We start from the raw sequence: 143,745 nt of genomic DNA, 5'->3' as shown, positions 1-143,745 counted from the left end.
TGAATATTAGATGTCAGTCTCTAAACCCTTTAATATGTAATGGACTTCAGACAGCCTAACTCCCTGTGTTACTGGTATTGAGTAGCCGTTGTAATGGCATGCCAAGAATATAAAACATTCAATCTATACAGCATGTCTAAACGATGAGCTGTAATTTGAAATGAAATGTATACCCTTCCACTGAGGGCTTTCTCTCCTAGGGGCCACTGGTAAACAGGAGTGCGATCTGGGAGTCTCGCACTGCACATGAATATTTAAGGACACACAGGGAGCACTCCATCCCACGTCCCAGAGGGGGCGTTCTTCCCTCCTCTCCTCATCCTCTCTTCATCTGCTCTCACTTTCCTCCTCTTAACCTCCTGTCGTCTGGTTCCCTCCCTTCTCTTGCCCCTCTCCCTCCCTCTCCCCCTCTCTCCCTCTCTAATATTCACCTTTAATCCTGCCCTCCAACCTCCCTATTCTTCCTTCCCTCTAATTTCCCAGCCTTGCCCGCTGCTCTTCACCACTCACAAATCCCTCCGTCCATCCACCCGTTCCTCCCGCCTCCCCCTTCCCTTCTTCCTCTTGGTTCCTCTGACAGTCCGGCTCATCCTCCCATACTTCACACATGGCATTGGGATCAGAGTGGGGGGATTTGGATCCTATCTCTGTTCCTCCTTCGTCCTCCCCGTGTCCCTCCCCCCTTTTCTCCCTCTCCATCTCTCCACAGGGCCAGTCTGCCAGCCTGTCCAGGAGATTGAGACGCCGCTGATGATGATCCAGCTGGTTCTTCTTTGGCTCTAATCACTTCCAGAGGGCCCCTTTTTTGATTTGGCTTTTTACAGCCTGCCTTATTTTTCACATCAGCGACATGGATGCCCAAAAAGTACCCCCCCCTCCCCCCCCCCCCCACACACACTTTTTTTTATCAAATTTGCACCATATGCCTTGAAGGGAGATGAGCCGACCGGCTTGTTTGGTGTGCTTCTCCTCAAACATCTTCTTCTTTCCTTCGTTCTCCTTGCCCTTTTTTCCTTTCCTTTCTTTTTGTGATCAGCCCAGGGTCCAACAGGGAGAGAGAGAAGTAGAGACAGTATTATATTCCCCAAATTGCCAGGCTGAAGATAATGAAGGGCTACAATCTTTTGTGCGTGATACTGGGTGATGCCTAGACAGCAGAGCCAGCCAGGAGTCTGGGCTCAGCGGACCGTTTCTACCAAATCAAACATCAAAGGTCACAGGCTAGATAGAGGCAGAGATGTGGAAGCCATGGAAGAATACGATTCATGTTATGTTGGTCTGGACGCCTCTCCTCCCTCCGTCCCTCATCCTGCCTCTGCCTGGGGGCCTCCCTGTAGGATTAACAGAGTTTCATTTCACCTTCGAGGACCACTGCGTGCCGCGTGGTGTAATCAATATAGAAAGACTTCTGGGAAGAGTTTGGGCAAGGCGGGCGGATGGCGAGGGGGGGGGGGGGGGGTGGGTGGGTGAAAGGGAGGCCGGCCGGGGGCTGATTGCTGAAATGAACCCCGCTTTCCCCCTATATCTGTGTCACTCTACTTCCCCCCCCCCCCCCCCCCCACTGCAGCTCCTTGTCTTCTTCCCTCCAAACAGCAGCTGTGGAGGCTTAACACTTGGAACACAACAGTCCCATCTCCTCTCCACCGTCTCACACACCCCGACAGGCAGAAGATCCTGGTGGCTGGCTGCCCTCTGTCAGCAACGACAGGGAAGGCGTTAAACGCCCCCGGGAAGAAGAGTTTTGTTTTTTAATTACAGAGGTGAACTTTAATCATTATCTTTCATCGGCAGCGGTAAGAGAACACCCATCTATTGAACTTCAGTTGTGAAGGACTGGCCAAGATCATTATCTGTGTCTGTGCTTTTGTTTCTATGTGTGTGTGTGTGGGTGTGTGTAAGTGTATTGTGTGTGTGGGTGTGCATTTGTGTGCATCTTGTGCATGCTGTTTACTGTGAACACATGTGCCATCCTGTCAAGGCGCAAATCATCAAGTCAGCGTCAATAGTCTAACAGTTTGTCTTGACTACCTAGTCAGCAGTATGATAACAATCAAACATTGATGCCCATAAGAGACAGAGGAGGAGGGGGGTGTATGACTGAGTTCTCATGTGTGTGTGTGCGTGTATCTGTGTGTACCTTTGTGTAGTTGTGTGTACGTGTTCATGTGCATGTTTTTGTGTGTGTGCATGTGTATGCGTTGAGTGGAGAAGCACCGTCATTCACTGGGCCTATCAGTAGGCCATCACTATTGATTTATTAATGCTGGAGAATGCTGCAGCGCTAATTGAATTGAGATCCAGGAAGTGAGTTAATGTAGCTGACAGCGATACAGGAATGTAATCTCCCCAGTGCACAGAATTATGAGTCTTTTCTATCTGGCTTGTCAGAAGGGTAAATAGTAAATCAATCTGGGATAGAATAAAGCTCTTTCAGAGCAGTTTATCCTGCTACAGATTGATCATAACAAGCTAACTTTGTCTAACGATCAGCAATCGTTACTCGATTAAGGCCGTTCCAATAAGTTCATTGAATAGCCTATAGATTGTGACTTGAAACTGTAAATGAAGAAAAGCGTGAACACATTGAACAATGCTTCAGACACACTAAAAAGCAAGTAACATCAGTTGTCTACAAATCATATTTTATTCTTATAGCACAATGCCTTAACAGGGTCATAATCTTCTGTAAATCTGAACAGCTGCCTCTTTGACAGAGAGGGCACTTCTATGCTACTGTACACACACAACACTGAACTGTGGCTCCTCTCACCAACCTTGTGGACACGCAGTAACAAGGACACACAGCAACAATACGCTACACACACACACACACACACACACACACGTACGTTCATGTCCACACACTGATAAACACCCAGCGCCAAACACTAGCACTTTGCAGAAGGCCACCACCACCACAACGGCCGCTATATCTTGCTACAATCTCAAAACGACTTCTCCGAGATCCCTCTCTCATGTACAGGTCAGTAATACATCGCCATTCAGCAGAAGGCCTAGCTCTCCTGTGGGTGTTTCACTGTACATGTATTTGGACAGCTGGTGTTTAATATGAGCCTGTACTGAAGGTTAAAGACTGCAGGCCAGGCCTGGGGCTGGAGGTGTCCAGATCACTGCTGAGAGCTGGGCCAAACCACCACAGTGTACTCAGCAGCACTGCCACCCAGCCAGCCTGGGTGTGTGGGCTTGGCATGGACCTGGAGACCCCCAGCCCTGAGTCACGAGCAGGGGGGGGGGGGGGGCATCGACTGAGAGTGTGTTTGTGTGTGTGTCTGTGTGTTCAAATCAGCACAGTAGCAGTAGACATGCGTGTGTGTTTGTGTACACATACACAACCCTATCAGAGAGCAGGTCAGATTTAAGAAAGAGGACAAAGAGAAGGAGACGGATAGATTGAACAATTATACAAGACTCAATGTCAAGGCAAGGGTGGAAAAAGAAAAACAATCTTTTCTCTCCCATTTTCCGTCTCAGTGGTTAATATATACATGAGTTATGGACTTATTTTAGCCCCTTTAATCATAGACTTTTCATCCAATGGTCGGGCCAAGACCTTCCACCAGTCACAGTAAGACCCTGCCAAAAGAAATGAATGAAAAAGTACAAAAAAATAAAAATGAAATTGTGGAGCCATGGCTCCAAAGCTTTCCTCCCCTGGCCTCTCCTCTCCTTTGAAGAGCTGAGCTGTGAGAGAGAAACACCTAGCTTGGGGCACGGGAGTGTGTAAGAGAGACTACCCTGGAGATCACGCTCAAGCACTTCCTTCAACCAGATTTTGGATCCAGACTACCTTGATGACTTTAATGTGTAAAAACACACAGTGGGAAATGCTTATCCGTCCTACAAGGCACCTTACCTTGAACGTTACCACTAAACGGTTCCAGATCAGAATACCTTCATATTTTAGATTGGAGTTCTCTCATCAACCAATAAAATATTTTAATTTGAATTGTTTTAACGCATGTTCAATCTTGTCCATCTAAAACCTGAATTGACAATCAAATCAGAGAAGATCAAAACCGAAATGGTCAGAGGTGTCGGCCTTCATAATGGAGTGATAGTTCGTAATGGACAGTGTCTCCATCTTCCATCCCCAGCTGGCCCCTGCATTAGAGGCCAGGGCTGGAGCTCTCAGGTCTGGAGAGGAGTACTTAAGGCAGGAGGAGAGGGGAGAGGGGGATGGAGGTCCTTTCCCTGGCCACACTCTTCTACCCCAGTGCCCCCGAAAACCACAGCTGACCACCGGGGGCACTGGGAAATGTAACCAGGGAAACCACCGGGTCCGGCCTCACCGCGGAAAAGCCGAGAAGTGGGGCGTCGGTTGTGGCAGCCCGGCGGGCTGCACTGATGGAGGTATTAAGATATTAATTGCTTTTTGACATGATTTTGTTAAGGCAGGGGAGGAGGGCAAGTTTGCGGCTTGTCGGCGGCGGGCGGTCGGTCGGGAGGTCTAATGGCGTGTTCCGAGGAGCCTGACGAGGCAGAAAGGAAGAGGGAGAGCGGTTTGGCGCCCGAGTCGATACAGGAAGAGGCAGGGCGAGCCTTGGCAACGCCGTCGGGGCTACATTGTTGAGGATTCATCCTGTTGAAGATCCCAGCACGAAACACATATCATCATTCTAAATGGTCCTGCTGAACTGAATGTAACTCCAATTTGAAGGTCAAACTTTGCACTTAAGCTTCTTAGGTGTGCCTCAACACAAAGTCCACTCCTGCTCAACACAGTTTCTGTGAAGGCTAACTGGATGACAAGGACAGACAAGGACAGGTAGTCACCCAGCCCGGCTGCATGGGGAGTGCTGTCTGCATGTGGTCTTAGTGAAGCAGACAGGGTTGACCCCAGTGTGGCGTCAGTGCGTCAGCTGCAGGGCTGGTCTACGAACACGCGGGCACACATAAACAGGAGGTATGTAGCTGTGACGCAAGGCCAGCCTCACACACACACAGGTTCTCTCACACAGGCGCAAGACTCACACACACACCAACGGAAGACGAGGCGTACACACACAGACCTAAGACGAGGCTCACGCACAGACAGACGCAAGACTAGGCTAACACACAATGTAACACAAACGTAAGGTTTGCTATCTCTCTCCCACACACGCCTACTGCTGTTTGTAGCAGTGATTCACTCACCCTGATGATTCAGAGCCCAGACCCTGTACTTATATGCTGCAGTGACCATGAAACTCTGTCCAGTGTGTGTGTGTGTGTGTGTCTGTGTGTGTGTGTGTGTGAGGTATTGCCAAGGGATGGGCAGACAGCATTACCATCAGCATCTCTAAGGATCACGGAGAATCCCTCTATAAGTCAGTAAGTCAGTCCCTCTCTCCAACCTCCCACACACCACAATTAGTATTAATCCTCCCCTTCTCCCTTCCAGAAATAGTGGTGTGTGTGTGTGTTTGTGTGTGTATGTGAGTGTCTGGAGGGGTGCGGTGGGATGTGTGTGTGTGTGTGTGTGTGGAGAGGGGGGGTAATGAGACCTCTGCCTCTAGAGATGGGACTCCCCCCTGATAACCACAAAGCGACCACTGCACTCTGGACTCTGGAAGTGGAGGACACACGCAGGAACACACGCAGGAACGCTCACACACACACTGAGGGGTGAAAATGGACTACTATTGTGCTGATATAAACAGCTCTTTGACCAGTGGCCACATAATGCTTTCGAAGGCAAAATGAAGCCACACGATCAGCAGGGAGTTTCCTCCCCTCCCCTCCCCTCCCCTCTTCATCCTTTCCTAGTTCTGCTCGGCCATGTTTCGGTGCTCTGTGTTGCTTGGTCTGAGGCAGTGCCAACAACAGCACGAGGAGAGAGCAGGAAACGTGTGAAAGCCGACCCGTGTGTGTCTGGAAGTCTCTCAGACTCTTAATTATGGCTTTCACTCGGCGTTTTGATAAATTACCCACAGCTAAGGTGCCGCTGTGCTCAAATCATGAAACGCACATCTGCAGGGCAAACACAACACACACAGGGTCTCCCTGCCGGTACGACAGGGTCTGACTGAGTGGTGACAAGCAGAAACACATCCATTTACAGTTGAGGCCAAGCTACTGATTAGATAACAGAACAGGCCAGGCCAGGATAACCACTCATTATGTTGTGGCCAACATCATTCTGCAATAGCACTTGACCCATGTTAAACATGGAAAGAACATGTCCTTGTCGCCATAATTGGGCACAATTATGGGCTAAGGGCAGGGTTAAGATAGGCAGGACAGAGATTGGACAGCGAGGTGTTAGGGAGGAGAACCTCAGATCTCACACCTCCAGTTTCCAGGGAGTTAACAGGCTAGCTCCCTGCGTCATCACATCGGCCTTCCCCTGTCAACACTGATACAGCACCTTCACCACCAACTGCTGATGGCAGGCTGAAGCCTGAATCTACAGTTCATGGCTGTACAGGAACCATACTATGAGGCGTGAGAAGTAGCTTTTCATTTCCACTCACAGTTGTGTCAGATTACTTGAAATGGACATTTCAAAATGGGCTTGGTGCTCATTTGGGTTGCTTTTAAGACCCTGCAGTTTTTCATTTGACTGAGTTGACTGAAAAGAACAAACTTTCTGCTGCCAATCTTCCTTCCAAATAAGATTTTTTCTTTCATCTTAAAAAGAACTCTCATTAAACCAATTGTTGGAAATTAATTTGGAAAAACAAATAAAGTGATACTTCATGCATGGGGGCAGCTTCTGTGTTTACAGCAAGGGAACTTCAAAGCTTTGCTGAAGTTTACTCTTGTCGGTTTATAATGGCGTTTTTTTGTAATAGAAAGTCAAAGAGTGCAAAATGTCCCGATCGGCAGCTGCACCACAGCTAACGCACCAAAATCAGATCCAGGCTTCTCCACTGTGGATCAAGGAGGAGAGGCGGGATGGTGGAGGAAACCATAACAAAATAAATACATTGCAAATGTATCTTAAAAGTGCAGAGAGAGTATGATGGGTGTGTATCTATGTGTGTGTGTGTGTGTGTGTGTGTGGTGGGGGGGAGGTGGGTGTAAGAGTGTATCCTCTGTGTGTGGGAAGTGTGGCGTACATAAATATATCCCGCTGTGTGTGTGTGTGTGTGTGTGTGTGTGTGTGTTGGTGTGTGCGCGTGTTTGTGGGTGGGGCTGTGATCTCTTGCACACCTGCTCCAGAACTAACGGAACACTGGTAGCTCTGTGGTAATCAACAACACAACAGGGAGTGCAGCTTTTGCAGTGTTTCAATAGAAAACAACTAGAAAACAGGGTGTACTATGACACATTGAAAACACACGGCACAATCTCAAAGATATCTGTCGTTCAGTATTTTTTGTACAAGTGAGGGCCAGAGTGTTTTATTCTTGAATCTTTTTTACTTGATCAGCTGATGTTACTATTGTTCTCATTCTTGTCTCTTCCTCTCTATCTCTCTCTCTCGATTCATCCTCCAGTCCTCCATCTAGCCTAGCTCCATGCTAACTTCCAAAGTGAATTTACCTAGCAAAGTGAATTACAGGGTGATAAATGATGCTTTACCAGAAAGACCAAACTGCTGAGAGAAGCTAAAGCTAATGCGATTTGTCAGTCAGTTTATAAGTGCTGAAATGAAATGACTGGCCCCCTCAGAGGACATAAATACAGAGCAAATTCTTTGTTGTGCAGCGTTAAACGGCCACTGGGAGAGAAGAAGTGGAGAATAACGGTTTAACACAGAGAGAACGAGAGAAGGGGGAATTTCAAAGAAATTAAAAAGCAGAAAATATGGTTTTCATAGAAAACCTTTCCTAGAATAGTAGATCACACTGTTTATAGCACCAACTGAAAATAAACTTGTGAGAATTGCAGGGAAGCAATGCATGGAGTGTGTGTAGTGACGTACAGTGCTGTAAGTATGACCTCCTTATAAAGAAAAATTCTGTGGTCGAACTTGCAGACATCCTCATTTTTATAAAGGGAGGTCTTCCTCTCTGCCCCCCCCCCCCCCCACCCCCAACCACAGTTCCACATCACCCAGCCCCCACACATCCACAAACCCACCCCCCTACTCCATGCAGACCTATATCCTCACAAGCCCCCCCGCCCCCCCCCCCCCCCCATTTCTCCCCCCTCCCCCTGTGTGCTGGGGGGCAGAGAAGCCTGGATGACGATTGCTGGCTGTGTTGTGCTGTGTAGTTGGAAGCTGAAGTGGCCTTTGTGGGCACAGCTGAGCGTTGTGTCCACCTTGGCACAGACTCACAGAGCTGCCTCAGCCGTCAGCCCGCTGGGCACGGGCCGCTGGGCACGGGCCGCTGGGCGCCGACCGCCCCCCCCTGAGCCCCTGCCAACAGCCTGACGCCACCCTGGGTGGTCCCGCCACTTCATGAGCTTCATGCCTCAGGCTCAGCCCCCTCCCACCCCAAAAACACACACACACACACACACTGTTTGCACACAAATGCCAAAGACACGGACACCCCCCCCCCCCTCCACCCAAACACGCGCGAGCAAGCTCCTCCCTCTCCGAGGCCACAAACAACCTTTGCTGTGTGCCCGAGATCAGGACGCCTACAGTAGGAATCAAAGATGTATTTTTATCATCTGTGGAGGATGTGGATGTCTCATTGGCGTTTCAGGAAAAGCTGCGGTGAGGCTGGCGGGAGGCCGAAGGAGGAGTGAGTATTTCTACACAGTCTGAATATGAATATGTCTAAGTGTGTTGGGAGGGCAAGGTGCTGCTGATGGCTCCTACACAGACAGACTGCTGGAAACGAGGGATGTCCTTGTTGCAGGTCGCACAGGCCGACACCATCGGAAGCTCTTTTACTCTCTCTCCCTGCTTCTTTCCATGTTCTCGCTCGCTCTCCCGCCCTCCCACCCACATTCTCTCACCGCTTCTACCCCTCCATCACCCTCACTCCTCTCCATCCCAGGACCTGCAGCCAGAACTTCAACCCATCGAGACCCAAGCTGGGAGATCCCAGGGCGAGGTGGTGGGGCTGGTCCTCCCCGCGATGAGATGCTGGAGACGGATCGTCCAATCACAGCGGGAGGTTTTCTGCTTCTCCTGTTACAGATTTCCCAGTCCACCCAGCCTGCCGATCAGGCCCCTAGCAGCAGCCCTGAGCAGAGTACCTCATCTCTCCCTACCGTCTCTCCTGTAGGGATCTGGGGTCATGTTCCCCTGGTTGGGGGAAGGTAATTGTGCCAGGCTCCAGTGCTCTCTGCATGCCCCGGCCTCGCAGACCACCCTCCCACCTCAACCACACCGAACAAAAATAACCCCCACCGCTGTCGCTCTGTCGACGTCTCTCTTTCTCTTTCCATCTGTCTTTTTTCCCCTCTCTCTGTCTCTCTTTCCGACTCCCTCTCTCCTTCAATCCTGTCTATTGTCCATCTCTCTCTCCCTTGCTGCGTCTCACTCCGTCCCCCTCGCCCAGAGACTGGAGACTCCTCGTGTGATTGCGGATGATTAAAATCATTAGAGGTCGCCAGGCGGGAGGAGCTCACTGAGTTGCTGAGTCGGCCCGGGGAGTGGAAGGTGGGGTCGGGGGTCTGGAGGGGGGGGGTCAAAGTGGAGGCAAACGCTGCTCTCTCGTATACGTGTTGCAGTCTAAATGAGAGCATTATGGAGCCAAACACACACTTTTAGACACACACACACACATACATACACACAAACACACCACACACCACCCAGGCTCCAGTTGATACCATCAGTGAGAGTCTCCAAAGAAAAGCCACAATGTGTGTATTAGCAGGGCGTGTAATCACTGGGCCTTTGGGGACTGTAATGACTTCGATACACCAACACACAGCAAATGAACTCTGGGCCAAGCTGGGCCAACTCTCACTCAGAACACCCCATTGTGAGAAGGACAAACGCGGCAGTTAGTCTAGAAAGTTCTAATTGCCTCAAGTTGGAAAAAGCCACTGATGATTTATGCCTCCGCAAGTGATTCGTTTGGTTTGAGAATTCAGTTTCCACCATTAGGACAGCCATGCAGTTCAAGTCATCACTTTTAGAAAGCGTTTGAATGTCATCTGCCTTAGAAGCTTCACCCTCCCTCCAACATGGTCTGCTTACTGAAATTAACTCATCTAAAACAGATACAACATCTTATTCATCAAATGTTCTATCCCATTCCACCCTGTGAGAGTTTTAACATTAAGTATTGCTGCAGAACTAATCTCGCTGAGACTCTGGGGTGAACCAACGTGTGGGCCAGCCATAGTAGCCGATGCCTGAGAGCAGATCTCCAGGCTATAAGGCATGAATAATAGATGCTGTTTATGAGTGTATGTTTTCGATCTGACCCCTGGGTCTACAGTAAAAAACTGCAGCACATGTCTCTTAGGATAGCGAGAGAGAGAGGGGGAGAGAGAGAGAGAGAGAGAGAGAGAGGGAGAGGGGTGGGCGAGAGAGCGAAAGGGAGGGTGATAGAAAATGACTAAGAGATAGAGGCAGCGAGAATGAGATGACAGAGATGGACAAAGAGAGGGGGACGGAGAGAGTGAAAAGGAGAGAGACAAAGAGAGAGAGCGAAAAAGATGGGCGGAGAGGGAGAGATCAAGACAAGAGGGAGAGTGACAGATGATGCTCGTCATGGAGATGTGACGGGTCATTTAACCGCACAGGGGCCCCCCCATCAGCCATCAGTGACATGTTCAATAAGGCCTTCTAATATTACACGCAGGAAACGTCACGCAGCTCCACTGAGAGAAAACAACTGTAAATGCTGTTTCTATATATACACAGTCCAATAACACAAGCCACCGTGCAAAACTTGTCTTACTGCTCCTGCAAACTCGAAACATTGGAAACTTTCAATCGTGGAACTTTGGTGCATCTGCAGCCCACTGGTGATGACAGTGAAGCGTTGCCAAGCTAAAAAACACACAAGTGTCGTGTGTGTGTGTGTGTGTGTGTGTAAATAATTATGAATGTCTGCATATGATGGGGAGTGTGAGGTGGGGGTGGTGAGAGAGTCGGGGTAGCCCGGTGATGTAGCCCAACAAACACGCCGCCGACGTCGTTAAAAGCCGCAGCCCTGCCCTCCAGAGCGCGGGGACCGGCGTTAAAGCCCACCGCTGCGGGCGCACTAATGATGGTCACGCTCCTGGTCTGGTCACGCTCCTCCTGCAGGTTCAGAGGTGCGGCCAGGCTTAACCTGCATCCACACCCGCAATTAGCCCGCGCTGGTTAAGAGGAGATCCAGCCACAGCTTTCCAGCTGCTTATGCTCATGGCCGGGGCCATTGCCGACTGTTATAATGATGGTAGATGGAAGTGTGTGTGTGTGTGTGTTTTACGAGGGTGGTCATGGTCTGTGACTCCTGACAGGATTTTCATAAGCTGAAGGTTTTCGCTTTGGTGATCAGAGCGAGGGAGAAATCAGCAGGGTTGACATGGGGCTTCAGCGCACACTACACAGAACAGTGGATAAGAGGCTGGTGTGTTACTGTAAGTGTGTGTGTGTGCATGTGTTGGTGTGTGTGTGAGTGTTGATGTGTGTGTGTGTGTGTGTGTGTGTGTGTGTGTGGGTGTTGGTGTGTGAGGGTTGGTGTGTGTGTGTATGTGTGTGAGTGTGTGTGTGTATATCCGTTTTATCTTCTGTAGATTTCCCCTCCTCTCATAAGACTCAGCAGTGGGTGTAAAGGAAACTGAGAATGAAACTGTCTTCCTGTCTACCACAAGGTGGCGTGGTCAGGGCTTTAAGTCTGCACGGTCACACAGAGATGGACAAGCACACACATACACACACACACACACATTCAACCAGCCTCTCTTTAAGAGACCAGTCATGAGACAACCACAGAAAACTACAAAACATCAGTCTCGAGATTCTATCGTGCAAATGGACTTATCGTGCATGTTCCTGTGCTACACTAATCTAAAGGCTAGCACAAACATGATAAGCTTCTCCTCAGACGACATCATGACAAACAAGAAGACGTGTTATTGCTTCGCCACAAGATAACTAAAACTCAGCATAGGAAAATGACATTTTGTCTTGTCTTCCGCAGAAAATGTCAAGTGGACGACCACACCTGACAACTTTGAGTCATGTCAGACCTTTGCAGTGTTCATGTCTGCAGATTGTATAGAGACAAAAGCAGGGAAAACCCTGCAAGAGAGATGGGGGTGGGTGGCTGGCGCGCTGGGGGGGATAATACAGGACCTGTCTCAAAGCATACGTGTGTGTGACACTCCAGTCTGTGTGATCACAGTTTTAGCCTGGTGAATAATTCAGCGTGTTTGAGACGCCCCTCTCCATGCACACACACACACACACACACACACACTAGCGTTAACACTAACAGAGGGGTGTCATTAAAGATCCATGAGGAGATCATTACAGGCCCCCGCCCGGCCCTCTGTTCCCCAACAATCCCTCCACTTCCCTGGGGCAGCCACTGGCCCCTCACCCCCCTCTCATGCTGGTGCTCCCTATGAGCTCACTTCCACAGCTGACGCTAAGCCCCGGCTCGCAGGGTCAGGGGTTAGCCAAGCAAAGACATGACCCACAGCGCTAATGCACTTGTAACACTTCCAAACACTTTGGAGGGAGTTAAATAGAACAGGCTCTCTCTCTCTCTCTCTCTCTCTCTCTCTCTCTCTCTCTCTCTATCTCTGTCTCTCTCTCTCTCTCTCTCTCTCTCTCTCTCTCTCTCTCTCTGTCTCTCTCTCTCTCTCTCTCTCTCTCTCTCTCTCTCTCTCTCTCTCTCTCTCTCTCTCTCTCTCTCTCTCTCTCTCTCTCTCTCTCTCTCTCTCTCTCTCTCTCTCTCTCTCTCTCTCTCTCTCTCTCTCTCTCTCTCTCTCTCTCTCTCTCTCCACAGGACCACACAGAGGGGGCTGCTGCTGGCTGCTGGTACTTCCTTGGTTCTCACCCCTCCTTTCTTTTGATCTGCTCTCCCTCCCTGTTTAGGAAGCCCTTTTACCAAGGGTGGGAGAAAGTGAGATTGTGTCGACTTTGACCTCATCTCAGTCTCTCTTTCTTTCCCCTTTTCTCCTCCACTCTCTGTTGTTTTCCTTTCAGAGAGAGCTAGGACAAACAGGCACTCACTCCCTCAGTCGTTCTCAACAGGTTTTGCTGACCTCGACCCGTTTTTCAGGAGCAGGACACTGACATCTGAACACCCTTTAGTGTACCTAGACCCTCAGTGCACACATACCTTCCAAATCTGCTTCCATCTCCATTTCTCTAAGAGCTCAGTGTTTACAGTGTGGCCCACTCAGACGGCCCTGCGCACAGACCGATAAGCATCATCTCCACTCGTCCATTCCCCTCGCCCTCCTCCGGGGACCCGAAAGCCTGACCGTGACATGTGAAACCATAGAAGTGGGCCCGGGGTGTCTAACGTACTGCCAGTCAGCAATTACCTCACATGGCCAGGTCCCCTCAGAGCAGCAAATCTAATCAGCTGGGGGCTATCAGTGCCTGTCTTGTCTCTGGTCTCAGCAGCACCGTTCCTGAACTCCACCTATAAAACACTTGGACGACAGATCCAATTTAGATCAAGAGGTAATCTGGTTGGGCTGGAATACTCCCTTTTTACATAGATGTGATGGTGGATGCAGAACAGCACTCTGGCCTCTCGACGGTGCAGTGATGTGGAGAAAGAGAGGGAGGGAGGGAGGGAGGGAGGGAGGGAGGGAGGGAGGGAGGGAGGGAGGGAGGGAGGGAGGGAGGGAGGGAGGGAGGGAGGGAGGGAGGGAGGGAGGGAGGGAGGGAGGGAGGGAGGGAGGGAGGGAGGGAGGGAGGGAGGGAGGGAGGGAGGGAGGGAGGGAGGGAGGGAGGGAGGGAGGGAGGGAGGGAGAGGCCTTTGCACTGGGTTCAATATGTCATGTTTGAGCAATATGCAAATTGGGTAAATTGGGACTATAACTGCATTCATGAAACAAAATGTAATATTTTGTTGAATTCCTTGAAGGGGGTCTTCATAAGTATGCATAAGCCCTTTAAAAAAACAGTTAGTACATCTTGATGTGTGTAGTATACTTTTTTCATGACAAATTCATTCAGCCTTTTTTTTTATAGAAAAGTGCTATCCTACAGATTAGATTGTTTTAGAAAAATGTTCTTTGTATGTGAACATATGAGCGACTCTGGTCATTTGTATGTGACTTCATATTGTCTCTCTCATTATGAAGTGTCTGCTGCTGGAGTCAAAGCACTCAGAGGTCAGGGACGTTTCTTATTAGGGTCAAATGTCAGCCTGAGTGGCAGCTGTCATGTGCTGCATGATGGACGCCTCTCTTAGCAGGTGAAGAATGTGTGTGTGTGTGTGCTTGGTAGTGATGGTTGTGTGGTTTAGTATACTGCATATGGGGGATGGTTTAAGTGTGTGTAAATGGTTGATGGTGGCATGGTGTGCATGAATGTGTGTGTGTGTGTGTGTTGGTATGGTGTGGTTAGCCAGCAGGTCAGTGGTGGGAGTAAAGTGGTGTGTGTTCAGTCACCACTGGTCCCTTCTCCTCCAGGTCCAGCCCCACAGCAGTGATAGATAGTGGGCATTGTTGTTTGTTAAGTGCCCCCTTTGTCTCTGGTCAGAAACACTTAACATGGCCTGTGGTCACTAAATGCTGCTGGATGGCCGGTAGCAAGGTAAAATATTCATTGTTGAGGAGTGGTGGTTTTCCTCTGCAGAAACCCCTAAAAGCCTTGGCTTGGTTTCGTGTTTTTAACCAGGTCGTTAGAACCAAGCCATTCTCATAGAGGACACGTGATGCATCTCACAATGAAGGTCTGGGAACCTCATCACCAGACCCTGGTTCCTGACACCCCCAGCAATGCAGATGCCACTACTGTAGCTAAGAGATCACTTCAGAACTAAGAAGCCACTGGTTTGTCCCTGTTCTGTAATCGGGTGTTCAAATCACTGTGTGCACCATCGCAGTAAAGAGGGTCAACAACAAAAGTTGAACAAGCTGAGGATGAACTGACTTGAGGGGTTACAACATCCGTAATCACTTCCACAATGTCCCTTTACCCCGAGAACTTCCCCCTACAAATGGCTTTTATGGAAAATTGGCTATGTAGCTGACAAAAGAATGATGCTGCAGATTCTAGGTCAGCAGTGTTCACCTTTTTTCTAACAAATGAGTCATGCTCACCTGTGGTTCTCAAGCAACTGAAGCTTTAACCTTTAAAGTTGTGTCTTGACAATGCGGGACTTTCCAGAAACCCTTTACAAGGCCCTCCATCCCTTTGACCACCAAACCACAGGACACCAAGACTCATGTCAGAACACTGCCTGGCTTACTAACTACATTCATGGTTCTTCCTTGGAAAAGTTTCATGTAGTCATTTCAAAAGTATGACAAGTGTATTCTAATAGGAAAGAAAAAAAGCTATAATGCTTCCCTTTCATTCCTCAAGTTAAGAGAGCAGTCAGTGAATATACCAGCTGAAGTTTTCTGATACATGTGTCTGACACAGGCTGTTCAACAAATGCCAGAGAGCCCCATGTGATCTGTTTAAGGCTTTGACAGTGAAGCTCCCACCTGTGGCGGCTGTGGTACTCACCTCCTCAGAGATGGAACCCTCTCTCACATAAACCCTTTACTCACAGTCTCTTTATCTCTCTCCATCTCCGCAATTCTGTAAGTAATCAGTCATACCATCTCCCGCATTGTACACCCACCCACCCCACACACATACACACAAACTTGTAACACATCCCAACATTTTATACCCAGGCTTGTCTTCACTTCAGCACGTGTCAGGTTGTGGCCGATTCGCAGTGTAGCTGAGCGGGGTGATGCGGCACCACACAACCCAGTGAGGCCTGACGCCGTGGTTTCTCCCCCAGTCACCCAGCCAACCAGGCAGGCTGCTCCCCCTGCCTCTGAGGCCCCAAGGATAGGAGGGGGCTGTCAGAGGAGCCTGGCTGGATGGATGGAGAACTAGCTGGCTGGCTTGGTCAGCCTGGTCACAGCCTGTGGAGGGCTTGAGGGCTGGGCGTTAGCTAGGCTGTGGCAGGTGTGGCTGCCACAGTCACCGCTCTGGTGGAGACAGTCGCTCTGGCAGCCGCATGCTGCTGCAGCAACCCAAGACTGTCTGCACTGTGTGGAGGAGGAAGCTGATACTCAGTCAGCCTTGAAACAATATCGAGGGAGGTGTCATTAGGAAGCATCCATGTGAATGTCAAAACCTGAGGACCCTGTACACTGTACAAAGATCCAAAGTCCTCGGTAAATCAAAAGGGCTTGTTAACCAACATGTTATGGAATGTCGTGTTTACGAAGAACAAAATGTACACTGTGTTTTCAAAATAATGGGAGTAGTGGTTTGAACGTCTGAGACAGCTGATATTACTCATAAACTTCCCATGCTATCTGAGTAAAGTCTTATCACACTGTACTTCAAGTCTCTTTTATATTTTAGCAATCCTGGTAACTGTTACGCAGTGAACAGTCACTCACTGTGAAAGTATGTCCGTACAGTTTGTATTTCTACGGTATGTATGGGCATGCTGTGTCTATGGTGCCTAGATGTGTGGAGTTAGTGGCTATGGTTCAAAAGAGGATTTGTACTATCCCTGATGGGAAGTGATGAAATAAATGAATATGTTCTTGGGAGCCAGTGAAGGACACATGTTGGATATATTACCCGTCTCAATCATTGTCTGACTAGGATGAATATAGAACACAGAGATGGACAGACATTGAAAGCAGAACAAGTATCTTTGGTATCCACACACAAGACAAAAAAAAAAAAAAAAGAAGATCTGCAGAATTGGGATGAAATTCCATCCAGGTTTTAAGATACTCGGCTCTCCATGAAACCGGGTATGGGCCAGACAACCACGAGAGCGTGGGGCCCCGGATCCACCGCAGTGAGCTTGCAGTTACTTTAAAGCTTATTCGCCAAATATTTGATAACGATCAGTTGTCATTAGCTTCCTCTCCGGCTCGGCGACCGAGCACAGACCATTGAAACCTCAGTGAGAGTCCATCTAACTGGAGGTCAAAACCAATAAACCTCCATAGTGGTCTGACTCCACTAAAACTTCTGTGGAGAGCCTGCAGAACCAGTAAAACCTCCTCGGTTTGCTGGAGTCAACCAGTATTACAGAGTGACAGGGACCAGTTACAGTAGGGAGGGTTCCAGGGTTGACCTTTTAGAGTCAAACGTGAAACGTTGTCTCACTGGTCTACTTCTGGACACACGCTGAGAAAGAAGCCCTTGATAGTTTATCAGTTGCTGTGGTAAGTTGTAAACAGGTGAGACTCAGCCACTGTTTCCAAGGTAGCAGACAGTAGAAAGCGGTCGTGGTTAGCTGATATTTTGAGTTCCAGGCAACAAACTGAACAACTGAAAGTTTCTCATGCAGTTTGTCAGCAGAGTTGACTGTCTGAATGGAAACGTGAGAGACAGGTAGAATGCGGCCTCTCGGTCAAGACAACCCCCATTACATCTAAAGCAAACTGAAGGCAGTTTCCATCACAAAGTCATGAACCTCTATAAAAACAATCAATCGAATCTATTGACTCATCAGCATCTGCAGACTGGTTCTCCTTTACAGTGTGTCATCATTACGTTCAGATTAGGGTAGTCTTACGTGTCATCATCATGTGTCCAAACAAGGACTTTGATCATGTCATCAGCGTGGGTCTTTGGCCACCAGACCGTTCCCACGCCAGCAGACATGTCTACCTGCACCTGACGCCTCCGACACAGCAGCAAAACCGCAACGATGACCATCAACAAACCAACAACTTCCTCAGTCGCCTGCTCACTTCCGCTTCATCGCTTGCGACCTGCCGTTGCCATGGTTACGGCACAGGCCTTTGCGTGAGAGCGCTTCAGACAGTCGTCTGGGGTTCCGCGCTGCACAGGAAGGAATCGGTCACACTGATCAACCGTTTCTCACTTCTGCCTTCGCGAATGGGGAAGAGCTGAAGGAACTCAAACACAACACTTGATCTTGTCACTTGTCTGTTGTGGCATACCCCCTTTCCCCCCATACACACACACACTGTCTGACGAGAAACAACAAATTATATTATTGCTGATCCATACAGCGGGAAGTGTAAATTTGATGATTCATGTCTGCCGTCTGTTGCCAAATCAAAAGAAGAAAAAAAAACACAAAAGCAACTTCTCATCACTCTTCTGCAATGCTGCACAAACCGCCACTGATGGTTTGATGAATCCTGTAAATAATATCATGTATGTGTCTAGTGTATAGGGATGACATGAGAAAGTAGCACCACTTTGCCACTCTCAATCTGGTTTGCCGGTGAATGACTGTGAACAGGATCTTAAATGTCGTTAAAGGTTGAAATTTCTCGAAGGGGTCTGCTGTTCTCATTAGCATCATGGAAACATCTAGCTAACGAACGAGACGTTCTGACGACCACAAGCGTTGGATGCAGTGATTCAGCGCTCCCTCTCATCTCTGAGCAGTGACCGTTTGGTGTTTAAACGCTTATGTAGACCGTGAGTCATCCTGCTAAACGAGCACCAGTGAGAGAGTGAATGAACCTTTAACAAGCCCTGACTACTGCACATTATAATTGTGTGTACTGTAATCAAGACCTCTGCAGTCCCTATAGTGACTTAACTTATATATACACTATATATATCAGCTTTCTGTTAAGATGAAATACCATTTATGCTAAATCTATGTAGGTATGGTCCTTAACCTTCACCTATGATGGCTACACACAACCAAAACTGTTTCCAGTTGTTCTGAGGTTCACAGCAAACATGTACCGAGTCCTAATGAGGCCGTCTCTGTTTCTCAGGCACACCGGGGGTGACACAGATATGCCACCTGAGTGGCCTAAACCTCATAGTCAAGTACTGCAAAACTCAAAGCATGTTTGTCACACGGTTTAAGGTTTCCGGAGCGTGTTTCTATGTTGCCTGAGAGAGGCACTCCACACAGTCATACAGAAACTGATTTGCAGGCTGAGCCCTGGCAAGACCTGCCAACCTGTGAGTTCATTACCTCCAAAGCTGTACTTGATATACCCTGTGTGGAGTCAAACGGTATTTTGAGAGTCCTCTGCAGACCAGGGGATGTGGATACCATTTAGAATATATAAATAGAATGCCAACTACACTGCGACTTTGCTGATATTCCACAACTAGTTAAGGTTAGAGTTAGTTGATAGTACTTTGTTATTTGATGATTGTTTATTGAGTATTTATTTGGCATCGATTGATCAGTTACAAATGGACTCTCCACATAGTCGAATGATCAAGTTGCCAGATGCATGTTTACAGTAGCAGGACTGCGTCACAATTCTTTGATGCAGTATTCATGGACATATTCAATGTTCCTCACGTTGCAGTTGTTCTCAGTTGCAGAGAAGAATGCGTTTTCATCTTCAATGTCAATAGAAAACAGAAAGATTCTGCAATGACAGGTTTAGATTTTGTGATGCAACAGGATTTGGCTCATGTCCGTGTTAATCAAAGCTCACTGGTTAGTCACGACGGATGTGTACTGTGGAAAGTTCCGATGTATATATGTATGTATGTGTGTGAGAGTGTTTGTGTGTGTGTGTGTGTGTGTGTGTGAGAGTGAGAGAGTGTGTGTGTGAGAGTGTGTGTGTGTGTGTGTGTACTATAAAGTGTGTAGAAAGGAGCGTGCACAGACTGTATACCAGATTCTCAGTGACTCAGATTGCTTGCCGTGGTTTGTGTGTGGGTGAATTCAGCCTTTAGCTGGAGGCAGATGACTCATGTTAAGCAAACTCTGGAACAGGATTTCTTGGTAATGGGACTTTTAACCAACATTGTGTGGTTGTGGCAAAAGGTTCTCTGTTGTGTGGCAATGAGTACACCATACACCTATTTAGGTGTAGAGGACATAGGTCCACTTTTCCATTGTAGGGGCACTGCATGGTTGGTCTATGAGTAGAACAAGAATTGGTGACCTTTACATCCCATGAACAAATAGCGAGCAACTCAAGTACATTTCAAATGATTGAACATGATTGACATGTCATGGGTTAGCGCTTTGACAAGGTACTTAAGGGTCTTAAGATACTTGGTGTCGTGCCTTGTGCCTGCAGCCCCCTCTGCCTGTGTGCCCATGGGCTCCACACTGATTCATCTCCTGTATCTGCCACCATGGGCTGTGGCTCCGCTGGCAGAGCCCACAGGAACGACCAAGATGGTGCTTTCAAACCTCCCACTCCAACCAGATTCTCCCTTTGTAGTGACTCCACAACAGCGTCAACACAGGCAGCTGGAGCAGCTGAGGCGGTTCAGAGGCAGCGTGGCTTCGGCACGGCCTCTGATAAGACTGTGCGCTCCAACTTCAACATGTTGTGGAGGTTGGGACACCTCGCTGTGCGTCAAATATGAGCAAATACGGCATTCAAGAATATCTATATAGAGGTAGACTAATTATAGACTCATTTAGCAATCTAATTCTGTAGTTACTTATTTAGTAATGCTTCAAATTTTCTATGAGTTCATTGTAAACTAATAGATTAGAAATGAATGTTACCATTTGAATTGGGCTGTCAGTTTAAAGTGGTTTTAGGAAAGCGTTTATATCATTTTTGCAAAAGCATGCACATTTGACCATTTCACACTGGCACATACTGTATATTTGTAGTTATTAGTGAACACATGCAAGAACGCTCACACACGTATATAGAGCACATCACATCAGTACCGGAAACCAAACATCATAGTCTTGTCACGAAAGCACCGAGTCTGACAGTCAGGTGATACAGAGTGGAGCATACTTTTAATCTTTCTTACACACACACACACACACACACAAACACACACACACACACACACAAACCAGTTCCCTCTTGGTTGTCTGCAGTGCAAAGAGCAGCTGCCAACCACAACCACACAAGCTCCAGTATGTTAGCAAGCACCTGGATCCACTCTCTCACAGACACAAATACAGGCAAGCAGGCAGTCAAGCAGATAGGCAAACAGGCAGGGAGATATGCAGACAGACAGACAGGCAGGCATACAGACAGACACAGAAGTTTAACACTTAGTTTTGGATGTTTGGAGAACATACCAGAAGCCTCCTCCTAGTGCCAGTGAGCTACTGTCCCAAGGTAGAGGAGGTGCATCGTTGCATGCAGTTGGGATGGTTTTAGGTGTTTTTTCACGGTTTGTGAGTATTTGTGTAGGAGTGTGTTTCATATGAGCTACCCCAGTCGACAAGCCTATTTGAAGCAATTAGCGTGGGAAAAGACTGCAAACGTTTTGTGACACACGAGAAGTGCAATTTAACACCCTCATCTGCATCCTCTGAGACACAGCCAAAGCTCTAAGGATATGTCAAGTTGTGGCAGTGTTCAAGAGTAGAACATAGGATATTGTGACTGTTCTGAACTTATATACTGTGTATACATGCAATTGCTGTACAAACACACGCGCACGTGCAGAGGCATGCAAGAACAATTGCACCAAGCAGCAAAAATACAAATTAACTGATCTTGTAAATTCAAAGGAGGCGTTAGCATAGGGAACATCGGCACTCAAGTCCTCTGACCTCACGCCTATACGCTTCATCTCTTCGATCTCACTGTCTCTCTCTTCCTCTTTCTCACCAACACCCCTCATGTGTCGTCTCACACTGTACAGGACACTGTAAGACACGGGGTGTCAAAACCACATTTGCAGTCCACGCCTCCTGAATACCAGTGGCACCTCTCCTGTTTCTCACAAGGCATCTGACTCACAGATGCCTTTCAAAAGGGGTACGGAAGACATCACACACACACACACAATACCTGATACACTTTACACCCAGACCCTTGCCAGCCCTAAAGCCCCCATTCGACCCCCTCCCTGAGTGACAGCTTCCTCTGCGTCCAGCGACACCCCTCACCCGGGCCCTCAGACGACACCCACGGAGCCTCTCCCCACATCAAACCCTGTCTCAGCACAGGAGGAGCATTAGGGGCCGTCTGCAGGCCTTCCCTGACACCGAGCAGCAAGTATAGGTTCCTAAGACAGAGAAAGAGAGAGAGAGAGAGAGAGAGAGAGAGAGAGAGAGAGAGAGAGAGAGAGAAAGAGAGAGAGAGAGAGAGAGAGAGAGAGAGAGAGAGAGAGAGAGAGAGAGAGAGAGAGAGAGAGAGAGAGAGAGAGAGAGAGAGAGAGAGAGAGAGAGAGAGAGAGAGAGAGAGAGCGCAAGGTTGGTTTGCATAGTACCACACCTCTGTGTACGACTCTGAGCACCACCAGCCTGTCAGCCAGTCCGGGGGGCCTGGGATGCATTAGAGGCCAGGGGAGAGGCTCCTCTGAATGGGCTTCATTAGGGTAGCAGCCTCCTTGCCCTCTGCTCGCTGGAGGGTGCCTCCCTCAGGCCCACAAAGGCAGCACTGTCTCCACTGCAGAATAAAAGCCAGGCGAGGGCCGTACATCAGCCGGCTGCAGCCCTGGTCCAACAGTGGCCCGAGTGTGAACACACAGGCAGACACGCGCTGCATGTTCACACACACACACACACACACACACACAGACAGACATAGAAGAGTGCAGGCATGCATCAGTATCAGGCCCCCCAAGGATGACAAAGAGCAATGAGCTCCAATATTAAAGAGTAGAGAGAAAGATGGAGAAGAGATAGAGAGGAAAGAGCGAGAGAGACAGAGAGGGGGGGGGGGGGTTGACTGCCTATGGGTTTATTAGAGAGAGGGGAGGCTGGGGAGTTGAAACAACGTTAGGGGCCAGAGAGCGCCCGGTGTCACTAGCACCTCATAAAACACTTTAATGGACGCCGCTCCGATTTGTCAAAGAGAGAGACAAATGAAAGAGGAAGAGTGAGGAAGGGGGTGCGAGAGAGAGTGAGAGTGACCCGACGAGAAAAATGCTGTGTGCTATTATGTTACTGCCTTTACCAATGACTGAGTGCACGTGGAAGGGGCTTAGGTGCGCACGTACGCACGCACGCACACTAAGCTTAACGGAATCTCAAGTGTCTTTTCTATGTAGGTCAGTAAAAAATAAAACCCACCATAGCTCAGGGATAGAGGGTCTGACATGTGAAAGCAGGTTGCGCACACACACACACACACACGCACGCACACACACACACACACGCGCACACACACACACAGTAAAGAAAGATCCAGGTCGGTGAGCCTCTATGGTGACCACCATGGCTTTCTGAGAAGAGAAAAACATTCTTTGACTGTCTATTTATATACTCGTTCTGTACTGTATATGTGCAAATGAGCAACAACTATCATTTTCATGTGTCTATGTCTATAAACATATATGCACAACTACACTTTCACTCACTGTTAATGTGCAAAAGGTGCATAGTTGTGTTTCTAAAGTGCACGCATTTGTATTTTGTCAATGGTTTGGATAGAGAAACATGATTTACCAAGTTATGAAATATGCCCTGTGAGGTTTATGGTAATGGTTACAGTTTGTATATGTTTTACTAAGTTAGGATAAGTTATAGCTAAAGTAACTTTTTGTTATATTTTGTATTAGTTAACATTAGTACATTTACATTTAGCAGATGCTCTTATCCAGAGCGACTTACAGTAAGCACAGGGACATTCTCCCCGAGGCAAGTAGGGTGAAGTGCCTTGCCCAAGGACACAACATCATTTGGCATGGCCGGGAATCAAACCAACAACCTTCTGATTAATAGCCCGACTCCCTAACCCCTCAGCCATCTGACCCCCTGCTAGTTAACAGTATGCATTACATCTACAGTCGTATTTAGTATTAGCTAACAGAGAGAAAGAGGTAGCCCCGCATGAACTGGAGAAGAAACACACACATGCAGCACACACCCGGAATGCCCCAGAAACAGTTTCCACAGTTCTCCTCCTCTTCGGAATCTCTCATCTCATCTGTGGTCTTATCACTGCTCCTCTTCTACTTCAGTAGAAGAAATAGCTCTCACAACAACCAACTGATGCCACACACCCCTAGCCGGAGGTGAATCTCTCCGTTCTTCTTGGTGAAAGAATCATTTAAAACAAAAAACTGAAATCAGTTAAATAAATCACGTTTGTGTCCTTGTGTTGCAGGTGCGTTAGGAAGAACAGTCCCATAACCATGTTTGTTTTTAATGCAAACATGCACACGCACACACCAACACACACACCCCAACACGCACACAACAACACACACACATGTTGCAAGTAAGCCACTGCGCATCTGGCGTGGAGCAACATCCTGCCCCACAGACAAACTAGCATGCGTGCAGGCTTGTCTGTCACATCCAAAACCCTGTCTGAACCACAGGAAGCTAACACACGCACACACACTCACACACACATGCAGGTAATAAAACATTGAGAGACTGAAAAAGAGTCGTTGGACGACAAACGCAGATCCAAGACACAGCGAAACAACCACCAAAAGGTTTGATTGTAACGTTCTGCAGCGTTGCACGGATGTTTGCTATATGTTTCCTGGCCTCTTGGGGAGGTTGGTGTGGGAGCTGGGTTGAGGCTAGACCAGAGTCTGGTCTGGGTTAGGTCTGGGTTAAGTCGTGTCTGATACAGGGTTGCTGGGGAATTTGGGGTGACTGAGGTCTTGGGGTTGCTGGTGGTTTCATGGAGATCCATCGCATACTGACTAAGATATGACACCCCACATGAAAAGAGCTCCACCATCTTGACGACTATCAATCACTGTCATTTGATGGTGAGGAGAAACTGACACATGCAAATGCACAAGCACACACATATAAACACACTATATACACGCACACACTCTTTCTCTCACGTGAGAATGCAGTTTCACTGTGGTAACTGCAGAATATTGGTCACTCAATGCATGTGTACATCACATTTGTGAGAGTTTGCCAGACTGGTCAGTGACAGGAGTCACTCACAAAGCATCCTCCAAGAACAGGAGATTCTTCTCACCAAACACCTTGTGGAAAATAGACTATACTTTTGTACGATAAATAAGAACATTGCAAACCCCTGTGGAAATTCTCAGAACACTTCCAATTTCTAATGCAGTTAAGAATGTAACATTAAGACAGCCTCTGAATCATTCCATTCACTTGTGCATCTCACATGGTTTTGTGTTTGCCCCTCATGGTGGCTGAGAACTAGAGAGTGTGGGAAGCAGTGCTGGCACAGTGTGTGACAAACAGGAAGAGTCAGGGTACAGGTTGGTGGGAAGGGTTTCCACCACAATACAGAAAGATACTCCATGTGTCTAGCTGTGTGCCAAATACAACTAGGTTAGCAACAACCTCAACGTCAAAACAGGCCAAGCGACTACGTTTCTTTCGAATGTTTTTTTTTGCCTTCAAAGTGGACCTCCACCCCGGTCCCTCGCTACCACGCCGTCCGACAGGTCTCGGAAGTGAGTGTCTCTCTCCGTTTCGTCTCGGCCTCACCCTGACCGTGCTCTCCTAGGTTTACGTCTCCGTCCTGGCCTCTTCATCGGTCCCACCGCAGCTCCCTGAAGCGGCCTATCGTCTGCAGGGCGTGTGGCGACGCGGCCTCCTCCTCTCCTCCCTGTGTGGCCACCACAGTCTCTCTGTCTGCGAGGGAGCCAATAAATAAATAATGGGGCGAGCGATCGCTTCCAAGCGGGATCCTGCAGACTAAACCGCCGCATCTGGGAGTGCTTCCTTGTTCGACACAGCAATAATAGTTTGCTGCAGTCGCACAGTGGTCTGTGCGAGGCCCCGCTGCACCGTCACCGGGTTACTCACTGGGGCTGGTGTCTAGGAACCAGTAGAGGATACGAGTGGGGGGAAGAGGAGGTGAATGATGAGGAGGAGAGTGGGGAGGAGAGGACAGGAGTGGGGAGGAGGTGAGTGAGGAGGGGAGGAGATGAGTGAGGAGGAGAAGATGAGGACTGGGGCGCAGAGGAGGTGAATGAGGGGGAGAGGAGTGGGGAGGAGAGGAGGTGAGAGGAATGGGGAGGAGGGGAGGTGAGAGGAGTGGGGAGGAGAGGAGGTGAGAGGAGTGGGGAGGAGAGGAGAGGAGGTGAGAGGAGTGGGGAGGAGAGGAGAGGAGGTGAGAGGAATGGGGAGGAGGGGAGGTGAGAGGAGTGGGGAGGAGAGGAGGTGAGAGGAGTGGGGAGGAGAGGAGAGGAGAGGAGGTGAGAGGAGTGGGGAGGAGAGGAGAGGAGGTGAGAGGAATGGGGAGGAGGGGAGGTGAGAGGAGTGGGGAGGAGGGGAGGGGAGGAGAGGAGGTGAGAGGAGAGGGGAGGGGAGGAGGTGAGAGGAGTCGGAATGAGAGGAGAGGAGGTGAGAGGAGTGGGGATGAGAGAAGAGGAGGTGAGAGGCAAATTGTCACTAAAACTCCAGCCCTGCTTGAAAAGGCCTTCAAGAAACAAAACGTGTCCAACTGTTTGTCTTGTTGTTTACCACATGAGCTATTTCTGTACCAGTGGTGGAATATTCACACTTCTAGTTCTCAAGTGGCACTTGTGATACAATACCAACCTCCTGTTTTGCAGGAAAGTTTTGAGGTACTACTGCTTTTGTGTTATGAAAGTGACAGTTGAGAAGAATGTTCAGAGCAATGTGTGATCTCTCTATGAGTGTGTGTGAAAACAGAGAGGTGTCTAACTATCATGAAATCCCATGCCATGAAAGTCCCAAAAATGGTCAGTCATAAGTGCGTTATTAAGTACAATTTTAGAGATGAGACAAGTCTTCTTTTGTTATTTTATGAGGTGCATTATAGGTTTATCACAAAGGTATAATGCTAGCATGATATAGTAATAGGAAATCGGATCCAAAGTAACATAAGTAGGGTGGGTCTATGACATTCATGTGTTGGTGAGAGTTAGGGACACTGTGGCCAGTCTGTGTGCTGCCCAGTCCCTTCCCTTCTCCAGCACTACAGAAAGGTGGCCCCAGTCCCATGTGTTTGATGCAATGCTGGCCACTTCGTTATACAAGTCTTCTCGAGTCTCAATCTGCATTCCACGTTCATGGGGAACATATGGGGAAGCCTGCAATTTTTAGACCACAAAATAAGACCCTTCGCAGCTGGTCGCACAACCGCACTCGGCCCTTTTTGCCTGGTCGAGCCACACCCCAGAGGCGTAGGACCACTGACAGTGATTAAACCACCACACAGTTTTCTCAGCAAAACAGGAGTTATATTAAGCTTAAATACAGGGGATTGATAAACAAGGGCATGGACAGGGAAAATAGGGATAGAGAAAATACCCACAATGATCTTCAAGCTGGGCAGTGCAAGCTGTTTTTGTTGGGGGGGGTGAAAAACATCAACCAGATGTTTACCTAGACAAAGATATGCTGAGATGGAAGACAAAGAGAAGGCCTTGATTTTCTTCATTTAAATGTCAGGAGTTCTAGAGAAGTTATTGAGAAGCAGCAGATGGCTCTTTATATGTTGAAGGCTTCTCTGTTCCCTTTTGAAAACACAGACGCCACTTGTTTCTCCCCACAAACAGCCCGAAATAGGGAAATTGTAGACCATCTGAAACTGCTTTCTTCTTATAAAGATAGATCACAAATATCAATGTTATGTAAACTCCATGAGTTTGAATATGAGCAAAAATGACATTAAGGCAGAACAAGACTGTCAACTATAAATAGTGTATGTATAGGCTAAATTGTTGTGCATATAATATTTACAAACTAAATATCCCCACAAAAGTTGTACACACATGTATTCATGTCAGTCCTATCATGTTTTTCTGTTTCTTGTTTCTACTTCATAAACAACCACAGAGTAACCAGCCCTGAAAGAAACACTAACTCATAGATCTAGCTCCTCCTCTTGAGCCCTCAGCTGCAACCTGGCTCTAAAGAGGCTGGTCCATGCCATGCCAGGCCAGACCAGGCCAGGGCAGACAGCTGAGGTGTGAGAAGGGGAAGCTCCAGTTTGTGTGTGAGGTTATGTTGGAGGCCTGTAGCGGCCGTGTGGACGGACTGATAAAAGCCCTGAGGCCGTCCTGCGACCTCAGCCTTGGGCCACACTCCCCATCGCCGTGTCATTTAGGCCACGCTGCCGCTTAACCAACGGCAAGTGCTCATTTACAGGGCAGTGTGGCATCCCAAAGGCGCGCACACACACAGACAAAAGTTGGATGCACACGCACACGCTTAAGGCAGCTCTGACCATGAATCAGGGTCATACACATATAGCTCGATGGGTGAACATGTGCAGTAAACACATGATACATACACAGTCACACCGAGATAAGATTCATGCAAACTCAACACACAGCACCCACACACACACACACACTTTTTTTCCCCCTTCTCGGTTTCTGTGTTTCGGTTTCTGTCTCTTTCTTAAACAAACACACACACATATACACACCTTTCCCATGGTGGTCACTTGGTCACGTGAGTGGCCAGACTGTGGTGGCTTGGGTCAGTTGTCCGAAGCCAGACATGGTTAGCGTGACAAGGACAGACAGTACACAGGGGAAGTTGGGCCAGTGAAGGTTGCCTGAAACACACCCATTAATGGCTTGCTCTCAAACACTGCAGAACAAACTACAAGGACAGTGTGCATGTCTGGATCTCTCAATCTCTTCTGTGAATGTGTGTGTGTGTGTGTGTGTGTGTCTGTCTGTCTGCTTTATATCCTGTTATTGTTTGGTAATACAGACTGAACGAGTCATGAAATGAATACGGATACAGAACATGACAGAAGTAGATAGAGAAAGAGAACTATCTGCACAGTCCATCTGATCAGATTGTGCCTTAGTTCAAAACTGTGGCATCTCTGAGAAGATATCTGTTTTTAGCACGTTGACCGCAGTTTTTGAAAGTCACACCACAATCAGGTTAAATTCGGTTTACATGTTCAAAGGATATAACCTCATACATATTGGCAGATATTTACATTGCTCTCTATTCTCAATCTGCCATCACTGACAAAGACCTAGACTGCACTGTTTTCTATATGTTGTTTTTTGGGTCCCATCCACTGGGCACAGAAAAATAGTTGAGAGAAAAGGATATAGGCTGAAAATGGACAAGGATTTGGTTTAAATGAAGCTGGGATAAAGAGAAAGACAGACATATAGGAAGTTTGAGTGCAATAAAGGAGCGATAGAGCAGGGATGGAGATTGAAGACAGACAGAAGATGTGAAAGGGTGTGGGAAAGGAGAACGAGAGCACAACCAGAACAGAGGAGAGAGCAGAAGAGAAGGGCACGTTGAGGAGTTGTCACCGCTTTTTCTCATGAGCCTAACATTACGATACTATCAAGTGGTAAGTGAGGGTGGATCAGCTTTGCAGACCTAAAACCACCGGTTGTTTCAAACACAGATGCACTCTCAGTCAGAGGAACACTTTAAATGCACATACTGTACATACGGGACAACAATCTCTCTCTGTGAACGCTCCAAAACGGTCTGTTCTCCTCTCCCCCCCCTCTATCTTTCTCCCCCTGTGTCAGCCAGAATTTCAGTTAACTCTCCTCCCTTTCTCACTCTCTGTGGAGTCTATAGCTGTCTTTCACTTTCTATGTTTTCTGCTTCATGTTTCTTGCCTCTCTTGCTGTTTGCGTTGGTGTAGGCGCCCTGTGAGAGCCTCACAGACTCAGTGTGGTGTAGGCCGCTGCCTGGATTGAACTCAAAAAAGAAAATAAAACATTTCCAAAACAAGGCCAACCAATCAAAAGAGAGAGGAAAAAAAGAGAGAGAGGCACACGCGTGAGAGAGGGAGAGCCACGGAAAGTAGAAGCAATGAGAGAGAGAGAAGAGGAGAGAGGAAAGAAAGCAGGGGGCGGGGCTGAGAGAGCCGGCCTCACGTGATTGTCTGACGTGGGCTCCTCCACTCACAGTTTGAGAGCGCGCGTGTGTGTGTGTGCGTGTCTGTCTGTGTATGTGTGTATGTGAGGAGCATGGCGAGGATGTAGAGAGAAGCTGTGGCTTCAGCTTGTTGTTAGCACTCCAGTCCAGCCACCATCGTGGGACACCACTGCTCGTTTGACGGAGAGAGAAAGACACCGAGAGAGAGGGCCTAACCTTAGACTGCCACCCCAGCCTCCGCCAGGGGAACCCACAGCCCCTCCTCCCGGCCCGGCCCGGCCCAGCCCGGCCACCCAGGACCTGTAGGAGAACCCTCCACCCCAACACGGTGAGTCCTGTCAGGCCTAGAGAGGACGACATGGTGCTGCTGTAACGACAATGCAATCTGGCCTCACACCACCTCCACTTGACTCTTGAAATCCTTCGCTTTGTCTCCCCTCTCTCTCTCGCCCTCCCGAACCCTCCATCTCCCTCCATCATTCTCTCTCCCGCTCTCTTTCTCTCTTCATGTCTCCCACTCCTGTTGCTGCGAACACATGCTGCTCTCTTTGCAGGCTTGTGGCTAAGGGATTCCTGCGGTAGTCACCAACCCCAAATTCTTGGTTGCAAACGGGCTTCGAGTTCTAGGATCTGTCCTTTCTCGCTCGCTTTCCTCCTCTCTCTCTCCCCCTTTCCCTACTTCGCTCCTTCGTTCCCTGTTTCAACTCTGGTTTCTCTCCCAAGGTTGGTCGTTAGCGACTCCAGTGTGGCTCGCTACTGTTCCGGAACCCCTGTCATGGCCTCCAACAGCATCTTTGACTCCTTCTCAAACTACAGCAGCACTCTACTTAGAGGTAAGCCCCTCTCTCCTCCTCTCCACTCAATCTCGGTCTTTCTCTGCCTTCCTTTCTTGGTCTCCTTTTGCTGTGTCTGCTGCTGGAGGCATTTAGAGGGGGGAAGGATGTTGGCAGCTCTAAAAGTCAGTCCCCTCACTCCCAGTGGTGTGGGTAGCCTTGTCCGTTTGGCAGGTCTAGGGGTTTGTGTCTGTGTGTGTGTTTCAAAAAAGCATGGACAGCAACACCCTGAAGTGAGACTTCTGTAGTTCCTCTGCGGTGTTGCGCGTGCGTGAGCATGCTCATGTCTGTGTGTGTCAGGTGTTCTTTTCACATGAAGAAAATCCTTAAATGTCCCTAAATGGGGGCTTGAAATGGAGGAAATGCTCCCACACAGTTGCTAAGGCCATAGGCTGCAAGCTGAGGGATGGGATCCCTAAAGTCATGGGCCTCATTGCTGTGTTTTATGTAGTCTTGATGGAGCACACCCATAATGGGATTTTCACCACACACTGTCATTATCAAGAGAGAGTTCTGCTCTCTGTGAGAACAATATTGGGCTCTATTGCTACTCCTGGCCTTTACTGGAAGACACTTGGATAAATGCGAGTTCCTTCCCTTTAGAATACTTCCAGGAGGTACTTCTGGTCGGTGTGGTGAGGTGAGTGCACTACTATACGCTTGTACTAGACATGCCTTGATGAAAGGGGCCATTTGTTTCCATGGTAACCCCAATCAGACGACTCTGTGCTTGGAAATGATCAAAGCTCTTTGGGTTTCGAGAGGATTTTTTTTGCAGCATATTTGTCTTTATAATTAAATTTCTTCAAAGAAATGTACAATATGTATTTTTACCACATTCAAACACTGAAGTAAGTAGAGTTTGAAGCTTTCACAGATGCACAAGACACAACTTTCTATATTATTTGACATGCTAAGTATTGAAGTCGGCAGTTAAAACTTTCAAAAATTCACAGACAACACCTGTGAAATAGTTTAATCTTGTACTTTTAATATGACTTTTTTACTACATTGTAATATGTAATATTGCATTGTAGTTGGGATATTATTATTGTTCATCGCACCTGGAGTCTGTTCCATAAAGTGAGTTTATCGCATAAGCTAAGCTTGTGTCTGAGAAAGACACTGACACAAGCCTGGTTTATTTGGTAAAGTCTCTTTATGGAACAGGTCCCGGGTTGCTTAGATTTGGTTACTTTACACTGTGCTAGGTAAATGCATACAGTTCCTTGACTCTGACAAGCAGAATTATGCACTTCTCATCCTCAATTTCCTGCTGTACTTTCATATACGCGCTATTTGTATGTCAATTAAAAGTGGCTGCTAAAAATTCAAAAAGCAGGCCAAAAGCTCCACAACAACATTGAACGGTTTTACTCTTCCAAAATAATTTGAATGGACATCTGTAGGTGTACAGATACACTGTAGCCTCATGAATGGACATCTGTAGGTGTACAGATACACTGTAGCCTCATGAATGGGAGCGGGGCCAGAGGACTGGGGCTCTCATCGTTTCTTCCACCTCTACTGAGACATGAACCGCTGGAGTAAGCTCGTCCCCTCCATTACGACCACGCTGCAGTGTTAATGAGAGACAGACACAGAAGAAGAAATACCCGCTCCTAATTGTTTGCAGAGTATATCTTAAAATCTCTGGAGCCCATGTTCCCCCTCTGTCTCACTCAATGACACACACACACACACACACACACACATCTGCGGCTCATATGAGCGTAATCCTGTGATATCCCTTGTGGAACCACAGTGATAGAGGATGATGTTCCAGTGTTCTCACTGAGTCGACAGACACTCAGGCATTTATAGTTTCCTCTTGACAAGAGCCCTCTCCTTCTCTCACTCTTCCCACTTCACAACACACCCGTCCCTTTTCTCTCCCTTCTGTCCTCCGCCAAAGTCCAGAAACTTGGTCTAAATGCTGAATACAGTGACAATGCATCCTTTTTGTTTGCACTCTACTGTCCTGTTGGACACATGAAATACTTGATTTTATATTAATATATAAATATTTAGTTGTATCAGCGTTTGCTTTTTGTGCAAGGTTCCATAATGTCAATGTAGGGTGTAACACCACATTGCAATCGGAATACAATCTGCTGAAAACTGTGGTATTTTGAGTAATTTGACTACCATCCATTACATTAGTAACATTAGAGGATTGTTTTACCATACAATTGCTCTGAGCAGAAACTGTACTGAGTCCATTAATGCCCAGGCTATCCCAGCAGTAGGATAATCATCACAGTCAAATTGAATCATTTTCAAATTCTACCATTTGGGATGAAGTCTGAATGTTCACATCTTCCCCTTTCTAGATCTATTATGTCTGAGGCCTTCGCTTGGCTCACTTTGTTTTTCAGCAGGTCCACTGTAGCGAGAAGAGATAACTAATGTGCTCTCAAAAAAGATAGGATGAGAGTTGAACAAAAAAAGAGAAAAGGTCAACACTGTAATCACTATTGGAAATCATTAGTGAATATGCAATATCCTTTTACAATTCTTCTGTCGAGAGTAAAGAGCCGAAGTGGAGCAAAACAAAGGCCAAAAGTCATTAAATCGTCCTGTTCAATTTGAAAATGTTTCAAGTTAAAGACTACCTCATGTAAGCAAAATACCCCAGCGGTTAGTTTAACAACTTGCATTACACAGGCGAGGCAATTTGGCCCAGATATTCTCTTTTTGTGTGTGACTGAAATCAAACTGAAATTAAGAGGCTCGCTTCATGAAAATCAAGAGGACTGTTAAACGTCTGCGGATTAGTGTACGTTTCCAAGTCTTGACTTTAATACTATGATACATGAATCTTGAATGGAAATGCATATGCATAAATCTCCTCAAATGTCAAAAGGCATTAGCGTAAGCCTGGACTTATAAATTACATTTAACAGTATCGCCCTCTGAGACACGCCAAAGGCAGAAACAATCCTTCATAATATTTTATGGACTAACAAAGTACACAAAATGTATAACAATATCTTTCCCGTCTTCCCTCATGACAAGCAATAAACTGAGGAAGAAGAAAGATATAGCCCAAAGAACCTGTGATTAAAATCTACACGACATGTAGAAGAAACAAAAGACACAGAGCGATTCTGTGCACTGTATTCTTTGAGACGCCTCCCTGTGAGGCTGCAGTATCTCTCTCAGAGTGAGGGGGAACACACATCAACATGTGATGTGCAACATCTGATGCCCTTCGCGTGAGAAGAGAGTAGGCCTCACCTCAGAAACCTCACTCTTGCAACTCAGGCTGAGAGACAGGGGAGGAGTGTGGTTGACAGAGACAGAAGAGAGACAGAGAGAAAAAGAGTGAGAAAGAGAGAAAAAGTGATAGAGCGAGAATGAAAGAGTCCGAGAAGCAGTCAGTGAGAGAGACAAAAAGTAGAAGACTGTGTGTGTGTGTGTGAGGGAGAGAGGCTTACAAAAGTCTCACACTAAACATCTACAGGAACACCAGAGACCATTGTGAAGCCTTAATGCTCTGTGCCTGTGTGCTTCTGTATGTGTTCATGTTGTGTGTGAAATGGGGATCCTCTATGATCTGTTAATCTGATCCAGCCTCACAGTGCTGCTGCCATTCACCGATAATAACCACAAGGAGGTTACACCTGCTCTCTTTTCAGAGAAACCACACACACACATACACACACACACACACACACGTTACTAGGCCATTCCAAAATGTTACCAATTCTGTATTTACTACACCAAAAGAACCCACTGTAAAAACAATGTAAAAAAAGGGTACAAACTTTATTGGTTTCGGGGTCTGACGCGTTGGCAGAGTTTGATGTTTGCATCAGGTGGGGTACCTGGTTTACAGGCTATCTCATTGGTGCTGTGCATTGGGTCATTTATTTGGCTCCAGTTTCTTCACCAGTGTGTTTCCTTTGCTTGGAAGGACGGTTTGGTTCCCAGCAGGATCTTTATACGAGGGTCGTTTTAGAGCGTTACGCTCTTGGGAGCCAGTTCCCTTTGTGGCAGAGAAAAAGGCTGGGTTTATTAGGGTGGGAATGGTTTTATATGTTTGGCTTGTTGCGCAGTATGAATGGAAGTGAGGGTTTCTCTGTGTGAGAAACGCGCCATGCCTCGCCGCAGTAGTAGTGAGGTTATTCTGGTGCATTCTGGGAGGTGGTCTGGGTTGTTCAACAAGTTCTGACAAAGTCTGAAAAGACACATGCTCGAGTTTGTGTGAGAAGGAAAGGAACTTTGGACAAACTCTTTGTATAAATTCTTAGTCATTATAGAAAAACCTCAAGGTGACTTGAAGGAGTTCTTTGATGTAAACATGCCTTGGGAAATCTTTCAATAACTGTAATGGAATGATGAGTGACTGTGTTGAAGTCTATGGCCATAAAATTGTGCCAGAACAGCTGGACCGTCAGCAACAATGTGTAAATGTTCGGCTCTCCTAAATAAATAGCACAGTACTTAATAATGAAGAATTCTTAATAATACTTGAGAGCTGCCCACAGCCCCTTGGTCGAGAGAGAGTAGCATCGCCAAAACACAGAAAGTGAGCAAAAAAATCTGTCACCAGATATTTCTGAGTTTTAATATTCAAAAGGTGAGACGAGTAATAGAAAGCTTATGATGGCCATGGAAGAGAAGATGTCTCCAATTCAGCCCAAGTATAAAATCTATTTATAAAACGCAAGGCATATTGGATGGGAACGACGCTCTGGACTTGATTAGTCTGGTAAACGTTCAGAGGTACTTATTTACTTTTTGGTCCGTCTCGTCATTTTCACCGTCTGTCAACACGTCCTGATGGAAAATACCTTCAGAGGTTGCCAGCAAGATGGCTTCCAGGGGAAGGGGGGGGCTAGAGTCTGGAGGGGAGGAGGCATTGCGGTTGGCCAATCCCAGAACCCCCTACCCCCTCAATCATTTGGCTGAGGGCTATGATCCATTGGTCAAGGTTAAAGTCGTGCTAAGTGTTGTAGTAAACACAATTTTCTGGCGGTTCGACTACTAACCGCAAAGGCCAGTTCACCGTGGCTGGACTCCCATCTGATATGGATATTTACTATACTGGCATCTCTGACTAGAAATATTCCTTAAACGGAGTACGTGTTTTGGAACTGTGAACAACCTGTATTTCTATCAACAAATGTTAGTGGAGGGGTTACCAACACATGTTTCTTAAATTCATCTTGAAAATAAACTGAGGTAGACTTAAAGGAGCATGGCATCATGGTGGAAATGGAATATGATCCTCTCGCTGGTTGGGATAAGTGGGCCACAGTGAGACAAGGTCAGGCTGGACGGAGGAACTTCCCAGTCCTCTGAGCAGAAGTTCATCCAGAGTTAGCCTACATTTGAAAAGTTGCTCTCTGATTGTCTATGGCAGTTGTGAGGGTAGTGAACTCTGAGAATGTATGCTGAATACATTACCACGGCACCCTCAGACGAACAAAGAGGATAAAATATGTATTACAGCCTTACATAATAATTACCCAGTGGCACAGTGAAATAATTGGTATGGTGAAAGACGCAAATGTCCAAGTCAGTCATGATACAATGCAACAGGATGTCAGCGGAATTTATAACGTCTAGACAAGCTATTTTAACTGGGACCCTCCAATGTGGAAAAGACATTGGAACACTGAATAAAACGCATGCAGGCAGGAAAGTATGCAGACTGAAAATATTTAGATAATTGGATAATGAGAGGGAAATAATCACAATATAATCGCTGTTTGATTTTGTCTTCCAAAATGGCAGACACCAAATATGGCTGTAATATTCTGCTGAGTCACTTCATTGTGCTTAATTGACCAATGATATTTCATTAAGCCCATATGATGCTATTGATTCAATCAGGCTTAGCCTTGCATGATCTCATTCATTTTCTTTGGTAGACAATTAAATTAAGTCCACTCTTATATTGTTTAAAATGATCATTATTTAGTTGCAAAACAGATGTTGTTGACCACAGTCGTAGACTGTCGGATTACCACCAGTCCGCCATCATCGCTGCATGGTGAGTGTGGCAGTCCGCAAGTAGAAGCGTCATCTTAGTAATTATCATATAATTAACCATAATTTGATAATATACAAGTTTTAACGTAGACCAAGTGTACTTTTAGGGCTCCAAAATGTTAGTAATCAGGCCCCTACAAGCAACTTAACTGTAAGAAATAAAATATGTTATTAATAAATTACTAACGACGTGTGTATATCTTATATGCATATATAAACATGAATATATTTACATTTAAAAGGTTTTAACAGTGATGAATCTCTTTTAATTTGACCCAGATGAATCCTCTTGTTTCTCAGTGTGACCCCGCCCTGCCCAGCAGTAGCAGCTCTTTAACAGAGGTTATAAAACAGCACCCTAAATTTCAAAACAATAAGAAAGGAAAACAACAGCAGGATATTGAAGTATCAGAACTCCTGCGGTGTAGGGTACTGCCCTTTTTACATGCAGCTCATTTTTGTAGTAGGCCGGCATGTGAAGCATATGTTTAAACTGGATGTTTACAGACTTAGTAAACAGCCCATCAAATCCCACCCGGTCACATATCCTACCGGTTCATAATAGACAATAATAAACAGCAGGGTATTGCAAGAGACAGGCTGGTGGTGGCATCATTTTGGTATGTTTAACATAACTCAAGAGGGATCAATCATAGGAGAATGTAGGAAGATGTCCTTTAACTGTCCCATAAAAAAAGAAGATTGGGGAATATTCAAATATTCCCCATTTTCCCCGCCTGGGGATTAATAAAGTGTTACCAACTCCTTGTAGGGCCCAGCATATACAGAATACACTGATAGATACCTTGTTTTTTCCAGATGAGACATCACAGTACGACACAGACTGAAGAGTCTTCCTCCTCATAAGACATCTTTAATCATGCTCAAAACATCCATAGCCCATCCCTCTTCCCAAAAGCAATAAAGAAAAAAACTTAATTACGGTGGAGAAAATATGCAGATAATGATAGGATGCGAGACGCTTCAGGCGGAAAACAAAAAACTGTTTTTGATACTCTATTTTTCTCTGTTTTCCCAGAAATTGCTCAGCTTGTTTACATACAGTTAATTGTCCTTAGCATACTAAAACACAAGTTTGGGGGATGGCTCTATGCTGCCACAAATAGTTTGGACCGAAAGGAAATTGATTCTTAAGAAACCATTCCCGGGTAAGAACTTTTAGAACCTTTTTATCAGGCTCATTGGGAGATCACAGTGGCACAAATAGGGTCGCTTTTCTTTTCTTTTGATCATCCGTTTATAAAGCATTCAACACGTGTTACATTTATAAAACAGAGATGGCCTAAGGTAACCTCGATTTGTCTCTGTACTTTCTCTGCAGCTGCTTACTTCTGTAATTCCACAGCAGAAGGCACCACCGTAGGGAATCCCCCTCAGCTGGGGAGCAGAAGTAGTCCCTGAGAGTCTCCCCATTGTCTCTCCCAACACTGTCTGGTGCTCGGCCTCGTCTGGCTCAGACGCTGTTCTCACGGACAGACACACATGTGAGTGCAAGCGCAAGGAGAGACCATACATGCAAAAAAAGAAATCACAAGCACACAGCCATCTGACTATGAGTAGCTGCTGCTGCTGAGTCAGCAGGGGAGAACTGTATGTCAGTAGGATGACCATGCTGTTTTCTCCCTCTAAATGCTGTCTGACCTCACTATAATAACTAGGCAGGACTTACGCATGAACCCCTTCATTCCTCAGCACAAGTCAGGAGAACTGGCAGTTTGAATATAACTACTTTTAAAAGCATACAGCTATTCCGACAGATTCTAGACTCTTAAAGCTTTTTGACTATTTATTTACACAATTTATGGTTCTAAACTATTACAATTAGATTGGCTGTGTTTCCAACTCCAAAGGATATTTAGCTAACTAGGCCTCATACCTAGACTTGGTCAAAAAATATTGCTGTTGATGCATGTCAAGCTGGCTGAGCTACGATAACCAGTTTGACAGAATAATTCAATGTTATCCAGGGTTTACCCAACATGAACAAGACACGTTCCTTTAATCAGAATAATGACACATTGGACAGTCAGTCAGTCATGGAGTTTGATTATCTCAATCACCAGCATAACCAGACTGGAGGGTACTGATTGGATAAACAAACGCTCCTTGTTGTCGCTAGCTTGTTGTTAGCCCCGCCAAGCTCAATGTGGAGGAACCCAGAAGGCTAAACACAGCAATCAAGTGATTAGCTAGCAGCCACAACGACTGAGTCACACATCTTGGAGTTGCTAGGCTATGCTAGCAATTTGTAGCCAGCCATGGTGCTAACTGTGCATAGGCAACTCTTGCAATGATTAGTCATATAGTTGATGATAGGAAACATTCAGTCATTGTGGACATTATGCTGGTTTCCTAGACTCCAGTAAAGATTAGTCCTAGACTAAAAACACATTGGAAAATGTTTCGTTAAAATGTTTCAACGGTACAAGTTTAAGTTTAATCTAGGTTTAGGACATTCATGCAGTTTATCTAGAGTTCATTGTTCCTTTTCTAATGGTTTGTCTCAGTGGCAGACATTTCCAATTTAGACTTCAACTGGATGATTGACCGTAATCATTTTGCACAAAGGGGTTGATTTGTGACTGGTGATAAGTGATCAAAAAGATTGTTAGTGGTCTCATGAGCTCTTTTACTCTGGAAGTGAGAGTAGACACACCCTTTCTTGACTGCAAGCCTTGAGGGTTAACTGAGTTATTTCCAAGAGTTGTCTAACGTCTGAAGAGGAAAGTAGAATGGACAGTTGTCAGGAAACTAACGGCCGGCCACCGTTTGATTCTGGTCTGGCTCTGCAGTGAGTCAGATGGTGCTAAGGAGACCAAACTCCTCTGAAGGAAGAAGTAAATGCAATTTCAATATCTGGAAGGGCTTTGAAGTGACTTCACACTTGAGTGAGAGTGACAGAGCCTGGAATTACCTCAGTTTTGAGTAACCAAAAAGTGATGAATTGAGTTTAATAGTTCAGACACTGTAGACAGTGCATGACAAATGCAGTGTGTGTAATTCAAATACTACACTGTAACTTAAGTTTACTTCTAGGCTAACCAGTGTACCAAGACTGATAGTTATCAGTTATCAGCATCAAAGTAAACCAATATCACACTGACAAAGTTACTGTTAATGAAAATCTCTGTGACAGACTTTTCCATCAGAGTCTTCATTCCAGTCATACGTTAGATACCTTGTCATGTTCCTCATATGTCACAGTGGTGAGACCTAAGTTCTTTACACAAAAAAACATGTGGCTTTTGTTGCAAGGAGGAACGAACAACAGCATTCCTCATGCAACCACATCAAAAGGTCCCCCTTGCCATGGGGCTAAACGAGGGCAGGCCCTCCTTACTGTCTCTCCTAACGCGACTGATGCTAATTAACTAAAGAAGTACGACGACTCTCGCTCAGTTTACGTCTCCTTGTCTCCTCTCCCTCTCTTCTCTCCTTTTCTCCTCTCCGCACTTCTTCCTCTGCTCTGTTTAATTGAACAGGGCTCCTCTTTTGGAGTTCCGGCGGAGGGGACAGCCACACACGAGCACAAAGGGGCATTGTCTACTGGTGAAAATGTGGTTTACAGGCCCTGCTATAATGGCCCTGGTGGTTGCTGGCAGCCATGCGCGCTTCCTAATATACGGTTCACATGCGATTTCATTTTGGGAAAACACTGAGTTATGAGGCTTCAACTTTTGCGCGCGAGAGAGGAGGACGCCTTGCAACTTATTTTCTGAGCCGGCAGGCTCGTTTCCCGGGCCTGCTGCACCCCCCCCTCTCCTCGCGGTGATTCTATATTTGTGTGAGATCTCCAGAGTGATCGTCGCAGACAGGCTCCCATTTTGGCAGAGACGAGAGACTGGAGGGGAATCGTCAGAGTTTGCCAGTCAAACATGTCTTGTTGTCAGACTGAAAGGCTTCCAGAGCTGCGATCTGTCTCTTTGGTCCAGCAGCGAGACGCGTTTGATCTCACAGAGACTCCATAGAGACACGGGGGAAGTAGTTCAACTGCTGGGAGGTTTGATGGCGCGTGCAGGCAGAGTAATAGCTCAGAGAGGAAAGACAGGCTTGCACACACAGTGGACAGTCTGGTTGTAATCTCAGTGTCTGTACTGTGTGTCTATAAATGTCTTGGAGCATTACTTGTCCTTTTTGTATGTGTTTTCGTGGTTAAGTAGGTTGCATAGGAAACTGTTGTTACCCATTGAAGAATGCAGAGAAACACAGGCTAAATTAGTTGACATACCTGGTGGTTGTGTTGGGTAGAGGTGTGTGTGTTGTGTGTGGCACTGGGTAATGACTTCATAAACATGCGCCGCAGGAGGGGCCACAGCCGTAGACCGTGAGGATGTTTGCTGAAGTGGCGGAACAGAGAACTGGTGGGCAGTGACTTCATAGACATGCGCCACAGTTTGGCCGCAACCTTGCTGTGCAGTTGTGGGGTGTGGGCTGGTGATGTAGTGGGTGATGACCTCACAAACAATCACACAGACCAATTGAGGAGTGTTTAAGTGGTGTAGTGGCGGATGATTGGTTAATAAACATTTATCAACAGTCCAGCCACAGACCAATAAAGCTCTCATATCTACCCTGAACTTGGCTTTGGGGCTTTCACTAGTGACTCAGTACTCAATAACTAAACTTACGTAAAATCGTTTAAACAAAATAAAACAAAAATCAAATAAAAAAGCAGAGGTCATTTGGGTACAAATCTGATTTCGGAAGTAAATGGTAAAACAAGTTAAATTCTTTCTTGTAATTAGCAATACAGAAACAGCAGCCAAACTTTCTTGGGTGCTGTATGAATACTGTAAAGGGTAGTTGGATCTGGCTGTTCCCTGGTCTGTGTGTGGCTGCTCCGTTTTTGGCAGTTAAACTGTCAAACTTCAGAGGAACTATAAATCTGCTGCTCAAGGTGAATGCACCCAGTGCCATGGTGCCACAGGTGGTTGCTGCCTGCCAGTTCCTCTGTCTCCCGCAGCTGCCTATCTCTCTCAGCCATCCCCAGGAGCCTAGGTCTACGGGTATGGTAGCCGGACACAGTTGGCAAAGGGAGAGTGAGTCAGGGCTGTGTAGTGTGTGTGTGTTGGTTTGTGTGTGAGAGTGTGTGGGGGGCTGGGGTGCTGCTGTCACTTTGGCAACGCCACGGCACATATTGCAGCGATTACCACAGCGGAAAAATGTTTTTCTGCAACATGCAATTACTACAGATTACAGATTGCCGTCCTTGCATCAGAAGCGCTCGCCAGAGAGGGAGAAACACTGTGTGTGTGTGTGTGCGTGTGTGTGTGTGTGTGTGCGTGTGTGTGTGCGTGTGTGAGAGTGAGAGCAGAGACAGACAGACAAGACAGACAGAGACAAAGAAGGAGGAGAAATGATTATAACTCACACAAAAAACCTCAACTCAAAGATGGATGGGATGATGCATTTAAGGGTCTCATTTAAATCGAATAGCTTTATGAGAAGCTAGAGGCAATGATCTTGCCAGATACAGTATTTTATCTCGTTAACTCCAACTCTAATTGTTATTTTACTGCACCCTACAGTAGAATAAAACTGGTGTTAATTAAGATTTTTCTTTTAGATTATAATTTCTGGTTGACTACATAGTCTAGGTCTTGAACTGACAATAATCAAATCACCAGTATTTTAACCTTCTCACCCTATGGTGCCCCTCCTCGGCTGAGCCCTGTATACAAAACATCATCTCTCCAGATCAAACCCTGCAAGAAGGAACTCCAGCTTAGCCCTGAAGTGTACAGTCATATGGTACTTTTAGTAGGATGCAAAACATAAACACCCGTCGAGACCACATCACAAACAACTAACTGTCATCGACGGGCGAGTGCACCCAACATATGACATGAGGGTGGACCAATGGTGACGTGTAGGGTCACATTTGTGTCACCTTGAACTGCAAAGTAAAGGATATGGGTGGAGGACATGGGTGGGGTGTGTGGAAGATAGTTCTGTCTGTCTCCACGTGAACAGTGTGACTATCAGTTTAGGTTCTGGGTTCATAAGTGTCAGACCACCAGCTGATTGGAGAGAGAGTTCAACAAACAACTCAACATAAAAATGACCATTTCAGACACACAGTGGTACTAGCAAAGTATTTCTCTGTAGCATGAAGGTCAGAGGACAGTGTTTATAATGAATAGCCAAAAACAAAGATAACACAGCCAATATATGTTATTATATTATTACAGACAGGTTGAGACCGAGTCAATCACAATATGAATACAACATGATACTTAATTAATAAAACAGAATACATGACTAAATAATGATGCACTGGCAGATCTACTGATTGTGATTAACAGAGGCACATAAGAAATCCTTGATTTCTCCCACAGTAACAACCACAACATCAACCCCAATCACTGATCAAAGTCAAATTTGCTTGCAGTAGCTTCAGACTTGGTAGCAAAGCAGTAGGTCAAAGTAAAATCCCACCTTTGAAAATGTGCAACAGCAGTTAATTCTTTATCACCTCATGTTATGATATGACACACACAGACAGACAGACAGACAGACAGACAGACAGACAGACAGGACAGACGGACAGACAGACAGACAGACAGACAGACAGACAGACAGACAGACAGACAGACAGACGGGACAGACGGACAGGCAGACAGGCAGACAGACAGACAGACAGACAGGACAGACGGACAGGCAGACAGGACAGACGGACAGGCAGACAGACACCATGGTGCACCAAAAGCTGCCCCCTCTAGAGGAGAGGGGGACACTACCAGCAATCACATCAAACACACAGCATTCCCTCACACTGTATATAGATAACAGGCTAAAAAGATAAATACCATTCATATACATTAAGCAAAATAAAAAGTGTTTGACTAGCCTGCTGAGTTTTCTTCTGTGAGTTGAAGGCGGTCACTCACATACTGTACTCTGTACTGTATCTCACATGAAGAGGACTAAAAGATGACAGCTCCCATAGACGAGACAGATATATCCCCCCAGCTGTCATTAATCTATTCAATTCAGAGCCCTTTAATGAATACAAAAAAATACCTTGGCTACACTGCCCCTTTTTAGACATGTAGGAGTGGATATTAAAGATGCATGAGAGATGAATGTGCTCATTGTCTTATCCTGTGCTGGCTGTTCCTCAGCTTGTCACAAGCTTACATAGCAATTAGCTGCTGGTTTGGAAGATGTCACCAACTCGTTCATCACTCCGTGTGATGTCTATTATCACAAATGTTTTTTAAGGAGACTGAATTAGACCCTGAAGCTCTTATGAGTATTATGGGTATTTAGTCCAATTTTAGTCTTGGCATTGAAAGAGAATGACTGGCCCCGGTGTGTTTTGGAGAAGAGATGAACTGAACTGTACACCTGAAACTGATCTGTTGATTGTAAATGACTGGGATTTGGGTTCAAGAGCAGGGTAGATGCACCTCCAAATAAAGCTTTTCACAGTGTTATAGCCACAGTGTCTATAGTTCACCAGCATCAGGCCTTCACTGATATGGCTAATTTGCTCTGAGATGATATACAGTATGAATAACGATATCATGAAAGCTGTTCAATATGGTTCTTATTTTCTGTTCTGCACATCAAAATGGACAACAGTGACCACCGACTGCAACATGCTGACACGTTGTGTAATCACCATCAGAGACAGGGATCAGCACAAACTCAGCGCCTGTGTACAAAACTAAACAATCTGTGCCCACTCGTCCTTGTGAATCATTCTCAAAGTCTTTCACAGTGTGTAAACAGTCCAATTCAAGATCAGGATTTGCTTTTTAGAATGAAGGACAAAACAGCTTTGATGAGTTGCATCATGCTTGGATGGAAAGCTCACAACTGACACTCTTGTCATATCAGTCAATGTCCATTTCATAGCAAACTCCATTTCAAAAAGAAGGGAAGGGTAAACAAGCCTGGCATTCCAAGTTCACCACAGAATTCATCATTCTGATAAAAAAAATACACCCTCAGCCCAAAAGTAGAGCTAATTTAATCCGCAAGGAAGAAAACTCTATTTCATAGCAGTCGTCCATTCAGAACACTCATATTTCCATGAAGCAGAAACCCCCGGCTGAAATTCGAGGAGACACTTTTCGGAAGGAATGCATTCGGTGGGTTGAGGGCCAAGCTTGCCCTGTAATTTGTGAACGTACAGAAATGTGTGACCACCACAGCCGCTAAAGATAGAAATCTTTGTCTTATGTCATCATTTAACCCCAAACTATTTCTAATTGCCCTCATAGACCCCTTTTGAAATGAATGGGTCTCCTCCAATGGCATGTGTGGACGTTTCTGAAAATAGCCCACCTTTTGGGACAGGACTTACATTGAGATGAAAATGTGGGCCTATATGAAACTATTCCCTCTTAAAAGGAGCTTTACAGTGGCATCTACCATAGCTGGGTGGCAGGCAGGTGTAGGTTTACTTCCCACAGGCTGGCTCTGGGTTCTCAGTTAGTGGGATCATGTTCAAGCCATCAGCTTTCAGATCATGTCTCTGCCTTACCATTACAGAAAGTATGAGACAATCAGAGTTGTTTACAATCCTTACAGTGCTACTCTAGTAGGCCAATTATAATTATTTTGTTATTATAATTTTGTCCCAAGGAAGGTGTTTCTTTATTTAATCAATTTGTATGTACTGTTCAGTGACAAAATTAGAACAAATAAAACTAAAACCTTTCAAAATAGACCTTGGCCTCCTGTTGCTGAACTGCACAGGTTTTGGGTTGGGGGAAGGGGGGGATTGGTAGAGCATGATGTGGGTTTGGGGTTTCAAATATCCTCCAGGAGTTCTACATTCGTTGTAGCTGAACCCACTTGGATCATTAAAAATCGTTCAGGGGCACGGCGGGCTCTGTCCTCAACGTCTGTGCGGCTGAAACCGTAGAAACTGCGTGTTGAAATGTAGAAGTCTAAATATGACAGGCGCCCGAAGCACACATTAGTGCACGTGGACGTGCGGTCAGATATTAATAATGAACTGAAGCAGCAGGACGACTGAAATATTACCGTCATTGTCCCTGTCTAGCATATTCATTGTCCCAAAATAGCAGATAGGCGATACTTTCAACGACATTAAATAAGGTCCTGCATGCACACCAAATGAGCTCTCCAAAAGACTGCTCTATAAGGAACATTTTCAGAGTATTCTTCTATTGTTGTCTAATACTTTAAGAGTGTACGGTGCAAGATAAAATTACTATATGTCATTAACTGTTCTTGTTGCAAAAAAAGGTGAAGATGCGATGAAGTGCGGGGGTTCATGCGGGGTGCAAATTGAGTTAAAACGCTTCCCAACTTGATTTTAAATGACTATTCTTTTGACGGCCTAGTTTCGACGAGGTAAGATGATCATCTTTCCCAACAATTTTCCCCACGTCTCGAAACCTCTAAACGTATGTTTGTTTGAATAATACTCACTCACACGCACGCACACAAACGCCTACATACACAATTTAAACAAGGATATTTGTCCTTTAGGGATTTAGTAGAGATAGTGGGCTCACAGCCTATACAATTTAGAATGAATGCACCATTTGTCAATTTTTGTGACAATATTATCTAAAATTATTATCTGCCTCAGTCTAGCATGTCACTGTCTGATTTTGATATGGGCTATAGGCCTAAAAAACAATCTAAAAATATAATTCGATGCCTTTTAAAAATGTAATCTATAGAAGGAAGATGGTCAACATTTGTTTTTGATTCTGAAGTAATCTGTTATAGTAAAAATATCCAAAATAAGCCACCTCTAAATGAAATTAAAGCCATTAACTCAAACATAATATAACATAGTTGGTGTTATGTAGTTTAGACTATATTTACCGAAAGTGTCGCAATATTCAGTCAGTCTATTAAAATAATAAGCCTATGAATTATTACTGTTCAATATTCGCCAACATTTTGCATTGCATTAAATAAATGGGACAATACACCTGTACAACCCACAAGTTAATGTCAAATCCGGTAATGTTGTCAAATATCAATTCACGTTCGGTAACAGATAATGAAATAGGTAGCCTAAATTAAGTAGCTTACCCATTTAATAAAAAATACATGAATTAATGAAATTAATGAACGAAGAGTACATAAATGTTAAATATGCGTAATTCGTCCCAGAAAAGAAACAGTCTATAGCATAAATAACCTTTAATAAATCAATTTACTAGATAATCTCCATCAAGCATCATTTTCGTTCGAGTTATAGTTCGACAAAACTGCTGCGTTACAGCGAAATTATTCCCACTAATATAGGTTATAAATAATTTCACATGTTGGCTTTTCTCTTGTGATTTTGTGATGCAGTGTGTACTTCTCAGCCTGCTGCCTATGGTCGGGCCCAGGCATCGAAAAGACAAATGCGCCAACTAGTGTCTAAACTCTAACATTACCGAGCAAGCGTTCTCAGCTGGGTGTGCCGTTTTTTAAGGAATACAAATGATTTATAAAATATGTAACCCTAATTGATGGCAGTGTGGAGAAATTCGAAGCAATATGACGTGACATAGATCTATTGCTTGGTTGCGTCGATCTACTGTTAAACGTTTTATTTAGTTTACATGTTCTCCAACTCTGCGTGAGACCTAGGCTATTCAGTTAAAGTGACGGATCTAAATTGAGTATTCCATTTTATTCAAGATATGTCAACCAAAACAAACGTCTATAGGTGACGTGTAGACGGCTTTATTACCAATACCCATTTGCCTTCATTTTAATTAGTATGCATGCACAAAGAAGAATGCTTTGCAGGCTTGTTTTGCATTTTGACATGTTTTGACATGCCTTGTTTCAATTCTCACTTTTTTTTCTTCACTTTTCCAAATGTATTTGAAATAATTGAAATATACGATTTCAATATTGTTTTGTTTTCTCTCATCATCTTTCCTATGTAACAGTTGTGTGGCTTTGAGCAGTCTAATTCCAGTGGTTCGCAAATGTCCCCCATGGTGGACCAGGCAGTGTAGAAACTGCAGTTTTTATAAGAAGAATTGATGTAGCAATGGTAATGTTAAAGTCCTAACATTACATACTTAGTTACAATAATCTTTGCAATAACAAATAACACAGTACATCAAAAGCATAAAGGCACACATTCATGGTCTATCAATAATTAATAACCTGTATAACAGAATAAAGGGTGAGCAGGGAGAGCTTTCACTTCGCTTATATTCGAGAGATTGTGATTGGTCTAATGAAAGCCCAACCCAGGCGACTCATTGGTGGAAGCCATCGCCACACTCCAGCACTAAAATGACTTGGGTAAATAATATCACGGCACTCTTCACTCTCACACCATCCTTCAGTCAAGCAACTTCTGGTTACTTTCCTCTGCTTAACCTGCCATATAGGACTAAACTTCCAAACACAAGCGTATATTATTGAGTGAGAGAGAACTAGTTGTTTTACGCAAGTAAAACCTAACGTTTACTAGGTTTGTTTACCTCGGTTTATTTTTCCAATCCAGCAAGGATAACTATAAGATTATATACGGAAGGGAGACAAATACGCGATAAAGGAACTTGTTCACTTGATGGTGAAACATCGGACAACCGCGTTCCAACCTCCGAGTAGAGAAACTGAATGACTGACTTTTTTGAGAATCTTCTGCGTGCGCCACGGAGTCTGGTCTCATCCGAGGGGCAAGACTCTATAGAAGGAGCTTCAGGCACAAAGCGTGATAGACACATTTAACATTGAAGCAAGTCAACAACTCAGTGGACTCATCACCTGTCCGCATTTGGCGACTTTTGGATTATAGTTTGCTCCCTCTCAGGACACTTCATTTAGTTAGCCTATTTTCATAATCGTATTTGTTGAACTGATAATACGTTTTATTTTAGTTGTAATCTACTTTAAAGTCTAATAGTCCGCATTGATTGAGGCTATATGCATTACCTATTTGGGGCCTATTTGTCTTCGGATGTGTGGTTGAAATTGTAATGTTTGTGTGGGCATTCCGTCAAGCGCAGAATAGAGCAAAGCGTAGACCAGTGGACCGTAAGAACGCTTGGAGAGATTGTGGTTTTCTAGTTTTGCTGTAGTTAGTGAGAAACCGAGAGCAACTGAATGTTTCTCAAGCAGCTACATCCTGGGCAGATGATATAGCTCAAAGTCAACCGACTGTATCGTGTTGAGATAAAACAAGAATTCAACTCAACATTTCACTGCGCCGCGCGCATTCAGCTCCATCCCCTTGAAACCGCAGGACTTGACCTGTGAAACGCCACAAAGCGGGAAAAGACTGTTACTTTCCTAAAAACCCAAACCACCCACCAGAAACCCAGTGAAGTGGCCTTGACACAAGCTGTTGTGATGCATATTCCCGTAGACCCTACCACCACCAGACGGTTCACGCCGCCATCCACGTCGTTCCCCTGCAGTAAGATTGGAGACGGCAGCGGGACCATGGGCACTCCTGGGCCGCTGAGAACACGACCTGAGACAAGGAATGTAGTGGACGTCCTGGCAGACCACGCTGGAGAGCTGGTCCGGACTGACAGCCCAAACTTCCTCTGCTCCGTGCTTCCCTCACACTGGAGGTGCAACAAAACTCTGCCTGTGGCTTTCAAGGTAAGCTAAATGACCCATGACTAACAGATTTTGGCTTCCGAATAGGCTAACAATAGCAATTCTGAAGTATGGTAGGCCAATGCATTCAATAGTGGCATACTTAAACGCAATGATATAGACCTAAAGTCATACAAATATAAAACTGGTTTAGAGAATAGAGATTAAACCGTTTATAAGAGGAAAGCTTAATACCGCATCTGATCTTTGTTAAAATAGTTCATTATAATTTGTATTTCTTGTAATAGGCTATAGTTTGGCCTACTTAAATAGCCAATGACTGATTTCTGACAAGAAAAAATGTTTTTAGATGTGTAGGCCTATAGGCTTCCACAGTTTAACTGAAGACCGATAATAACTAATTAAGGGAAGAACCTAATGTAGACAAAATATACATTTGACATTAAATTCAAAATACATTCGCAGCCTAAGTGTCGTCTCGAATTGTTTGGATATTTTTTAAGGCAGACCTAAAAATCGGTATTCAGTTACAGTGACTAACACTCAAGTTATTTATGTGGCGCTATTTTAGTCAGTTTATGCTATCTGTGGTTTTGCAAGAATTTACAAATAATAATTTATGTAAAATTAGTCATGAGATTCTGGCAATTATTTTTGGAACGTTTATATGTATTTGGCATAGGACGTTATTTGTAGATTATCCAATAAATTGACCACATTTTCTAAAACAAATATTAAAACCTAATTTGGTGAAAATACAAGACGCGGTTTTATTCTGCCACCGGATGCGGTTTAGCACTCAGTCTGTTTTTGATTTTGTTGTGCGCATGATGACCCGGTTTGACCGCGGTGTTCTTGCAGGTTGTCGCACTTGGTGATGTGCCCGACGGAACCCTTGTTACAGTGATGGCGGGAAACGACGAGAACTACTCTGCGGAGCTGAGAAACGCGTCTGCGGTGATGAAGAACCAGGTGGCCCGGTTCAACGACCTGCGTTTTGTGGGCAGGAGTGGACGAGGTGAGGAGAGAAACTTAATTTGCTCCACATAATGTCACTGTGGCAGTTACATAGTTCTTCTGTGAGTCTACCTAAATCCGTTTACCTGCATGGGAAACACCGGACCTGCGCAATTATAGCCTTCTGTATATACAGGCTTAAGAATAATTTACCAATTTTAATGTGAAAATGAAATTACCCAAATATAATTATTTTATCTAATGTGAGCATCACATGAAAAACCACGTAGCTATTCATTTCCCGGGGCGATTTACTGTGTCAAGTGCCACCTTTTACGTTAGGCTATGCCAGGGTCTAATTATGGGAATTATAGGTACTTATTCGTCTTAAAAAGCAGTGTCTATGAAGCTACAAACTTGAATATGTGGTTAGATATTGCATTATAATGAAATAGCTCAGCCCAGCGTCAATCAAGAACGATGCATCTCGCCACCCGCCTACTTTTCACGCTCCCTATAGGCCTATACCCACTCACTTTGGGTAGCTGCAGCCATGGAGTTGCATGAAAAAAAATATTCCGTGCTATTGCTTTGCACGTTTGACTGCTTTGCTGTTTACACACCTCAAGAAACTAGTGCAGGAATTGCTGGCATTCCATCTGAACGATCTCTCACACAGCCATCCTGCTGGCCCACTAACTTGCATATTTCCCTTTAAATGTTAGGCCTACTCTTAAAATAGTTGCAGACTGATGAATGGAAAAGGCTTTCGTCTCCGAATTAAAAGTACCTTTGATTTCTGTAGTCAATTACCCCACCCCAGGATTCCTTTCCCCACAGTCTTATTTAACAAGAGATGCTTTTTTTTTTTTTATGAAAGCGCCGCTTCATAGACTAGGACGAATAAACGGACTGTTGCACGTTCTCTCTCTTTCTTTCGCCTTTCATGCAGATTGGAACTCAAGGAAGCTCGTGCAAGACAGCCTTGTTGAACAATAAACTGTCGCTGTAGAGAATTTCGAACAATCTGGAAAATATTCCCTCAATAATCAGAATCATACACACATTTTCAAAGAGGTGGTCCCCTCTCTTAGTTCAAAAACTTAAAGGGGACGTCATCTGGTGGCGGATTTAATTAAGCAAGCCGAACGCGGTTGCAAACAATATACTTTATGACAAAAAAAATCGCCCAAATCCAAATGAAACAGACTCACAAAGGAATAGTAATCTCAAGTGTATCTGAAGATGAGTTGATTCTGTCGGTTGTAGTAACTAACACAGTATCAACTATGTTTTTCACCAGGCAAGAGCTTCACCCTGACCATTACAGTGTTCACCGGCCCACCTCAGGTGGCCACCTACCACCGTGCCATCAAAGTCACCGTGGACGGACCAAGAGAACCACGCAGTGAGTACCCTCTCTCCCCCTTTACCCCCTCTGCACACACTGAAGAGTCCAGCATGGTTTGTCCAGTTGTTCTGACATTTGAATGCAAAAGTGGTTCATTACTATGGAACAGTTAGTTAGTAAAGTGGAATATTGTATCGTAGTATAGGGATACTATGTAGTAGGTTGTGCACAATGAGAACTGCGAGAGAGAGAGGGGGGGGGCGCACAGAGTGAAAACGGGCTATTACAGGCATAGGCTTTGAAAGAGGAGAGTGTCATCAGTTCTAAAAGTGCCACATGAGTCAGATGACACAAGAAAATAAAGCTGTGTGTGTATGTGAGAGAGAAAAAGAGTGTGTGTGTGTGTGTGTGTATGTGAGAGACATATTTCAGTTCAACAGATCAAGCAGTCTTGGTCTTGTCCAGTAATGGTAATATACTGGAAACAGTAGATAAGTGAATTTGTGTGCGTGTGTCTCCAAATGGCAAACCCAGACCCACATGACCACACTGCTCTGGTCAGACAGCCCCACCTGGTTGACCACATACAGTAAGTGACTCGTTGACCCAACACTACGAAGACTTAACACCATCTGCCATTCAGACATCCTGGAGCTCTACAGTAGTGCGGTCAGACGTGTGACCATGTAGATGTTTGAGAAGGATAGAGTGACACAGATGAGTCATTAGCTTGCAAAAAAGGCTGATGGTGTATCTGGTTGTGTACCAGTGTGTTCCTGCCCAGGGTAGGTTAGACTGGTCATAAGGGTTAGGTTTCATGGCCGTGCCTGTGAAGACGATGGTGTTTATTGTGGTAATCCTGTGCACTTTTTGAGTGGACTGTGAATAGGTAGGATTGCTATGCCCTGCGCTCATGTCTACGAAGGGGTTATTTGGAACAGGGCAGATTTAGACCAGTCAAAACAGACCAACGGGCCAGTCAAGGTAGCCCAGGGGTGGAGGGAATATGGGGGTGTTGTGAGTGGCTGTGAGCGAGGGGGTTGGTGCATCATCCCACCATCCTGCCGGGCTGGGGGCTATTTGAGGAGGCGTTGGAAATAGAGAACAGTGTGGAGAATAGATAGGGAGGACTAGAAAATTAAACCCCAACTGTGTGTGTGTGTGCGTGTGTCTGTGCGCACGTGTGTCCGTCCGTGCATGTTTGTTTGGATGCAGTGCAGTGAAGTTGCTGGCACACACATATATCGATTTCAGGTTTGTTTGTCTCCACATAGACGAACTACGAGAAAATAGCTTGGCTCAGTGCATGTACTTGTTTGTGGCAGTCTCTCAGGTCAATACAAAATCGCCTCCTGTGAGGTCACATAAGCCGGCGCAGACGTTAACGGTGTCTCCTGTGTGTCACCTGTATGACGTCTCTGTCCACGTTCCCCTCTTTGGCTGTCGAGGGGCTGTGCCACGTTCGCACGCACCCTATAAAAGACTGGTCGTTTCATTCCGACGACGAGGAATCGAGCCACGAGTTCCATTTAACTGGTCTGGAAACGGGTCTGAGGCAAGTTATGAGATCCAGCACTGGCATACCCTACTGTTATTTGATAACGTGGGACTATTAGTAGAGCCACAGTGTAGAGGTGTGTGAGCAAGGGGGGTCGTTTGTTTTTCTTTTGATTACCCCAACCAGAATGGTCACACCACACCTCACCAGACACACACCATACAAAAGACAGTGTTTATGGCTGCGTATTAGCAACATCATGTAGCATGACTCATTCAGTTTGCATGTAGCATTATCGGATGTGCTGTTGGATTTTTTGTTGTGATGAGGGACGTGGACATGTTCACCAGTTTACTGTCTGCCTGCCGTGCAGATTGCTGAGGGGTTTACCGTTTGTTTGTGGGGGCCTGTAACATTTGCATGGCTGGGAGCACTAGGCTGTGGGACGGCTGGCACACAGGGAAGAAGGCTTATTAATGTTTACAGATCCAGTCTGGGAACCTGATGGACAGGACTGGAGATCCCCCGCGGCAACGGTCCGCCCCAAAATAAAACACTCGGCACTGTTGTGCACAAATGAAAACATACGAGCGCACAAACACACACACACACACACACATACACACACACATACACACACACACACACACACACAGACAAAAACACAGAGATGAAAGGAAAGGACGGAGCTGACAAACACACATTGTGTACACACACACACACACACACACATATATACAGTGCTTCCTCAAACAGAGACAGTGGAAGAACCATACAACCCTGTGCTCACTGACACAGACAGTAGTTAGACATAGAGGTGCATACACCTATTTTCTTCTCACTCTCCCGTGTCATGATGTTAGGGGTTCTTCTTCTTTGACACGGCCGTGTAACATCTACTAAATGTGAGCCAGCCAACCCCAGAAAACTCTCTCTTCAGTCAGAGGCCACACTACTTTCTCAGAAGCAGCTCTGTGTACGTCAGTGCATTTCAGGGAACAGAGAAAGCCGAGAGTGAAAGAGAGAGAGAGAGAGAGAGAGAGAGAGAGAGAGAGAGAGAGGGAGAGAAGAGGAAGAGACAGAATGAGACGTCAACAGGGAGGATGTGACGGAAGTGTCGAGACCCTCCCTGTTGAAGCAGACCCCCCCCCCCCCACCACCCTCCTCACACATTCCGCCCTTGCCTCCCTGCTGAGTTCCGCAAAGTGTGTGTATGTGTGTGTGTGTGTGTGTGTATCACCAGAGCTGGGACAGTGTTAAATGTAAGGAGCTTTTGGACGGTGTGTTGAAAATACTGCTTAATTTTTCAACAAGTGATTTTTGTCATGATGACCGGTCACTCATACAAACAATGCATGCTCGGCGTGTGTGAACTTGACTGCATTGAAAATGAAGTGTTGAACATGCTCAGAACAGTCCCCAGTTGTAGCGTGTTTGTTGCCTGTATTTACTCTGCCGGGTGTATTCACACAGACAGAAGCAGTTGTGGGTGTGTGTGTGTGTGTGTGTGTGTGTGTGTGGGGGGGTGAGGGTGGGAGGTGGGGGTCAGGGTTGTCAGGTTGATTCTATTTGCATTTGGCATGCAGACTGTACAGACGTATGCAAATACTCCAAACAATGGACTCTCCCTGGGATTCTGCAGACTCTCTTCAAAGTTAATCAGAGACAGATATTTGCGTGTGTGTGTGTGTATGTTCACATTGTATGGTGTAGGTTGTGTGTGTGTGTGTGTGTGTAGACCTGTGTGTACCCATGCACCTGCCAGGTGTGTCCTCCCCTTTAAGTCGTCTGCTCGGCCACGCCTATAGCTCTGCAAATCACATGAAAGGCTTGCCCTCGGTGTGAATTGCTCTCTCAAAGGCCACTTTGATGTTGAAAATGGAGATGGGTGTTTTTGAAAGGAGAAAAAAGGGCCTACAGGTGTATTAGTGCCAGGAGAAAGAGGAGCGAGAGACAGCATGACGTCGCGTGACGTCGGGTGACTTCCTGTTGATCACTGCCGCACCCTCCCAGACTAAGCAGAGGCTGGAGAGACAGAGTCACAATCCTCACTGCTGGGGAGCAAACAGTTCCATAAAAATAAAACACCTAATTACATGAAACTCATGATCCTTCTGTGCATCCGATTGGACACAAGTCGTTGAAGACAGATGACCATGTGGAAACGTTTCCTCTCTAGAGTTGTTTGGAATGACCCGGGGCAACTCCCTGCAACTGTCTGTCTGTCTGTCTGTCTGTCTGTCTGTATCTCTCTTTCTCCCTTTAGGTCTCTCTCTCTCCCCCTCTCTCTGTCTCTCTCTGTCACACTTGGCTACAGCGATTAGAAACTGAGCAAATATTGTCAGACTGATAAATCGCATGGAATGCAGTCACTCAGTTGAATGGGTTTTTATTTGTTTTAGAGGAAGCCTCATTTCCATTTGATTCCAGTCTTAGTTGGACACTTGTCTACAGTGACTCTGTGTGGAAGTGGAGCAGGGGAGTGCCCAGGGAGCCAGGTGGAAGCCTGTAAGGAAGGCCACAGGTCCTGACTCCTACTGACACACTACCAGGACTGCCGCCCCCCCCCACACACACACACACACATACACACACACACACACACTCAGTAGAGCACATGGGAAAGATAATCCCACTAAAGCCTCCCTGTGAAAGCTCTGCAAATGAGACAAAATAACCAAACCAGACACACACAGAGAGAGAGAGAGAGAGAGAGAGAGAGAGAGAGAGAGAGAGAGAGAGAGAGAGAGAGAGAGAGAGAGAGAGAGAGAAAGCAACTCCATAAATCCCACCTCTAGCTCTTTCTGTCCTCCTCTCCCCCTCTCTGCATCCCTCTGTTTGCTCTCCTGAATGTCGTTGTGAGATGAATGTCAAAAGTCTGTATGAAGTCAGGAGAAAAGTAGAATACAGCATTGTCTGACTTTGTTCTGGTCCCTTTTTACTTCCCAGGCTTCAAAGTCTGTAGTCTGCTGCTGTCTGGATACAGACAAACACACACACACACGCTGGGCCCTCACCATGTGCACTCACAGGGCCCCAGGGCCAGAATGGCCTTTCTCTCTTTCCTCAGAACTACTTTTGACTTTGTATCTACAGACGTCACCAGTAGACGATGGACGCGCAAGGAATTATCAAAGTATTTACACAGGCGCTCGCTTGAATTTCTTAATTTCTCTCTGATGATGCAAGGCGTGTGGGGGATATATTTTCTTAGAAATGCAGAGAGAGAGAAAAAAAAACCTTCTGCTCTTTCACAGCCTGGCCCTTCTCTCTCCATGGCCCCCTCTCTCTAAACTCATTGCCCAAACGTCTGCTTTTCCTGTTTACCTAACTATAAGGGGAAGTCAAATGGCCTCTCTGTGTGCTTACCCTTCCCTGTTTACACTGACCTGTACAGGAGGGAGCCATTACGACCTTTTAGACCTAATTCAATAAAAAGGCATAGATCTGGATTTAGACAAATAAATGGAGTGCTAGGGAATATTTTGCTACAATTTATGACAATAAATGTGTTTTTATACACCAAGGAGTGTGTGTGTGTGTGTGGCGGGGGGGACATGTGGCAGGGAGGCACCTGCTGCTTACTGGAAAAGGCACTGTATTTGGACTACTGTGTGGTTTGGCCTATTTATTTGGCTGGGCTTAATGGGAAGGAACTGTCAGCCATTAATAGACATGTGGAGGAGTGTGTGTGTGTGGGGGGGGCAGAGGGAGGGGAAAGAAGATATCTTCAGTAAAACAGTGGTTACCAGCCATAGTGTGCTCTGCTCGAACACATTCCTGTGCTAGGTTAGTTACTTTGAGTAAGTTGAAGATGCTTCCAGTTTGAGTGTTTACTTCCTGCCATGCTCTGTCGACATTGATATGGATCAGGATGATACAACATCCACATCAAATGATGACAAATGGAACACGGATTGAAACACATAAACAAACACATCCACACTCCCCCGTCCGTGAATCCCTTTTCTCAAGCTTTTGTTCACACAGTCGGGGCGTTGTGCCTGTCTTCCTGTCAGTTGTCATTCTGCAGAACAGTGCGTGCATGTGTGTGTGTATGCAAACATGTGCAGCGTGCGAGAGCGAAGCTTCTACATGCCTGTGTGTGCACCCATACGTGCTAGTCTGTGTGTGTGTGTGTGTGTGTGCATACGAGTGTGCTTGCATGTCACAGGCACCGATGTGTGAAGGCGAAACCGTTTGACACATCTGCTGGTGTTGCGTCGGTGCATGCGACGACTCGGCTTCTCTTTCCCACAGATCTGCAAAGCCCCCCCGCCCCCGCAGCTGACTGCTTATGACGCCTGGAAGACCCCTACAGATAAACACACGCACACACTAACACCGTCACCTCCCTAAACTCTCACATTCTGAGATAAACACAACACTCTCAAAGCAGCTTATTTCTCGAATAGGATCCGTTACTGGGGCTGGGTGGAAGGGCCCGGTGCAGAACCAGCAGCATTGGGAGGCTTTTGGGCCGCAGGGTGGCAAACTGCCAACAGGGCCTGAGAATCCCTCTGAAGGGGCGAGAGAGACGAGCAGAGCCCGTGCAACAAAGGAGGATGATTGCTGTTGACGTGAACCAGGGTCGGTCGTATTGTTGTTGAGCGTGGGAGGGATGAGACTGGAGGGGTCCACCCCTCACACTCACCTCGCCTGCCTCAACCTGCAGCCTGTAGCGCCGTCCCTGTGTGGCATGGCCCCTATTCCTCACACAAACATGTTCACACACACACACACACACACACACACACAGAACGCAAACTTATCGTCTCATCAGTAGAGGAAGACATGCCGTGCCTCAAACAGTCAGTTGTGACTTCCGCTGCGAGCGCGCGTGTCAGAGACTCGGTCTCTGTTCCCCAGGGGAAGCCTGCGCCACTCTGACATCTGTTCTCCGGAGATAGCAGCACAGGTAGACAGACAGGGGGGCAGGAAGCCAGGCAGGCAGGCAGGCAGGCAGCAAGGCAGGCAGCAAGGCAGATGGATGGCAGAAAGGCAGGACGGCAGGCGGTTAAGCAGGAAGGCAGACAGACAGGCACAGAGGGAATGCATCCATAGCACAACTTGGCACAGTCTGAGAAAGAGACCCATAGGGAGAATGCTGTGCATGTTGAGTTCACCTGGTTACCTCCAAAGAAAAAAAATATAATAAATTACATTTTTGTGTGGAATCAAAACTAGACAGTGAAGACAGGGCTGGTCCCACAGTGTACGAACTGGTGTAGTGTGTGTGATTATGTGCGTTTGCGACATATTTATTTAGGCCCAGACGAGACAGCCACAAACACCACTCAAGAATAAAAACCCACATCCTTCTGGGTCAGCCTCAAAATAAGAGCTGTGATTGGCCAGACCTTGAACACCCAGCCTTGTGATTGGCGGTGTTTCTGCTACAGTACTGCCACCGTTGCTAGAGTCTCTATATTCATGATGGGAACCAAGTGCAGAGTGAAAGAAGAAGTCAGACAGAATAGGAGAGAGGGAGGGAGGAAACGGGCAGGAAGAGGAAGGCAGGTGTACGAGGCTTTACTCAACACATGTTGAAACGGCTTTGGGCTCCGACGGTGAAGGGGAAGTTCGCTAGCAGCCCCCAAAAAACGACTGAAACACTCAACTGTCGAACTGGGTTACAGTTCAAGGCCTAAACAGAAGCGCTAACAAACAGACAACCACTTAGCACCCATCCTCTTAAATGACCTGGACTGCATGCGAGTTCAGACACGTGACTCATGTGCTTCCTGGTCGGTGAAATGGGCCATGGGGAAAGCATGTTGTGGTGACACAGGTTGTTTTGTGACACCAAATGTTTTGCAACACAGTGAATCCTCTCCCCACCAGCATCCACAGCAAAGGAAGGGAGGGGTGCATACATATCAGAACATCTCACCAAAATCAACAGCACCAGTCAAAAACAACACCCTGGTCTGCCGCATTCTATTAGACTCCATTATAGATTCAGAGCCTAATGAAATCAATGGGCTTTTAACATTATACCATACATATATAAAGGATATCAGATGTCATGAAGCAGAGTACCCAACATTGAGTGTTTGTTTACTTTCTAGACATGTCAAACCCCTTCATTGTTGTTCCAAGCACAGTATTCAGTCTAGAAAGGCTTTCAGGACCCTGCTGTAGACTGTCCATATACAAACAAGCTTATGACAGTCTGAACATAGCAGGCTCACTTTCCAAACATTTTGAAAGACTAGTAGTGATTGGCAGTGCCTCTGTTATCATTCAAGCCTATCAAGTCCATTTATATGATGAATACAAATATTTACACTCCAGATATACTCGGCAAGGACCTGGCAGAGGGCCAGAGCACGTACTGGCCTTTGCCACCCAGATAGGGTTTCACTTCGCCCATGAAAATGCACCCACAGCCCGTCAACTAAAACAAGCCTGTGTTTAACGTGTCGCTCTTCGGGAAGGAACATATGTTTCTTTCTTTCAAAATGGAGGGGTAGCGAGGCTGGGAGGGAGGGAGGGTGGGAGGGAGGGAGGGTGGGAGGGAGGGAGGGAGGGAGGGAGGGAGGGAGGGAGGGAGGGAGGGAGGGAGGGAGGGAGGGAGGGAGGGAGGGAGGGAGGGAGGGAGGGAGGGAGGGAGGGAGGGTGGGAGGGAGGGAGGGAGCTGTCTTAGGTGGGTGATGGCTCAGTTGAACCTATTCTGCCGATCAACTTCGATAAAAAGGATGTTCACCCGGTCAGAACACAAACGCAGAAGAGCGAAGCTCCGCGTCTCTGCGTCTTTGCGTTGTCCTCTCTCAAGGTCTGAACGCCCCAGAGAATGACAAACAGAAAGGGAGCAGTGCACGGCCGTCCCGTCAGCATCGCCCCCCATGTTTCCCTACGCCGTTAATACCAGACCCTTTTTATACCAGCCTTTTTATTTGGTCGTCGTTATCCTAATGCTTTCAGAGGACGTGACCGCGACCCAGGGAGAAGGCTAGTAAATCGCCAACCTGCAGCATCCATTTTGCCTTCCTATCGAGAGCCTCGCAGCCCTGGGCCTCGTGTGTGTCGTGCTCCCAGTCCTATCTTGCGGTTATGATATCATAGCGAGAAAAACAGGGCATTCTCTCCTAAGTGCACCCCGACACATTAAATATTCATCCCACCGCAGAACCCCCTCCACCCCACTGAAAGGGGTTGGTGGTGCCCTGAGACCCACCCCTGCTCCCCCCCCCCCCCCCCGCCACCCCCTCCAGACAGGCCGAGACCCTGCAGAGTGAGAGTCAAGCACTGGTGGTCTACCAGACACACCCAAGCTGTAGCCAGGGTCAGGCCAGAGGAGAGAGCTTTAACGTTGGGGGTTTAACTGAAGGCCGACATCCATGGCCCTTAAACAACAAGCTGGGACCAGCCCGGAAACAAACAAACCCATGCCGACGTCTGTCGTAGGAGCCTGGTCTTATTTCCCCTCCTTTTGGGATGAAGTGTATGTAATGGAGGGTGAGGTTTAAAAGGGAGAGAAAGAGAGGAGAAAAGAAGGGGGGCGTGTCCAGAAGAGTGAAAGGAGAAGAAAGGAAGAGAGTGTGTGTTTAATGTCCTCTATGTGCTTGATTCCAGATGGGACTGTTGAGGGGCAAGTCTTATATAAAGAGGCGAGAGAGAGAGAGAGAGAGAGAGAGAGAGAGAGAGAGAGAGAGAGAGAGAGAGAGAGAGAGAAAGAGAATGAAAGAGGAGGAAGAGAAAAAGGATGGAATCTCGGTTGATTAGTGGTGTTAACAGTGACTTGGCCTGGGTTAGAGCTCCAGGCCTGCTCTAATGAAGCCTCTGCTCCCATGCTTCTCTCTAATGGCCCGCCAAAGCCCCTACTGGTAGGACTGAACAGTCTGTCCCCACACACACACACACACACACACCATGCCAGCTGGACCCCAGCCATGGGATCCACTGCTGTGTGTTTATTCATTTGTGTGTCTGTGAGGTTGTCTATGTACGTGTGTGCACATGGAGTGTGTGTGTGTGTGTGTTTCTGGGAGGCAGTATGATCACTTTCATCCCCAAAGAGCCAGCCAATTCATCCCAGACCACCGAGGGCCAGAAAGAAACTGCCCAATTATCCATTTTCCTCGTCTTTTTCTCTCCACCAGTGGTGGGATGTATCATTTCCTGGATGTCAGATGTTTGAGGTGGTGTAAATCTCTTATTAACTACACCAGGACACACATACAGTGTAGGGCTGGGCTGGGCTTGCAGGCTGGTCCTCTGGCCTCCATTGCTCTGGACTGAGACACACAGTAGCCACAGTGTCTGTACAGACGATGGAGCCAGTGTGTGCGCGTGTGTGTGTGTGTGTGTGTGTGTGTGTGTGCGCGTGTGTGCGCGTGTGGTTGCGGAACAAGATGAGGAGGTGGTTGGCCCTCCTTATCAGAGTGTGAAGAACAAGATCTGCGTGTGTTTCTAAAGTTGGTTTCCCTGTGTTAAGGCAAGAGGGTGTGGACAGGCAGGCAGTATGTCACCCGGTGACCTTTGAGTTTCTCACGTCCCACTTCTGACACGGGAAGAGCTAACAAACTCCCAACAGTGTCTTACCGGAGACTGATTACTCATACCACCCAAACACACACACACACACACTGCAAAAGGGTGTTTACTTGACTGTGAGTGTATAGGGAATAGTCAGCTTGTGTGTAAGAGAGTTAAGGCTGTCAGTGATTTCGGTGTGTCCCAGTCTAGACAGATATTACATTTCTCCTCAAGCTCAGTCCACCTCTGTGTGCGCACACACACACACACGCACACACACACGGATAATTCTATATTGTACATAAAGGGAAAAGGGAGTGATGGCTACCAAATGGACAGAGCGGTAAACGGGAACAAACATTACCCAGGGGTCAACTCGGAGGAGAGATATATTGCCCATGGGTCAGAGGAGAGAGAGAGTCCATATCAGTCGCTTGGCTAGCCCTCTTTATATACTGATAAAATATTCAAATCCAGCCATTACTTCACATTAGGCTGCCCAACGGAGATGCCAGGGCAGAAACCACAGAATGTATACATGTGCCTCCATGCTGGTGCACAGCTAGTTACATTACAACCCACTCTTCCATTAAAACCTCATCCGGACTCACGTTGGACAGTTATGTGTGTTCACATGTACTTTGTGTGTGGTTTGTGTGATTGTGTGTGCGGGTGTCCACATGTAAAAGGTTTTCTTCCTCCTTTTCCCTGGATGAGGTATCTAAGTGATAAGGGCTTGAGTGATTTCCTTTGTCTGTTTTGGTGAGAATAAGATGTGTGAGATTTGTTCTTAGCATGTGCACAGACACACACAGACACACACAGACACACACAGACAGATGAGTCCTTCAGTTTGGAAAATATGGCTGGGTGTTTCCTTCTGAGTAAATGCAGGGTCAGACAGCATTTGTGTGTGTGTGTGTGTGTGTGTCTGTGTGTGTGTGTAGTATGTGAAGTAATCTCCTCCAATTAAAGAACAAACTGCAACAGAGCCATGGAATCAAAGGCTTGTCAACCTAATAATAATAATAATGAGAATGATTCTATTTTGGAGTTAAAATCTGTGTGTAACAGGGGAGATATTCATAGCTTTGACAGTAATTTCCCCACTAATTACAATTTGAGTTCAAAATAGAATGCAGACTACCTTTTCGAAGGTTCCCTCCATACAGACTCTCACAGGACTGAAAGAAAAAGCAAATATATGACAGCAGAACTTGCACAAGTGAATGAATGTGTTATTATTTTTGCTATTTTTACACTTTCAGTATTGCAGTGGAAATATCATTAGGTGCCATGTTCTTCCCGTCAGTGTAGGTGGTAACTTGGCTCCTCTCTTTCTCTTTCCCTCCTGCTCTCTCTCTCTCCCCTTATCCCCCTTTCCCCTTCCTCCTCCACCTCTTGTCTCTCTCTATCCTCCCCCCCCTTTCCTTCTCCCTCACCTTCTACCTCCTCCCTCCCCCGCCCCCTCCTCCAGGACACAGAGTGAAGATGGAGGACCCTCAGAAGATGCAATTCTCTGACCGGCTCAGTGAGATTGAGAGATACCAGCGTGCGGGCCTGAGGATGGGCCCAGGGAACACCAATCCCCGGCCCATCCACCAGGGCCTAAGCTCCTCCACACAGTCCCAGATAGGTAGGACACACACACACACACACCCACACCCACATTGTCTTTAAAGTTACACATCTCAGAGACTACCACTACTACCTATGTCCAGTGATGGACCATGGAAGGTGTTTCAACATCTCAATGATGGAATCACAGAGGATGTTATGAGTCAGGTCTACTACCAAGCCAACCGTACGCACACCGTACTGCCTGTGGTCAGTGTAAGCGAGCGAGGACCTGGCTGTACCATAAGGCCCGACTGTGCCTTGCCCAGCAGGACCTGCTGATAGCAGTGTGTTAGACCTGGGGGAGGGTGCATTTACTGGAAGACTACAAAGCAGCCAGCGAAGGCTCTGTCCCCAGACGCCCTGCGTCGGCGGGGCTCAGGGGCGGTGGCATGCAGGGTCCAGTGTGGGGCCAGGTGGCATGCAGGGTCCAGTGTGGGGCCAGGTGGCATGCAGGGGCTGCGGCCAGGGCGGACCACGCCACACTACAGCCTCAGGAATGTAGCAGGCACCCGTTAGCTGGGCCATCACGTCACTCTCAGAGCAGCCTTACAGGGGATAACTGCAGCCAAGGCACCATGGAGGGGGGGAGGAGGGGGATGTGGGTGTGGGTGTGGTGTGTGTGAGAGAGAGAGAGAGAGACAGAGAGAGAGAGAGAGAGAGAGAGAGAGAGAGAGAGAGAGGACGGACAAGAGAGAAAAGGAGAGAGTGTGTGCTTGTTTGTGCGACATAGACTGTAAAAAAGAAAGCGAGAGAGTGTCTGTGCGTGCGTGTGTGTGTGTGTGTGTGTGTGTGTGGGCGGAGGCTGGAGTGAGGATGAGTGTCCACTCTCAGACATATGTCAGTGCCTCTGTACGTGATGGCATGTCTGGGAGTTTGCAGACAAAACACACGCACACAAACACACACACACACAAACACCTACACACAAATACATCTACAGCTCCCACCCACTCTTTAGTTCTCATGCGGGACAAGGGTATAAATGGCTGATAGGGAAGCTCATTTCTAGTTAAAGAGGCCCTCTTTTTCTCCCCATATCAGTCTGTTGTGAGAGTACAAAGGTCTTGTTTGGGACTGTTCAGCTAGGTCTATCTGTGTGTTCTTCACAGTACGGTTCTGTGGCCTTGTGCTGTGCAGAGTCACCATGTGTGTGGGCCTATCTTCGATGACAGGGAGGAGAGAGAGAGGGGAATCTCCACTGTGTCCTCACCCCTCATCTGCCTCACAGCCAGTAGTGCTGATGTGATGTTGATGTTACTCCTCCAAACAATGTATTACCCGCACGGAACGCGTCGGCCATTTTGAGATAAGCATCGCTGAGGTTCCGCCGAGAGCAAACAGCTGGCGTTCTGACAACGTGTGGCGGGAGCATGTTGTCCATGATTTCTTTTGTACTTTTATGTGGTGTTCCAACAGTGTGTGTTCCTGCACACTGACCAAGTTATCTTGGTGTTAGATTAAAAGGCTTGCTCAGAGGATAATCCAGAAGGGCTTGGTTAATACCAGAGACTAGTTCTGGTCTGGTAGCAGAGGCCTACAGGCAAACGCTGTCATGGCAGATGGAGAGAGCCTGTATGTATGGCTCTTGTCTGCTCGGCCTAGCAGGATTAAGGCAGGAGTAATGCTTTATGGACCTGCCAGGGCTCAAAGACCTGCACTGTTGCAACACACACAGTGACAGATATACCGAAACACACACACACAGAAAATGCACACACACACTCTTCCAGACACAACACGTTAATGTGGCTGGGAGCCGCCAGGGTTGAGAGGCGTAGAGATTCACACTGATTCCACACAACAGCCGCCAAAGACCGCGGGCCCTCTTTGAGGTGTGTGTGTGGTGTGTTTGGTGTGTATCCACCCGCCTGTGTGTGTGTTCGTAAGGGGCGGTGCCTTCGAAAACCACACAGCTTAATCTCTGGCATTACCGTCCTGACTACCTGTCTTCAGGGCAAACCACGCTAAAATAATTAAATAACATTGGAGCTGTTTTTCACCCCTCTCCTCTGCTCTCCTCGTTTACACAGATAAACCCATCCACCACCGCCATGACACACACCACTGAGCACATCCATGTATATATAGCCCCTCACACCCAAACAACACTCTAACACGACCCTCAGCTCAAAACCCAAATAGTCTCTCGTGTATTAAATCCTCCATCGCAGACACACAGAGGTATTTACATATCAACACCGCACACACCTCCGATTTTGGCAGTATGGGGAGGCAAAGTTGTATTTTCTAGATTAATTTAAGACCAAGCTGTTTGTTTGAGATTCGCAAGAGTGATAGACCGTCAGTCAACACGTTATAATTAAATGGATTCCTGTCTTGCCTGTTGCAAAAGAGCTTTCCATTATCTGTCTTGTAAAGATGGATAGATGGGGAAAATACAATGTCATCTCTGGCTAAAGCCCCTTGCTTCATGTTGCAGTCTGAACCATGAAATAGTGTCTGAGTTTAGTTGTCAACAAGAGGAGGACTAAACTTTCGAGACACTGCTCTGGATCCTGACACACACACACACACACACACACAGGGACAGGAACGAGTACCTCACACATACTGCACACAGAAACAACGCGAGCTTAAACACACAGACAGACACACACCCAACGTTACGTGCCAGTGTTGCAAGCTGTGCCAGTGGCCCAGACAGACAGAGTAATTAAGAGCTCATTACAGTGCATGCAGCGACAGGACTCCAGCATGCTGGCAGACGCTGTGCTCACCTCTTGTTTTCATTCAGCCGAGGCTACAGGTGAGCCTGCTAGACCCGGGGAATGATCCTCCATGAGGGCAGAGTGAGGGTGCGTGGGTGGGGGGGTGTTTGTGTGTGGGGGGGGAGCTGTGTGTGTTTCTGTCAGTGCAGTCAAGCATATCTGACACACAGACATAAAGGCCCCAAATTGTTACTCTTGTTTCCTTAACGTCAAGTGATGTGCGTATGTGTTGGGAAAAAAAAGAAAGACAAAAATGTTACCCCTGACATTCAAAGAATGTCATCTCATAAGTAGCGGCGACATATCAACACGTACTCATACGTTCATACCAGCGTGTGCCGGGTAGGCTGAGAAAAGAGAAGGAAACGATGTACATTCTTCGACGAGAGAATCTCCAGAAATGATCCTGAAGACTCGTTTTCTTCTCCTCTAAAGAGGCAGACAAAACTAAACAGGCCCCTGGCTCACAATCTAAGACCCAGCCGAGACCAAAACGACTCTTTCAACTTGAACGTGTGTTAAGAAGAAGAAAAAAAGAAGGAAAGCGCAGAGATGACAGCAGCAATTTAATCATCCCCAAAAGAAATCCTGGGCCTTTTGAGGTGGTATCATTTAACATGCTATTTGTTCCAACACCTGTGTTCCTCAGCGAAGACCAATATCAGATACTGGCATAACTTGCCGCCATCCAGTCAAGCACTCCTTGCTTTGATGAGGGCCCCCCAAAAAATGATGTTTGTCTTTCTCCCCTGGCTCTGGGCGTGTGTCTGCGCGCTAAGCTACTCTACGGGTGATAAGTACCTGCAATCAAACACACTGGTTTCAGTAACACTCATGCCCTGATATGGTCCATTCGAGGCCATGCTAGTGGAGGAGGTCATCAAATACTAGCCCCAACACTATGTCTCTGTGGATCTCTGGGTCTCCTCCCTGATAGGGCTCAGGGAGGCCTCTGTAGACTTGTCTGCCTGCCAGGATGCTGCAGTCCTGGGGGTCATGGTACGAAACCACCCAGAAGCATGTGGTTAGGCCGCACACTCCAAATACATGCTGTGTCACTGCACCGTGTTGCATGTGTAAACAGCTGTCCCAGTAACAATGGCACATTGGGACTGTGAGTCGAGTCAGACAGACCTAGAAATCAATAACCCCCCCCACACACACACACACACCCCTTTCTTCCTTGTCCACAGTGACCACAGTTTACTTCACATTAGCCTACTGGCAGTAAAGGAGAGAGCCCATGTTCCACACACACACACACACACACACACACCTTTGCTGTGTTAGTATGGTTTGGCTGGTAGATCATCAAGTTGATTTCTGGTAAGTAGACGATGTTAAGGCTTGCTACTGTAGCTTGCTACTTGCTACTCCAAAGTTCAGATGGGCAGCAATGCATGCTGGTCCATGCCAAATCCGTACAGGAAAGTCACTCCACGGCCAAAGGCAACCTATAAGAGCAGGAATCCAGACCAGAGTTAAAAGATTGTTTTACTTCTTTCAGGCTTTTATTTACATAATATGCCAATGGAGTTTATTTGTTATGGTGCCTAAAAGCTTCACTTGTGGTTACTCTCTTCGAGTAACCCTCGTATGAATAATTCAAACTGAAAATGTTTTTGTTCCTCAGTGAACATCTATTCTCTTTTGAAGCTACCTCCTTTAGGGGGGGGGGGGAAGAAAAACAGAAGTGAGAGCAAGTTTCTTATTTTTTCTTTTTTTTACCAGACTCCACTGTTTGTGTTAGTTATAATTTCACATCAGAGTCTGGTCGAGTTTTACATTTCAGCAATTACTGAAACTACATGTGTGCCATGAACAGTCCCTATTGAGTCTGGGGAAGGGGGGGGGGGAGTGTTCAAATAGAACATAGGATTTTTCAGCCGTCGTGTTTGTTTTTGCTCATGTTATAAGTGAGGACTCAAAAGACATATCAAATGTCCCACATAGCTGAGCCAAGGCCGTGTTCCTCCACTCTCAAACACGCTTGCTCTCTCTCTCCCTTCCTCTTCGCTGGCGTCTTTCTCTCTCTCTCTCTCTCTCCCTCACATTCTCTCCGTCGCGACGCCCAGGGCCTAAGCGAAACAGGAAGCCAGCACAAGGCCCGGCATTCACTGTGTCTCAATGACACGCTTCATTTTGCCCGGCGCGTTACATGTCTCGCAGGCAGGCGCTGTCGGACACCCTACCCACCCCCCCCCCACCCCATCCACCCCTCACGAGGGCAGACGCCATCTTGACGTCCCACCGGCGGTGCTTTCATCTTCCCACGATACACTGCAACCACTAGCGTCCTGTTTATTTGTGTCCTCCTGGACCACGCGGGCACCGCCCAAAAGCTACACAGTGACGCGGCCATTTGTCCGTCCCCCTTTCCTCAGCTCCCCCTGCCCCATTTCCCCAATCTCTAGCCCCACCCAGGGGCCGGCCTTCCTGTTAACAGGAGTAATCTGTGCCGCCGGTATTGAGCTTGTCCGTCGGCCAATCAAAATATTTGAAGGAAATGTTTATTTTCTTGTGCCGATCGCACCAGCTGCTTGCAAGCCCCCTTTCTGAATGAAGCCATTTATGTGTAAGAATTTGCCATTGTAAAGGCGAGGCAAGGACTCTCTCAGCAACAGAGTGCTGATGCGGGACTTTGGAGAGGAAGTTGGAGGAGCTCTGGGGGCCACAACAGCTCTCTGCTAAGCCCCCGGTGTGGCTATAGGTGAACACCTCCCCCACACCCTCCACGACCAATCTCCAAACCCCCTCACCTCCCTCGCCACCAGCCTCCAACCCGACAGCTGAGGCTTAGGGTGGAGTTCCACTACCATGTTGTGTCCAGGCAACATGAGAGGACGTTGGATCATATTTTGTCAGTAAAAAAAAAACTAAGCTGAGGCCAAAACATGTGAAAAACCTGTTTTTGGAGGAAGATAAGGATTTCAGTTCAAACCTTTTCCTTGTTGGTCGGTACGTCTAGTACATGTGCGCTAAATCTAGTTGGAGTATAGAGTGTGTGTGTGTGTGTGTGCGCTTGTGTGTGTGATTTGAGGCCACCCTTGTCCACAGTGGTTTGTGCAGGTTGGCTTGTAACAAGTGCAGCGTCTCAGACCGGGAGCAAACAGCCACTATTTGCATGTCAAATTGTCAGCCAGCTGTGGTGTGGCCGTGGAGTGTGAACCTGGGTCCCACGAGCTGGGCCAGTACTCCTGCTCCCTCCCTCCATCTCTGACAGCCCGACTGAACAGGCCAACAAAGGCCTGGCACCTCGAGAGGCCTCCTCGGCCCACCCCCCCTTTCCTCCACCTCTCACTCCACCCCAGGCCCCACCTGAAAGACCCCAAAATATCCTCTCTGTGCCCATCAAACATGTTTTCCCAAGACCTCTCTCACTCCTGTGAGAACCCCCCCCCCCCCCCCCCCCCCCCCCCCCCCCCCCCCCCCCAGCCTGTCAGGTCAGTGGAGGCACTGCTGTCACAGGTAGACAGCCCTCCAAACCACCAGATGTCTGATGCCTCTGACAAGGCGCTGGCTTATGTTTCCTCATGTGCTGAGATGGTGCAGAGCTTGTAGAAGCCACTGACATACTGTACATAGCATAACTTGCAAAGCTGAGGTCTTGACTTAAGTCCATGTCATACGGGTGCACCATCCCCCACCAAAACTTTTCTTGGTACTTTTGAAATACCAATTTACATACTAGTCAGTTACATAGCTTGCTAAACTTGCTAGGACAAGTGTTGGAATACACGCCAATTTGTGCTCCAAGAGAAGCAGCTAAAATGGGCGCGTCTCTGTGTTGCAGCTCTGTGGTCGGAGCAGATGGACACCCCTACTCTGAAGACCTGCAAGGTGGAGGACGATCTCCGACCCTGGTCAGGTAGGTCACCTCCCCCCCCGAACCACGTCCAGCTCTTCACTGTCGTGTCTCTCTCCCCCCCTGAACCACGTCCAGCTCTTCACTGTCGTGTCTCTCTCCCCCCTGAACCACGTCCAGCTCTTCACTGTCGTGTCTCTCTCCCCCCTGAACCACGTCCAGCTCTTCACTGTCGTGTCTCTCTCCCCCCCTGAACCACGTCCAGCTCTTCACTGTCGTGTCTCTCTCCCCCCCTCTCACTGTGCCTACCCAGGCTGGCCTCTCTCTCTTCGTTCCTCACTCCGCTCACAAAATCAGGAATGAAACGCCTTAAACTCATTCTCTACTTATATGACCCTGAGTGGTATGTGAGTGTGAGATGCCGTCCACATGCGTGAGGGTGTGCATGTGTGTGTGTGTGCATGTGCGTGTGTGTGCGTGTGTGTGTGTCATGAGAAAAGGGGTTTCCAGGCGGCGTTTGTTCGTTTCTGAGGCTTAATCATAACCCCCAAGCATGCTGGGGGTGGGGACGACCATAAGAGATCGCCATAATTACTAGACTGAGAAAGTAGACATGAAAAGTACAGAGGAAAGATTGAGGAGACTTGGCCTGTGTTCACCACATCAGCCCAGCCAAGTTCATACTAGGCAAATGGCGCGGTGCATCATGCAATTGTCTGGAGCAGCTAAGGACTCTTCCAAGTCAATCCATCATCCTATTGATGGGTTCCGATGATAATTAAGTTATGAGAGTGGTGGAGCGGGTATTGCAGGCGCCGATGGGTGTTCCCCGCATTGCGACATTGTCAGGAGCATGCGTTTTTTCAAATGTTAAAGTTTTGCCTTCAGGGTTCTGCATGTTGGCCATACCAAGAAACCCCTTCTCAGTCTCACTCCCTCACTCCTTCTATCCCTGATTATTTGGCAATCAGGTCTGCTGCACAAATCCCTCTGTCGCACCTCCCATAATCCACCACAGTACAGAAGACCTACTGACTCACCTGTTCATACCCTTGTTGCTCTGTATCTCTCTCAGTCTCTCTCTCACACACACACACACACACACACACAGAGTGATGACTTATTTATTGGGCTCGCTAAGAATTCTCATTCTCCACCCATGTATTTGAAAAACGGTTTGCCTCTGGCCAGAAATCAGGGTGTTAAATATTTCCATCAACATCACGGCAGTTTCCCAAAGCTGCATCTCCTAACAGCTCTTAGCAGTGGGAGGCAGAATGCACCGGACTGACATGTTTACTCATGACACTGCTCAGACAAAATGTCCGCCAGCCAGATATTCACTGAAGAGCAAGATATTCACCACAGTGTGAAAAATGCTGGATTGACATTTGATTGGTACCAGTCAGAGGGGTGACATTTCAACTATTTTCCACACAGAAAAGAGATAGGCAGCTATAGAATGTACAGTCATATCAGTGAACATGCCACCTGGGTTGCACAAGGTAGCTCATAGCTTCACAGTGTCAGTGTGCAAAGTCTCCCTGGGGTTTCATAGCAAGATGATTTAGTTAACAAATCGAAAGAGATTCATCACATCAAGTTCGTTGATGCATTAGGAAAATCCCAGCTTTTTATCATCACAAACACATTGCCTATGCTTGTGTTTGCCAGGGAAAGATAGAGCCCATGCAAAGTCCCTCTGGGCAGTGCTGATAGTGGTGAGCTATGTGGATGGTGACCGCGCCGGCTTACCAGGTCCTAGAAGCCACGGTAAGAGGTGGTGGTTATTTGCATGAGACACGACACTGGACCCACCAAAGCCCGGGTGCTTACATAAACACCATTTGTGTTCATTTGGGTCTCCGATTCATCGGCTTGTGGGAGGAGGGTGATTATCCACTTGGCGTTATTGTACCGCGCCAATCTCTCTGCCGAGCCCCGACACTCTGTTTTCTTTTTTTTTCTCCCAAAATAAAAGTATTGAGAAGTTCTCATTTATAGAGACTTTTCTTTGTGAAATAAGTATTGTATTCATTCAGTATTTATGAAAGTATCCAGCCCTTGTCTTTAAAAACAGACTGGTGGAAAATTGCCTCTTTTTCCTGCTGTGGTCTGAGGGGTTAGATATGTGACAACTGGAGAAGAGATCTGTCGTCCTCTCTCACCAGCCCTCGCTCGCTCTGAGCCCAGTGTGGCCACAGTGAGGATAGCCCCGCCCCCCTCCAGTCCATTTGCATGGAACACCATTCCATTTCAGTTTGCATCTAGCCTGAGTAAACATTTAACAGGTGAGCGCCTGCATTTTGCATCCCCTCCAATGCCCCCCCCTCCCCCCTTCACCTAATCCTCCACACACACACAGCTTCAGCGCGCACCTTATGTTTACAACCAAAATCAGTTTCACCCTTAACCAAATGAGGCAAACCTCCTGACCTATCTGGGTTACACGCTTCACTGTGGACTAGTGGACCGGTGAGAGAGACAGAAAGAGAGCGAGAGAGGGAAAGAAGAGGCCTTTCGCCCTGCGGTGCGACACAGCTAAACTGTGAGAGAAAGTGAGAGAGCGGGTGAGGGAAGGGAGGGGAGACGGAGGAGAGGAAAGAGCTGGAACACTGTGTTCTCAATAAAAGCCCTGATTCCCTGCCACCCTTCACAGTGAGGAACATCACAGAGGGCAGGCGGTGCCAGCTAGCCCTCAGGGGGGTTTCTCCTGTCCCTGCTGTTTACCCAACACATTTCAGCTGAGCCTAATGGAGATCATGTGTGGTGGCTGGGCACAGGGGCTACGGCAGGCTACGAGTACCAACCAGGCCACAAGCCGGTACCGTGAGAGGGAGGGAGGAGTGGAGGGAAAGTATGCTTGAGGGGGAAAATAGGGATTCCAGCATTGCGGTTTTGTGAGTGAGAGGTCGGTTTGTCTAGCCCTGTCCTCCAGAGGGGGCTGTGGAGCAGGGGAGGGTTAGCAGCGGGGCGGTGGGGGCTCTCTGGTGTGTGTCCAAGGTGGCGACGCAGTATAAGCCTCATTACGGCGCTGTGATAAGTGTCCAGTCCGCTTTGCTCTGACAGAACGCAGGAGTCTGTCCTCCGCCGCAGTTAAGCCGATGCGTTTCCAACCCGCCACAATTAAATGGTGTGTGTGTGTGTGTGCACGTGCGCTCGGAGGGCCACAGGCCGCAGCCGCCAGAATCATCGAGCACCGCCACCCCCCCCCCACCAAACATCCCCGCTCCACCCTGCAGCCTATGTTTAGTGAAGAGAGAGAGACAGAGAGAGAGAAATAGAGAGAGAGAGAGAGAGAGAAGGGTGGAGAGAGCAAAGGCTTTTTGGGAGTGCGGTAGGAATTAGTGGGCCGACTCCACTTCTCCCGAATCAACAGCAGCTGAAGGCTTGGATTTTCTTTGCGTGAAATCAGATATGCCGCCTGACTCGGATGCCTGGTAGACTGGAAAAAGAAACAGCACCCCCTTCCAACCCCCAACCGCCCCTTATCCAAAAAAGAAGAGAATTTCAAACTACAAAATGTGTTCTTGAAAAAAAGAGGGGGGGGGGGGGCATCACAGGGGCCATGGAAATTGCAAAGGAACCGATTTCTTACTTTCCTTTTTTTCCAAGTCTGAAAACGGACCGAGTTCTCCAGACGTGGGGGAAATACATTTCAACAAGACTGTGGCACGCAAGTTCACCATCCTCCCCCCCTCAGGGGCTGTGGCGTGCAAGTGCTTGCTGTTTTCCCAATACAGGCTGCCTTTTCTCTGCCATCCAAATCCACATTTTACACTATAGTCATGTGGGCACCACGGAGCCTTGAAAGCCAAATACAGAGATATCAGATAAACAAATCAGGACCTTAGGCAGGTGTGTGTGTTTCCAAGCAGCAGGTGCTGAGGTGCCCTCACATCTGTTGACGTTGACCATAATCGTTAGCCTCCCTCGACAAGCTCCTGACGCACAGGGCAGGACATGGAAATAATACAAATTCCACAGCAAACATACCTATACTTAATGCCCACCTTGCCCCTCTCCTCTAGTTCAGTGTGCTTGTTAAAGACAACAGTACATGTCCAAACCAGCTGCGTGACCACAGATAAGGCTACAATAGTAGCCCGACAAAAAATGAGGTGCAAAACTCATAATGTGTTAGCATATTGCTAATAGTAGTGATGCAACTGAACCAATGTAGCTAACAAATATTGTAGGAGAGCTGAAATGAAACTGCTGATGCACCTGTAAGCAAATGTTAAGCACTGGTCTGAAAACCTAATGTCACATTGAATTGTGTTAAATATGACATGTAGGCTGACACTGTATGCAGGGGTAGATATAACAGGCCTAACTTTGAACCATTTGTAAAAGTAAAGCAAAGTATAGCAAAGTATAACACAGTATAACGTCAGGCAAGGTTGATTGCCAATTATTGGAGATGACAGGAAACTGTCAACATCTGCTATAAACTGAAATACCTGACAGTGAGGCACCCTGGAGCAAGCTTAGCAACCTGGACATCTGCCAAAGAGAAACAACTGTTGGTGTAGTAAGATAGGCCTAATGAAACAACTATAAAAACAGGCCTAAACTTTATAAATAATTATACTTTTTACTACTTCATGAGACTGCTTAGAGCTAAATGTCATGGACATGACTGAACACCTAAGGCCCTGTCATACGGATTTCATAGTTTACCGTCCCCATCTGTGTCCCCATTTGTCCCTAAATGGCACCTCTGTGTCCCAGACACTACAGTAGGTGGCAGCATGCAGCAGCTGGCCAGACCAGCCCCTCAGCTGAGGAACCAGGGTACACACTCCCATGGCCCGGTGTGTCTGTCTAAACAGTCACAGCAGCCACGTCTGCATGCTAGCAGTCACAGCAGCCACGTCTGCATGCTAGCAGTCACAGCAGCCACGTCTGCATGCTAGCAGTCACAGCAGCCACGTCTGCATGCTAACAGTCACAGCAGCCACGTTTGCATGCTAACAGTCACAGCAGCCACGTCTGCATGCTAGCAGTCACAGCAGACATGTCTGCATGCTAGCAGCCATGTTTGCATGCTAGCAGTCACAGCAGCCATGTCTGCATGCTAGCAGTCACAGCAGCCATGTTTGCATGCTAGCATGCCTTGGCTCTGAACCTGTTGGGAGGTGTGTTGCTTGGCTCAAGGAAATACGTTAGTGACAGTAACGACAAAGTCGTTCCTGCCAAGTCTCCGAGAAGGAAACAGCAGAGTCAAACCCCGGAGCGAGATTCCCATTTCCTTTTTTGTCGAATAAATTAGGGAATGTGTGCAGTGAAATCTAAGTCAGAACATCTGGGTTGAGTGTGTTACCTGTGAGATTACCCTTCCAGATAGGTTAGCACTGATAGGCTTGGGACACTCGCACAATGTGCCTTTCACTCATGCACGTATCAGATATATAATACACAATCCATTCTTTTTCTCCTTCGTTCTGTATTTTTTTTTATGTCTTTCGGGCTTTGTTTCTTTGGTCCCTCGAATTCTTTTCATCCCTCCCACCCTCTTTTCTGATTGTGACAGTGTGCTTCATCGTTTCCTGTTTCTACCCTCTTGGTTGGATTTATAGGGAGTTATACAACAGCAAAACAAGCTGTCAGTGTTTATACAAAGCATCCCTAGCCTATGACAATGCCTGCCTTTCATTCCAATGGAGAAAAAACCCCGGAATATTGTATGTTAGCCTGCCTTTGCAGAGGTGGCTGGAGGGCTGTGCCGACAGGGAGTTCTTATAACTCCACTCTTGTGCTCAGAGCTGTGGGCTGATGTACTGTCAATGCTTGATGACTGTTACCGACCAAAAAATGTCTCAGTTCATTACTTTGAGTGAGCTCGACCAAGGCTAGGGACATCTCAAGAAACTTGAGCTCAGCACAGGGGCTAAGGGTGGAGCCTGTGCCGTTGCTAGTTTTGGTAGAGGGGAATTTAAGGCTGTTTGAACCCCAGTTTAAACCTTTGTGTTACCTTGAGTGTTCATTGGTGTGTTAGAGGTGACATCAGTACCAACAAGCACACTTACAAAATTCTGTTTCTCTTCTTCTGTTTAGGAACCCCGGATCTGTTCCCCCAGAGGAGCTCCTTCCCCTCCCTGTCCCCGCTGACGGACCCCCGCTTCTCAGACCCCCGCATGCACTACCCCGGGGCCTTCACCTACTCTGCCAACCCATCCACCACTGGCATCGGGGGTCTGAGCGTGACGGGCATGTCGGCCTCCTCCCGCTACCATACCTACTTGCCCCCGCCGTACCCGGGGAACCAGAACCAGAGCAGCCACTTCCAGTCCAACACCTCGCCCTACCACCTGTACTACGGCACTGGCTCCGGCTCCTACCAGTTCAGTATGGTGGCTCCGGGGGGAGCCGGGGGAGAGCGCTCCCCCAACCGCCTGCTCTCGTGCTCGGGGCCAGTGGCCACGGCCGGAGGCAACAGCCTGATGAACCCGGGCCTCAGCAACCAGAGCGAGGGGGTGGAGGCGGACGGCAGCCACAGCAACTCCCCGACGACCATGGGCGCCTCTGGACGCATGGACGAGTCTGTGTGGAGGCCCTATTGACTGTCTGGCAGCTAGACCACCAGGAAACGCAGGAGAGAGGGGGCATACCAGGAAAGAAGGAGTTCACCAAAAGATTCATTCAAATAGAAACAAAAATGCTGCATGTTTGTCTTTTTATGTCCGGCAAATCGCTTTATAGCCTTCTACCAAAAGACCTTTACTGTCTGCCATTTCTTTTGTAAGCCTTGGGTATCTCCTGTGCTGCCTGTGCCAGGTAATACACTCTACAAAAGACTCTTAAAGCCATACAGATAGACAATATAATTCTTCTTCAGAAATAACCCAAGAGACCCGAGTACAAACTGTAAATAGAAGTTATGGTACAATTACAAAGCCATAGTAATATATCAGGATAGTTTGAAAAGCAGGTTCAAAACGTTTTACTAAAGACACTTGGAGTTTGAGGAAAAAATATGTAACATATTTGTGCAGCTGATGAACAGAAAATGCAGTTGATATTCCAGCCAATCAGCCGACAAGACCAATATTACCCTCATCATCATCCTCATGACAAAGTGACACAAACGTATCTGGGTGTTACCTGGAGAGCATCCATTGACTGTATTACCTGAACTGCCTGTGATTGACCAGGGACATCAGGGGGTGACATGGGGACATTTGCTCCACAAGTTAGCGGAACCTTTCTTACAGTAGATATCACTCATATGCAACAGCAGTTGGCTCTTGATGCTAATGTTAGGTGTTACATATTGGGTTTCGATGATGAAGATGACTCAATCCATGACAAACTGTCAAGAGCATTACTCCTCACATAAGGGAGTGTAAGGTTCTCACAGTACGAAAGCATTGCCTTAAATCAAATGTAAGATTTTGCAGAGTGATACAACAACCCCAGGAGCAATGCGCATTTTAAAGTAACCACATGGCGCCTTTGTGTGAGAACCTTGTAAATCTGACTCAACCCAGATGTATAAAGAAATTGTCTTATCTCTCTCCGGTTGTCGTTGATGTATTTAGTATCTATGCAGTAGAAAAATGGCGGACATTTTTAAGAATGTCAGAGACTAAAGTAGAGGTGTTTTTAAACAGGAACATTTTCTCAACTCCTGTTGTTTTTGTTATTTGGACTGTTTTCTTGGGTATATACTGCAGTTATTTTGAACATTTTTTTCTGCAAAATTGTTTTAGTTTAGTATGTTTGAACTGGATGACATGGTTTACTTTTTGTATTTATTTGAGCCAAATTTGAGGAAACGTTCACTTATGCCCAAAACATTTACAATTTTTCTCTTTTCTTTTTTGATAGCTATTTTGTTTGTTTGTCTAATATAAAATTGGAATTTGTGTAATATATTGCTTCTAAATTATGAAAAAAAACTAAACTTGTAATGTTATTATTTTGTATTCCAATGTAGCTTTGATGCACTAAAAACTTTGACATTATTCCTTATGAACCACACCCAACATTGATTCCACCAATTAGATTGAGGGTTTCCCCCTCTCCCATCACCTTATTGAGCAACATTCAAAGTCTATAACTTTTTGCACTATGTTTAGACATTTCTCATGGGCCATTGTGTATTTTCACAACAACCCCCCCCCCCCAACACACACGCACACACACACAGACAATGTATACAGACTTGCATCAGCTACACACATTCCTGTGCCACAGGTGTGGGTGTGCACGTTCCCACTGTCCTGAGGGTCTTTCCCATGCTGTCACCCACATGATCCCTCTATCCCTGGAGGAAGACAAGGGTAGGGATGAAGATATTGAGAAGTGTGTGGGCGGGGGGGGGGGGGGTCACCAAAGTAGGATCATCTTACCAACACCAAGGGCTATCTTTGCCATAACAACAAAAAACTAGCCCTTGTTGTGAACAGGACTCTTCTCTCTATCTTTGAAGCCTTTATGGTCATGATTTCTCTCCTTTCTGTTGTAATTTACTGGTCATTAGTGTCAGTGGCTCCGGGCCTGACCAAAGATTGATATGTCTGACTAGCTGTCCACCATCTTTGTGTGAGCCCTGCTGAGTCACTTGTGTCATGGTTTCAGATGTCTGGACTTGAGAGCTTTTATTGAGAGATTGGATGGAAGATGGGGCTTTTTAAGGATGCATAGATCATCAATAGACATCACTGTTGATGATCTCATATATGTTACACAATTTAAGTTTTAATCATAAGGCAATTAAACACCCCCCCCCGCCAATGTCAAACAACTGACATATTCCAAATAATTTTCGCTCAGGAAAAAGGAGGTTGTGCTAAAGTAGACCCCTATGCCTTATTTTATTTGTGACAATCAAACGTTAATCAGATTTATGCTGATCTCCTGTAGAGGGATGCTTTTCATTTTCCCAACTGAGTCTCTATATGTCCCTTTGGGGGAGAACGATTTATTATGGGTAACAATCATGCAGCTAGAAAAAGCGCATGTGTATCTTAAACACATGTGGCTTTATCACAACCAAAGATGTTCACTTTGCCTGTAGTATCACGTTTAGATTCTGTTATGTGACAAGATATGTTTTGTGACAAGATATGTTTAATTGTCATGGGCTGTCAAACAAAACTTGTGCAACTTGTGAAAAAATGGTTGTGTATTTTTTATTGTATGTCAAATGCAAAAGCACAAGGCTTTTTTACATTTCTTTCTAAAAGAACCTCCTCTTCATTTTGTTATACCATAATGTCCAATCATTTTGCTCTTTCTTTCTTTTATGCTCAAAGCATGTAAGTGTACACCTGATATGTTAATTTAAGAATTTCATCCACTTAATATTCTTCAAAACTCTCTATTAAGTGCTTGTAAAGTGTGCGGATAATGTAGTTTTTAATCATTTTAATTAAAAAAGACACTTTTCTCTCACAATTGCTGTGTTTATTATTTATGATTCAGTGTTGTTTTATTATATACAACATGTATGAAGTGACAGGTTTGAACAAAAGTTAGACTGCATCATAACTAATTCTAACTAATAGTAAGCCATCAAAGCAGGGTCATCCTCTCAGCCACACCTGCTCTCGCAGACACATACAGTCTGTAAGAAATGCCTGAAAGAGGCATTCCAAAGCATTTATGACAAATTCCTCAACAGAATGTGCTTCTCTACGATAACAATTTCATTTGATTATAGTTGTCTAATTTGATATTCAATACTCTGAAGTCTGGACTGTAAAGATGTTTAATGGTTAGGAGAGGAGGGTGTTGAAAGTGAAAAGGCTCCATCCATGTGCACATGCTTTAATTCTCCTCTGCAAACCTAAACCCAGCCACCTCAGCTGATAAATGAGTATGGAAATGACTGAAACAACTGACAAATTCAAGAATACGGTTCCAATTTATTCCGATCCAGTAAATGATGTTCTACTCCAGTGCCATTTCAGGAATCCGACCCCATAAATGCCATGGATACCGTGCTGCTGTGAGCCTTGTCTCCTCACCTCATTGGCGGTTCCTTACCCATAATCCTCTCTCTTAATTAGCCCCCGGTCTCCCATCAGTACGCCTCTCGCTAGCAAATTACCCACACTTCTCAAGTCCTTGCAAATGCCAAACCTGTCAACACGCCGGTACTCAGGGCCTAAATAAAGTCGGGCCCAGGAATCCGACACCGCCCTGGCAGCCCCGGTGCAAACTCACACTGGCAAGTCGTCACTTGTTAAAAAACAATAGATGAGGGGGAAAAAGATTGGAATGTCATTGGGTTCATTTACACTCTGAGGTTTGTCCATTAATTTATGCTGTGCTGAGGGCACCTAATTGGCACATTTGAGGCCCAGCCACAGGATTAAACACTTGAAAGATACTCCCTCGTAGGGTGGTCTGATTTAAGATGACTCATGTGGTTAACCTGAAATACAATACTTACAATCCCTCACTCTTCAACTAATCCCACCTGTTGAGATTCCACAAAAAGGCTCTCGCTCCTACCAGCCTTGCGTTTCTCTACTGCTCTCCTACAAGTCATATTCTCATTTTCAAAAAGCCCTTCTCTCCCTTCCCCACCTCCTCCATTCCCTCCTCTCCTTTCTTCTCCTCCTTGTCTTCTTTCTTTTCACAGTATGGGCTTAGCTGGGAGTCTCTGTCGGGCCTTCTGTGGGGGCAGTCTTGGCAAGACAACAAAGAGGCAGGCTACACACAGGCTACATACACACTGCATTCAATTAACTCTGAACACTCAAAGCATTTCCCCCCCCCCCCCCCCCACACACACACACACACACACACACACCGACAGACAAGACACACACCGACTTACACAAACAAGCACACACCCACAGGCATTCAGATACAAAACACACGCGCACACAATCCCTGCTGACAGATCTCACACGGGCGGGATTCTCGCAGGGGGCGAGCCAGCCTCAGCACACTGTATGACAGATCAGTCTTAAACAATCCCATCCATTTCCTTTTGTCTCTTTACAAACGCATGGTCCCTTTACGCCAAACCCCCTCAGCTTCAGGAAACACAAAGAGAAGATGATAAGCTTTCAATTAGGCCCAGCTTTGAGGAACTTTCCATCTGTCTCCACACACTCGGTGAGACCGTGTCTGTGTGCTTCACATGTGGAAAGCAGAAGAGCTCCCATCTACATGGGCCTCTGTCAGAGACAAAAGAACAGCAGCGATGGAGACTCTCTGGTCCCACATTTCCTGTTGTCGCTCTTCCAAAAACTGTAACTGTCTTGTAACTGTGAAGTACACACAAAGAAAAACCACGGGTGTACACACATACGTGCACACACACACACACACACACAGAGAGACAGGTCTGATAACTCAGATTAGAGTGAAAAGCTTGATTTATGGTTTCGCAGGGTGGCAGGATTTAAAGTGTGTGCTCAGTTTTTACACGATCAATCATACAGCACAACTGTTTGCAAGTGTTTTCCATGGTAATCACACCTGTGCTTACTAATTCTTAAGTGTCCTTGAATAATCCCACCACATCCAACTATAAAATATTTATCCGGTCACTGTACTTTTCGCTGTCCACCCTTATTTATAGTAAAAAAACAACAACAATAAACCATAAAACATTGCTTGTTTTCCAGACGGGGACACCCATAAGAGAAACTGGAAAGAAATAAACTAAGAGTAATAAAACATTTAGAAAGGGGGGAAAAAGAGGCGTGTTGGCGAAAGTGCAGGATCATTAAAACCCTCTCATTTCTCATGGACGCAATATCCCGTGTCGTCTCAGTCCGGCCGGCCGAGGCGGTACCTGCATACGAAACCCATTAGGCTGGGCTCCCGAGTCCCTGACCCTGCCTCCACAGAACCCCATGAGAAGGAGCGGGCTCAAACCGGTTTGGTTTGGGTGCCTGGCTTTTGTGTACAAGCTGGTCTATTTTCTAACTGAGCTGTTAGGGATGGTGGGAAAGGACGCTGACGTCCAAAATCAGGGTTCCCACAGATGGACAGATCAAGAGAGGGGTCGAGAGAGAGAGAGAAGGAAGAGAAGGTTGAGGCCAGGGGCTAGGAAGTCGTGATGCAACCATTCTCACTCCGAGGACCCAAAGCTGTCACAATGATAGGGAGACAGAGGGAAAGAGGAAGGAAGGATTTGGAAGAAAAAAATAAATAAAGAGAGGAAGGACAGTGAGAAAGAAGAAAAGATGGAGAGGAGAGGGGACAGAGAAGAGGGAAAGGGGAGATGAAAAAGACACAGATGGTGAGAAAGACCGGGAGGAAAAGAGGGGGTGATGTGAGGAGGACCCAAGTGAAGGTAGTTTCTCAGAGAGAGGAACTCTACAGAGACCTCTTTCTGGTCCTCTCAATCCACAGCCAGTTCCCATAGCGGAGCACCTCTCGGAGGAGCCAAACCTCAACTTCTACCCACAGGAGCACTCAGAATACACTCACAGACCCACAGCCCCATTATCAGACAAGATCTACAAGGCCCCATTAAAGCTCGGGAGAAAGTCTCTGAGTTCACTTCCAAAAAAACATTCAAACCTCCTCCACACAGAGCAGCATTTGTGAGTTCAGGTAGCACCACTGTCCCACAATCTGGACGCACTATTCACTACATTTCTATCATCCGCAGAATTGCGGAGGATGATTGACTAAGAATTGAAAGACAAAACTAGTATTCGATTTTTTCATCAGTCTTCATCTTTAAAAAGGAAATGTCTAGGGGAAATAATGGCAGAGGTATGAGGCAGACGTTTTCTAATTTTACCCTGCGAGATGAGAAATCTGACCTTAATTAACCCTGGCCAACATAACCATGGCTGTGGGGAGTCTGGCCAGGACCACAACCACATCTAGACTACAATCATTAAGATTGGTTTGGGGTTGTTCATTGTGGACGTTATTTGCCCTCCATCCTTGTTACATAATCGTCTCACTTCATAGATTCTTACTGAACAGCACATAATTTCATTAGGCTTTATGAACTACTACAGACGCAACATATCTTGATACAGAGTGAAAGTAAATATTCACACAGGCCACAAATTGTAATCATACTTTTATTCAAAAAGGTAAACTATTTCAGCTGATGCAGTTCTATGCATGGCTGATACAAACCTCCACACACACACAGCAAAGATAGAAGCATTAAACATGTTTCCCAGAAAGGTCACATAAAACATTAACACTCGTAATATTTCCCATACTTATGTCCCTGAGAATCGATACAGACAGCCCTTTTTCTCACAGAACAACACTCAATAACATGTCGTGACTGCACGAAACAGAAAGTGTTTGCATCATTCAACAGGAAATTAAGACACTCTCAATCCCTCTCTATCTCTCTCTCTCTCATGCACACACACACATATACACAGGCCTGTGCCAGGCAGCCAGCTTCTTTTGGGGGGCCTTCCTCATCCAATAGCAAAGTGGAGAAAGGAGGGGGAAGAGGAGAGAGAGGGGGGTGGAAGTGAGCTGAGAAGGGGAAATGAGGTTCCCTGTGGACCCAGGTCTCTGTTCACTTCCTGCTGGAGCAGGGAACACGCTCACTCTGCAGTTCACATCCACCAGCCTCTCTCTCTTCGGCTCCATCCAGCCCTATCTCGCCATCTCTTTTTTTTGCACAAGCCGTGAGTGAAAATGAGGACCGTTTTTAGTCCGTTTTGGGTCACGTGGGAAAATCGTGGCCCTCGTTAAAACCGTATCTCCCCCTTTTTTTCCCGCCCAGGGTTCGCTGGTGGGGAGCAACAACAATCCAGTTATCTACAGAAGGGCCTGACTTTGCTCAGACTATACTCACTATCCTGTCTGGAGCCAAGTCTGTCGTTTGTATGTGTTCGCCAGGCTTCTCCTCTAGTTGTGGGTGCCACTGGAGGGTGGCCTATCATGTTAACGGCCCTGATCCTTTAATCATGGACGACTCGTTCCAAACCCATCGTCCACCCCGGATAAAACAGGCTTCAACGGAGGTCGGTGTAAACAATGACAAACCACAACACCAAACACGAGGGGCCAGCCTTAATGTTAGCAACAACATCGTGGTGCTTTGTCCTCCTACTCGATCACGATGACATTCGTAGTTGGCGCCGTCTTCATCGCATTGTCATTATGGTAGTTCTGAAGTGTGCTCTTTCCTGGTTTCACGATGGGCTGTAGCAGGTACCATAGGCGTACCACTCCCCACTTGGGGTGTGGGGGGTAGCCTTGTGTTCTATGGCCTGTAGTGCGCCTCAAAAAACACTCCCCCGCGTCTGGCAGCCTGAGGCCTCCCAACTTAGTTCTCATGGTTCCCTGGTTGGGCTAGAATGACTGTGCACATCCTCGGGGGGGTGCCGCCCACACAGTGTTGTGTTTTCATGCTTAATGGGAGGTCAGATTACAACAACGCACCTTTGAATGTGTTTCTGCATATATCTGTGTGTGTGTGTGTGTGTGTGTGTGTGTCATCTTCAGATACCAGACACCTTCCCCCCCTTTGTTTTTGCCCATGAGGCAAATGAGGAAAAGATGAAATGGCGTTAGCTCTGCGACGTCTGCTAGAAAGCATTCATATTTAGGAATAATTACTTTTAAGTGTTGAGATCAAACAGCCAGAACGGGACAGGGAACAAAGAGTGCTTGTGGGGGGATGGAAAATGAAGCATTTACACTCAGGGACGGGTAATGAGGGGATTTTCCTAAAAGATGACAGTGAGGAGGAAGATCAGAGAGTGAAAGAAAGAGAGAGCAAGAAGGAGAGAGCGATAAAAAAGAAAGAGAGAGAGAGAGCAAGAAAGAGTGTGAAAAAAGAGAGAGAGAATAAAAGAAAGACCAAAAGAGAAAGAGAAGGAAAGAGATAGGTGAAGAGAGAGAGGTAAGAACATCTTGGACTGAGCGGGGGGCAATTATATCTGATTCTAGATCTTGGTCAAAATGAAACTCAGGCCAACAAGTCACTCTCTCAAAGTGCTAAATTACCATCCACACACACACACACACACACACACACACACAAACACACACACACACACACACAGGTGTCTGGGCGTTCAGAGGCCCTCTGTCTTACCATGGGCTTACACAGCAGACCATGAGAAGACTTGGCCCCAGTGTGTTGGCTAACCTCCCCCCCCCCCACACACACACACACACATTATGAGGTGCTGCTGCTTGTCTGGCTCTGCTGAACACTGAGCCAAACCTCACAGCAGGACACAGGCTCGCAGGACCTGGACCAGGACCAGGACCTGAGTATAAAACCATGATCAGCAGACATCTAGTCAAGTTTAGCCAGTTGTCAAAAAAACGTCATAGCAAATAATGCTTTTGAACAATAAACTTTTGATTTGAGAGATCTAATAAAGGCTTGAACGATGCATCTACATTACTAAGTACCACATCTGAATCCATCCTTGCACTCCCTTAAAAAGAACCATTCCAAGTCCATTCCATATTTTGCCTGGGAGGGGCCTGGAGTTCTGTATTTTGTGGTTTTTGGGGAGAAAAAAATACATTTTTCCGGGCGCGCTCCAATTTTCTTTAAATACAACCTTAATTGGTTTGATTTCCTACCTCCGGCCTGGTGGCAGGGGGGTGAGGGGGCAGAGACTCGGCCTACTGCAGGCGATCGTCATGCTTGGGTGGCAGTGCAGTCTGGGCCTCCATGGCAGGGCTACCATTCCCCCGTTTAAAAGCTGTTTATGGGCAAACCCTGGAAGCCCATCACTGAAAACTGAAATAAATTCACACAGCAACCTACTCCCACACACACACACACACACACACACACACACACACACACACGGGTACATGCATACACTTTGCTAGTAACGTGTCTGGCCAAATATGTGTCATCGAGACTGACTGAAGAGTGCTCTGTACCTACTTATCCGATACACACACACACTCACACAAATCACACCCTCTAAGCCCATGTCTTGCGACATTATCACAAAAGCCTCCCAGTCCTCCTAAATCAAAACCAGCCACTGACAAAAAGTCTATTCTTCGTCAGTTCTCTCATGGACAGTCTGAGTGAGTAGTATGAGTTTCAGCTCGTGAGGCGGGCAGGCATGAGTAATCAAACAGGAAATAAGACGTAGCGTCTGGGCGAGGTAGAGCAGGGGGATCTAGTGATCATCAGCCAGCTCATTGTTCGGGCCTGCTATTGTTTCCTATTGCTGTCAGACTGGGGGCCTGTTACCCAATCAGCAGTCAGAATGGTAAATGGGCTGAGGCGAACCAGGAGCACCAGGAGGATGGGGGGGGGGGAGTGGAAGGGGGAGGAAGTTGGGCAACTGGAAAAGACAAGGAAGGCGGGGCTCAGGTGGAGTGGCTGCTGTTTCATGGGAGACAGGAACTCCATCATAAAGCTGGGTGAATGGTGGGCTGGCTGCTGCGTTGTAGCACTGCATGTTTCGTGTGTGGCTTTGTGGGGCGCTGTAAACACATGCTGTCGACATACACACGTCCCTCAGTCAGCTAGTCAGAGGAGCTGAAGCTGCAGTCTGCTCAGCCTCTGTCAGTGCAGCCCTCACAGGCTGTCCTCAGAGGCTGTCCTCAGAGGCTGTCCTCAGGGGCTGTCCTCAGGGGCTGTTCTCAGAGGCTGTCCTCAGAGGCTGTTCTCAGAGGCTGTCCTCAGAGGCTGTCCTCACAGGCTGTCCTCAGGGGCTGTCCTCAGAGGCTGTCCTCACAGGCTGTCCTCACAGGCTGTTCTCAGAGGCTGTCCTCAGAGGCTGTCCTCAGAGGCTGTCCTCACAGGCTGTCCTCACAGGCTGTCCTCACAGGCTGTCCTCACAGGCTGTCCTCAGAGGCTGTCCTCACAGGCTGTCCTCAGAGGCTGTCCTCACAGGCTGTCCTCAGAGGCTGTCCTCAGAGGCTGTCCTCAGAGGCTGTCCTCAGAGGCTGTCCTCACAGGCTGTCCTCACAGGCTGTCCTCAGGGGCTGTCCTCAGGGGCTGTTCTCAGAGGCTGTCCTCACAGGCTGTCCTCAGAGGCTGTCCTCAGAGGCTGTCCTCACAGGCTGTCCTCACAGGCTGTCCTCACAGGCTGTCCTCACAGGCTGTCCTCAGAGGCTGTCCTCACAGGCTGTCCTCAGAGGCTGTCCTCACAGGCTGTCCTCACAGGCTGTCCTCACAGGCTGTCCTCACAGGCTGTCCTCAGAGGCTGTCCTCACAGGCTGTCCTCAGAGGCTGTCCTCAGAGGCTGTCCTCACAGGCTGTCCTCACAGGCTGTCCTCACAGGCTGTCCTCAGAGGCTGTCCTCACAGGCTGTCCTCAGAGGCTGTCCTCACAGGCTGTCCTCAGAGGCTGCTCCCCCCAGGCCTCACACAGAGCTCTGCACACAGGCTCCTGCATGCACATGTAAACAAACATGCGCACAGACTGAGAGAGAGAGAAAGACACACACACACACACACAAGCGTGCGTCCTTCCTGATGAGTGAGCAGACACCGTTGAGCGCGTGGGGGAAACTGGATCCACACGTTGAAGCATTCTCGGTCTGGGATAGAGGAGGTGTTGATTTTTACTGTAACCAGCAGCAACCCAGAGAGGACCATTGTGGAGAGGGCCCGGGCCAAGGCCAGTGGAGCCATTTATTTTGGGGTGGATAGAGCAGAACGGAGGAGTGGAGGCTCTACTTTTAATGATCTCTGGAAAAAAACAGAATCATGTCCAACTTGTCGCTGGGGCATGGAGCGTGTGGTCCAGCTACAGGAGAAATGGACCCGAGAGGCTTCCGTAGCTCAATGGGTCTCCTGAGCGCTGGGACGGAGAGAACACAGGACATCTTCCAAAAAAGACACGCAAACATCAGTGCACACACACATTGGTGCACACACACATTGGTGCACACACACACCCAAGCGCCCACACAGCCAAACCCGTGCACATGCATTGGTGCACACACACACCCAAGCGCCCACACAGCCAAACCCGTGCACATGCATTGGTGCAGGCACACACACGTGCGCAAACGTCCACACACACAAACAAGTATTCATTTGGGCGTGCACACACACACACACACTTTCCCGGCAAGCGACAGAGGTCTCTGTGGAAAAATACAGTCACACAGGACAAGCAAAGCAGCTTGAGGGATAGCAGGCCTGACTAAGAGAAAGTTCTGAGGAGAAAACTGGGAGACATCACACAATGTCCAGCTAATAGGAGATCTGGAAGGCTGGCTCCACACACTCCTTCAGTCAACACTGACTCCATGACCATGAAGGAAGGGCCTCCATATAGTCACATTAGGACAGTGGTGTAGGTGTCATGTGTGTGTGTGTGTCTGCCCTGAACCTATTGGCTGCACGTACCATCAAAGCCAGATTTACCCAGTAACCGCGGTGATTTGAAACAGCGTAGGCCACAGTGCCTAGTGCCTCAACCGAGAGGGACCTCACTCCTAATAAACAACTTTTATAAAAACAAGATGTCCTCTTTTTCTCTCTGGCCCCTGCAAGCAGAACCAGACAACAACAAAAAAACGACCTGACTCCTCAAAAACCAACCCTGCCTCTTGCCTTTCAAGCCCGGCCAGCCCTGCGGTTCTGTTCGGGGTTCTGGTATCGTATAACACCAACCCAACAATGCACTAAAGACCCCCAAGTTCCAGATGAGACTCTTTTTCTGCAGCGAGCCCTCACCGCCCTCGTCGTAAACGGAACTGAACCGCACCATTGTTCGCCCTCCTACTCTTCCTCTTGGAGGAGTTGCAGAACATTTACTGCGACACGTCCAAGGAGATTACCCAGTAGACGCGCTGAGCCCGGCCACAGCCGTGGCAGCTCCCTGGGAACAAAGACAGAAGCTAATCCAGAGCTTTGCGGAAGGCCTGGTCTTTGGGAGCTGGCTAATTCCTGGAGAGCTGACATCCTGAGGTAATACTGTAAAGAGTAACACGGCGTCTTATTAATGCTTAAAGCATTCCGACAGGGCCAGTCTGTTACTTACTTAAACCATGTGCTCAGGGATAATGGAGGTCTAAAAGCCATTAGGCCAGAGGGCCCTTGTCTCAGACACACACAGGTCCTGTACGTTGGCTATATAGGGAGAGACTGCAGACGCTAATCGATGAGTTTCCTCCTCCTGGTGCTCTTTCCGCTTCAGTGTTAATTCCAAACGCGAAGGCGTCCATTATGGCTCCCGGCGAGTAAAGGAGACACCTCGATTGAGATCAGAGAACAGAGAAGCGGTGGGAGGAGGAGCACCTGCCCTCGGAGAAAAGATCACAGGTTCTCCTTTTAGAACATCACAGGCTCGATGTGGTTAAGCTCTGGAGCCCTGCTCCTCCATCACTGAGATGGCTGAACAATACTGCTGCTCTATTAAACTGTACAGAGGATGGATGTTCTCAATCTCTACACTCATTCCGCCCTACACGACACGACACGACACGACACTTCCTCTCCCCGTCCAACCCCTCCTCCTCTTGGCTGGTGCCGCCTCCAGGAGACAGTGGCGTGCGGTAGCACCGTGGTTGCCGTTTCTCCATGGAGATGTGGAGGTGCTGTTAGGGAGGGGCCGAGCCGCGTGTTTGTCTTTAATAGACCCTGGCCTCTGCAGTAGCTGGCGTGAAATGAAAGCCAGCGAGCTGGAGATGGATGGCAGACCCAGAACTTCAAAGACCTCTGTTCCCCCTCTATATGTGCCATGGGTCTGGAAGGGGACCTGCTAGTTCACTTTAGTACAAAGACACACGAGTATGAATGAGTGCACGCACACACACACACACTCAGAATGATCAGTTGGCCTTACAGACATGTATTTCCGGATTCTTTTTCCAAAGAACAACATGACTGTCTAGTGGGGTAAATGAATACACACAAACTCCACACGAACAAACAGCCATGTGCACACACACACAATAATTTGCCACATACCAGACAGATATGCCCCAAAGGCTTTGACACACTAACACCACACATAAATTGCAAGGTAAATCTTCTAGTGAGTGTAGGGGCTGAGAGTGGAAGGGGGAGGGTGCTGACAGAGAAAGTCTTTTATGTCTAATAGTTTTTCGTCACAGACAAAATAAAACAGACTTCTATTGTACTCTGGCAGAAAAAAAGAGAGAAAACAAGCCAGACAAATGGCTCCACAGACGTACAGTATTAAAAGAAGACAGTCATGTGTAAGGTATGTCACAGAAACTTTTGGAAAACAACTATCTATTTGTTAACATTCAAGCAGAGTGGATGAAGACTTTGAGACTGTGCTAAACTGAATCTTTGATTCCCCATAGATGTATGTTTATATTCAAGCTCCTCATTTTCTTTTCCATTCTCTGATGTTCACACACACACATACACACATACACACTTCCTGCCTAAGTGCTGACCATATAAAGGAGATAAGAACACCATATGATTTCCTAGTGGAATACTCCCTGGCGGCTGGAAATCACTTTCTCCTCTGCTCTCAGTGACAGAGCGCCCTCTAGTGGCTGTGCTGCCAAACAACACTTGTGCTTGCCCTGGCTGACTCAGTCAGTAGGCCTCCCTCGCTGCTCCCCAGGAGCCGCAGTCACCACAGCCCTGCCACAGTTTGTGAGTAGAGGTGGGGGGGGTAGAGCTTGGTGGTGGTGGTGTAGGGGAGTGGGGGGGGGGGTCTAGGGGGGTGATTCCAGATCACTGGGCCTGAGGGGAGTACCACACTCCCCTATCTCCCTACCACAATACCCCCTCAAGCCCCGGAGACCAATCCAACTGTGCCACATCTTAATGAGAGCTAAAACAAACACAAACCCACCGTGGCTTGTTGCAAACGCTCCGCTGCTCCTGTGGAGTAGGACTGAGGAGTCTGGTTTTCACTGAGGGCTCGTAGGGCTGGCGGAGGGGTGAATGCTCCAATGCCACAGTGTGTGACTGGTAAACATGTGTGCATAGTACCCTTTACTAGTGTACCCTCCTGATGGGCTCAAAAGTCATCTCATTTGCAGTGTTGTTCCACGAAGGAAACCTCACTCACTGTCAAAAAGACTGAAAACCAGTTTGCCTACTAAACAGACTGCAGATAGGCTCATGTAAATATATGTATACAGGTCAAATAATTTTACTATAATAGGATCCAGATGAGGTAGGTCTATTTGGTGATTGTATGTGAAGGCGCTAACGAGGAATATTGACATTTCCTCACTGGTTTCTATGACAGTGGGCTTCAGTGTTCTGTTCGGGAAAGTAGGCCGCTAAATTGATTATACCAGACCAGCAGCCAACAGCGTCCTACACAACAGATAAGATAACTATTCATGGTTCTTATGACTTTCATAAAGCTAGCAAGAAAAACATACTTTGTTGGAGGATCGACATGTCAAACCCCAGGCGCTTTCTGTGAGTCGCAAATTCTAGGTTTTTTGTAGGGGACGTGTCGGATGCCAACATACTTTGTGAATAAAGGCCAATGCTTCTGAAGATGTAAGGCGCAGATAAACTTAATAGAAGGCATTAGGAGACTGTGAGATTTACAGTTCTGTAGTCAGTTTAAAATGTTTCAACTCCGTCGCTTTCCAAGAACAACAATGCACCGCTTACCGTCTTGCCAGAAACGTTGCTGTCCGGGGTCTCGGTTGAGTTGGTGCGTGTGAGGCGCAGGTTACTGTTTTTTTCCGTGGGGCAAACTTGCCCACCATATATAGTGAATTATGAAGACTGCTTTGTATCGTAGGCTGTGGGACAAATAAACTAAACTGTGAACAGTTCTTGGCAGCTAGGCCGACAGTGAAAATAATATTTACCCATAAAAGTTCATTTAACTTCCGTCTTTAACTCAATGTAATGCTCTCCTTCAACGTGTACGGCCTAATAGATGAATTACATCGGTCTTTTCAAACTGTTTACTGTTGGCCTGTGTTTGGAAATCCACATTATGACTTTATGGAGCAAACAAGGCTACTCAATCTCAACTTGTCTTAACTCAACTCTGTTTATATACAATCTCGATATTTTTGTGAGACTAATAGTTATGTGCATTTAGGCCTGTAAGTTCAATGTTTGACGAATATACAGTACCAGTCTAAAGTTTGGACACATGGGAAATCGGAAAATGTGTACAAACTTTTGACTGGTACTGTATGTCTCAATCATGTTTATCAAAATGTAGCAAATGGATATGGGTCATGAACACATGATGGCCAATCACTATCCAGGGCTTACATTAGGTTAAAAGCTCCCACACAACTTGAGGGTTCTAAGTTTAAAGCTCAGTTGGGAAATCACTATGTACCTTTGAGCAAGGTACTTTAATAGAATACATATTTATCCAGCTGTATGGGTGTTGTAAAACGTGCTAGCTGAACTGGCACTGCCCAGGATAAGGGCTCATGCCAAGCACATTAATAAGGCTATCCTCATCATGCCCATGCCAACACAGGTCAAATTAAATAGGCAACTTACATTCAGTTGTCATGCCAAGGAAACATTATATAGGTAGGTATAGGGCTGTTATTGTGAAATTTAGATCATTGTAATGGTTATTGTATTGAGTTTGAAAAGGTTGAGACAGAATGTTTAAACAGTCCGAATGTAGAATCATCAATTTACTAATCTGTCAATGTAAACACTGTAAATACATTTATAATGCAATGTGCTTTGGAGTCCCATGCAGTCCTTGTAGCAAGGCTACCCACATCCTCAAACTGTTGTCTAGCACAGACAGACCATGCTGAAAGGCTCCCTCTGCTGGTCAGTTCTGTGCAGCGCCCCTGGTATGTTGCTGTACAGGACTGCAAACTACATGACAGACATACAACCTTTCCTGGTTTCACCCTCATTACCCAATTACACTAATACACTCGCCTGGTCTGTAATGAGTGTGTGGTCTGAACGATAGCCAGCATTGTTTTCTTTATCCTACACACACACACACACACACCTGTTTACGTCTGAGTGGATTTCCTCTCAGAGTAACGAGGAGAAGATATGCAGCTATGTTATTTCACTGAGAGAGGAGAATGTTTGGGAGTGAAAGGCGATACTTTAATGATCTGGAGGGCACCCAAAGCTGCACACCACCCACGTGTGAAGCATTGGGAATGATCAGCCAGGAGAGCAGGCTTGTTTTTGCAGGGGGAACAGAAGTGAATTAGGAACAAGCTAGCAAACCTCATCAGGCTGAATATGAGGATGTTTGGGTGGTGGTGGTGGTGGTGATGTGGGGCATTCCTCTATGGTGAAAACTCCAGGCTGTCAGACTGCAAACAGACTCCTCTTCTGTTCTCCATCAATGACAAAACCATCTGACGTGAAGACATTTGTATCACAAGAATTCAGAGAGTCAGAGTGCCCGGAGTCGCTTTATTTCAGCTGTCAATATTATATATATATATAAAAAAACATGACATAGCCAGGATCTTTATTATTTTGTTGTATATTGACATAGATGTGCTAATATTTGAAAACCATCTGAGCAAAGAGAAAACTAGTCAAGGCCAGATATGCTCTTCAAGAATGAAACCCGAGCAGGTTAGAAAAGGCCCGTCTTCCCCATCAAATCAAACCAATGGATGTATAAAATGTACACGTTGAACTCTGAACAATCAAATATTTACAATTCCTTTTTATCAAATTTGTTTCAAAACAAATGTTGGAAAAAGATGGCCTATCTGGGGCAAAACATGCATGCTTTTTGCTTTACCCCCGCTAAAGCACTTTTGGAACTACGATAAGTGTACATTCGCTACCTTTGAAATCTTTCTACATACTGAAAGAAATCGATATTCTATTTGATATCTCCACTTTATTTTGTTTTCTCATAAATATCTTTAGTTTCACCTTTCTTGATGCACATCGGTGGCTTTCCGTCTGCTAGGGCAGAAAGAAGGTGTGTGGTTTTGACTCCATTCTTAAATAGCAGGAAAAGTCATCCTATCCACAGTGAAACCAGAATAATGTGCCCTTTTTGGTCAGTGCGGCGTATTAGAAGCTAACACTGCTACAGAACAAGGTGAGCTAAGCTAAGACGACCTTCCTTATGCTTTATGGGAGAAAAAAAAGTCTCCCAGAATCTTTTCTGGTAATGGGGAGACTTTTCAATCGCATCAGTGTCTATGAGGAAACAGTATGAGAGGTAATGTAGGGATACAGGACCTTCCATATCAGTTTAAATGGTTCTCTTAGCTACATATACTCCAATATTGAATGGATCTCAGGTTGCATTGCATTTCCTGAGCTGAAAACATGCACCAGGTCTGGTTCTTAAAAGCTCACTCAGTTGAGCTGGCGCATGTTTGCTACATCATATGCTTCATCATAGACAGGATTTCAGGTTCAAGGCTTCAACAATCCCCTGCCGTCCATTGTTGTTATTCCAATTTTCTAGAGCAAAGCAACAGGAAAGTATAACATTATCTTGCCAAATGTCTGCTTTTCGGGGTTGGCCTACACTTTTACTTGAATGAACCTTTTTTCAGAGATGATATCCAAGAACACTGAAGCTTTCAACACTGTATGAGACACTTCTTCTGCCAAGGGAAAAGAAGAACCTTTGTAGCAAGCCTAGAACAAGTGAGACAATATTAAACAGACAAGAAACTAACTACAAAACAGCTTGTGACCATAAATATGTATGGAAACTGGTCAAATTGAAGGTCACTTCATTAGGAGTGTGTTAACGGCCACTCACAACACTGATAAGTACTCTGGTGTCTGGCAGCTGTGTCAGTGGTGTCAGTGGCTCACCAGGCGAGTGCTTCCCTGACGCATCGCCATAAACACACACACACACACAAAAAAGCAGTTAACAAATGGATCATCAGCGACCTTCATTAAGTTGCTTCTTCATAAAAACCGGGAGAGAAAAAAAAAAGCTTTTGCTCTACATGAAGAGAAGGAAAGGAGTCCATAGTTTCTTTCTCGTGTCGTGTTTGAACGGACCAGTCCTGGTTCTGTGTGGGAGGAGGGGTAGGGTCAGGAGGGGTAGGGTCAGGAAAGGGGGGGGGGGGGGGCAGCAGTGAGATAGGGGCTTATTTGACCAGCCTCTTGGCCACATCTGCGTAGGCGATCTCAATCTCCTTGTCGCTGGGGCAGGTGTTGGTGAACTCCTCGCGTGTGTAGGCATTGTTCAGGTACTTCCAGATGGTTGTCATGTCCTTGGGGATGTCGAAGCCTCTGTACTTTTTGGCCACCACCTGGAGAACCGAGGAGAGACATTAGTCATAAGTCAACTCCATCAACACATTCATTTAAAAAACGAATCTAATAGTAAGCCCCCCAAAAAAGGGGAAATTGTGCCTCATTGGTGACAGGTCAGAAAAACCAAGTTACATTCACACTAAAGAAATGGGACCAACTAGTGGGCAAGTAAGAATCGCATCCTGGTCACTCAGCTAACTTGCTGGCTGGCCAACTGACTCGCTTTTGTCTTTTAAAGAAGACAATATAAAATGGATACTTTATTTTCTATAAAGATGCAGTAAATTGTATCTACATGTTAATGAATTAAAGCATTGTTTACTGATAAACAATGTGTAGGCCTATGTGCAGTTTACAATATTGAATTGTAGAATGACCTTATCAGAAGGGCCTATCGAGAATGCTCCACCCTGTCTGCGGTGAGAGTCTAGCTCCGGCCCTTTTGCTGAAATGGCAGTGGTTGCTGACCTTGACGATGTGCAGCTTGGGCAGCAGGTTGCAGTCCGCCAACGTCATCTCGTCCCCGTCCAGGAACTTGCGGGAGGACACCTTGATGTCCTCGATGCTGTTGTGGTCGATCTCGTCAGGCAGCGGGGAGCGCAGGTACTCGTCAAGCTTCTGGAGAGTCTTCAACAGGCCTCGCTCCAAACCTACACACGCACACACACCACGGGAGAGGGTGTTCAGATGGCTGAGCGGTTGGGGAGTCGGGCTATTAATCAGAAGGTTGCCGGTTCGATTCCTGGCCGTGACAAATGATGTGTCCTTGGGCAAGGCACTTCACCCTTCTTGCCTCGGGGAGAATATTCCTGTACTAACTGTAAGTCGCTCTGGATAGTAGCGTCTGCTAAATGACTAAATGTAAATGTGCACTAAATTGACCTTTTTTAGGAGTGCTTGTATGAAGCACATTTGAGATGAGACCAAACGCAGCGGGGCACTGAATAAAAGGCGGGACCTCGTAATAAAAGCCCCTCATGCAGCTGTTCTGCTGCCTGCCACACGAGGGCAGCGTTTCATTCTGTGACCAAACGTAAAAAAGATCGAGACAACTTTGCCAACCCACATTTCAGGCACATTCAGTTACTCATTCCTAGGACTTTGAAAGACATACTTTGCTATGAGGATATATGGACACCCAACAAATCCTTCAGAATAGTACTTTATGTTCAGGCAAGCTTATCATTCTGTCATGAGACTCATAGAGAAGCATAATGACATAGACCCATGAGGTATTCAGTGACAATCCTGTCACACTGGGTCAATATTTCACCAGGAAGCAGAGGAGCCATAAAACCCAAACACCCACAGACACTTCATACACCTCAATACCAATTTGCAGTTCTAGTTCGACACAATCGACATGCCATACAGAGATCACTCTAATCGGAGGCTTACTACTTCTAGCGAGGTTGGTGATTTGCTGTCGTGTGTAGGGTGTATCAACTGAGGACGCTTTTCATATCTGCCCTGACTCATCTTATCTGCAAGATGGGATACGACTGTTTATTCTGTGGAAGGCATTATGAGGGTTGTTAAACCCCTCCCTTTAGGGGACGGCCATCAGACTTTCGGCTTCCATCCAGCTACTCCTTCTCTCCATTCCCACATTATCTACTGGTTTCAGGGAGTTTGTTTGCTAGAAAGCAAAGGCAGGTGACATGGGGACAGAGGCAGAGTTACAGAGAGGCAGGGACACAGAGAGGCAGGGAGACAGAGAGGCAGGGGGAGGATAGTAGGAATGGGCCTGGTGACAGACAGAGGCCACCCAGGAGAACAACAGCCCTGTGTTTCTGTGTCAAGCCAACCCACCAATCGCCTCAGGGCTACCACCTAGGCTCCCGTTGTCACCTAGCAACAGCAGAACGCTCGACACAAAAGGTATTGGTCCTCCATAAAATCGAACCTGTGTGTACACTGCACGCGTGTGTGTGTGTGTCGTCAGTACGTTAGTGTGCTGGAGAAGTACTGGAGAAGAAGCTCACCCTCGTTGGCATCTGGTTTAGAGTTCTTGATGAAGGCTGAAAACTTGGCAAATATGTCCATCCCAGCAGTGTTAGACTCCGGGTGTCTGGCGCCAAGCTTGGTGAACCTATACACACACACAAACACACACACTTGTGATACATCCACACAAACAGATTCACAGTGCTTAAGGGCGGGTTGAGGGGGGCAGTGTGGCGTGTCCTTATATGGGCGGGGTGCTCACTTAGGCGGGCTGAGGACGTCCTCGAGAAACTCCTCGATCTTGTTGACGTCCGTCTTGACCTCCCCATTGAAGGTGATGAAGGGAGGGTGTGTGCCCGGGGCCAGATTCTGCAGGTCTGCTGGCTTCCTGGGGACGGAGGAGAGAGGAGGCATCAGTCATCTTTCCTACCAACACAAACTGAACGGGGCCTTCAGTCCTTTCAAAATAAAAATCCATAGCCATCATTTCATTCATGACTTATGTTGGACGTTGTAAGGGTTGACTTGTTTTAGTCCACTGGTGGTGGAGAGGGCTGGAGAACTCTGCAGTACCCTGTTCCTGCCTGCTTCATCTCTTCCCCTCAACATACATACAGCCAGCTGAAATGGCTCCAGATGCATGCGTGTGTGTGTGTGTGCATGTGTCTGCATTACTCTGTCGGCCCACAGCTCTCTGAGCCAGCATGCAGTGTTCCAGATGTTTCCAGAAGAACAGATATGATGTGTCCACACACACACACCAATATGTGATAGAAGGGGGAACACAATACACTGAGTCATGTCTGACTCATTTAACACAGCAACTTCACCTACAGGTCAATCCCAAAACACAACAGTCTTCATAAAGATTAGAGTCTTCATAAAGATCACAACATCAAAGAGACCAAAACACTGGTGTTAATTCTCTTTGGTTGGGGGGACGAGCCAGCACAGCAGAGTGGAGGGACTAGTTACTCTGTCTCCACCGCCTGCCCTGAAGGCCATGGCACGACTGGGAGGGATAACACGCAGACTTGGTAGGGACCAGGGGCACCAAAACAGGAAATGTCTTCATCTGCTGGCACAAGCACGGGAAACTCGTTCCTGAAGGAGTGGGAGGGAGGCGAGGAAGAAACGCATACCCACGGGATAGCTTTTATCTAAAATAGCTTTCATCGTTGAAACAACAGCCCAACGTTTTTTGGATTCAAAAGTTCCCTTGAATGGGGACACAACAGTTCTCCCTCACCAAACTCTGCTTTGTGATTCAACAAGGACAAACTGTGTATTGGTGGCATGGAAAGTGCAGTTCTCGAATTCCAACCAACAATATGAAAACCCTTAATATAGAACAACCCCTCTGTTGTGCCATGACTCCTGTGGCTCTCTGTTGACTGAAGATCACAGTCTGTACTCCATGGAAATACGTGCAGCCTACAGTACAAGGGCCCATCAGTCCTTTTAACGCACAGCAGTAGCCTATGAGGTCACCACAGCTGAACAAAGACGGTATTTGAGGAGCGAGCAGGAGAAACAGACACTGGTGGTAAGTGGGCTGATATCCTTCACTGCCTTTTACAGGACCTCTGGGAAGCTTGGTGTGTGTGTGTGCGTTGCACATCCTTGGGTGTGTGGGCTGCACATCCTCGGACAAGTGTGTAATCACACACTCAGTAATGATGCACACAGTACGTGTGCATGAACACCCCCCCCCCCCCACACTTGGAACAGAGAGTCTGAGAGGTTCCAGCTCGTTACCCCCATCAGTAGTTCTGAGTTACAGTAGTCCTCGAGGGAGGAGATGCGTGGTGAGGGAGAGAGAGACTATAAAACTGTCTGAGAACAGGTAACACAACTAATTGTACTAATTAAACTACTGTATATAGGAACAACCGAACTAGCACTGTGCAGACTTCTGGTGTTTTTGCCGCAAACTTCTACTCACGATCTCTGCGCATGCGCAACCTGTTGCGGTGTCTGGTCTTTCTAACAGAGACAGAGAGCACATGGACGAGCTACCGTCCTCGCCCGCCTTGTCAGCCTGCTCCATCTTAAGTCTAACTAGCTGAGATATGATGAAAGAAGGATCCCTTTGACCATGCCTGGAAATGAAAATCCCACACGGGCCAAGCCTTGGCCTGGGAAGTGGAGAAAAAGAAAAGGAAATCAGGAAGTATTTAGATGACGCATAAACAGACATAATGGCAGTCGGGAGCTAGCAGGGGCTGGTGGGGAGCTTCGTTTGAACTGCATTCCGAAACTAAACGGAGTAGGAGGAGCAAAGTTGGGAGATGACGATCCCTTTCCTGATTTCTGCCTTTGATTTCAAGGCCAGAGAAATAACATGTTTCTCCCCTCAAAATCGCAGGCAAGGAAGCGAGCGGCGCTCAACCTTAAATGGCCTCCTCTAGACCTAACCCTCTAGGCTGGAGACTGTTTGTTTTTCCCGGTCTCTCCTCTGGCCCAGGAGAGGTCATGGGAAAACCAAATAAGCAGCTGGGACATTGAGCACACGGGAGGTCGAAGCAGAGAGCCTGAGGAGACCAAGATCTCAGCGGCGAGGAACAGAGTAACTGTTGAAGGGGGGAGAAATAACTGGGAGGACAGACACAGAGTAAAGGAGGCTGCCGACAGGGGAGGGGAACAAATGAAAAGGTTAGGCTTAGAAAAGGAACTGAGAGTTTGCCCTCGGCTCTGCTCCCGTCTTTAAAGCAGAGGAGGAGGCCTGAATGAAACACCACCCTTGGGAAGAACAGTCGACATGCTGTGTGACCCTGTGTGGGTGTGACACCGTGTGGCTGCCTCACCTCTTGAGGTCGACCGTGGTGACGTTGAAGACCACACCCTTCAGCCACAGGATCATGAAGAGCCTCTGGGAAAAGGGGCAGTTCCCAATGCTTTCACCATCACTCCCCGCCTGAGAGAGCGAGAGAGAGAGAGAGAGAGAGAGAGAGAGAGAGAGAGACAGAATTTACATTACAGTATACATTATAGTATAGTATATATTATGGTATTATATAAAAGACTACAACTATGCCATTGGGTTCTGATCATTGACTCCATTCTTACACACCGTCCTAAAGAGGTGCGACACCCAGACACAATGCCAGGGTGGGCGCTGGTACTGTACAGGTTTAGGAATCAATGATGGCTGAGGACCAGCTTTGAGGGCCTCGGAAAATAGCTTGAACACGCTGATCCTCTTTGAGCCCCAGTTGAGCATGACATGGAAGTGGGCCCTGATACAGGGATGTTATCAGCCCTCTGTTGGGCCTCATGTCCACAGGGGCTTGGACTGCACTCACTCTGGGCAGAGCTATTTGGGGAAGACAATGATTCTTTCAGAGTACAGCCCATTCCCCGAGACGGAGAAACAGAGAGACGAGAGAGAAGGAGAAACAGAGAGAAATTTGAGGAGAGACTTAGAGAGACTTTCAGAGAGAGAGAAAGAGAGAGATATAGAGAGACTGAGAAAGATTTGGATGAAGAAAGACTCTGAGATGTAGACTTGTGGACATAACCTCTCGGATGCCAAGAGGCTAAGATGAGAGAGACACAGAGAAAGAGAGCTGAGCCTTGATCCAAACGCTCCAGCACACATCCCCTGCTGCCTCCATTAATCCTGGGAGTCAGTGGCCAAGTGTAACAGAACCCCGGACAGCTGAGAACAAGGCTGCTTCTGGTTCCCCATTTAAAAAGCATGACTTGGCAGATTCTTCCTTCACTCACACAAAACCAAAGACAGGGATGATGGGGATACAGGATATGGTGTTTGTCAAATGAACACAGCGTCTTCATCACTCATGGTGTGTGTGTGTGTGTGTGTGTGTGTGGGGGGGGGGGTGGTCCTGGTGGGAGAACTCAGGCTACGGGAGAGACCAGCCATGCCACACAACTATGAGCTATGAAACGCCCCTCCTATTAGAAAGTGTGTGTTATCAGTAAGGAGTTACAACTTGCCAAATGTTAAACCAGTCTTACCTTATATAATGTCAATGTTTATATGTTTATGTGTAGTGCAATTAGCATAGTCAAATGCAATATTGATGTGGAGAGAGATATTGCATGTGCAAGCAAATAGTAAGGCCAGAATAACCGGGCGTTTTTGCTGACTTAGTTTGTGTTTTTCCACATAAGCTCTCTGGGATCTCTTAAGGTGCTCAATCCCCACATTAACCCCAATAGAAACGATATCAAATTCTGTTCCAAAGAAAGATTTAGATGACTGCCAATGGAGTCTTGGATGGGGATGGTGACTTCATGGAAGAATATGTCATACCCCAGGCCAGCCCAGTCCTACAGACTCCCCAGTATTCAGCCATTCACAAAGACACACAAGGAAGCTTTGGAGCACATTATTTATTCCAACTGCATAGTCTATTGCTATACGCTTGCCATTGTGAGTCTTCAATGAAAAGTTAGCAATTTATCGGCCATCTCACATTATTTTGGTATATATTTACTATTGTAAACTTTTTAGCTCCCCCACCTCCCCCACAACCTTCTTGTTGTCCCCAGGAATTCCTCTCAGTGTTCCAGACAAGCATTTTCAGTGTGAGCAGCATATGGACACCAATTACCGAGCAAATGGCACGCCTTCATGTTCTGAGGTAGGGCCTGACAATCGTGTGCAGGATTAGGGAAAAGCTCACAAGACAAAGTCCCCAGCAAACTGGTCCCCATGAAAGGTCTACTATGGGTGGAGCTAAGCTACACACAATCCAATAAACAACAGTAAACAAAGGGCAAATACATTCAGGGACATGCATATATAAATAAAAGACCAAAGACCAACATCAAATGTGCATTTTACTGTCAAGAACTTTCGTTCTCAAGCACAGGCCTGGCCTAAAATAAAATGTTTGGAAAGAATAGGAGACTTTGTTCCAGAACCCCTCTCCCCCGCCCCCTCTCTCCTCCTCCCCCACCCCCCTCTCTCCTTCTCTCCAGTGGCACCCTGCTGGTGTGTGCAGCCTGCCTGCCATTCCAGGCGGAGGGAGGGATGAAGGGGTGTGTCTGTGTGTGTGTTCCCAGTGTGTGTGTGTTCCCAGTGTGTGCTCTCTCCTGGTTTGACCCCCCCCGCCCCTCAAGCCATGAGAGGAACTGATTCTCATTGGTTACCTTGAGTCCTGAGGTGGATATGAGACTGCGAAGGACAGTCGCTGTTCCCATGGAGATATCCCCCATGTCATGCGTGTGGTTAACATGATGAAGAAAGCCTGGATCATCACTTCACAGGCACCCGTGAACAGAAAGCGTCTCTACTCGACTGCATGGCGTGTGATAGACAAATATCCATATGAAAGGAGCGTCTGTAACGTTTCATGAAAAGGATCAAAGAGGAACAAAGTTGAGACTTTAACGTAGGAAATCTGTTGAGCTCATTCTCTCGGGCCCTTCTGGTCACACTGCAGCAGCTGAGACAGACATTCTCCGTTAGGTACTCTAACCCTCCCATCTTTCCTTCACTCTCTCCGCCCTCAAAGACCTGGCACAGATCCTGTCCTGCGGTAGACACAGCCCTCAGATGGGAGAGATGGGAGGGGGGGGAGAGGGAGAGAGAGAGAGGGCAAGTGACAGAGAGAATTAGAGAGCTGAGAGAGAGAGAGAACTGAGAGCCAAGCCTTCAAGTTCAGCTGCTTCTCAGACTGCTCGCTCCCTGCAGCTACTAGAGAGAGAACTAGAGGGAGGGAGGGTGGGGGGGGGTAGAAAATTGTTTCAAAAAAGGATAATGGGGTAGGTGGGGGGTTCGGAGGTGTCGACAGATAAGCCAGGGCCAGAAGAGAGGATGATAATGGACAAGAGTGGGCGGAAGAGGGCATGAGGGAGATGAATAGAGACTGGGGATAAAAAGCAGAGCCACACAAGCCCCACCCTCCCTCCATGTTCTTAGCTCCTGCAGCAGTGTGCTGTCTGCTTGCCCTCTCTGTCCCTCCCTCCCTCCCTCCCTCCCTCCCTGCTTGCCTCTTCCCTCTCTCCCTCAATGTTCCCTCCCTCCCTCCTATCCAGGGCCCCTTCAGTAGAGGCGGGAGGGGAGGAGGGGCAGAAAGTATTCCAGAAATGTCCTGCTAGCCGGGCCATGGAGGCTTCTTTGTTTAGTTTAAGTGAGGATGCTTGGAGCGGTGCATTTCCTGCTGTCTCCTTCACCACAGCTGTCGTTAACACACACGCCAAACACACCGTCAGCAAGCCGTTATACACTTTCCTGTTTGTTCACTAGCAAAGCTGTTCATATGATCTGCAATACCACCATCTTGGCAGAGGTCTACAGTACATACTGACATGACACCAACCCCTATGCTGTCAAAACAGCTTAACTCATCCTAGGTTCAACAAACCCTTTAACACAGTCCTCTGTCAAGAGCCCAGTGCTCTCAGCAGAGTCTCTGCATGGCACAAGGCTAATAAAACCATGAACACACACCGAGGCAGACAGCACTCTGCTCTTTAGTTATGCGGCTCCACCTGCTCATGTCACTAGACTGAAAAAAACCCCAGTACAATTGTGCGTGAGGTAAAAAATTATTTCAGGGACGGCCCCTTATAAGGGCTGATAACTTCGGCTGAGGTTTGCTGTTCAGCTTCCAGAAAAACAAACAGTCATCTGGGATTCAGCCATGATGGAAGTGGAGCCAGATCCCTGTTAGCAAGCATGTACCATTCACAAGAACATCTAGCACACTCTCCTGCCTCTGCTCCCCTTCTCATGAATATGTTGCTGGCTGTTGCATCATACACAATGTATGATGGATTCTTCAGACACTGCTCGCAGATGGAAAATGTTCCTTTGAATGTGCTTTTTTTTTTTTTTTATAACAGGCTTTCAAGCTACTTCAGAAACAGCTGACTATTGCTAATGAACACTAGCTTCCTGTCAGGAGACACTGCTGAGACAGTGTTGCACACTCACACGGTGAGTCATGCTTAGGTGGAGAGGGCGGTCCAGGCTGGCCTCACAGACTTACAATGGGACCTTAGTTAGTCAGTTAGTCAGTCACTGTCCTACTCATCTACCAGAGACACACACTGCCATGTCACCAGAGATTAGGTCATGATACATGATATCACTTTCGGCCGTAGCCACCAGTGTAACAGTTATCCTGAGGAATGTTTAGGCCTGAGCCAGTTCTCAACTGGCAAGCGCTGAGTGGGGGTTTCACAAGGCACAAAAGGTGGTCGTCCTTGGTCAGGCTAGTTAATGTTATGGGGTCCAGGAACACATCCCCGCCATTAAACTCAGAGCTGTCCCGCTCCACCTCTTCCTCTTTTTCTCAGAGCCAATATCCTCTTTAACGGCCAGGCGGGTCACAACATTAGGGGGTTTACAGGCCTCGTCATTTGATCCACAGCCATTCACTCTGGCAGGGGGCTGGCTGATCAGGGCTGACGGTGGCATGTCTAGGCAATTGTTTCGGCTAAAGACAGTTCACCGGTCCTTGTGCTCGAGGTCTAATTATAGCAACATGGCAGGATGTACCGCCTCCTCCCCTCCCCTCACTCCCACACTTCATGTTCTAAATTGGGTGGGCTCCGTCAGTTTGAGCCACACTTTTACCGAATAAGGAGCTGGCTCCAAACAAGTGCTGCTTTCTCGCCCCGCAACACGGGAGGAATGTTCTTTGGGAAGGGCCGTCACGGTAACGTCATGGTAACAGCCCCTCTCCCCTCCCTTGCAGGCTGTGTCAGAGTGAAAACTGGCCTGGGCTTCGACTGGACATCTAGAACTGGAAGGGTAACTGGGGCTGTGCTGGTACAAGGTCAAGTATTCTGAGCCAAGTATGCTGGTGTCTGCTGAGGCTTTTTGGGCCTCGTTCTGGCTTGGGCCCAGGTCACGTATCCAGAGCTGGTCTGAGTAGGCCAATGCTTGGAGGCCCTAATCTGGGCTGGGCGTATGACTGGAACTGTGGTCAGACACATGAACGCAAGTGGTGGAGTCCTACTGGAAATACTTCACACACGAGTGTGGCTGTGACTCACGTGGAGCGTCACAGCGTGGAAACATCTCCCAGACAAGCACACAGTGTGCTGTCAGAGAGGGAGGGTCTGTTAACATCTGTGCTGGAGGCTGGGTGTAGGAACCTGGACGAAAGCTTGAGCCACGGAAAAGCTGGTAAGTTCGAAGAAAAGAGGAGAAATGATCGAGGCCACGTATATAGACCACGGAGAAAGCAACCAAGACAGCAACAGATGTGCAGCAAAGATGTGAAGTTGAGACGCTAACCGCCCTCTGACTGTTAGTGTCGTCCATTTTCCAACACAAACACAAGGTTTGAGCCGGGCTGCGACTCCCCACCTCCTTTCACAATAACAGACCCCAGACAGATGACTCAGACCCACACACACACACTGTCCTAACCACACCTCTGCGTCTCCCCTCTCCACACACACACACTGACAGAGCGCCTCTGGAACATTACGTGGCCGTCTTCGAAATTGTTGGCCTACTTGATCGGAGACAAAGAGAAACAAAACGGCTGAGGCACCAGGAGGTGAAACTAGACAACTCTCAGCAGCTGTTGGGGCTTCATGTCACACGTTGAACTCGACATGGTGGCAGCCATTTGGGGCGACCATGGCCACACAAACAAACAAGAAAACGCAGACCCCCTCATCGCTCATTTTGAAGCCAGCAGGTAGTCCAGTGGGACACACGGCCATCTCCTCTCCTTTGGCCACACAGGAGCGTGTCTGGGCTGGGAGCTGAGGCGGTCGCACGCATAAAAGTGTGTGAGGCGCACGCCTGTCATAAAAGACAGCATGCAAAGCGCCTGACAATGGTTGCACAACAGGGTGTTTGTACATTTGTGTACAGGGTGAGTCCAGGTTGAGCAAGTCTAAGGCCTTGTGATCATAGCCTTGCAACCAATGCCTTGAACGAGGGTCTAAATGACGACATTTTAAGTGACTACACCATTACCATGAGGGATAGCGGGAAGGGTCAGGTTTGAAATCCGGATAAAGTATCCTCCATGTTCAAGTAATGTGTGGCTCATTAACACACCTACATTCGACTTGTTGCCCACTTCAAGAAGGAGGCAGCACGTGAAACCCAATCAGAGGGGATCGTGTTGAGATGGATAGGATTACCTTACCTGCCCCCACACACCCCAACCCCCCAGAGTCCTCCAAAGTCTCATTCTCCGGCTATGTCCATGTTGTTGCAAGTCTCATTTCCTGTGATTGGGTCAGACCAGGACCAATTAGCAGCGTGCTGGCAGGAGGAAAAAAAAACGTTTTCCTCTTCCTCTGCACAGGATGCCATCAGCACATACCATGCTGGTGTTCATACAGCAAACTGCAAAAGAGTAAGACTTCCAAAAATTGGCCAGTGGCCTACCTCTTTTCCAATTCATATAATAATAACAAGAAACGATGAAGAACAAGAATCCACGTGAAACATATCCATTCACACACTCGTGACAGCATGTATAACAAGAACGCTACCAAACTATTGGTGTGGTTTAGAATTAGGCTGTTTGGCTGAGCCCCAGTTGAGGCAAGCTATCAACTGTTCTGAGAGCAGATTGTAGAGCACCAGCCTCATAGAGTACTCCTAGCAGCTCACAGCTAGAGCGTAGTACAAGGTCAACAGACCATTTATCTTTGTCCTGTAACTCATGATGCTTACTCAAGCAATACAATAGTTGCAAGGAAATAAACTGCTTTATCGGTTTTCCTATGGAAAAAAACAGGATACTCGATTGCTAAACACTACTTGATGGAAAATGAACTATATGCAAATCAGAGGCAAATGTAGGATACAACACACACACACACACAAACAACAGTCTGAGACAAAAGGGAAAACACAACAACCTAACACAACATTTTCATACAGAAATATCTTTCTACAACAGCCCTCATCATGTCCTGAAATCCTTCCGACTTTTAAAGAAGTGCAATCGGGAACGTGCAGCCTTGCATTGAGAAGCCCAAAGAAAGAATCAGAAGTTTTTGACCTTCAGGATGTTCTCCTAGGACATCCCTGCAGGAGGTACTTTTAAAACCCGATAGCTGGTGACATTATAGGGATTTGTGTTGCCATGGTTTTCAACCAATGCATTCCAAGAGTACACAAACCGAGACAGAACGTCTTTTAAGATGGTTATAGGGCTTGGTCCTACTGGGTGGAGGTAGAGGTGTGTCTTTACAGCCTGTGACATGGCTCTGGAACACAAGACCAGAGATAAGCTGGTTGCATAAGGGAATGTTAAGAGTCATTAACACACACACACACACACAGTTGCCAACATGTCAGATGAGAGAGATGGCAGTTTACATGCTATTGTGGCTAACTATCGGTTAGGGTGTGTTCTAGGAAAAAGTACTGTCCCTTATTATGAATCCCGGTCTAAGTCCATCCATATGAAGCTTCATCTGCCATCTCACAATGCCATATCTGGGTGTGGTGCACCATCCTCTGCAGTTCAAAAGTTATCGCGTTTGTACTTCTACCATTCACCAATGCTTACCACGCAAGCTGTTATAAGATCATGAACTCATAAACATAACTTCCACAGCATACGGCGAACTACAACTACTAATCATGTGAGGAAAACAATGATTAATGTGCTGAATTGTTGGGGATCGGAGGTTAATCCACCCTCAGAGGACTTTACAAGTGACATCTGCAAAACACCTCATCAGGGAGACTTATCTCCACATTTACACAAACGCGAGGAAAACAATCCAAATCGTTGCCATAGCGATCTGGCCAAGTTTACAGTCAACATTGGTCGGTAGGTTTCAAGCGACCAAGAAAACTGCACAACTCTGCGCAATCTCGCCGAGTCAGCCGAACGGAGGTCTGTCCTCTGTCAAGACGGACAGAGGAAACCCAGGCTGCAGCGGGATGACGAGAGGGGCTCCACGTACTGCGACACCGTGGCTGTCGTGGCACCGCTGAACACGGACTGTGCACACAGAAGGTGTTATCAGGTGTTCCCAGAGGCCGCGTTGCGTGGCGTGCCTATGGCAACACGCATGCCTGCCTCATTGTCTCCCAAGCCCATGTTTAAAGCAGCGGAGGGCGGGAACAATGATGGACATCCCAGGTTATCAATAATGGATGTGGACGTGTCAGCCACTACAACAGGGTAAATAGAGACATGGGTGTGAGGGGGGTGGGGTGGGGGGCAGGTCTGCCATCCTGCATGCGTAAACACGGACATACACGCACAGGAACCCCATCAGGGATGCACACATACACAGAGGGTCATATACACAGGCCCATACAGCAAACACAAACAGAGGCAGGGGTCGTGTAGGGGGAGGGGGTGGGCCACATGTGGGGAGATGCCAGCCCAGGCCTGGTGATGATCCAACGGCGCCTCTAGCACGGTAAGGGGAGCTTCCCAGAGGTGGCTGCCTCTTACACATCCCCATCTGTTCTGCTGTAAAGTGGCCTCATGGCCAGAGGCAAACTGGCCAGCATTATCAGAGCTTAGCACTCATCGCCCCACATGGACGTTTCTAAGGGATATGGGGATTGTCCAGTGTGAGGAGAAGCAAAATATATATACATTTCCAATACATAGGTTCATTAAGCCAGAAGACTTGAACAGCACCCAAATGGGAAATCTCAAGGAGGGGGTATGAAAAATAGACACAAGACCAAACCGAATCGAGGTTTACTGGATACAATCTGTTACAAGCGATGAGCATGAAGAATTCATACTAATAATATCATCTTTGTATGTCTAAAATGTATTTTAGAAACCTAATAAGAACAAAATAGTGGGCGAGGGCAGCTGTGTCAAAGGGGAAACATGTTTCTAGCTGGTGAACGTGGAGCCTATGGCAGAGAAATACTGACTTTATGGTACACCACATAAAGTTGGGTTGCAGACTGATGTTTTTTAACCCCTTCTCCTAATTGAATTCAGGCCCACATAACCCCTCCCACTCTTCCACTTCCCTGGGGTCCCTCCCCCCTTCTTGTTTGCTCCTCTTTTCCCGCTCTGTAGAGCATTCTGGCAACAGGCTGAAGAAAGAAAAATACTGTTCCCTAATCACAAGCCGAGGATATGAATATCACATCATACTTATGTTTGTAGATTGCAGACATTCTAGTGGAAATGAAAGACCAGTCTTGGTTTTTAACCTACAAATGCTTGCAAAAAGTCCAAATTGGAAGATAGAATAGGCTTCAATATAGTCATTTTGGTAGACTCCTAGTCATAAATTGAGAATTGTGTCTATGAATATTCTGATTAATTAGATATATTGTTAGATTTGTATGTACTGCAAATAGCAGCTCCATCTCATGTTAAAGTTTGTTTGGGTGTTGGGTGTATTTGAACTACAAAAACAGTGTAATATCCTCAAATTGAATCCGTTTTCACAAATTGCTGTCTTTATCTTCCCAAGCCATTTGTCCTTTACCAGGGCGGAAATCCTGAAAATCTACACATATGGCCGCTAGGCTATCCCCTCCCTGCACTTAAATGTAACGTATATCAAGTTAATTTAGCATGATGTTACAATGTTTCAACAATGCCGTACATATTGCAAATCTAGGCTATAGTGCTAAGTTTCCCCCCCAAATTGTGACTGTAACGGCGTCCTTTGCACAATAGGAAAGCAGTGTCCGCCCTGCTTATCCTGTAACTGTCATGTGCAGCCTACAGCCCCCACATGGCCGGAGTTGAAGATCTGCTCTTAAGCCATTACAAATCATAAGATATGTTCCAATCTAGACACATGGGTGGATACGCGACACACAGGACGTAGATAGCCTTTCAGCAAATGGTGCAGCAGAAGTGATCGCAATGTGACCAAATATATGTGGCTATTCCAGCGTTGCCTACTTCAAACTGTCGGAAGAAAACACTTATTATGAGTTTAAGTTAAGTGTTGGAATATGCGTAGTATATGAATATGGCCTACTTGATGTGTGCGACATCATATTGGCTAGTTAATGAAATAAAATAAACTTTAACTGCGACAATTCAACAGTTTCATAATAATTAATGTCTTACCTTCACAAAGAGCTCGATAACGGGCTCGTCATCAGACTTCACTCCATTGGGTACCGAGAGAGACATTGCAAGTTTTTGAACTTTTCCAGATGAAAGGGGTCTTCAACCACACGCGACGGGAAGCGTTATTTCTGAGTAGCCTACTGTTCACCCACCCTTTCTGCGGAGTATTCGTATAACCGCTTTTCGAGGTAAGTGGCCAGCTGGAAGATCGCTGTAATTCACACACTAAAAGGCTGGGAGAAAGTCGGATAGACAAAGCTTACACGAAGGCTATTAGCACAGGTATCCACCAAAATAAATCGTTTCTTACGATGTCCCAAAAGCTCGACACAGTTACAAAACCATAGTTGAACTCTGAATCTGGTTTTATCACTTGTGTGGTGGTGATGGTGAGCATAGGAGGGAGGGAGGGAAGAAAAAGCAACGGGAATATTTAAAGCCGTGATGTCATCCGCAGTGCAAACCAAAATGTGGGCAGGGTTAGGAGTCTTCTATGGGAAAGAAGGATGCCTGCAGCGCTCCCTGTGTAGCATGAGAATAGTCCCTTCAGCCGTCGGCCGAATTTGGCGCTGTTAGGATCTGCATTATTGGCAAAAATCGATTTAAGAGATTTTCCAGGTGGGGTTGTCCAACTCGCACATTGTCTCATTGTCTACATTTTCTCAATCCTGTATGACTTGTATAGCATATTGATATTAGCAGTCATAGAGCAGTCCATTGTTCTATCATTTTCGTTACACATCCCTGAGGGAGGGAAAAATTTGACTGTCATGAAGTTTGAATATCTCTTTGTGGCATGACATTTCTATGAAGCTTTACCAGCAATAAGAGAACAGATACAGTCATCCAATAACTTGTACCTCCCATGTCAATTGAACCAGTGAATGTAGCCAGTAAAGCAGCATTGCCTACCAGTGCACATCACCACTCATGGCCTCTGCATCTGGAGAGAAGATCCCCAAAATGCCAGCCCTAAACCCGTCATGTAATGAATGTATGTACCCCAAGGAGAACACCAAAACGACACCAGTCTCCACTGTGATCTGCTGTAGTCCAGTGCTCCGTTCAGATCACACACAAACCATTTTAGAACAGCACACTCTAATGTATTTAAAAAATCTTTATTTTGAAAGAATGACAAGAGCAGGAGTTTTAAATACAGTCAAAAAGCACTCCCACAGAATAAATGACTTAATACAAGACCAGTACAGCATGAAACTAACATAACTGCAGATAAACCAATTTCAGAAATGAAAGCCTACTTTTTCAGGCCAGGCTGAGACCATATCTTCATGGGAATTTCAGTGAATATTCTGGAGCCAAAAATGACAGCAAGGTGAAACGATGTCAAACACCTCTTGATACTTTACAAAAAGGTGGGGTAAACAGACTGTGACTACCTCCATTTGACAGCGTTCACAGCATGGCAACGTACCGTACAGTGCTCACTACCAGAGGGGGAGTGGTGACAGCTTTCCTCTGTTTATTTTGTAGTTCCCTCGCACCGGAGACACACTCTGAACCGAACATGCAATCATTAATTCCCACAGTTGGAATCTTTTGTGTGTCTTGTGTGAAACTTTAGAATCTTGCACAAGGCAAACCCAAATAATTAAACCGTCCCTCCACCTGCTCTTTAAAATAAGGGGACAACAAAAATGGTTTTTACAATTAGCATTCATAATACACAACTGGCAACAAAACTGAAACGGGGGAGATCTCGCTTTGACAAATCCAGCCCTTGATAAAACCCACCCTTTAGTACAAACCAAATTTGTAAAAAGAAACAAAAAAAATAATACTAGAGAATTCATTTGTACATTCTAAAGCTGAACCAGGTTTGACGACAAAGTAAAAAAACAAACAAAGAGAAACTGGAAGATTTAGAGAGGGGAGTGGGGGGGGGGGGGGGATAGGGACCAGCTTCCCTCATGACAGTGGAGGAGACAACTGTGCCTTCCTCATGGAGCGCAGTGCCTTCTCTCGCAGGTGCTTCTCCAGGTCGTCCAGACTGTCCTCTACTTCACTGTCTGATTCCTTAAAGAAAGGTAGCATTAATTATATCTCATTCGGGCTAGCCTGCATGGTGACAGGCACGCTGCACGAAAGCTTCCGATCACCAGTGAGTGACTTACATTTACATTACATTTAGTCATTTAGCATACGCTCTTATCCAGAGCGACTTACAATAAGTACAGGGGCAAGTAGGGTGAAGTGCCTTGCCCAAGGACACAATGTCATTTGACACGGCAGGGAATCGATCCGGCAACCTTCTGATTACTAGCCCGACTCCCTCACCGCTCAGCCATCTGACTCCCAAATGAGACTTGGCAGAACGGAAAAGTTAGACTTCACCTTTTTAGAGTCTGCGTCTCCATCTGCAGCAGGGTGGTCTCCTCCTCCCCCATCCCCGGGCGCAGGGCCGGAGCTCTTCTCCTTCTTGTGTTTCTTGTGTTTCTTGTGCTTCTTGTCCTTCTTGTGTTTCTTCTCCTTCTTCTTCTTCTTCTTCTTGCCCGCAGCCTCAGGGTCAGAGTTCTGGGATGAAACACCACATAACATCAGCCACGTTCAGCAACTGTCCCGACTGAAAAACAAACGTTTGATCTCCTGACCGGAGGGTTAAGTGCAGCCAAGAGAAGTCAAAACCACAGAAAGGGGCGAGAACCTCATTCGATTTCCAAACGAAACAACGTATTCATTGTAATGGGGCTCAGAGGGTAATCCCGGATGCGATTGGGAGCCTGTTGTGTCAGAAGCTGTCAGCTCACCTTGTTGGGTGATGGACTGCCAGAGCCACTGCTGGGCTTCTTGGCCGGCGGGGCAGGAGACCCACTGGCAGAGCGGGATGGGGAGGGAGAGGCCGAGCCAGGGGCCGGGCGCTTCAGGCCGGCAGGTCTTGGGGATCTGGATCTGGACTTTGATGATGCTCTCCTCACGCCCCGGGGACTCTGAGAAGCTCTGAGAGGCAGAGGTGTGGACATCAGGTTAGAAACACATCTACTGATAGTTACAACACACAGTCTCGGTGCATCAAAGTCATGTCGAGTGTGGGTTTACAATGTCAAACTGTCAGTCCCCCAGAAGGGTGAGTGGCATTCTGCTCACCGCTGGTTCTTGCGGGGCTCTGGGGTCCGGGACACCCTGCGGATGGGCCGGCCACCACTGCCGTGTGTGGGCGACGGCTGACGCCTCTGATTGGTTGGAGAGTTACCGGAAGTTTCATAGCGTCCTTGGGGACTAGCCGACCCCCGCGGGGCGCGGCCGCGGGTGGCAGGGGAGGGAGAGCAGTGGCCACCGTGGGCAGGAGGAGGGGAGCGGCCCTCCCTGCCTGGCCGGTTGGTGGGGAGCATGGGGCTCCTCCTGTGTCTGGGGGGAGATATGGAGGAAGGGGGAGGCGTGCGCCTCTTCTGGGTGGGGGAGCTCCTGCGTTTGGGGGACCTGGAGGGGCGACGCTTGGCGCCTGGAGACGGGCGCTTGGCAGGGGGGGACCCGGACAGACGCCTCTTCTGAGGGAGCATGGGGGTGGGGCTGTAGCGCCGCTGGATGGGGGGAGAGAAGCGCCTAGGGGATGGAGAGCGTCTACGGGCCGGAGGTGAGGGAGACCTGGGGGAGGAACGCAGGGGAGCCAAGTCAGCTGAAGGTAGTCCCAATACCACTTAGCTTTTAGATCCACAAGTGGGACTAATGGCAATCCAGTGTTGATCAAATTGGATTTAAGTCAACTGAAACTTGATCCCTTTAATGTGGCACTTGTGACGGGACTGTACCTGCGTCTGGGTGGAGAGGGGGATCTGCGACGGCGTGGAGGGGAGGGCCTGCGTCCTCCAGGGGAAGGGCTCCGTCGTTTCCTGGGGGAGGACAACACAGCCGCACGTTCAAATACCCCTTGATGGTAACAAGTTTACTGTAGTAAACGGAGCACAATGTAAACAGCGGCGCAGACAGAGGGAGCTGGTTGGGGGGGGGGGCTAGGAGCCGTGCTCGCTGACACACCTTGGGGAGGCATCCCTGTGGCGTCTCCTGGGGGAGGAGGGGGAGTGACTGCGCCTCCGCCGCACCTCTCCATTCTTGGCCACCGGCCCTGTGGCCGGCCTCTTGGGCCGCTCGTCCTCGGAGGAGGAAGATGAACCTGTATCTGTAACCCACCAGAAACAGGACAGGAGCTTTAAAAAGGAAGTTGATGGGACGTCTTGCATAAGATAATAGACCTAGACGGGCATGGACTGACTTAGAGATAGGAGGAGGGGGAGGAAGTGGTGGACACAAAAACATGTCTAACCTGAAGATGACTGGCGATTCTGTCTACGGTACTGACGTCGCTGCTGCACAGAGTCTGCTGTAGCCCCCTTCTCACCTTTATCTTCCTCTGAAACGCAAAGCAGTGAGTCTCCTTTCAGTGATCAGGAGAGACAGACAAATATACCCACACACACACACACACACCAGACCAAAATGCTACAAGAAAACATCCCTGAAGTTATGCAGGGCCGGGGGCCCCGTTCTCCAGGGATGCTGTTTGACAAGAGCTGGAGGAAGTCACAAACTCTCACCTGATTCAGATGCCTCTGATCTCCTTGCTTTGGGCCCATCGGATGGTGAACCATTCCTCCCTCCTGGTTTTCTCTTCACACCTGTAGGGTAGACAACAATGTCAGGCCTTTCTGCTACACCCACATCCAGAGGACACAGGTGCTGTCCCCCGAACCCCCTAAGATGTTGCCCTTCTAACACTGCCTGCACCGGGTCAAGCACCCCGGGATCTGAGAGGATGAAACGCAATACAATGTCCAGGGCAGAGAGTTCAACTAGGCCAACTGCTTGCAGAGTCAATAGCTATTCCTGGATAATCTTGCACTGGGTAGACATACCCCAGTCTGGGACGGAGCATGTAATGTGAGGAGGTCCTATAGGATCATCTTAGGGAGTCTGAGGCTGGAGATGGCGAGTGGGAACTGATGTGGGGCTCACATTACAGCATGGGCCAAATCTAATATTACACTCTGCTAACCGTATGTAAGCATGTTTTAAATGATTGAATTTAGGCTAATATGATAAGTCAGTTTAGCAAAGGGAAATAACTCATTAATTCTAGAAGATATATCCTACAGAGAGAACTGAACATCTCTGTACATATCAGTATGTATATAAAAAGGATGTGATACAGTAATCCAACTGTATTCTTAGAAGTCAAAGTCTTCTTGACATGCTGATTGTGGGTAAGTGAAAGGAGATGTGCATGTATGGGTATACTGCTTCAGAGGCGAGAGGTACCTGTGGATCTGGAGGGAGAGGCTGAGGCCAGGCCCTTCCTTGCCCGGGGGGAGGGCGAGCGGCGAGCCTCGAGGGAGGGGTCTCCGTGGCGGGGCTGTTTCCTGGGCGGGGTGGTGGAGGGCCGTCTCACAGCCTTCTTAGGGGAGGGGGAGGAGCTGCTGCCGGAGGAGGAGGGGGAGCGAGAGCGCCGCCTAGAGGACAGACACACCACATCAGTCACTGTGCTACAAGGACAAAGCCCTCGATAGTTCCACCTGGTGCTAGTGTTCCCTTACCTGCGGAGGGGGGAGCGACTGCGTCTGTGCCTGGGACCGGGTGGCCCACGTCTGGGCGGGCTCCTGCGGCGAGGAGACATCCTCCGCCTGGGGCTGGGCCTACGGCGGGGGGAGTAGGACCTGGGGGAGAGCAAATCCATTTGTAACCATGGCGGCCCGAGACACCTGAGAGACAAGGCTGGGCAGCTTGTCGGAGGGGGACGGGGGGGTCTCACCTGGAGCGAGAGCGTGGTCGTCTGCGGGAGCGAGAGTGGGAGCGAGAGCGGTGACGGGGCCTGTCCCTCCGGACGTCCCTGTCCCTGTCCCGGGCTTTGGGCCGCTCTTCCTTCCTCACAGCCTTGTCTGGGGAGGGCTCCTTCACCTCAGTCACCGAGTCTGGCTGGGCTGCGTCTGACACGTGATCACTGGGAGACCACAAACCAGAAGCGTATTTCAGACGTTACGGGTAGTTGAACCGTGTTACAAGGCATGTACATGTAACATGACCTGACATTCCAGTATGGGGCCCGAGTCCAGTAAAGCAGTGTTATCCTGTGACAGTGGTGCCAGTCTACCTGGTGGAGGAGGCCTCCTGGATGATGGGCTCGGGCAGGAGGCTGTCTGAGGTGTCTGGCTCCATGTGGGGCTCCTCAGGCTTGCTGGGCAGCAGAGCTGCAGGGGGGGAGCTGCTGCTGGGGCTGGGTTTGCGGCGCGGGGAGCGCGAGTGGCTGCGCTTCTTCTCCCGCTTGGCTGGAGAGCGCCTGCGTGGTGATGGTGACCTGGACTTCCTCCTGGGCCACGACAGAGTGAACATTGAGGATACTGGACCACGCTATTTGTAGAAAGATAGATATATGTGTGTGTGTGTGTGTGCGCTGGTGTCTCACCTTCTGTTGGGGCTCTTGGACTGGGCCCTCTCTCGGTTCTCTTTGTTTTCCTTCTCCTTCTTCTCATCGTCGATCTTCTTCAGAGAGGCGAGCTTCTCCTGCTCAATCTGCCACATAAAACATAGCCCCGTGCTTTCAAAAAACTGTGCGTTTTAAAACCCCAACAGTGCTGTGACGAGTCCATGGCCGTGGGACCAGGCAGTGGCGGGGTTTTGGGGCTGGGCGACAGGCTTGCTGCTCACCTGTCTCTGCTTGATCTCCTCCTTCTTCTGTTCCAGGAAGGCAGAGGGGATGCCTGCGATGTTCTCCTGGGCACTGAGCAGCAGGGGCCACAGGTCTTTCATGAACTCTCTGGCGTTCTTTCCGTTCAGGAAGCCCGTCAGGTTAATCTGCATCATCTTGCTGTCCGGGTGCTGCAACACACACACGAAGGGGGAGAAGAGAGTATGCACCACGTGAACATGGGGAGGGAACTTGTGGAGTGGAGGGGGGGGGGGGGGTTGAGGGAGGGTACTGTTTAGGTAGCTGCCTCCCCCCATGTTTCCTTACTAAAGCTATGCCTGGTTGCTTATGGCAACCACATACCCAAATCATTTCAAGAGAAAAATGGCTATAGCAATGCAGACCTTTGGGGCTCTGCCATACAACAAAAACAAAAAAGAAACAAAAAACATTACTTTTTTTTTCCTGAGCTGAAGGGAGATACACCTACATCCCCACTGCATGCAATGTGACTGGAGCTTTAATCTCTGACTGCCACTTTTTATTGAGCCCCCATATATATCTAGGAGATATAAATGTTGTACCACTAGTAAATGTGACTTTTGTTTACCCGTCTTCTTACCCCACAGTCTACGCTAACAGTGATATACAGATATCCACAATACAGAGTGCTTCAAAACCCAACAATGCAAGTACAGTCCCGGTGTCTTCAGTGAGTCCCGCAGGATCAGTGGGTATGGAGTGCCCGAGTCTCTTGCAGAAAGAGACGCTCCATTGGCTTGCTTCCGCCTCCCTACTGCTTGAGACTCAACCACCTTGAGTTTAATGTTATACCATTTATCTAAATTGCAAGAGACGAACAAGCAATAATGAGTAAACAAGACATGGAAAAGGGGTTTTATTTCAACAGCTAAGACAAGAAATGATAGTAAGATACCATTGATATCTGGCTCAGCCATTTCTTACCAATACATGTACCAATGAATGTAAACCTTTACCCAAACACATAATGGTAAATTATTTCAAATACAATTAGCTATGAATCTATAAAAAAGAATTGAAAGAAACCTTACTTTTCCAGAAACCTCTATAAATGAATAACAATCCTCCTTGGGTTGCGAGTCATAAATTCAGAGGAGCAGTCGACTGTCTACATTTTTTTTGCTCTGTGTATAATTTTCAACACCCCCATTTCATGTTTCGAAGCCCAACTTAAGTACAATAATCTAATAGTTGATGATGCCATTTGAAAACTAGGGCAGAACTCTAAAGAGTCTGGTATAAATGCATATCAAGATAATACAGGCCTATTCATAATAGGGAGCATGCACACTGTAGTCTTATGAGAATCTCTGAGCTGGGCATCGATGGGTATCATATGAACCATCTTTAAAAAGGCATTGAGCCATAACGCAGGGAAATGATCTCTACCTTGGCTAACAAAGTGAGTACTTATCAGTACAAAATCCACCAAGGACAACTTTCAACCCCGTTAATTCCAGTTAAGAATAAGGGGGAATGTTGAAAAGACTAATAGTGCATTTGAAATGCCTATGGAGGAAATGACATGGTACTGTTAAATCATGTCTAGCACTGGCATGATGTGGGTCCCTGCACATAACTCACCTCAAACCACACACTGCATCATCAAGGGAGAGTTGGGCTCAGTGACTTTGGGCTCAGGAGAGAGCTAATTAGGTGTTGGTGCTATACTTCTGATGCAAGGTATAACATCCATATTGGTTCAGGCCTTTTAAATCATAAATCACATCATCATTAGAAAACTGCTGTACAAGGCACTGTCACATATCACAGCAACAACGTCTAATTCATTCAAATGTTTCTGTATGCTTACACTGGATACCATTGGCATCTTTAACCATCCAAGTTCAAATTGTGATTTTACTTTTAAGTAGTCGTTTTGAACATCCTGCTGTAGCCTCATAACCCACATATACTGAGCAATAGTTTATGAAGTACATAACATGTGCAGCATTGGGAAAAAAAACAAGAAGATTTGCAATCAATGGTATTACCTTCTCTTCCAGTTGGTTAAATATGAACTCTATGACGACGTCGTCTTCGAATCCCAAGATCTCCGTCACCCGCTGAGTAATCCAAGGCTTGATGACCTCTAAGTTGACCTTGGTCATGTCCACCTGTGGGTAAACAGCAATATCAATATACAATGAACACCAAAAAAAATGCCATGAAGAAACAAGGCGACATTTCAAAACCACTTCCAATGGATGACCCAGGAGGGCACTTCATCAGGGAAGTGAGAACTTGTCAGCAATACTTCAGAGCTTGGTGTCGCGTACCTTCTTCTCCAGGCATTCTGCAAATTTGAGCTGCTTCAGGAGTTTCTTCTGTTTGTTGCTGAAGCGATTATCTTGTTCTGCACTTGTGCCCTAGCAATGCAACAACGAGAGGCAAGTTAGACCAATGTTTCGACCATTGAAAGGTTTTTTATTTCCGGACAATTACATTTATTACAGATACATCGAGATCAAAATGTGTTCATCTTGATAGGTGAGTGAATTGGCAACTACAATTAAACTTCTTGTTGTGCGTCACCACGCCGTCGAACGTTGACTAGCTTGCCAACTAGCGGCTCTAGTTATACCAACCCAACATACTAACCAGTTACACCAGCAACATTGACCCTACGGCAGGCCTGCTCATGTCTGATGTGTTACTAAAGTAATTAATTCCAAGTTAATTCTTGCAACTAGCTAACTAATGTTTATTTAACACATTTTAAGAAATACATAATTACCTCTAGCTAGCGAATAGCCACAACCTACCTTCCTAGGTAGCTACAGTAGTTGGTATGTTAGCTGGTTAGTTTGATGTCTAGCTACTTTGTTAAATGTACATTTTTTTACATGCCAACATTTAGTTTGATCCTGGAAGGATACAGATTAGCTTTCGAACGTCACGAAGCATGCAGTACTGAACCGCCATTGCTAACCGCTAGCTAGCAAGTTTGGGCCTACGAGTGTGCAGCGGAATGGCGCACGAGCTCATCCGTGCGGACTTGCTGGCGCACATTACCACATATTTAAAAGCGTAACGGACACAATTATTGTAGCTCATACTTCAAACAACGTGAGTGAATTTGTAATTATGCTTACGCGGAAGAATCCCGCGTCCATTATTGACCGTGAAGGATACTTATCGGCGACAAGGAGAAAGACGTTCTGCCAGACTCCAGGTTACAGCGCGAGACAAACTACTTCGTCAGAGCAAATCCTCAACAACGAAAATCACTTCCGGTAGCGTAACTTGGGCCCTTCTTTCCGAGAATTTCAAAATACAGGTCACGAAACTATCCCCCAAATTAAAATAAATTCGGGATGGCAACAAGCCATCAGAAAATATAATAATACTGGTGTGGTTATAGACTGTTTTGCGGCAATATACGAGATATTAAGTTTGGTAATTATCGATTAAATGATCGATTCCTCCCTATTCAACTGCATTCACGAAATGTATAAAGGCTAAACGTTGCATCCTCCCCCACTCACTCATCTCGCCCCCTCCCTCCCCTCCCCCCTGACTTCCGACTTACTCCTCATCGACCTGCCATCAACTCTTCCCTTGGCCGAACTAGGGCAGAATACCTTCTTTGAGCCCTTTAAAGTCTTCCCTTATCTTACCAACTCATCTACTTTTGGATAAATCATTTGTAAAAAGATTGTACATAAATTCAGGTAGTCATTACTTCACTATCCACTTCTAAGTTGTTGTAATCGGACGGACACTCAGTGTTATTATAAGGGACGCATAATATTTTTTTAATTTTAACTTCATATTAGGCAGTAAAGTGAGTGAATGACTAGTTCATTCGAGTGTCCACTAGGGGATGCCATCTCACCTCTACAGAAGTCTACAAGTGTCACAAGGGCTCATCAGGGCTGCTGGCAGATCTTTCCAGCCTGATCAAACTGGCACAGAACTATAGTTGCATCATGTCTGGTCTTGTAGTCTGCAGAGTAGAACAGGTGGTTGTTGAGGTGGAGCAAGCTAGGGTCAAGCTCCTCCCCCTCCTCCATACAGGAGTCCCAAGGAGACACAAAATGATTAAAAACATTATTTAATTAATAACAAACATCTGCAGATTACTGGCCTTATATGGATGTCTACTGACTAACAGCATTCCCTTCAGGCTTTCTAATCAGTCACTGGTCACATGCTGAGCTGGGCTGTCTGAGTTAGAACTAACAACAATGCGCTACACATTTCCATACGATCATCACATGATTATCATCGGAGGACAATGATGCATCATGTCAAAAAAGACTTGGGGCCTTTGAACATAAACATACCCTGTCAATATTTACACAATTCAGGATTGACTGGATTGGTTGCCTTCTACGGGCAGAGGGTGCTATTGAGACGGGAAGCAGAGAGCAAGAGGAAGTAACATTAATTAGGATGGTCTTCCCATAATTCTCTGTGCTGGTCCTATGAGGGTGTAGGTAACCTGGCTCCTTGACAGAGGGGGGGTGGACCTCTTCAGAAGACCTAAATGTTCTACTCATGTGTGCCCACCATGCCAGCTGGTGCCCTTGTCGGCTTCTAGTCGACAATGGCATGGAAACATTAGAGGCTCGTCCAAGGTTGGGGGGCACGATAGACGGCTGCAACATTGCAGTGCATATCTGCCCAGTGAGAGAGCGCTGGGGTTGTACTACACTCACAGTGTCCCCATTCATTCAACAAGCAAGTGGAGCAAATCGAATTTCCCCGCTAGCGTACAAAAACGCCTTTCAGACACTGCTCAGAAAAATGCTTTCCTAAAGTGAATTAGGGCTGCAGTCATCCTTCACTTCACTCCTCTGCCGTGCACTGACACACTCAGCACCTTATTGTTGAGATATTTCAATGACCCAAAACTTCTGCGGTGGTGTCCAATGTCAATCACAAGAGCAGAAACTGGATTCATGCATCCACCCGCGCACACCCACATAAGGTCATCACTTGGACCTGCTCATCACAGTTTTTAAACTCAGATCCAAGGTGGGGTTATTGGACCAGTTAATGTGGTGGATAAACAACAATGAAGCTAAACAGTTATACTGTATAAGTAGTGTGTGTGTGTGTAGGTAGGTAGTTGAGGCAGTGCTTTCCTCTCCATTTCCTATTCATCTATCTATAAAAAAGAATACAGGCAGATGGCACAGAGTGGCTCACTATTAATAGGAATACTAAGATTAGAGAAAGATGAACAAACTGATACAAAAAAATCAGGCCAGTCTCCCTCTGTCACTGGTTTAGTCATAGCAATAGCAGTACAACTACAGAGCCATTAAAAATGTTGAATTAGACCGAGGTCCTTAGTAGGAGCCAGTCTGTTGGAACAAAGCAGTCTAAATCTTGCATGAGTGTGCTCCTCTCAGTGGGCTGTGTCACACTGAGCCTCCAGGCAGAGGCCTCACAGTGACCTTCCAGCCGTCTCCCTCCCCTCGTTCTACCTCCTGGTCATGTTTTCTATCTCAATCCTGGAAAGAAAAAAAAAACTTATTGCGAATATCGCAAAAAAAAGGCCACATAAATGTTCTCCCAATCACCTCATTGTTCCTGGAAAAGAGTTAGTTCTCTGGGTTTGGTCTTACACCTTTCCTTTTCCTTGTGGTCCACGTGTAGGAGGGCAGGAGACAACGAAAGCCAGATTTGAGACCATGGCTGCTATAGTTTATATAGGCTGCTATATAGTCAGGGAGTGTGGGTGGGTGGCTCGTGGGTCTGCTGCTTTGGCTTCCTTACCAACAGTGGGAGACCTGCGAGTCGCAGCCATCTCATTACACACAAGAGCTCCCATGAATTTGAATGCCTCCGCCGCAAGATCATTCAGCTCCATTCATTTTCCAACCAGTGTTCTTGAATAAGCGACAGGGTGAGAGCTGCTTCTGCATCTACCCTCAGTTCATTGTTATTCTAATAAGCTTTACATTTCCAGGCAGCACAAAAGAATAAAAAAAGCTGTGGGCTTCGTATAATAGACTCTTAGTCTAACCAGTGTACCACAAGTTTGTAGCTGAAAGGCATTTTTTAAGGTAAAGTTGTAAATTCTGAAAACAAGATTAGAACGCCCACCAAATGCCTCCTACTATCCTCCTCTTCCCTTTCTACCTTTGACACACGAGCCGCATAACATCACCTCTAGCACTGCTCACTCCTACACGCACTTCTGCAAACACATAAACAGAAGCTCTCTCTGGAGTACACACACACACAATCTTAATGTCTACTGCCGCATACCAATAACAGCTACAACAGGCGAGAACTTAAAAGTTCAAATTATCTGAACAGAAGGAAAAGTCAAAGACTGTAACCAAGGGCCTTTTGGGAAAAGAAGGAACGAGGTTTCACTTACTGGCAATAATGCAAAGCTCTGGTCATGGAATGACTGAATTTGTGTTAGGGATACAATTGGCTCTTCACTGTTAGGTCCTAGGAATGAAGCCTAGTCACCATCCCAAAATAATATTCTCTCTCATTAATATTTCAAAGGTTTCAACCAACCAGGCTTCATTTTGAGAGCTTGAATTGAGGTGCCTCACCTCAGTCAGGGGTAACCTAAAGAGCCAGCCATCACCTCCAGGAAACGGGCTACTTAATAGATGAAACGGTGTGTATGCACCATCACACAACATCCTCAATTCTGAGGCAGTACATCAAATGTGCTGACAAAACATTCTAAATGAGCTTCTGGTTATTTTACGGCTGGTATTATTGTTCCACGTTACATTACATGAGAGAGTAATTACATGAAAGACTAATTAAATGGAACATTGATTTCTGAAAAATCAATCAGTAAAAAACAAAATCAGATGTTACTTGGTTTATAAAATGTTTTTATTCATGTTACATAGCTGATACATAGGGCATTAAACATTTCCACAAGGCTTTTGGGGACTACAATCGATGATTAGCAAAAACACAATAGTGGTCCAAATCTCTAATGACAATCACTGGACTAACCAAACACCCTCTTACATGTGCACAAACCTGCATTGAAAAGTACTAAAATTTAACATTTGGACTTTGTGTGTATACAGCATTGGGTCCCATTCCAGTGTACTATTAAATGGCATGCATGACGGAATTCTTTTATTTTTTCATCTTTCCATTAACATGTTCCTATATTTGGTCTTTAGAAAGCCCCACTGTTTTCTCCTCAACTAGACATGCTTGACTGTGAATACATAACCGAGGGGAGGGGGAGGGGACTTTAAACCAATGGAAATCACCTGGCTGTGAAACTGTCAAGGTCAGCATCAGTACTAGAGCTCCCTGCAGTAAGGGTTGATAGTATGGTGTCAGCATCTGGAACCGTACCACATAACCGTTTGAAGAGACTAGAGTGAAGAGGGGAGGGTACTATTTTGCAAATCTATTCCGACAAATATTTTCCACCTTGACAAATAATCCAAACTCCTTCATGTGATGGGACTGGCGATGTCTGTCGCTCAACAGTAGGCCCTAAAACGTTGTTTTTCATCTCTAATTTGAACTATAATGTCGATACAAAGTGAAGCTATTAATACTTTTCTACAGCAGAAACTGCACATATGAAAGGCCAGGATGAACACAAACCATGGAATGGAGGGTTCTTTTTTTTCATTTTTTGACCAAGAGCAGTGGTGTGAAAAGACTAAATGATTTTGAATTTTCATACACAGCTCTTTCAGTAAATGGGTTTCATTACTAGAATAAATCTTAAGTGGAGCAATAAGGAATGGAGACGTGTAAAAAGGTTTTTCTTTTTTTTTTTTTTGTAAGGGGGAGGAGACCCGAGGAAGCTTTAGTTCTCGTTCTCGCCAGCCTCTCCTGCTTCCCCGCCCTCACCTTCCTCAGCCGCGTTGTCGGACGTCCATAACTAGAGAGAGAGAGATATAGGAAGGATGGAAAAAAGACGAGGGGAAGGAAACATTTTAAACATTTAGAGAAACACATGCATTCCCTGGGAAAGGTGCCACAAATGCTTCGGCAATTTCCCTGATAAATCAAATGACATGCAAATGACTTAATGTGGCTATTAATTCAGGGAGCACAATCTTCCTGTGGTCATTAGGACAGACAGAGGGACACTTACTGTCAGGTTGTCTCTGAGGAGCTGCATGATGAGAGTGCTGTCTTTGTACGACTCCTCGTTCAGCTTGTCAAGCTCTGCAATGGCGTCATCGAACGCCTGCCAATGTAACAAAAGCCAAACCCTCAATGATCAAGGCAACAGACAAAAAACACCCCGAATCTACAGTGAGCAGCACTCAGTTGTCATTTCATGCAGTGACAGTAATGTACAGTACTGAGATCCATTTCCTACACAGCCAGAAGCCAGTCCAGCTGTTTGAGGGTTGGCTGACCTGTTTGGCCAGTGAGCAGGCCTTCTCTGGGGAGTTGAGGATCTCATAGTAGAAGACGGAGAAGTTGAGGGCCAAGCCCAGGCGGATGGGGTGTGTGGGGTCCATCTTCTCTTTGCTGATGTCAAACGCCTGCTGGTAAGCCTCCTGAGAGTTGTCGATGGTTGCTAGGGACACCAGAAGAGACCTACATTTTAGGCCATGTGTTCCTAAATAGGCCTTTTTCAAGAAATGCAGCAGTTGATACACAATACAATTTATATTTTTACATGTGGTAAATTTTAACAACAAAAAAGAGAGTTCCACAAAAGTCTCAACAACGAACATAGTGGGTAATTAAAAATAAAATAAAGGCGAGTCCATGATTCGGTTATGCCTGCACATTCATATCATAGCAGTGGAGCCAGAGTCATGAACCTGCAGGGGAACAATGCCATCTATTAGCACATTGATTTCCTTTTTGTCAAGAGAGCAAACACACAAGGGGAAAAGAGAAAATGTGAAATGCTCTGCTCACAGGAGAAGGGGCAGTCAAGACTGAGATCTCTTTAGTGTAGGTTACACAACGCCTCCTCGTGAGAGAGTAGAGGAGGAGAGAAAGAGAGCGAAGAGGGGAGAGAGAGAAATGAGGCCCATAGCGCCGACAGAGACCCCTCCCCTTTTTGTTCCCCTTCCTATGAGATGAGGCACGATGGTCGCGTGAGTGTGACGCACCAGTCCCTGCTTGACACCATTTCCAGCTCCCTGACAAAATGTGCCGTTCTATTTTGGCTCGTTAAGGGGCCCCTGAGTTCAAAGCAGGAGGGAGGCCTAGTTTGAACCTAGGCAGACTAGAACAATGGCATGCGACAGAATGCGCCTTGAAAAATGACACGGTAATGAAGTTGGGAGTGTGTGCGTGTGTTTATGTGTGCGTGTGTGTGTGTGTGTGTGTGGGGGGGGGGGCTGGGCTTTTATGTACTGAGACTTCCGAGGAGGGAGGGATGAATATCCTGCTGTTAGTTACACAATCAGCAGGAGATTTTGGCGGGTTTAGGAGTCATCTCCACCACAGCGACTGACAACTGCTGGGACGCAAATCTGCCCTGAATGTTTCTTTTTATGTCTACAACCAGCCAGACACATTCTAGAGGAATGGAACAGGGCTTAACGGAGTTCAGACACATTTGTTTTTGTTAACTAGGCTGCAAAAATTCAGCTCAGGGACAGTACATTTGCAACAAGAGGTTCAGTTTCATCCCATACCTGTCCTGTCGGCTCCAGAAGCGACTTCAGCAAGGTATCTATAGTAGTCCCCCTTCATCTTTAGGTAGAAGACTTTGCTTTCAGGGTTTGTGGAGTTCTCAATTAAATATTTAGTCAGCAGTTCCTGTGGAAGAAAGACAGATGTATTGATCACTTTGTGTACACTAGCCAAGACATCATACATGCATGGAATGTTTAGTCCTGTTGTGGCCAGATTACTGCTTATCTGTGTCTGGGAGACCACCAGGTTTAAAAAGCCATATTAATGCTTTTAAAAACCAGATAAACCATTTCTCTGAGGATGGGATAGGTTCCATCCTGAGACGCACATAGAGGAAAGGCTAACTCTGGATTAGAGAGGGGTACAGTGGCTGACAGGTCAGATCATAGCACCTAAATCACTGGGGCCAGCCTGCCTGCCAGCCAGCCCTCGGCCACTCCCATCTATTAACTGACAGATAATAGGGGATTAGGTGAAACAAGTGCATGTCTCAAGTGCCAGGCATTCCAGCCCAATTCATTCCCAAAAACAGAATGGCCTCGCTTCCTTGAAATGAATTCACACAGTGCTTGAATTTCTGTCTCACTGACACACCTCTCTCCATAATAAAAATCACAGAAATCTGTGAAATTCTCTACGCTGTGACAGGAATATCTCCCCATCCTCAAATTGATAAATACAATTTGCAGCGTGTGGTCAAAGTGGCTCACTGCTATGTAGACAAGGGTACAACTGCGAATAGCCAATCACTTTTGAGTATAAATCTGTCTGGGTGGGTAGCATCGCAGACAATGTGGGCCATCACCATGACAACCTATAACCAGTCTGACTTTGAGAAATGCGGCTTGCCAAGGTTAGCCTATATCCAGGAGGCAAGTAAACCCAGCCTAGATTACTGTCTAAGTGGGCCTGCTTCGTCTTTACCTTTGACTAAAAGAGGGACAACAAAATGCAGATAGAATTTACACTTCTGTACTGCAGAACATAATTGAATGCATTTCTACCAGAGCGAGCTCACAGGACTACCTATGTGCATGGATAGAAAGGTGTGTGTGCCCTTGTGCACACCACCATCTATTTAGCTGAGGCACCTTGCTGTGTTTGGGTAAAGCCTTAAACCAAGCTGGGGCAAAGGATGAAAGGCACCAGCCTGCATGTTCAGTCTGGCATGTGCTGGTGGGGGAGTGGGGGCACTCTCCCTGCCAGCTGAGAGGAGAGGCTCACCTGCTCTGGGTCACCAGGAGGAGCCCGTCTGAGCGGGGGGACGAGTTGGGGCACGAGGTGTGATCCACACCCTCACCCCACCACGCCCTCAGCCAACAAGCTCTGGCTGAGACAGGAACGTGCACAATACATCTGCTTGCTCGCTCTCTCTCTTACACACACACACACTAACAGACAGGAAGTGGACAGGCAGCAAGGTGTGGTCTGAGGGTGTGTTTATTGTGTTTGAGATGTTGTGCCGCATTTACGCAAACATGACTCAGGAGAACAATGGGTTCACATCTGTTGCAATGTGTCTGCTGGATAAGCAGGGAGCCTCTTATTAGAACATAAAACATGTCATGACCGTTTGAAGGAAGATAGAAATGGTCCACTTTTTTGCCAGATCAATGAGACTACTCAGTGTAGGTTATACCATCAAACTGCATATGATGGCTTATGTAAGTAAACATGTTTCAAGCTGTACCAGTCATATTTCAATTGGTGGATGTAGCGTTTTGGAATTAAACCCTTACAACGCATCCTTCATTCCTCATTGGCACACCAGCGGAAGTGATCGGTCAGTCAGGACTAAGACTGAGCAGCAGAAGTGACATTTCCAATTCCTCCTCATGAATCACCTAATACTTCTGGATCCCAGCTTGTGATGCAGCAAACTGCTTCCCAAGGAGGCTGCTCCATCTCCAGCCCCTCAAAGCCCACATGAACACCTACTGTTTAGAAGGCCAGTGGCTCAGGGAAATGATTACAGCCTGCCGGCTAAGCTTCCTCCTCGATCTCCCTTAATCCACTTCAAGACAGGATAGGAATAATAGGAAGAGCCATTCCCCTCTGTCTTAGATTTAACAAGTGAAAACATCTCTCTAAAGGCCGATATATGCTTCTGCGTTTTTCGAAAAACAGACATGGGAATGCCCTCGTCTCCGTGGAATGCCCTGTACGAGCTCTCCGTCAGCCCTCGGAGAGCTTGAAGTGCACCTCCTGAATTTTCTAACTATCCGTCGTAGCTACGGAGACCGCATTGGCTGTGAATGGTCAGTATTAAGAACCGCTTGAGTCAGGGGCGCCATGATAGCAGGACGAACAGAATCCTTTGACCTAGCCTGACGTTGTCATACTCATAATTCTAGTCAGAATATGAGTCTGAGAACTCTCTGTTGGGCTGTGAGGGCTGTGACTACGGGGCGTGTTTCAAACGAGCTTGGAAAACAAATGCCTCTTCGCTCAATTGGATAGACCTAAAAAGCAATCAGAGCAACGTAATATGTTGTTTGTTCAAAACGAATTCAACTTAAGCGCTCTTTTGTGACGTGGGTGATTACATTACTGTTGATCATCTGTCCATCATCGTATAAAGCCCGCCCTGGCAATATCATTGGTACGCCCAGATTCTGGTTTTCTGTAGTTGTTCCCCAATATGAGACCCTCCAGACCCAACTTCCCAACCAAATTTTTTTGTGGGCGGAGAGAAGTTGGGCTGGCAGCCAGGCTACCTTTGACCGCCATTGCTTGTAAGTTTTTACAATTCATATTTCAGCTAAACAATACATGTAAATCAGCATCTGAATTCAAATGTGACGAGAAACGGGCAGTGTAGTTGCTGAAAATGTGCGTATTTTATTGATGAAACGGCTCATTTGTAAATTTGCTCCGACTTCTTGGCAACCTAGTTAAATAAACACAACGTCTAAACAAAAAACCGTTGCGCCACCTACACTTCTGGCGGTGAATCGTTTTCAGCACCCACAGCCTACGGAACCATAAGCGCAGTCTATCCGTCCGTATCCGTGCGCCAGCCCACCCGTAAACGGAGACGCAGAAGCATACCTCGGCCTTCAGTAAGATGGGTTGCAACAGACCCTAGATACTACACAAATGTATAGTTGGACCGGACTGACATTGAATAAAGACCATTGGAGTATGTCGCAAGAGTCCTTGTTTAGAAACGCAACTGCAGTGATTCCTTGCTTCCGTATAGTCTGAATGTGATCAATATTGTCCCCCAATGGGAGTTTTCATCAGAGACCTATTGAGCAAACTGGGTTATGGCAGCCCTGTTACACAATTCTAAATGAACTCTTTCACTTGGCCAGCCACATTACAAGTTACGTTTGTGCACCAGATGAGACTGGGGGAGTATCACACACTTTGTATTACACTGGCTCGGCTACTACTGTTCCTGTCTGTTCCACCCACAGACTGGCACACCTTGCTGTATAGAGCAGTCATTCATGAACTTTGTCAGTTCACACCCTCGCATAGTTCAAGCAGCCATTGTTTCAGATTCCCACAAGGAAGGAATCGGAGATGACAATAAAATACTTCCTATTCTCTTGGGCTGGGTGGAGGTACCATTTATAGAAAAGGGGGAATCACAGGATGTCAAATTCTGTTTGATCCAAATAGGACTCAAAACAATACGTTGATTGAACATGCTCTGATCCCCCCCCAAAAATGTATACAGGTGCCTTTTTACTGATATTTGTGCATGCAGTAGGCCTACCTCTTCGATAGTGTCAATGAGAGTTTAAACTGGATCTGGCTGCAGTTACACTGATCTGATTTTATGAAGCAAACTAAAGCCAAACACCAACTATACTGCTACCCTCAATCTTTACAGGGAACCTACATCCAAGTGAGAAATGCCTCCTTTCTCTCCCCCTCCCCCCAATCTTCCCAGGCAGCAAAGAGACAAGATTCCTGCGGCACCGCTGGAGTTGGGTGAATAACTGAGGTCCCGTGCTTACTCATAGACGCCTTGGGAAGAAGGTGGAGAAAAGCGACTGCCATGAGTGGCAACCAAACGCGTGTAACCTTCAGTGATCATGACACATATTGACCAATGGGAAAAGCGTAACGGCAAACGTGGACCCAATCGCAAGAATGTGTCGTTTGTGCACTGATTCAGCAACACATTATTGAACATGGCTAATTGAACTTGGCTATTTATACCCATCTGTGAGCCTACGCTTGCCCTGCAAGCTTCCATAGTTTTATCTCAGAAATTGTACCATCTCCAGTTTTACAGTAGAAAACCGATTCACATCATCCTATAAACTTCACACACACGCCTTGTGCTGAAATTAATTAATAAACTACAGTAATTACCAGAACGTCATTGCAGATATCGCGCAACTCGGATTCCACCTTCTCCCGATATTCGTTGACCATTTGGAGTTTCTTGTCGCTTCCCTCGGTCTTCTGTCCGATGCTGGAGATGACTCTCCATGCCGATCGCCGAGCCCCGACCACGTTCTTGTAAGCGACAGATAGAAGGTTCCTCTCCTCGTTTGACAACTCGCCTCCTTTCTCAGTTACCTCCTTCATGGATGCGGCCATATCGTCGTAACGCTCGGCTTGCTCAGCCAACTTGGCCTTCTGAATCAGCTCCGTTTTATCCATTGTTTTTTTAAAGTGATGTTTAACCTTAGGTTAATTCGTCAAAAGTCAGGTTCAAAAATAGTCCGGGAATGCAACAGGGAATGGATAGAGGGGAAGTTAAAGGTCGAAAGGTAGAGATGCAGAGTATTCCACAGTCAAAACCTGCAGGTGAAAAGGGTGTAACGTTAGATCATGATGACAGGAAAAGATTTAAGTTAAAGTCGTTAGCCTTCATCCGTTCACAAATCAACGATCCTGCAGCAAGCTTGCTTCCCATTAGTAAGCTGTTGCCAGCTGGTGAACGCTCCGCTCTCCCTGCCTCAGGGCCTGAGGGTGCAATTCCCTGGCCTGAACCTGGACGAGCGAACGACACACGGATGTCAGACTAAAAGCAATTATACCGTTACTGTAGACAAGCTACAGTAACCAATTTATAGTTTTCGACATCAGTTCCAGGAAGCTGAAAAAAAACCGGCTTGATCGCGAAAGTATTGAGCTTGTGGTTTGCTGGTGCTAGTTAGCTATTCACCAACCAAATAGTTAGCCCAGATGACGATGGCCAGCTAACAACGCGTTAGCTTGCTAGCTAGTAGAAGGTGCTTCACTAAACTATCCGAACAAGACGAATATCTGCCATGTTAACTAGCATGTGAATATATTTGCTAGCTAAACCTTAAAGCCTATGGTGGCTACCTCTCAGTTACTGTACCAGCAACCAGGCTTGGTCCAGACTAGCTAGTCTATCGTCCAAACTAACGTTTGTCAATGATTACAAGATAAGGCTGTGCCACAAGAATGCATAAAGCTGCCGATTGAAAGCTAGCGTAGCTAGCTATCAAGGCAGCTAGCTTACATACAGGATAGCAGCTAAGCTCGTTTTTGCTAGCTATTCTCTCAGGCTCGGCGTTGGGCCACTCCTTCCATACAGGCATGCATTACTAACAAAAAAAACCTTGTCAAATCATTGCTACATTATCACATCTTACAAAATATGAATGAGAGAAAAGAAAGAAACAAGCTTCGTCAATTTTCTAACCTTCTAAGATGCCAATACGCTCCTTCGAATTGATCCGATTTGAGATTGGTGTGAAGCAAAGCGAAAAACAGCACAGTAGCCGTGAAGTTCAACTCAACGTATTAGTTCAGGGCGTTACAAAAAAAAAAAAAGCTGTCCAATCACAAATAGAGTTTTCTGATGATTGACAGTCCTTTCCAAATATTTTGACCAATGGTTATTTTGAGTTAAGAAAAGGGGAGGGTATTTAGCGCAAGTTAGACCGACTTGTAGGCTGCGGCTGGGGCCACGGGGTTTCCTCCAATTAGAGCAAGGGAGAAGACGTCACCGTTACCATAGTGATGCTCTTCCAGCCCCCTTCACACGTTGTAGCAGTAACAGCATCGGAGGGGCCCGGAGGCGGGCGTGGCACCCAGTTCTTAAGCGACAGTGATTTAGATATTTTTCTTTCATATTTGTTTATCTTGGAATTAGCATAGCTATGTCCACCAGCATACCATGCGTTTGATTGTTCAGATGAGAATAACGCCACGAAGGTAATGTTGAAGGATTCTATTCAGGAGGTAATAGAGCTTATGACAAATCATGACAGAAATAGACCTGGCTACCGACCGCCAGCAACTTCCTTTTTATCCCTGGGCTGTCACAGACACTAGATATCCAGCCACCTGTCCTCTCAGTTGGCAACACATCTCTCTGGTGATGTCCTCTGATGGCAGATGTTCACTGCTGGAAGCCATTGATTAATGTTCAATCATATTGATCAAGATTGGAGACTAAATAAATCTAGAAACCTTTCTATTCTGATTTAGAACCACTTTGAATTAGTCAACATTATACATTGATCACATCATGTTTTCTTCCAATAAGACTTACAGATGGATTTCTGAAGACGTAGCACTATCCACTTGACAGCAGATGCATCATTTTGCCTTGGCCAATTAAGTAACTATTCCCAGTGTTCTCTCTTTAGATAATTTCCTTTTCAATCTCTTTAGGTATTTACTTCCACAGTTTCTTTACCTCCCCGACTTGAAGCATTGCGGCAGAGAGAGAAACAACACCAGTGCTGTTGCAACTTCCCTGTTAGGCATTTTTCTAAGCCATTTTTTGCCGTCCATTTATTGTGCCCTGTGGGTTTACTGTCAGATAATTGGCAGGATGCATTAGCTGAAGTGAAAGGCATCCAGACTCTTATAGACAGGCCTTCCATGCTTCCATACAGTATAATGGTTCTACATTGCAACGCAAACAAGACAGCACTACCATGTCCTTCCACATACTGATGTTTAGTGAGAACAGGCAAACAGAGAAGTCTGTATCTGTGTACTGTGTCCCATGAGACATAAAAGAGAGAGCAACTGTGAAATGACCCAAAATGTTCATTGAGTCACATTCTCCTTCATGCTGTACCCAGTCTTGACAATGCTGTCCGGATGCTTTCTACAATCTCTAAGTATCTATGGCATGAGAGTTGAAGGGACAATGGTCAATGTGGATCAGAATGACTCTGCAGTTGCCTTTCATGGGATCCGTTTCAGTTCTGGAATGTTTCCTCACAATCTTGTAATTCTAGAAGTTTCCTGTCATGGATGAGTAGAGGTTCAAACCCACAGCTACTGGATTCCTGGTTATCATTGATTTATTTTCCCAGATACAGAGATGGCTGTGTGTCCCAATCCCATTGTGACGGACTGCATGTTGTCATGAATTCAGCAGGTAAGGCTACATAAAACGACACAAACAGTTGTAATGGATGACCTCGAGAAACCGGCCGACAGGTAGCCAACAAACACTGCTTTGAAAATAACTTTGTTTTCTCCAAGAAATCCCCAAATCTTGTTTCCTGCAGACATAGCTTACCATCACTCCACTCACTAGTTTGACAGCCACCTTTGGATCCCACAGGCTGCTGCGTAACTGAACAGGCGTGGGCTTATGTAACACCCAGAGGCTCTTGGGTGTTGTTGGTCTCTACTGAAACCTGTCTGCCTGGCAACAGCTCTCTCTTACTGTTCTCTCTCTATCCCCTGCACAGACAGAAAGACAGACACTATTGGGTTTTGATACATACGTTTCTTGGGTCAAGTTGTCATGTTTCCAAGGTACATGACAATAAGTACACTCCAAGCACCAATCCCCTTATTTGTATTTTTTTTGTATTGTCAGCACCCCAGTGCTCTACATGTTGTCATGACTGTCAACTGAGAAAGAGCAAGAGGCAACATACTGAATATATACAAACCTGAAATGTATTAGAATATTATTATTGTCATTTGTCCTGTTATGAAACAGTTTGACTACTGGTAAGCACAATTTGAAGGATGATTCAAGAACTGTAAAATTAAGAAGAGAATGATAAAGATCGACTTTGTTCTCACGCTGCTCAATTTGGACTTTTTTCTTCTCCATAGTAGTCAGCTTTTTTGGCTATGTTGGAAGCTCAGACATTGGGGGCAATGACAACATTTTATACATTGCTGCAAGATAAAATGGCTTTGGAGTTGGCTACCTGGAGAAGGCAGTGTGGGAGGAGGCTTAAGCTTACAAACCCTAGCTGTACTTTAACACTCTATGCAGCATGGTCATGTGGCATTATTAGATCATGATTTAATACATTGTTCCAGGACTAAAACTAGATCTGAAAAGACAGATGAGTCAAGGAGTATAGGTGTGGTACTCTAATGTGTTTACATAGCACCACTGGTCAAAACATGAGATGTTCCAGTGCAAGTTCCTATTAAGAATCAGTCAAGGAAGGTAAGGTAAATAGGACTAAAGTCAAGTTTATAGTGTCATCGGAAGAATTATCTATCTACTTAACAGTGGGTGATTGGATGTGTGTGGTATGGTGTACAGCACAAAGATGACAAGTCAACTAGAGATAGACCAATGACCAATAATATAAATTAGTCAAATAAAGTATTGAACAGTAGGAAACAGACTGCTGTTAATGTAGTTTAAATCAGATGCACGGTAAAGGCTACAGAGTGTTTCTGCTAAACATACGTTTATAATATATTTTTAAATCTGTCAATCAAACATCCAGATGCATGATGATTTCACTCAAAAGATTGTTCTTGACTAGATTTTGACATGTGAGTTAATGTACTTACATTCTAAACTCAGTATGGCCCACCCAGAGACAATGTCCATTTCTTTTGAAACCTGACATTCCGAGACAGTGGAGAGTCTCCAGTCCACAGCAGTGCTGCTGGTTATAAATAGAGTCTTTTAATAGGTTGGGAAATCCCAGGGCTTCAGTTCCAGTTTACAGCTCTTGATCTGGATATCAGCCAACAGGACAGCAGTTCGTATGGAAGAACTACCCAGGTTCACTGTCATTGTCACTTCAACAGATGAGAGGATTCAATCAAGACAGGACGGCTTGAAAGTGGTGACAGGCTGACTTAAAGCAATAAATCAAAGCCACACAAGAGGCAGCCCTCAAACTCAGATGTGATGTAGCTGACAGTCAACAGGTTAGAAAGATTGGACACCTTATTTTCTTATCGGCTGTAATATTGTTTTTGTCTGTTCTACCATCCAGCATGGGAGAGCTAATGGAAGCAGTTCTTTCGGAGGCGGACCAACTGATATACAGCCCATGTCCATGAGTGGATCATTTCAATGATGAATGCAATTAGATGTTTGCCAACACAGGGAACAACACTATCCACTATTATGAACATTAGCCATCAATATGATGTTCTTGTTGGCTCCGTAGCTATATTGCTGCATTATTGCAAATGGAAATTCAAGCGTTAACTGTCGAATCCCTGGGCCGTCTTTTCTGCTGCTGATGACTGCCGGATAAATTATACATGAAAGCAGAATCAACTGTGTTTCGTTTTAATGTTCTCTAGATATCTCTACCATCCACAATGAACATCTGTTTTGATCACCATAAAATGTAGTGAACTGATATTGAAGATCAACAACATCATGTGGCTTGTGCCATGTTGTGCAAGGCAAGGAGATTCTCACCAACTCACTCAAGTCTGGAATCCCGAGGCTCTGCTAAGTGCATGTATGGTACTAAAATATACACCTTTGTCATAACCTCTACCTCCAAAATGTGCTCAAGCCACCTTTGAGATCACAGTGAGAAAGGAGTTACCATATGTTACATTTACCAAAAGATTGAGTGGTGTGTGTGTGTGTATATGAGTGTGTGTGTGCAGTGTGTGTGTGTATTAACTGGCAGGTTGGTTAGTTGACAAGAGCAGGGGGTGGCCCCGGCTTCTTGTTGAGGGGGCGTGCGTGGGGGGCACTTGGATGGCATGGCAATTAGGCTTCTGTACTCCAGTTCACAGCCTCTCTCCCTGCTGTAATTAAAGGCAATTAAAACGCCCTGAGTCCAAGCTCTCTACGTGGCTCCTAGTCCTACTCAGCCTGCCGCTGAGGACGTACTTATTATTTCTATTACATTCCCCTCTGTTGCTGCTGCCACTGTTGCACTGGGAGCTTATTAGAGCCGATAACACAACAGTGGAGTCTAAATGGTTGCGTTCGCTCCCTTTCTTTCTGTGGTGGGCTCCTGACGTGACAGACCTGTTTTTTCCCCCCTCGTGCTTCATTCCGGTTCTGTTTCGCGTCAACATGTTAATGGGGGAACGAAAATTACTCGGCAGATATGCGACTGAATCCGAGCACTGACTACATGTTAACATTCTGTGCACACAGGAAGTGAAGCATGTGCACTGGAGCCCTGGGCTCTCAGTAAGGACTGCTGTACAGCGCTGTGTGAGAGAGAGCCGGGCTCTGCTTGGTATGCAGGGACGATGCAGCCCAGCAGCACGCTGTCTTGCTTTCTCTGATATTCTTTGACTGTCTCTATGAATAATGCAGTCCCTGTGCTTACTAAGTGCATGATGCAGTTTCCCCTCTGCGTTGGAACACAGCTCTAATGCATCCTGCTCCATGTGTTTGTGTCTGTGTGTTTCTACTGTGTGTGTGTGTGTGTGTGTGTGTGTCTGGTCAGATGTGCAAGCATGCCTGCATTCCCATATCTGTTTGGAAGCATTGTATCATGCATGTGCATGTGACTGTGGTTGTGTGACCTTCACCAAGGTGAGCCACTTGATTCCTCCATGCCCTCTCCTCTTCTCTCCTCTGCAGTAAAATGGGAGCTTAGGTTGAGCGTGTGTGAGGTTTAAAGGTGGATCGCTCTGTTACAGTACATCTTTAGACCTTGTCTACATATGAATGTGTTTATGAGCACAATGCGGCACCTTGCTATGAACTGACTTGGCTAGGGAGAGCACCACACTGTCTTTCATCCAAGCCATGCGCATGACACTGACACCAGACAACCAGTCCTAACCGGTCCTTGTCATTGAGATATGTGCGTGTGTGTAAAGGGTGGGGTTGGGGGGGGATAAAAAGAGGGGTTGTCAGTTCAGGGTGTTGCAAGGTTATTACCACACGGTGACTCAGGCAGTGCCTCAGTTTGGAGCGAGGGCAGATGTGGACTGGTTTGTAGCGGGTTTGAACCTGCAGTATCAATCACACTGGTACTGCCGACGATGACAGGAAGTCAGCTGTTGTTTCAAGCTGCTCTGCTCCCCTGATGATGTGTTTTGATGAACCTGTCCTTGATAGCTGTCACCATACAGATGACAGGTCAATATGCTACAGGTCAGAACCTAGGGCTATGAGGGTGTATGGCTCAGTATGGGCTAAGCACATTAGCCAAGGTGCCACTAATGCGATAGTCAGAAGTCAGGACTGGGCTATATTGTGAGTAACTGATCATCTTGTGGATGCAGTCTTTTGCTGTGAATGCTGACAGACTATTTTCCTGTAGGTTTTATAGTGTAACCATGCTTGAATTCATCGTATTCTAATTGTGGTCAGGTTGTGCTGTTAAAAGATTAATCTAGTCCTAGTGAATTTAGGGAATCAGTTCTCCTGGGTCCAAGATTCATCCTGGCCTCCGATTGGTGCATTCTACATTCCATTCAAAATACATTATTTTGGTTGCCCTTATGACTTGAGTTTTCTCAATGCCAACAGGATTGTGATTTTCCAGACATTGGGAAGAGAGACTGTCCCACTCACAGCTCTAGAATGTCACAAGACAAGATGCTCTTTCAACACTCCATAGCCCCTGCAGTGGTCTCTTCTTCTGCTTGCTTTGGCCGTCCCTTCCCCCACACCTGCAGGGCATGGGGGTTTCTGAATCTGTCTCTCTCACTCTTACTCTGTCTCTCGGCTCGACTGACTCAGCATCTCTCTCCTCCCCCTATCTCGCTCTCCATCACGTTCAGCCATGTTAGCCATGATGCACATATGTACTCCATCATACACCCACAATCATGCGAGGGTACATGGGCTGTCCCTTTCTGTCAGACGTGTGCATCATGACATCCACACAACACATACGAGACCCTCTGCACTTGCCCTTCCCCCATCCCACACGTATTTGCGCATTTCATATAGGCCCAGATACACTCCAGGGCTCACAGCAATGGTTGCCAAGCTTCATTCCACATCAGTGGGAAATGCAATAGCTGTTCCACTGAAGCCCTGAGCTGTTTGTGGTGGCACACTCCGCCGGAAGTGGGTCTCCTTCCCTGTCAATCTGCTCCACTCTGCAGGGAGCCACCGACACAGAAAGAGAGGGAGAAAGAGGTTGGTTCGATGAACATTTGATTTGCTTGCAATGACAGTAACCCCAGTGTGGGAATCAGTGTAAAGAGTTTTTTGTTGCTCTGTGCTAAATTATACAAGATCGGCTTTGAGTGTACTCACGTGGTAGTGTGGTGGTAATTACTTTTCATCCAGCCTTCTCACCAAATTATCAGCTGCTTTTGAGGATGGTGCAATTTACATAAAATTACAGCTCTCCACTTTCCTTCTAATAACTATTTAGACTAATTCACTGCTTACACCAAATGTTTTTTGCACTTTCCAATTCCATCCTTTTGACACTGTGCTGATAATGTGTTATTCTAAGTTAGACCCTTCTTCTCTGTCTGCTGTTGGTGTGTCACTCAGCTGTTCCTTCTCCTATGGGGATTGGTGGACAGTGGTCATGCAGGGGGTATGTGTCCAAGCAGAGCGTGTGTACAGCACCACTGTCGATCGGTTACAGTGTCAATCTGTCAAAATCACGTCCCAACACTAATGTTCAGCATATCAATACCATGTGAGTGGGATGTAGATGTTATCGGTGTTGTGGGCACTCCTCAACCTTTCACCCACAAACACACGTAAAGAGTAAACATCAATGTGATGGGTTACAAAATATGTACGGCTTCCCAAGAGCCCGGTTGCTCCCTGTCTTTCAATGAGAACGAACATGAAGAACGTTACATATGCGGTGCAACATGAACACTGTCCCCACTAGAGAGGCTGGATCTTACTGTTGGCTCCAGTACATGAAAGGTTGCGACGACCACACAGGAGAAACGAAGCCAGGGAGAATAGCAGCCCTCGTACAGCTCTGTGTTCTCCTCACTGTGGAGGAGGGAAACACTGTTATGCAATAAGCAGGCATCCTCACACCCACCCAGGGTGCTGCTGTACATTCAGAGGCACACAGGACCACTGTGTGTGTAGGCTGAAGTGTCTCTCTCTCTCTTTTCCGCTCTTTCTCTCATTTTTCTCTTTTCCCCTTTTTCCCTTGCATACTCCATGCTCAAACGCGCTCACACACACACACACGCACACACGCACACGCACATACACAAGCACACAAGGGCGTACAGTAAATGACATTTGTCTGTACTGCGCTAGCATGGGCTAAAGGGCACTCTCTGTTCACACCCAAATACTGTAGAGGAATCTGTCAGAAGATCAAACAGCCATCTTCCTGCAATAACCTGCACACATGGATGGGTAACAGCAGGAATGTAGCCTGACCGGTTGCCGTTTATGTCACAAGAGCGTCTGCTAAATGACTAAATGTAAATGTAAGTCTTCAGGCAAATGAGGCTGTCTAGAGAATACTGTTTTGTAGGGAAGCACATAACTTGTCAGGAACCAATTCACGGTATGAATGGGTGTGGATGAACTGCCATTTCAAGCTAAATGTCATCAAAGTTATGTCAACTACATAACATTTTATAAGGTCACATTGAATGGACCACCAGAGTAGGTTCCAACATTTCGTGTTAAGCGTCAAGGAAGGAGTGACTGGGCCTGAGTAACTCTCCCTGTGTGGACTGTTCTCTTCCAATCAGAGAGGAGTGTGGAGAGCCTGTCCCATGGTAAACCTTGGGCATGTCAAGGCATAGATAGGGCAGCTCCTGCTGTCCCATTGGCTGGATGGCTGTTAAGAGGCAACGCCCTCCTGCTGATTCACCATGGCAATGAGTCATGTATTTGAAAGAATAGAAGTCAGCAAAGTATTACAAATCAACTCAAAGGACAAGAACATAAGTCAAAACAAAGCAATTACAAATACGCCAACAATTCACTCAAAGCTGTCGAAACCTGTGTTGGAGTGAGGGACCACTGTTGCAGCTTACTATACGTTTCTGGGAATCGAAAATATGTATATTTCTGACGCTGAAGGAATTTCTGCCCTCTCTGTTTCCGCCTGGTCTGGAGTCATGAGTCTGAGAGCCACACCCTGTCATTGGGAGAACATTACAGAGCGGGTTCGTTACAGACTAGAATGCCAGTGAGTTCACCACAGGTAGACCACAGGGCGGGGTGCTGTGAGATGTGGTTACAAGTAACTTTAGTAACTTTCCATCTCAGCTTACTGCCCTACTGGGCCTGCTACAGGGATTTACAAGCAGAGAAAAGCCCGTCTGGCGGCTAAGTCTGCCTTCCTTAGTGAAAATATTTTTGTCATTTTCTGTGACAATGGCTGACATGAATGATCTTTCAAGGTATATTTATATGGGAAACAGACTTAGGGTGGAGGTTAGTGTGTTCTGGGACCCCTGTAGTCAAAGGCTCACAGCAAACCATATCCATCCCTACAGCCTGATGTCAGAAGCCTTTTCAGCTCACCCTCATAGCTTTGCACCCTGGTAGGTTGGGCAATACCCCTATGACTGCCACATTCCTGAAAACTAGGTTAGGGGTAGTCAGAAGAGGAGCTAGCTGGTGGCAGCTGTGCACACAGGCATGCACACAGGCTTGTCTTAGACCCCACTGGAGCCCCTGTGAGGGATGTCATGCCAGCCCTTTGACAATGCCCAGAAACATGCCATGGACACAGCTCTTAACACTGTCACCTTGTAAAGTGATCCACTACTCTATAGAGTCTGGGGGAGCTTTTCCATTACAGGCAGTCTGGTCTCCAGGCAGGCGCGATGATGTCAGCCTATAGATAGACTCAATATAGGTCACGACCTCTGTGTTATCCTGGAAAAGATCTGTTTAACCAAAGATCAATAAATGCATATTGGTTTAGTGCTATTTGCTAGTCCATCCATTCTGAATTGTACGCCTACTCCAGAGATTTAGACAGAACTAGTCACATGGGTTCAGTTTTTAGGCATCTATCAAAATAGAAACTTCTCTAAGGATTCTTAGATCTCCTTAAGGATTAGGTCCATAGTTATCTATGCATCAGTGTGCATGCCAGGTCATAGCTGTTGCCGTAGAAGCTATCTAGTGAGGCTAATGGGAGACTAGCATCCATGCTGGTACAGGGTCTCTCAGTCTGTCTGTATGGTAAACATCATTATTGTTATTGTCACACTGTGATAGCAGCTGCATTAGTATGGAACAAATTAAATGGTTTGGGTCTAGGTGTTAATTGCTAGATATATGAGTCATTAGCTGGGCATCACAGATGAAAAGGAGTGGGGGTAGGGTGGGGAAAAGCAACACAACCCTGCACAAAACAACACCAATGCACAAACAAACAGAACACTGTACACAGCACAACAGCGAAGCAGACCATGGGCCATGGTGATTTAATTTAAGTAGTAATATTGTCTGGTTGTTTTGCAAGAATGTGGGTGCTAATGCTGTCTATTTCTGCAACTGTTTGATATGGTTTCACAGAGAGATGAGATCGAGGGAGAGAGAGGGAGAGAGAGAGAGAGAGAGAGAGAGAGAGCAAATCAAAAAGGGAAAGTGAAAGAGTGAACGTAAATAGATTTACAAAGAATGCATTTATTGTGCTTGAGAGGGTTTTTTAAAATAATAATAATTCTCGTGTTTGGGGGTCAAAGATGGTTGTTTTTGGGTTAGCCAAACAAGTGTATGTTCTTTGAGACCCACAAGCACGTATTTAGTGGCTTAGATGGTTCGATTGCAGCTGTCACACACGCGCACGCCCGCACGCATGCGCACATACTTTCATAACTGTCTTCTCTCCCCCATCCCTTAGTGTATCACAATAGGCCTTGTAGAACAGGCCTAAGCCAACCCCCCCTCAACCCCCCCCCCCCCTCTTGCCTGCTAACTGTGACAGGGAGCTCTGTCTTTTCTGGGTTGCTGCTGCTGTGTGCCTGGGGGGCACAGATCGGCCCAGTGATAAACTTAGCATCCGGGCGGAGCAGAGCAGAGCACGGCACAGCTCCACCACTTCAGTGGAGAGCCCTCCCCGATGCATGTGGGCACAGCTCATTACATAAAAAGTACATGGTCAGCATCCCGGTGACCTCGAAAAACTGGTCTTGTGTCGGCTGCGTTCCCGTTCGATCACTGATTGGTGAGAAAGATGGGTAGGACTGACGCACTTTCATGCCAAGCAGCTGTTTAGGTCAGGGGTGAGTAGGAAGATGTAGAGAGAGAGAGAGAGAGAGAGAGAGAGAGAGAGAGAGAGAGAGAGAGGACCACTATTCGTTTCAACCTATCGCTGTGAATGTTTGCTCTTGCATGCAAATAACGTATTCTCTTAATGTACAAGCAGGAAAAACAGGAAATTGGACCAGCATTCTAAGCCCTCTTATGAAAGCTTCATGCAAGTTTACCAGCCCCTAACGCCTCCCTGATCAGCCCACAGAACTCAAAGACAACCCACCTAGTGACCTTGGTCTGACACGACCAGCTGGGGAGGCCCAGGCACGTACGTAAGCGCAGCAGTTTGAATGCAAAGCTAAGTCACTCTTTTTATGAAGTGGTTGTCATCCATGCCATTGTCCATCTGACAGCCTGTCCCTTTAAAAAGCCATTCATTGTATGAGGAGGTGGCCCCTTAATCTACCTTCTCTTTTTCTCTCTTTCTCCCTCTTTCGCGCATTTCGCTCCGTCTCTCCTGCCTGTTCCCTTTTCTCCCGCTCTCTCTTTGTGTCTTTGAGCAAGAGGCTGCGTTCTTGTTGCCATGGTGATGATAGGAGCCAGCCCACGCCTCCTTTTGTCAGGGCATGGACTGGTTGGTTTCTAAACTGTACAGACCTCACCAGAGTGTTTTGTCCAACCCACTCACACTACTGTAAATCTATGAATGTCCATGTTCTCCTCCATCTTAAATACTCATACACAAGCATCTTTAAGGACTACAAATGCACAACACTGAAAACAAAAGCATCAACAACAGACCTTTCATGTTAATGTTTCCGGTTCTTGGCTTAAACATCAAGCCAACCTTACATCATGAGCATGCAAAGGGCAACCTAGGAGGAAGTGCGCTCTTCCTGGAAACAGTTTGGCTACAGGAAGTGGTACAGATCTGCAACCTTAATGGAAACTGTGATGAGAAGATATGAGGTCAGGATACTTCTGAATCTGGCTTCATTTGTTCTACTTTCAAACCTGTCTCCACACAATGGGCGAGACATTGTGGGTGTTCTCAAAAGGGTGTGTCGACAACTCACCCACAAAAAACTGGATCTGCTCTGATTCATTATATACAGATCTGTTCAGGTGTGGTATCTTGAGTATGACACCTTTGCATACACCTGTTGGCTTTGGTTGGGTCTGACTGGAGTATGAAAATGTCAGGCTGGCCAGAGACAGATGAGGCTGTGAGGCTGTGAGGCTGAGAGGCTGTGAGGCTGAGAAGCTGTGAGGCTGAGAGGCTGCCGCATAGAGCAATGACTCAAAATCTGTGTCTTGTCCTGAGGCTAGGTTTTGCTCTGATGACCATGAGCTAACTTCTCCTCCTTTCTCTTCTCTTCTCTTCACTTCTCTTTTCTTTTCTTCTCTTCTCTTCTGTCTTTTTCATTCCTCTCTTACCCTCTCTGCTCCTCTCCAAGGTGACCCTCCAAAAGAAAACCATAACTCAGACATTTCCCATGTCCTAATTTCGTCCCTCTTGAGACCTCTGAGTCTGTGTTTCGCAAGTGACCTCCATATCCCTGTGTGCAAGATTGGCATTCTGAAGCTTGAGTCTCAGGTCATACTAAAACGCTCTGTACATGGCAAATATGATATCTACTGCATGTCTTATATAGAACATATCCTTCTGTACATCTGGACGTCAGAAAGACACATGGAGCCCTTTTCATCACTGTCATTCTGTCACCTCAGAATTGTCAGCATTAAAA

The 143,745-nt window shown here is 46.7% G+C and overlaps 4 protein-coding genes and 1 long non-coding RNA gene across 9 annotated transcripts; 2 read left to right on the top strand and 3 right to left on the bottom strand.

Annotated features, from left to right (window-relative positions):
* Positions 1 to 47,806: 47,806 nt before the first annotated feature.
* On the top strand, positions 47,807 to 78,857 carry runx3 (RUNX family transcription factor 3). 2 transcript variants are annotated; one of them, XM_084675383.1, is made up of 6 exons: positions 47,807 to 49,072; positions 49,892 to 50,048; positions 51,291 to 51,395; positions 62,795 to 62,953; positions 69,460 to 69,534; positions 75,532 to 78,857. In XM_084675383.1, exons 1-6 carry the CDS (start codon positions 48,815 to 48,817, stop codon positions 76,035 to 76,037), a joined length of 1,260 nt encoding a protein of 419 aa, XP_084531509.1. In that variant the 5' UTR covers positions 47,807 to 48,814; the 3' UTR covers positions 76,038 to 78,857. The 2 variants fall into 2 exon arrangements, with proteins under 2 accessions (XP_084531509.1, XP_084531510.1); XM_084675384.1 differs by lacking the exon at positions 62,795 to 62,953.
* A 13,900-nt stretch (positions 78,858 to 92,757) lies between these two features.
* On the bottom strand, positions 92,758 to 109,889 carry clic4 (CLIC family member 4). The gene is made up of 6 exons (XM_084675382.1): positions 109,467 to 109,889; positions 99,294 to 99,403; positions 96,749 to 96,874; positions 96,525 to 96,631; positions 95,008 to 95,189; positions 92,758 to 94,535 (listed from the first exon to the last, which is right to left on the bottom strand). The coding sequence occupies exons 1-6, from the start codon at positions 109,530 to 109,532 to the stop codon at positions 94,371 to 94,373; spliced, it is 756 nt and encodes a 251-aa protein (XP_084531508.1). The 5' UTR covers positions 109,533 to 109,889; the 3' UTR covers positions 92,758 to 94,370.
* Positions 109,890 to 110,574: 685 nt separating this feature from the next.
* srrm1 (serine/arginine repetitive matrix 1) lies at positions 110,575 to 119,394 on the bottom strand. Of its 4 annotated transcripts, none has more exons than XM_084675378.1 (17): positions 119,241 to 119,394; positions 118,425 to 118,514; positions 118,140 to 118,262; positions 116,124 to 116,294; positions 115,882 to 115,988; positions 115,570 to 115,785; positions 115,231 to 115,419; positions 115,016 to 115,135; positions 114,741 to 114,931; positions 114,020 to 114,100; positions 113,749 to 113,835; positions 113,463 to 113,604; positions 113,237 to 113,317; positions 112,575 to 113,072; positions 112,238 to 112,427; positions 111,825 to 112,004; positions 110,575 to 111,506 (listed from the first exon to the last, which is right to left on the bottom strand). In XM_084675378.1, exons 1-17 carry the CDS (start codon positions 119,259 to 119,261, stop codon positions 111,399 to 111,401), a joined length of 2,595 nt encoding a protein of 864 aa, XP_084531504.1. In that variant the 5' UTR covers positions 119,262 to 119,394; the 3' UTR covers positions 110,575 to 111,398. The 4 variants fall into 4 exon arrangements, with proteins under 4 accessions (XP_084531504.1, XP_084531505.1, XP_084531506.1 ...); XM_084675379.1 differs by having other exon boundaries at positions 110,575 to 111,499; XM_084675380.1 differs by lacking the exons at positions 118,140 to 118,262; positions 118,425 to 118,514; positions 119,241 to 119,394 and adding an exon at positions 117,730 to 117,856 and having other exon boundaries at positions 116,124 to 116,944.
* Positions 119,395 to 122,949: 3,555 nt separating this feature from the next.
* ywhaqb (tyrosine 3-monooxygenase/tryptophan 5-monooxygenase activation protein, theta polypeptide b) lies at positions 122,950 to 131,489 on the bottom strand. Its single transcript, XM_084675377.1, has 6 exons — positions 131,363 to 131,489; positions 130,054 to 130,488; positions 125,721 to 125,844; positions 124,479 to 124,642; positions 124,208 to 124,303; positions 122,950 to 123,991 (listed from the first exon to the last, which is right to left on the bottom strand). Exons 2-6 carry the CDS (start codon positions 130,345 to 130,347, stop codon positions 123,917 to 123,919), a joined length of 753 nt encoding a protein of 250 aa, XP_084531503.1. The 5' UTR covers positions 130,348 to 130,488; positions 131,363 to 131,489; the 3' UTR covers positions 122,950 to 123,916.
* Positions 131,490 to 131,709: 220 nt separating this feature from the next.
* Positions 131,710 to 133,716, top strand: LOC146299712 (uncharacterized). The gene is made up of 3 exons (XR_014734405.1): positions 131,710 to 131,877; positions 132,996 to 133,060; positions 133,250 to 133,716. It is a non-coding gene; the product is annotated as an uncharacterized LOC146299712 (long non-coding RNA).
* The last annotated feature ends 10,029 nt before the right edge of the window (positions 133,717 to 143,745 follow it).

Source organism: Hypomesus nipponensis, chromosome 3, assembly GCF_054491055.1.
Source record: "Hypomesus nipponensis isolate SF chromosome 3, ASM5449105v1, whole genome shotgun sequence".
NCBI lineage: Eukaryota > Metazoa > Chordata > Actinopteri > Osmeriformes > Osmeridae > Hypomesus > Hypomesus nipponensis.
Note: the sequence above shows the minus strand (reverse complement) of the source record. Positions and strands in the feature narration are given on the sequence as shown.

Excerpts from the sequence above, each read along its gene's own strand:
- ywhaqb (XM_084675377.1), bottom strand. The coding sequence starts at position 130,347 with ATGGATAAAACGGAGCTGATTCAGAAGGCCAAGTTGGCTGAGCAAGCC. Across the intron at positions 125,845-130,053 it reads ATATCTGCAATGACGTTCTG|GAACTGCTGACTAAATATTT; the intron begins GTAATTACTGTA and ends TTTCTTCCACAG. Across the intron at positions 123,992-124,207 it reads TCCTCAGAGACAACCTGACA|TTATGGACGTCCGACAACGC; the intron begins GTAAGTGTCCCT and ends CTCTCTCTCTAG.
- runx3 (XM_084675383.1), top strand. The coding sequence starts at position 48,815 with ATGCATATTCCCGTAGACCCTACCACCACCAGACGGTTCACGCCGCCA. Across the intron at positions 49,073-49,891 it reads CTCTGCCTGTGGCTTTCAAG|GTTGTCGCACTTGGTGATGT; the intron begins GTAAGCTAAATG and ends GTGTTCTTGCAG. Across the intron at positions 50,049-51,290 it reads TGTGGGCAGGAGTGGACGAG|GCAAGAGCTTCACCCTGACC; the intron begins GTGAGGAGAGAA and ends GTTTTTCACCAG.
- clic4 (XM_084675382.1), bottom strand. The coding sequence starts at position 109,532 with ATGTCTCTCTCGGTACCCAATGGAGTGAAGTCTGATGACGAGCCCGTT. Across the intron at positions 96,632-96,748 it reads GACGTCCTCAGCCCGCCTAA|GTTCACCAAGCTTGGCGCCA; the intron begins GTGAGCACCCCG and ends GTGTGTGTATAG. Across the intron at positions 95,190-96,524 it reads TAAACCAGATGCCAACGAGG|GTTTGGAGCGAGGCCTGTTG; the intron begins GTGAGCTTCTTC and ends GTGCGTGTGTAG.
- srrm1 (XM_084675378.1), bottom strand. The coding sequence starts at position 119,261 with ATGGACGCGGGATTCTTCCGC. Across the intron at positions 114,101-114,740 it reads CTCTCCCTCCAGATCCACAG|GTGTGAAGAGAAAACCAGGA; the intron begins GTACCTCTCGCC and ends TCTACCCTACAG. Across the intron at positions 112,005-112,237 it reads GCAGTCCATCACCCAACAAG|AACTCTGACCCTGAGGCTGC; the intron begins GTGAGCTGACAG and ends GTTTCATCCCAG.